Here is a 106796-nt window from a genome sequence, read left to right on the forward strand (position 1 = left end):
GATGACTGAAGAAGGTCGAAACGTTGTTCGCTCCTCTACACAGTGTTTTCTCTACCCATACCAGCCGTTTTTACATATATAATTTTCTCTACAAATGGTTTTTCTCGTCATCACGGATTATTTTTCAACAAGATAATGATCTCACGTAAGCAATAAATGTGTAGAAATAAGATATTAAAGAGTAAAGCTCATGGAATAGTTTCAACTATTAGAATGTATTACATTACATAGAAACTGTGAAATTTCAATGACAGCTACAAATAGTGACTAAATTGTGGGGCGTAATAAATGACATTCCAAGTAATATTTCACATTAATGCATTTATAAACTTATGGTGCTAAAAATGAGCAAGGTGAACTACTCACTTTAACCTGTTCAGTGCCGTAGACGAGATAACTTCTCCAAGCCGATCGGTAACACAGTGCAACGGACGAGTTAATATTTTCTCAATAATACCTAACTTCAACACTAGATGTCAGCACCATAAATACATTTGACCTACTTACAAATTGTTTCACTTTCGATCCAAAATGGCGTCACGAAAAAGTTACAAAATGAAGAAGCATTAGAGTTGTATTTGGTTCGGAGTTTGAAGATAACAGTGGCGATTCAGAAGATTCGGATTTTGAAGATTCTTTGAAAAATACAGACATACAAGGCTCAGATGTTTGTGAAAATGATAATAACTGGCCATCAACCAGCACTGGTAAACGGGCGGTAACACAAGGGAGTAAACGTAAAATTGCAAGTAGTGGTAAGAACAATTCCAAGAAAATGTGCTCTAATGACAATGATTAGAACGCTGAATCCTTTGCTGCTTCAGTTATAAACCCCTTCTCAGGAAATCATGGTGTCCAGCACGACGACTTGAGCCAAAACTCAAAGCCCTTTCATTGTTTTCTAAAGTTCTTCCCTCCCACAATTTTCAACTACATTGTAACAAAGACCAATAAATATGCAGAAACTATGATGTCCCGCGCTGATTTGAAGGAATATTCTAGAGTATAATCATAGAAGCCAACTAATGAGAAGAAAATTTATGGGTCTGATAATGCTAATGGGCATAGAAAGAAAACCAACTATTTCCATGTACTTCAATACTGACCCTTTGCTTTCCACACCCATTTTGGGTCAGTGCATGTCAAAAACCGGTTTGTTTTGCTGCTATCGATGCTACACTTTGCTGCAAACCCAGAAAAATATTGTTGACCAACGATAGCACAAGATACAGCTTATTATTGACCATTTACGGGAAATATTTAGAACCTCGTATGTACCAAACAAGCATGTTTGTATTGACGAATCTTTGATATTATGGAAGAGTCGACTGGGATTTCGACAGTACATTTCATCTAAAAGTGTTAGCTTTGGAGTCAAAAGTTATGAGCTATGTGAAAGTGTAACAGGCTATGTTTGGGACTTTTTCATCTACCCTGGTGCTACTACACAGTACAGCAATAAAGAGGGCGGACAGGGCGAACGTGTTGTACGCACATTGATGGAACCATTGTTTGGACAAATTTATAAGCTCTATTTGGATCGTTTTAGTCCCACTTTAGCGAAGACATTGCTTGATCGTTACACCTATTTGTGTGGGACAGTAATAAAAAATCAAATTGGGATGCCAAAATGTTTCACAAATATCCCAAGAGAAGAAATGGAAGTGGCACAAAAAGACAGCATTGGTTGTGTTTCACTGGAAGGATAAGAGGGACATTTTCATGTTGAGTACAATACATGACAATACCATGTAAAACACTGGAAAGATCAACCGTGCTACTGGTGCAGCTATTGTAAAACCAAAATGTGTCATTGATTACAATCGTTATATGGGAGCGGTTGACTTATGTGACAGTGTGTTGCATGTTTATCCGAGTATGGGCAAGGCTGTCAAGTGGCACAAAAAAGTATTTTTTACACATGATGGATATAGCAGTGTACAATGCTTTGGTAGTTTACAAATCACTGGGAAACAACCTGTCTCTCCTGGAGTTCAGACTCGGTGTCATCCGTACTACCCTGATTGAAGATTACCACACCCAGTGCCCAAAATCCACCGGAGGCCGGCCTTCCTTGAAAAACCCCGTTCGCCTCACAGAACGTCACTTCCCAACACTTATTCCCCAAACAGAAAAGTAAAAAGTACCCCACTAGAAAGTGTAAATTTGTGCTCTGACAGATCCACGAGGAAGGAAAGCAGATATGAATGTGTTGATTGCAAAGTGGCTCTTTATGTTGACCCCTTCTTCAAAACATTTCACACGAAAGTGAATTATTAAATGTGTTATGTATTTCAATATCCAAAGATGACATTTTGTGCATTATTGTTTCATGTTTCATTATATATTTCTTCATTTTGTGTACTGATATAAGTTTGGCTTAGAGAAAAAATAGTATTTGTTGCTTATTTCCTTTGTTTTAAAAACTACTCAATTTTGCTGAAAAACCCCGGCATAGGAGCTACCGTAGCAGCTGAAATACTTGGCAGTCAACAGGTTAAATATATACGAAATACTAGTACGTTGTACATCTTAATTACTATCCTTTTGTACTGTTTTAATAATATATTTCCCCAGTGATAAATCGACTATTAATTTACAATTACTCACTTTTTTGGCTCTTGAAAATATATCACCTGTACATCTCTGTAACTGTTTTCAACACTGTATATTTTGTAAATGATAACTCACTGAGGACTATATTCTACTCTGTCCAATGCAAAAATGTGTGACAGCAGAATTTTTATTTTGCTTGAATACTTCTCATCAGGATCAAGAATATCTTGCATAGAAATAGTAATATTTTAACATTATTTTACATCGGTCTTCACACATCCTTCTATTCATGAAAGCTTCAATTATCATAGTCATACATACCCCCAAAATAACTAGAACATCAACGACAATTATGTTGTGGTTTATTTTGAATTTCGCGCAAAGCTACACGAGGGCTATCTGCACTAGCCGTTCCTGATTTAGCAGTGTAAGACTAGAGGGAAGGCAGCTAGTCATCATCACCCATCGCCAACTCTTGGGCTACTCTTTTACCAACGAATAGTGTGATTGACCGTCACATTATAACGCCCCTTACGGCTTAAAGGGCGAGCATGTTTTGTGTGACTGGGATTGGAACCCGCAACCCTCAGATTACGAGTCGAGCGCCCTAACCACCTGGCCATGCCGGGCCATAATTATGTTGTGTCTGTAAGGACTTGAACGACCTCCTATAGAAAACTGGAAAATCCATTTATTTCTTACTTGCTACTATAGTACTTACTTGAACAACACAAGAGTGCTTACTATGACTATAAGTTTATATACACTTAATCTTGTCTCTCTGTGAAAGTGCACATTGATGTCTATACGCCTTGAACATTGGTGAAGCATTTGAACATGTGATTTGGCCAAAACATCACATTAATTGCAATAGTCTTTTGAAATAAAATGTTTCGTTTTCATTAATATTTTAAGGGTTTATTTATGAAACAGAAAAATATTTATTTTTTTATTCTTTTCTCTTTCGTTTGGTTTCAAGTTGAACACTAGAGGAGTCGATTTTTGCATGATCTAAAATCAAAGTTTTCTTAGAAGCTTCTGATGACATTGTGTAAATAACTTTTCTCGACACAAATAATAATACACCTATTTATCAACGTAAGTTAAAAAATAAATTAGTGACTGGAGCATTTGCCACTAAGCAGTTGTACTGTTAATTAAACATAAAAAATAAAAGATAATTTACTTAATAAAACGTCTCCATAATCGCATTGATTCCTCATTGTGTTTCCTTGATCGTAAAAATGTATTATCAAGAGGCTGGTATAGGTATTAGCACTTTAATTAAAATAAAGTACAGAACAACGTTTCGGCCTTCTTAGGTCATCTTCACAAGATGAACATTGTTCCGCACTTTATTTAATTAAAGTGCTGATACCTATACTAGTCTCTTGATAATACATTTTTACTTCAAATAGTATCTTACATTGTTTTATTTACACATATTGAACCTTTAAAAATGTTTTCAAGATATTAATATTTGTAAATATAAAACAAAAAATTAGGTTAGAAGTGACCACCAGGAAACAAATTATAACTTTAGGTAAAAAATTATATTTAACCATTAATCCGATGTTACATTATCGTTAATAGTCCCAGAGGTTAAGATGTCAGTAATATGCCGCTGAATACTTCCTGTACCTGCATGTACGTCTTAAAAGTTACATTTTAACCCAGCTCTTCAGTTCAAAATAGCTGTGTAGATTGCAGATGCCTCTCGTCAGTAAGTTCTACCTCGGTAGGAATATGTCTGAATCATAAGGCCTGATCTTGTTGTTTCTACCAATTCATTAGCATCGGTATGATAAGTTGTGGTTTCAGTTTTGTTTACTCCGAAGAAAATAAATTTGTTACTTCGATCTGTTAAAAGATATTTAAGTACATCATGCCTGGCAATTATTTGCTTTACAAATGCTTTTGTGATTGTCTCAGCTCTCTGATCCAGTAAGCACAGGGCTTCTGGAAATTGAATTAAATGGTTTGCTACAACTGATACATATCAGTTTCCTGTATCGGGTGTTGATAAAGGACTTAAAATATCCATAACTACTAATTGAAAAAGTATGGTTAAATTTGGCATTCTTTATAAGGAAGCATCTTTCTAATGGGGACTTGTCTTTCGTTTTTAACATTCTGGGCACAATTTGCAAACATTTTAAATATTTTATTTACAATGTTTTGCCAGAATAAAAAACTTTTATTTAGTCTACTATATGTTTTGCAAGTGCTGGGTGCGTTGCAAAGGAAATGTCTTGATACGTTCCCACAATTTTATACTTTAAGTTATGGGGTACAACTTTAGTTTGTTTATTACTAACTCTTCTGCATAATAGATCTAAATCAAATATCTATTCAGCTTCTAGTTATTCTCCTCTTAACACCTTTTGTCTTAATGGGTTAACTATAGGATTTTCATTCTGCTCTTTGATTATATTGTATACATTCCAATGAGCTTCATACTTGTCTAATCCACTTTGTAATTCCATTTCGGATTAATAACATGTTTCTCTTTATTTTCAGTACCTTCTACTCTAATTCTACCCAATGCATCTACGTTAGAGTGTTTTCTACCTGGTCTGCGTCTGACTTCGAAATCATGGTCCTGTAATGACAAAGATCATGTAGCTAATCTAGACGACAGGGCTTTCAATGTCATTAACTATCGTAAACGGGCATGATCTGTAATAATGATAACTTTTCTACCATACAGATAACAAAGAAATGTTTTAATGTTAAACATTCCAGTCTAGTTACTGAATAATTCATTTCAGCTTTTTCTAACTGTCTACTTTCATAAACAATAAGTTGTTCTTTTCCATTCTCATATAAGCGAGATAATATAACACCTAGTGCAAAACCTGAGGTATCTGTGCTTAAGATAAATTATTTAGTGAACTCTGGGTAATTCAACATTGGAGCTTTCAATAGTGTGTGTTTTAATTTTTAAGAGCTTTTTGTCTTTCGATTGTCCAGCGAAAAGTTGTGTCTTTCCTAATAAATTCTGTTAAAGGTTTGGCTAACGTTCCAAAATGTGGAATGAATATTCTTAACAAACCTAAATATACACGAATAACATTTTACTTTTTATTGCAGTGAATAATTTATGAACATATCCAATTATTTTGAATCAAGTTTCACACCTTCTGCAGTGGCCACGTGACCCAGGTATTCAACTTCTTTTTGTAAAAAGTGGCATTTGCTCCGTTAAAGCTTTAAATTAAACTTATGGGATCTATCAAATATGTGTCTCGATCTCTCTAAATGGTTCTCAAAATTTGCTGTCTAAATAACATACACATTATGAATCCTGCAATACTGATAATACAATTTTCTTCAATGTCTTAAATATGCAGGGAGCATTGTATAAACCAAACTGTATTCTGTTGACCTTTAATTTACCTGAAAATAATACGAAAGTTGTTTTTGTCCAGTTTTCTTCTTTTATCTCTACTTGCCAGTAACCACTTTGTCCGCAGACAAAACGTAATTAATGTTACTTAACCTATTCAGTGTCCCCTGTATATTGAGTAATGGATATTGGTCTTTGACAGTAGTAAAGTCCAGTCTTCAAAAGCCCATGCAAAACCTCAAACCACTGTCTTTCTCAGGTTAGTACCATTGTTGATGTGTAAAGACTACTACTATTCTCTATCACACCTCAATGAAGCATGTCTTTTTATTCAGGTCTGTGATTTTCTAGCATTTTATAAGGTCTTTGTGCTATAATTTTATTATCACTTAACACTATTTTATATTTTATCTTATTTGTACAACCATAAAAAATTCATTCTCTCACAACTGTCTTTATATTTTTCTAACAAGTGTATCAACGTTCCTCTTTTCTTAGCTCCTACATGTAAGCTCGGCATGACCAAGCGTGTTAAGGCATGCGACTCGTAATCTGAGGGTCGCGGGTTCGCATCCCTGTCGCGCCACACATGCTCGCCCTTTCAGCCGTGGGGGCGATATAAATGTGACGGTCAATCCCACTATTCGTTGGTAAAAGAGTAGCCCAAGAGTTGGCGGTGGGTGGTGATGACTAGCTGCCTTCCCTCTAGTCTTACACTTCTGAATTAGGGACGGCTAACACAGATAGCCCTCGAGTAGCTTTGTGCGAAATTTAAAAAAACAAAACAAAAAAAGCTTCTACATCTCCTAACATAGAATTCCAGTCTATTTTATGTGTTCGTGCTTTCACCTTATTAATTAATCCTAACAGTTCTATCTTCTGGAAGCTACTTCTCCAAATTTAACTAAACATACAAATAATCTGTTATTAAAATTGTCCTGTTGGGAAGCTCTCTCACTTAGTTCTTTACCAAGAGTAGAGTTATCTGAGAGATTTGAATCCATTTCCTTTCTGAATACAACTTAAATTCTTCACTAAGTTCATTACTAGCGCAGATAGTCCTTGTGTAGCTTTGCTCGAAATTCAAAATAAACCAAACCAAGTTCATTACTACTGTCTCTTTTGTTTCAATTTTGTGGCTTACGTTTTACCTCTCTGACTTTGTTGTGTATCACTGCATGAAAAAAAACATCAGTGCTGCTAAAACATTGGTCTAGATCTGTAGCCTTGCTACAAGCAATTGACGTCTGACTATTTGTAGTCAGCGTAGAAAAATCTATTGCTTAAAGTTCAGCTCATATGTTGTAAGTAGTAAACCCTTTATATCGTAAGACCTCTTTATGAACACGCAACTTACTCAAGGTAAGAGACATACTAGTACCATAAGTGGGAAAAAAAACATCTTGTCCAAAAATACCACGTGTATTTAAAGCTCCTCCTTTTTTACATATGAAAAAGGAGTGATCAATTTCAATTTGTCCTTTCCTCAACTGTGCCCCATATTTACCTAATGTCTTTACAGAATGTTCTGTGATAGAAATGAATATACTCTTAGTTACTTCTTCCCAAATATTATCAAGTACTGTTAGATTTCTTTTGACAAAATCTACACTAGCAGAGAAGAACGAGTGCCTGTATCTACCAATAACTGACATACTACGTATCTACCAATAACTGACATACTATGCTTTCTACTTTTATTTCTACTACTGGAGACTCATCATTATTGAACCTTATGCTCTATCTTTTGTTCCATACTACCAGGATTACTTCTGATGTGTACCTCTGGCAGAATCCATACTTTTGGTCGTCTTTTGCGAATTGCTAATTTACTATTTTCTGGTAACTGTCGTGAATAAATTACAGCCTTTGAGACAGCTTGTTTATTCATTTTCTTTATTACTCTGCAGTTCTAGCCTGGATTACATAATTAAAGCACGAGATCCTTTTTTTTTCTGATAACATTTTTTAGGTAAATTTCCTGACTTATTGTAGTTAAAGCATTTAAGATCATCTCCTTCAGGCTGAGCTTGGTTTTGACTGTCAGTTTTATTAAACTTTTGCTTTCTAATCATGTTTAGAGGTAAATAGTGCTTCTTATATATTTGATTTTCTCGTAATTCATTTTCTGTAGCTAATCTATCAGATCTAATAATGTCAAATCAGGTGTATTTACCTCATTTCTTTTTTTCTGGATGAACTGCTAATTAACCCACTCTCATAATTTGGATTCAAGGTATACTGAACCACCTCTTCACCTGGTGGATGTCTGTATGCTCTCCATCTGTTTCCTAAATTCTATAGCCGATGTCTGAATTCTCAGATTGATTCGTCTTTTAGTTGAATTGCTTTTTGTATTCTTTTTCATTATCGTGATAGGTGTTTCTCACTTACCATTTTCTTCTGAGAATATTCGAGCTACATACTCGAAATCTGTGGATTCTCTCAATTGTGTATAAGCCCTAATCAATACTGAACATTACCAGCTGTTCGTAATTAGAGTATACCTGCCTTTTGGGTATTGCTCCAGCGTAATATTCATGCAGTAACTTTGATAGCATTTAAAAAAAAAAACTTTCTTCATCATCATCTCGCCTGCCATAAAGTCCTGGTATAGCTGAGGTTAGCTGAGTAACTAGCACCTCTCTATATTGAGGATACTGGTTATTCGAGTTTTTCATTATCATTACCAGCTCCAACTAGACTATCATAAACAGATCTTTTCTCTGCTTCTGCTTTAGGTGTAGAGCATACACACAGTTTGTCAATAGCATCACCACTAGCTGTAGCCATTGTAATAATATCTATTTCTATTTAACGTATACGACTTACATGTAGTTTTACTTCCTAGATTTCGTAATTTTACTTAATCTGTCGTTAGTTTACCTAAAAGAATGATTCTGTCGACAGCATCAGTCGTGGCAGGTTGTTCTATCGTGAGAATAAGAGAGCACCATTAGGAGGGACAAGACACCAAGTACAATAGATTTATTAAAAACCTAGGTATGCAGTCGCGAGTAAGTCCACAAGGAAGCCAACTCAAGGAAATTTAAAAGTAAGACAAGGAATAAATGATACCAAGGTCAGTTCTATGTCAAAAGATATGCACTTATTAACATCAGTATAGTAAGACTATTAACACTATGTAACAAAATTTCTACTTTTTCTTGTTCCTGGACAGAAAGTGTTATTTCCCAATTGCTTATGCCTAAAGTAAATGAAAAAGACCTATTTTTCTCTTCAAACTTTTTTTTTTGTAGCCTGGGAGAGTATGACGAAAACATGATGGGAGACTATTTGGGGGGTGATACGTAAAAGTGATTTACATTACAGTCGCAAATCTCGAAAAACTACTCGTTTTTAAACATTTTTTGTTCATTTTTGTATAACTTTAGCACAAATACATGTAAATATTGATTCATATGTTGTTTTATTCAGACCTTATGTAAATGAAAATGTGCAAATTTGCCCATTTTTACATAGAAAATAGGTTAATTTCTAAATTTCAGTATCCAGGTCACAAAAGCATAGTTTGAAGGGAACAATGGCCATTTTCTGTGCTTTTACAACATAAGCAATTAATAAATAACACATACTATTCTGGAACAAAATTTGTGTTTCATAATGTAATAAATGATAAGCAAGCACACTAATTGCATGAAAACTTACATTTTCAGTAACTTAAATAAGATCCATAATACTTCTAATCATGCCAACAACACTTATTTAACTTTAATGACTTTTGAATTTAAATCGTATTTTCATATAGCAATATTATTAGTGAAAACAGAGTGGCAATGAAAACGTGCGTGGAGTTAGTGTAGTGCAAGTCTTTCATGAATAGATGTACATTTTCTTTTTGTACATCTCGGGAACTTAGCTAAAATGACTAGAGCAATAAAAAAGCCTGTAACAATCTGGAACCTTATTGAACAACCTAGAGGCCAGGAATGACCCTCATATTGGGGAAATCTACTATCGGGAACAACCTCATTTTTGGTCGAGAAATATCAATTATAAATGGTTTGATAGCATAGTCCATTCAAACTCATGGATGGTAGACTTCAACGTGATTGGTCTAGCAATTAGAATGGACTTGTCTTTCAATAGTAGTTGGTGTCCAGTTACAAAGAGTTTTAATAACGTAAAAGGTTCTCCACTGTAACAATCAACACTATATGTGTTTATCTAAAGACTATTGTGTCACCAATATTGTTGTGAAGGCTGAAATTTCTAGAAACTCTGCTTACGCCTATAATTGTAACCAACGCGACGTGCCAAGAGGTAATATATATCATTGTTTTGCTACAGTTGGTATACTATAAACCTCGGAAGCTATAACTTTGACTAACGCTTAACAATCAAGAGCTTCAGATATTTAACCAGGAACATTTATAAATCTCGAACATTACAAATCATTTAGCTTTAGTGGATTCACGTTGGATATTCTTACGACGCTAAAATCAGGGGTTCGATTCTCCTCGGTATACTCAGCATTTAGCCCGAGGTGGCTTTGCTGTAAGAAAACACATACACATTAGATATTTATATTTTTAACAAAAACATTGAATAGCATCAATAGTGGAAAAGTCAAAGTGTGACCAGCAAATAAAGGAAAATGCAAATCTAGCTAGCTTTCTGGTAAGTGAATTGTACCTATATCAATTCGAAATTAATTCGCTAATCGTGAACCCTCGATAGGATATCAAGGAAGTTCCAGACCTTATAGAAGACCCAATATTGTTTGTAAGTTTGGAAAAATATTTATATATACATCATTATTTATAATAACTATTATTGTAAATTGTATTATTGTTTGTATATTAAACTATTTTTTGTATTAAAAAAGAAACTGTGTGTATCAATCTTGTTGGCAAGTATCATAAATTGCATTCATACTGACACGTATGTAACTTCTAAATTTGCCCCGCTAGTACAGCGGTATGTCTCCGGATTTACAACGCTAAAATCAGGGGATCGATTCCCCTCGGTAGGCTGAGCAGATAGCCCTTTGTGGCTTTGCTATACGAAAAACACACGCACACTTCTAAATTTAAATTACAAATTATCTGAGTTTTAAGTTATTTGAAACTGTAATATGTAACAATAATTATAAAAATTGTCTATGAAGACCTACGTTTTTTCAATTTCATATTACATGATGTTGTATTTAAATCATTATAATGTTCATATATGTAAATTATAATTGTATACATATCTTTAACATCTTTGGGCCTGGCATGGCCAAGCGTGTTAAGGCGTGCGACTCGTAATTTGAGGGTCGCAGATTCGCATCCCCGTCGCGCTAAACATCCTCGCACTTTTAGCCGTGGGGGCATTATAATGTGACAGTCAATCCCAGTATTCTTTGGTAAAAGAGTAGCCCAAGAGTTGGCGGTGGATGGTGATGACTAGTTGCCTTCCCTCTAGTCTTACACCACTAAATTATGGACGGCTAGCACAGATAGCCCTCGTGTAGCTTTGTGCAAAATTCAAAACAAACAAACAAATCTTTAACATCTTTGAGTTCCAAATATGCTTTTATAAACTCACATTTTATTTTTGCTACTTGCTTCACTTTTTCTGCAGGTGTGTTGTACTGATACTGTACATTAAATTTATGATAAATGATCTAAATTACTGAAGTTAATTTTCAATAACTACTGTTAATTAGTTATTAATCACATCATAATAAACATTCAAATTTAATTTTATGTTATTGTTGAACATAGTTCGTTTTCTCATCTAATTATTTTTTGTTATTGTTAATCTGTTGTAACATACAACTGTACCATTGTCTTCTTTCAGTTATTGAAATTTGAAAACATACTACGTTGTTTGTGAAGAGCTTAGATTGTTCGTAGTGATTGTGATTAGTGTATGTAGTTATCCTGTTAGTAAATTATAAGTTTGTATTATTATTGTTACTTAATATTTTTCCAGTTTATTTATTACTTCATTTGGATTACTAGCTATTCAAGGTTCTTATATCTGTTTATACTGAATGCATCTGACTGAGCAACGTAAGTTCTCTCTAACTAGATAACATGTTAACCTGTTGACTGCCAAGTATTTCAGCTGCTACGGCAACTCCGAACCAAGTTAAAAATACAACTCTAATGCTTCTTTATTTTGTAACTTTTTTCGTGACGCCATTTTGGATCGAAAGGAAAACAATTTGTAAGTAGGTCAAATGCATGTATGGTGCTGATATCTAGCGTTGAAGTTAGGTATTATTTAGAACGAAGTAACTCGTCCGTGGCACTGTGTTACCGATCGGCTTGGACAAGTTATCTCGTCTATGGGACTGAACAGGTAAAACCCTATTCCAGACCACAAATGATTCCAGGAAGTCTCCTTTGAACGCAGCATTATCTTTGTCTTTCCTCATACTTGTTAGATTAAATGTAAATTTGACACATAATCTTACCAATCTAATTTTCATTTGCAAATTGGATTAGGTTTTATTCTGAAAGGGTACTTAGATCCTAATGAAGTTGGTAGCCAAGGTAAATCAATTAACCGATTTTCATCACATTATTTGAGTTTATTTTTTGACCTTGTATAACCTCTTTTGTAATGCTTTTAAATTAAATAGTTTATGAGTGAACATTTTATAACACAATGTTAAAATAGACATTTTTGGCATGTAAAGTATATTCAAAGTTCAATATTGAGTAACCCACTTTCTAATTTTATATTTGTGTTGTCCATTGCTATCATTGAATAATTTCTTTGGTGCTCTACGCTATTTTCTGGTAACTTTTCCCCTTCGTTGTGTAGCATATTAACCATCTTAAAGTTTGAATAATTCATCTTGAAAGAAAACTTTCAGACATTTAGACTGCCTTTACTGTTTTGTCTCTCCCTTTGTAAACTTCGAAGTTACGTCACCAAAAGTTGGTTCCAGTTTTCCTAAGAAAAAGAATACTTGAATAAAAATCTGTAGTTGGTAGATTTGAAACTCATCAGAAAATATGATCGCTCTTTTAATTATGGGAGTGTTATAATGTGATGGCCAATCCCAGTATTAAATTAGAAAGCCTAATAATTGCAGGTAGATGGTGTTGACTAGCTGATTTCTCTCTGTTCTATCATTTTAAAATGGGGATTACTATGAAAGAGAGACCTCGACTAACTATGCAAAATTCATCAAACAAACCATCTTGTTATGAAGAGACAATCCTTATTGCTAGTTGTATGCACTGCTACAACGTATGCTGATGATGGGTTCCTTTCTCTTTATATTTTAATTAATCACCAATTAATTAAGATAAAGATATTTAAGAAAAAATATCAATTTATAACATTTCTTTACTTTACTACTGACGTGCTTCTGGTATCTTAAGTAACAATTAAAACTGTGATCAAGAATTTCTAACAGAGTTGCAGACTTATTGCTGGAAGGATATATCGAAGAAGTTTTGTGAGAAAAAGAGTTTTAGTTAATATATCAAACAACACAGAGCCACACAACATTTCGAAAAAGAGAATCTCCCGTTCCCTATGAAGATAGAAAAACTCACACAGATAAGTAGTTGAAGCAACAGTGGGCCTCCAAACATTACAATTGAAACACTACCTTCACCTGTAAACTGAAGGACATGGTTACGATAGAAAATAGTCAACCCAAAGTATCATTCCAGTAAAAATGTTCTAGTGTTATTAACAAAATAATAAACAAAGATATTAAGCAGACGAAACCTCACAAGCCAAGAGCTTACAAAACATCTAACACCTCAAAAGCAATAACGGTTTTCATAGATAAATAACAAAAGATGGTAGAAAGAATTACAAGCACAGTAATCTCTCTCACTCGCATACGTATCCTAACGCCATTCCCTTGGTTTTAATGTAGTTCTATTAGCCAACATCAACATATATTGGTGGGTATCCGCATAGTTTGCTAAGTCCAAAATTGACCCTGCTTTTTTCGTGCGAGCCTATTACTACTGGCATTTTAGTTTTGAATAATAACTATGACTGTCTGTTTAACCATTATATATGATGGAAAAATCAGCTTTAAAAGCGGAGGTATAATGAAAAATATTTGATAGAAGAATGTGGTCAACAAATACAAATAGTCTGGTATTCAGTTTGTTTTCTTGGATTTCTTGTTATGGTGTAACACGTAAAATCAATGTGAGATATTTAACATAGTCTAGAACTTCAGTTGGATAATTAAACCTTTATCCGGTTTGGTTGTTCTTACCCCAAAACTACACAATAGGCTAACTGTTATTTGCTCATTATGGATATCGAAATACGATCTTAAGTGTCGGAAAAATGAACCACTCAAAGGCAACAAGTATCTGTGAAAAAATTTCGTATTTAATAGTTTTCACACCTGAATAAAAGAAACGAAAGATACATGATTTGAAAATGTTATTGCCTGTTTATATATTTGCGTGTAAAATACTATTTCTTTCAAAGAAAGAGTATATGTATTGTAAACATTTAAACTTTTAAAGTTACCAGTTATTTTACAAATAAATGCCACATTTCCATCAGCTATTATAGCCCATTTTACGAGTAACTCGTTAGATTATGATGACCTGAAAATATTAAGTCCAAATAAGTTCTTTAAAACCAATTTTACTCGAACAGTAGAGAAAATTAAAGTAAAGAAGCAAGGCAAATGTGTAGACTTACTTATACCCTTATAGAACATATACAAAATGTTTAATACATGCTTGACCTGCATGACATACTATGGGAAAATGTGGTGTACAATATACTTTAAGGTCGGTATATTGGATCACGGTCGTAACAACGACCATAGAGATTGGCACTAAGCACAGGGTCTGTAAGAGTTGCCATAGTGACCAGTTCTTTGAGTTGTTGAGACATAGAGAAAGTCCATTTGGTTAGTGGCTGGAGATACAAACCGCTTGTCAAAACATTGGGATAAACATAACTAGTACTAAAATTCCCGCTCAGCTTGATCTTGGTGAATACAGTTTTGGTTGTAGTAGGAAAACTGGAGCTCTGCTTGTTTTCCTGGGACCTGCAGACAGTCAAGAGACAGACTTCTTCACACCAGAAGTAGTGATCCTTTACACTACGAATGCCATTGAAAACTGCAAGGTAGAAATTATCTTTAAGAGCGTTTGTGTCATATTCGACAGTACAACATAGGCCATTATTACAAGCTACGATTCTGTCGGAGCTTTTGTGAAGTTTGCTCAATGTATAATTCAAGAGATCTGTTTGTTCGTAATGATAACTGGGCGTAGAAGTGTTAAAGACTAAGTTACTCGTGTTAAGATTTTGTCGAGATATTGGGCGTGATCGAATATTGTTCTTAGAATGCCAGTTATTGGGATTTTTTGGAAGTTGTGCGAAAAGCAACTTAGGTTTACCATCAGGTGTATGAGTATAGTTCAAAGCTCCTTGTGTTCCAGAGTAAATACCACTACCAAGTGAACCAAGAGAGGGTTCATGTATGTTTGTAGCTACTAAATTAACTCCTAATCCCAAGGACCAAGCCTCTTGGAATTGATGAGCAGCAAGAAATGGCAACTCATCAAACCACCAAGTTGGAAACAAAACTGTTTGGACTCCATGGTCCCTTACAAGTTTCATTGCATCTTCAAATAAGATGTCGAAACAAGTGAACATACCCATTACACCAAAATCTGTGTTGAAAATGGCATACTCAGGTGTTGAAGGAATGTTATAACCGATCTCAAAGAAAAGATGCATCTTGTGATAACGAGCTAGAAGTGTTCCATCTCTACCAAAAGCCACATTAGTATTGTAATGATATTCTCCATCAGGTGGACAGTGAGGATCTTGGGATATCTGGCATGGTTGAAGATCACCCATGTTGGCAACAAGAACGATTCTATTAACTTTAGCTGCACAACTTAATTTTGTAAGGATTGGTCGATCTTTGAATTCTTCTTTTTGGACACATGGATTCCAGTTTTCTTTTTCTGGATTCGGGATATGCTCTAGAATTTTTCGATTTTCTTGTCGTATTGATTTCGCACTATACAAACCATATTCTGGGAAAACAATAATGTCAGCGCCCTGTGAAACACAAAAAACAAAAGCACTCATTTACATAGTAAAATAGTTCTTTAAATATATTTAAATACAGAAAACTTATTCCAATTACAAATTTAAAACGTATATTTCAATTTGTGAAATTATAACAACTTTTGTGGAACATATAAAGTGTAGTTGGCTACCCAAGTGAAATATACTTATAAAAATGCATAAATATGTATTTTTCATCATTTATTAATATATTGTTTTAATAAATGTTAAGGAAGATTTTGTGGTATGATTCGATTACACATTACTCGCATGAATAAAATATACCTTTAACTTAGCTCTGAGCTTTACAAAAGTAATTGTATTTACTATTTCATAATGTAAAACTAAATTAAACCACCGAGTTTTTATATAAGATTATCAGTTGTGCTATTACACGATTTTCAGTTAATTCATAAGAACATTTATTCATGAATAAATGGTTTTAAACGACCAACAGAGAGTTTATACTATCACGTTTACAACAATATCTAGAGTTTTAATACAATTAATAAACAAAGTTATATAACGAAATTTGCTTCATTGAACACTAAACGTTTCGCTTTACAGCTAAACCACAATATTCAGCTCAATACAAGTAAACCGAGCTCATTTTATAATCTCAGTTAACATTGTTATTATATAACATGAAGTAATGACAAACAATAATTTTAATATTTACCGAATGTTTATTCAAGAGTACTTTATAAAAACGACCGTTAATTTAATAATCCTGGTGTTTTGTAATAAAGGAAGCCAACAAAAGTGGTAAATGCGATAGCAACAGCTTAAATGTTTTTGTTTTATTTGTTGTTGTTTTTTGTACGTAAACTGTAAATTAGAATTCTGGAATACATCAATATAAATAGCAAGTAAGATATCTTCAAAACTACTTTAGACTGAATATAATGTTTGATATATTTCGAACTGAGTATAATGTTTCCTGAATTATTTACATAATTTAGATTTATCGTAATATTTTCTGAGTTTCTGATATATTTTATATTGATGAGTTAGTTGCCTGAAGCCACTGACGTGTTGGATACATATATGTAATGCTTTTATTAGCATAAGCAAAGGACTTAGACTATCGATTCCACAGATTTATTAGTTCCTGACAAACACTGGTCAACTCTAAATAAACAAGGTTATTTTTGACCGACACAATCTAGTGACCTGACCCTCGTATGATATAAATATGTGATTAACATCTGTCAATGATATGAATCCTAAATGTTACAGATTTGCTATTTCATAGTTAATAAAGCAGGCCTCGAACTTAAGTTCTGTTGATGTGTCAATTCTTGATCGAACAATAAATGTCTAGTATTTTCAAATATATTCGTACAGTGGTAGAATAGGCTTCTTAGAAAACTAATTGTGATACAGTTGTTGAATTTCTATGTTTTTCACACAAAAAAGATACTGGACACATAACACAACATTTATTTCATAAATATAATAAATGTTTAAAAGCTGATATAAAATTATGCCATTACTCAAATTCAGCTTTAATCATGCTGAGAATAGTGTGATTTCTATTCACAAGCTTAGAATATTGTTGAAGTTGAAAGGATTAGGTTGTAAGACCATTATTTAAACTTGTAGTGATTTATTCCAAACTGTGGGGATTGGTATTGTGTGCAGAAATTGATTAGGCCAGTTCCTTCATAGTGTAAACATTACCCACGTAATTCTCACTTTAACGCAAGGCTTTCCTTTGGCACGCCTTTCAGAAAACATCTCACTTGTCGGCAAAACACACAGCTGGATATTTTGATAAAACATGTTATATTACCTCTGTTTTGTTTTGTTTTCATTAGAGAGTCCATGTGACACCACAGTTGAGTGACCCAATTCCAAGTGTAGCTATGGTGAGAACTGAAAGAAAACTTTGTTCTCTTGACCGATTTTCTATACTAGGACCTAACATACATCGCATGCAAAAAAAGGTTTTTTTTTATTCTTACTTATCAAGTAAAGTAGAAAATGTGTTGTATTCCTGCATACCATAAATGCTTTAGACATGTTAGTTTTTAACTAACACTGATCTGAAACAATTAAACTTTAAATGCTGCAAACATGTTACTTTTGTTTATCCTTTAACATAGCTGAACACCCAATACTACAGACACGTTAGTTTTTAACTAACACTAATCTAGAACAACTAAACTCTAAATGCTGCAAACATGATACTTTTGTTTATCCTTTAACATAGCTGAACACCCAATACTACAGACGTGTTAGTTTTTAACAATGCTATACGTCCCTGAGCCAGTTTTTATCAAATGTAATAATAGGTAAACAATCGCCAAGTTTTCATATTTTTATTTAAATATAGATGACGTTTCGACATAGAGCTTATTTGTCATATCGTACAGTTTAACTATTATTTAATTTTAATATTTTCGTCACCTATGCAGCTTTGACTATATTTGTCCGATTTTTACATAACACTAGCTACCAGACTACACACTGATTAATACACTATCCAATTTTTACATAACACTACCAGACTACACACTGATTAATAGAAGATCCAATTTTTACATAACACTAGCTACCAGACTACACACTGATTAATACAAGATCCAAGTTTTACATAACACTAGCTACCAGACTACACACTGATAAATAGATCCAATTTTTACATAACACTAGCTACTAGACTACACACTGATTAATACAAGATCCAATTTTTACATAACACTAGCTACCAGACTACACACTGATTAATACAAGATCCAATTTTACATAACACTAGCTACCAGACTACACACTGATTAATACAAGATCCAATTTTTACATAACACTAGCTACCAGACTACACCCTGATTAATAAAAGAAGCATGTTCTTCACTGACACCAAATAAAGTTCTAAACCTCCCGTTATATAAATGTGTTACGTTTGTATAAACACGGGTTAATTATTAAGCAATATGATATGATTAAAATATGTAAATTCTTAACCAAAACTGTCTAGCTGCAAGCAAATGTTATACTGTTACTCTTATAAGCTTTCAATGAAACCTGCATTTCAAAATTAATTTGTAACTTTTGGTTTCTATGTTATCTAAAATTTCGAATCCGATACGAAGCTTTCTAAAACATTGATAAACCGATAAATCATTTTTACCTAACAGTGTACAGTTAAGTCCTGACTCACCCCTGCTGCGGCTCGACCAGTCACTTCAGTATATATTTTGATATTCTTTTGAATGGCGATTTGAAGTGGGTCATCGTCTCCCAATCTAACGTGTTCGTAGACAGCAGCAGTAAAGTAATCTGTTTGACTCGGCCAATGAACGTACGAGATTATGCCTAGTAGTTTCAATATGTGACTCGGTAAGGTCAATATCATGCTGAAAAGAAGTAAGTTGAAAACATTAGGTAGTACTGTCATAACTCTATTGTTTTCTAATATAGATACAGCTTACCGGTCAATATCATAAAAGTTTCATAAAATATGCAAATGACCTTCTAGAATTCAAGAATTTACAACATGTAATCCACTTCGATATACAGACTATCAACTAAGAACAGGTTTTATTCTGTGAAACATTTGAAAAATAGAATAAACAGGACTTTGGTTTTGAAATACAGTGATATTATACAATATAAGTTAAATAATTCCTCTAATGAAAACTACATGTAATGCATACAATAAAGAACTTTATTTGTTATCAGAACCTAAATGTTACTGGAGTCTTTTTTACCAATGAAGTGAAAAGAAATACGCAAACTTTATTTATAGGTATCTTAGCCTGATGAAGAAAATTATCCAAAACAACACTCTTAAAGACACTGGTCTTTAAGACGGTCACATTTTTTTGACCGTCATGAAAAGAGCTAGCTGTATGTAAAAAGGAACATCTAGTGTTTTAGTGGTCAGCATTAAAAGTGAGAGATGAATTTCATTTGGAGCAGAATGAGGATGTACGTTTCTGGTTGAGCTTGTGTAGCTTTGCACGAAATTCAAAACAAACCAAACCAACTATTCCTAACGTAAAATTATGTTGCATTGTTGATATGAGTTCCATTGATAAAACTCGCAATGTAAAAGAATGTTTGAGTTTTATGAATTACATAACATTGCGTTTCCGTGTTTCACTACAAGATCGTATAAGATTGTTTTTCAATGTCAGCAGTACAGCGTCTTTCACATTTAACTCTTAGAACACAGAAATATATTTCACTGTAGGTACTTACAAGTTATTAGAAGGGACATGTATTGAACTGTTGTGGTTGCAATGTGAAAATATGTTTCATTGTTAGCACCTTCTACATGAAAATGTGTTTCACGGTTAGTTTTCGGTCTTTGTCTGTAGAACACATTTATTATATTTTATGATGGCTATATAAATTATTACATTTCACCAACATTTTATGAGATTGGTACACTGAGAGTCTCATCTATCAAAATGTTTATTTTTTGTTATGCGCAAAACTACACAATGAGTTATATGTGCTGTGCCCATCACATGTATCGAAACCTGAATTTAGCATTATAATCCTTCAGACTTTCCACTGAACCACTAGGAGGCCTGTTTGTTTGTTTTTTGAATTTCGCACAAAGCTTCTCGAGGGCTATCTATGCTAGCCGTCCCTAATTTAGCAGTGTAAGAGTAGAAGGAAGGCAGCTAGTCATCACCACCCACCACCAACTATTGGGCTACTCTTTTACCAACGAATAGTGGGATTGACCGTCACATTATAACGCCCCCCACGGCTGGGAGGGCGAGCATGTTTGGCACGTCGGGGATGCGAACCCGCGACCCTCAGATTACGAGTCGCACGCCTTAACACGCTTGGCCATGCCGGGCCTAATAGGTCTGTAAGAATGAACCGTATTCTAAATATGTGAAAGCTACCTTGAAGTATTTGAAGCTAAGAATATGGAAGAGACGCTTTTCACCCTTATCAACTCACATATACATCATGTGTTAATTTTGTAATTTTCAAATACACAAAATTGTTACAGATTTTTTGTTTTCCAGTGATATGCTAATATACTTTTCTCCTTTTATTTTCCTCTGCCATATGTATATCTGTGTATTTATTTAAACTTACATAAGTGTATGAAATCTAAAGTAACGGGTATCTATTTGTTGAATAACTCATTGAAAACTTCCCATTAAACCATCATTTATCGTGTTACCATGTGTGATGCTAATTTCCACTTACCTTCACATATAATATGAACACTCCTAATATGTGATTGCTTACTTGAGTTGTACAAAATAATATTAAATTGTGGTGTCAATAACAATTATATGCACATATGTGAGTTATAAATAATATTATTTTATTTCATATTATAGAAAACAAATGAATTTTATTAAATCATATACGAGAAGTTAATTTCAAAGGTTTAGCACAAGTCTTTGTTTATTTGGATGTTCTTCATAAACAGGACGTATCAAACTACGAATAATCCTGCTCATAAGATGTCACCCATACTTAAGTGTAGTGGGCACTAGTCAATACTTTAATTACTTTTGTATTACGTTTATTGTACTGGTTATTTGTAGAGATAGAAATAAATGAACAGAATTTATTCTTCTTGAATAATTAACCTCTTTTTCCTGGGGCTGATATGACAATCTGAATAACTCTGGAAAGCTTGATAACTCCAAGTAAAGCTGTATTCACCGTATGTAAATATAGAAGCTAACCATGGTCAAAAAGACTATGGACCACACCCATTACTTACAGTGGATTATGAATGTATTCTTTAAATTCCAAAAATCGAAACAATTAACTAAATCTGTTTGTTTTTTTAGTTTGACTTATTCACATCCTGTAAACATATCCTAAAATGTCCTATAACAATGGTACCATATTAAGGTACAATTTTATTCGTGTGATTGAATAATTAAGACATGAGATTATGATAAAAGTCCATTTCTATATAAAGGCCTATCATTGCATATGCAAAGAGACATTTCGGGAACTTTAACCCAGTCTTTACGCTAACAGGATGTATAACTTATTTCATTTCCCATAGTTACATCTGACGTTATAAGAGGATGGCCACTATAATAATTGAATATCCGAATATTCTGTGACCAACTGCGATGATCTCTATATTATTCTAAGATGATTACCTATATGTACTTCTAAAATTTCTGCCAGTTTGGTTTGATAATCATCAGAAAATAACATAAGATGGCCTGAAATTAAGTTCAGTAAAAAGAGGTGTAGTGCTGCTAGTTAGAGTGAAATTGATCTTGCGAGGACATGTTATCCTTATTAACAGCCAACAGCATTTCATGGAAAACTGGATAATTCATAGGATTCGGTGTTTTCTTTTGCCCGAGTTTAATTTTTAACTATAAAAACTGCACATAAAGCTGAAATAAATGTCCTCAGTACATCTTCATAAATATATAATATTTAATGGTTGTAAAGGATAAAACAGAGCAGTATTTAGAAACACCTAACCTTTCCTCGGTGCTTTCCTACGTCTTGACCTTAAAAAGTGAGTTTAAATGGTCGAATTTCAGTAGTTAACCAATATAGTTATAGTTTTCCTTAGTAGAATACACACATTACAATATAGTGTATTCTTAGAATACACATATTCACACACACAAACACGTTTTTCCTGTCCCAACAGCGATAAACAAGTTTCTCACATCATCTACTGAACTTATATTTGTTACTTTACAGGCAGTGACTAATATTTCTAGCCTGAAATGTTTCATCATACTTGTTCAAAAATTAATTTCTTCATCGAGTCAAAAATATTTTTGACTTTTCTCTACCTGTGGCAATACTACTTCGGTTCCACCATTTCTCGTGTCAGTATCTAGAAATAATGGTTCCTGGTGTCAGTATGTAGAAATAATGGACAAGAAACGTGAAGACTGACTTTTTAATGTTGTAATGCAGAGTGGTGAGTACATTACATTAAAACAATTCTGAACATGAAAATCATCAAATTACATAACAACCACAGCAGATATAAAGTTGACATGACATGTATTGTGACATTCTTTTGAAATTCCTTAGGTAATATGTTGCCCAAAATAATTAATTGCTTTTATAAGGATATGTAATTGCTCTTTATAACGCAAAATATCCATACAGTCAGATCATAAAGATGGGTTAAGACTGGGAGTTAGAATTTCCAAGATTATGATAATCCTCTTACTTAATAAAAATGAAAAATTAGAAATGGATCATTTTAGAGAAATAGGACAATCCAAAAATAGACTTACAACAAGTCGTACCGCAATCACGTAATAAAGTGCGGAGTCTTGTAACAAGTGAGAATCCACGAACACAAAGTCAGTAGCAAAAGGCATCCACATGTCTCGTGGTATGGTGCACAACATAATTGAGCAGGTTCTTTATCCAAAAACGCGACACAAATCATATGTACACAATCTGCTTCCACGACATGCTTTATTTTGGTAAAAGTGTTGATACCCATACTAACTGTCCTGAGATACAGGTCATTCATGCTCTTCTGTACGAATACATACCAATCAAGTTGCCCAATGCACCATCTATAGATTTCTATTTGATCTGCGTGTTGAAACTGACGCTGGGAAACTGTCTTTCTTGTACATTAGAAGTAATACTGAAAGCTCTACAGTTAGTAAGGTATGCTTTTGACATGACAGCATTATTAATAAGCCTTTCACAATGGAAACTATGTTGCAGAATAGAGTAGGACTGTACATGGACTGAATAACATGATGAAGCTTCTAAATTGCTTTATTACAATATATTCCACGAATGTACTATAAACCTGTTTAATTAACATAATTTCCATTTATTACTCAAAACTAATAGAAAACACCTACACTATGTTTTATTTCATTCTGAACGAACACGTATTCGCCGTTTCATTTAGTTTAAATCAACCTGCAATATATATGAATACCCCAAGTTGCCATAACCGTAAAATGTCCCTTCACTAACACAATGGATTTAACCACATGTCTCACCTGAATGGTATAGTACAACTTGTATTAGCACTTTTCTCTCTCTTTCTTAATGAAAAATCACATGCTTACGAATACTTTAACTTTAAAATGGACCAGATATATTCGTTATTAACATCACATAAATCAATAACACTTGTTTTTTTTCCTTTAATATGGTTTAAACTAATTATCGTAATCGGTACCGAACAAATACTCTCAATTTTACTGACAAAATGTGATTTTTGTACCTTTAAATTATTATATATGTAAGTATACATACATTGGTCTATATACAGTATAATATGCGTATGTTAACACACACATACACACCAACAAACTTATGTGTCTATAAATTACATATTTACAAAAACATACTTGCGTAACATGATGCTACCACTCTGGTAACCAGTGTTTACCTTTGTCATTTATCTTGTGTTTTTGAGTACAAGTTACGATTTCAGATACCATGCATTAGTCACTAGAACGCTGAGTTGGCCAATATTGGAAAAATATTCGTTAAACTAACATAAATCAACAAAACATTCTGTGTTTGCTAAACTTCACCATTCAAAACACAATGATGTTCGTGACTACGAAATATATATTAAGGTGCAAACATACATACACCAAAGCTTAACAACTAGTCTGCTGTTATACCTTAGCAATTTTACATAAATATCGTCAAGCTTGTTATTTAAAATAAACATGAAAAACAACTCTACCCAAATCTAGCAAAATCATATATTTATTATGTCCATATCAATTTTTTACATTATTATTAAAGTGCAATGCACTTAACTTACTTCGTTTAGAGTGGTAAAAAACTGCCAGAGCAATTAATATGATCTTGTGCTGCAAAATATTGTAATCACAACATTGTATTGGCCAATATACACCGAAGTGCGGGAAACTTCCGCAAACAAACATATAATCCGGCATTTGACTCGAATGTTAATGAAACAAGTATGGCAGCAATCATTAATATAAAAACCGATATTTTGACGAAGCGCCAAGAAACATATAGAAAGAAGACACATACAGTGCTCCACAAAAAAAGAATACCACTGCCAGAACCCTTACAACCACTTCAGAAAGTGCCAGCTCACTTCATCTGCAAACACGTTCCTAACCAGCGGTTTTTCTCCTACGCCGACTGCGTCAGAGCTAGGGCTGCGACGATTACGGACTTTTGTAACCTGTTAATCTTTGCCTCGTAACCGAACCGTAACCGGTTAATCGTACTATATTGCCCAGCCCTCAAAAGTTCTCTCCTGTCTTGGAAAAAAAAAACGATTTTTCTGACACCAACAGAAGAGGAGAGACCCAGATGATCCCCCCCCCGCCGGAAGTTTGCTGTGTATTATGCGAAATTGCGAACTCCAGATCCATGAACTCTTTTGCTGGACTGTCCTCAGTGTCCTGACCAGGTGGCAGACTACCGTCAGGTGGTCATTGAAAGTTGTTATTCATGTTCGAAATGATAATACAACAACTATTCAAAAAACACAACAAACTGGGTTCCTTAAGAGCATCAGTGATAGCCAGCTGTAAGCTATGTGAGAAACAAAACATATGTTCTAATTTGGCCTCCTTCGCAGCGACATCCATGTTGGACGCATTGTCCGTGACTAGGGCAGAGATAGCATCAAGCCCAAACTCCGCAGCAATATTTGTGACATGTTGTGCTATGTTCACCCCTGTAGGGCGGTCATCTATTGCCCGAGTAGCAATAACTTTGGTCTTGAGTTCCCACTCCGCAGTCAAAAAATGGCAGGTAAGCGTAAGGAACGGCTTCTTCTTCAAGTTGGTCCACAGGTCAGTTGTTATAGCAACTGTTTTCCCTGACATTTCTCCCACAACTTCTGCTTTGCACTCTTGATATGCTGAGGCTAAGTAGCTATTTATTGTCTTATTTATTGTCTTTCGACTAGGCACGTGGTACTGGCTAAAGCCCTTGTAATTTCATTCACCTTCTCCTTGCCCAGAGCTCTCACGGATGTATGCCAGCCTTTTAAAGACGTTTGGTTCCGCATTGCAGATGTGCCACCACTACAGGACAAAGCAGCTTTGCACAACCTGCATACAGTTTTTTCTTGCCATCTGTCAAGTCAAAATGATCCCAGATAATAGATCTCCGACCATTTTTTTTTTGCTAGATGACATTGTGCGTTCATTAGCCGTTCATGTGTTTGTGTTTTTCTTATAGCAAAGCCACATCGGGCTATCTGCTCAGCCCACCGAGGAGAATCGAACCCCTGATTTTAGTGTTGTAAATTGGGAGACATACCGCTGTACTAGCGGGGGGCCATTAGCCGTTCAAGTAATCAGATATCAAAACAGGAATTTGCGCGTGACGGCCGCACCAAACGTAAACAAAAACTCTAAAGGCTTTCAACAACAACAACGAAAATTCAACCAAACAAAGAGGCAAGCAGTTCGTAAAATCGCGATAGGCAAACATACCAATGCCAAGGTCAAATAATGGAATATTTACACGCAAATGTCGATAATCGTATTGTTTTCCCTCGTTTATTTTTCTCGGAAAAAAATCTTAGATTAACCGGTTAGGAAATCCGTAACCGGTTAAGAGCAGTAGCCGAACCGTAACCGGTTAATCGTGTGATCGTCACAGCCCTAGTCAGAGCTCCATCTCCGCCTGTTCGCACCTAAAGTATATTAACAGACAAAATTGTACCCGAATAGCACGGATGGTGAAGAAAAACAAATGTTTGGCCATCTCGGGTCTTTAAAGGCCAAGCAGTAACCGAACCGTAACCGGTTAATCGTGTGATCGTCACAGCCCTAGTCAGAGCTCCATCTCCGCCTGTTCGCACCTAAAGTATATTAACAGACAAAATTGTACCCGAATAGCACGGATGGTGAAGAAAAACAAATGTTTGGCCATCTCGGGTCTTTTAAAGGCCAAGCAGTAACCGAACCGTAACCGGTTAATCGTGTGATCGTCACAGCCCTAGTCAGAGCTCCATCTCCGCCTGTTCGCACCTAAAGTACATTAACAGACAAAATTGTACCCGAATAGCACGGATGGTGAAGAAAAACAAATGTTTGGCCATCTCGGGTCTTTTAAAGGCCAACAAATTTTCTTTGAGTCTTGAAAGATCTTAAACCTGAATTACTGCCACAGACTGTAATGTTCTGACTTCATCAGTTTGTTTCAGCTGCATTTATCTAACGAGTGTAATAATGTTTTCTCTGCGGAAACGTTGATACAGCTCACTAGGTATCAAGTTATCACATCAACATCTTGCTACCAAACATCGCTCAATAAATACAGTAACTAAAGAGCACACGACTCAGATTCGTCATTGATTGATTAAATAACTAACTGTAGTAATTGGATAACCAATACTACATTTTAACCAATCATTAGAACAGACGCTTCTTCGACTTTTATTTCTTTGTCTGATTCCTTATGTGAAGTGTGTAATGCGTGCGGCATCTTCCTCTTTATCAGCTGAGTCTGGTTCATAAAATGAAATCCACCTGCTCGTGCACTTCTAAGCATTTCGTTCTAAAAAAGACTTTTGGTAACAGAACCTCAGCTACTTAACATGTGCAACATATGCTACTTGTCTGTGTCACGGAAGTCTCTAAAGCCATCTAAAAACGTAGGTTATTTAGCTAATAAAACACAAGATGTCAGGATGTATATACACAAATCTGTTTGTTTTTGAATTTCGCACAAAGCTACTCGTGGGCTATCTGTGCTAGCCGTCCCTAATTCGCGACTGGGATGCGAACCCCCCACCCTCAGATTACGAGTCGCACGCCTTAACACGCTTGGCCATGCCAGGCCAATATACACAAATAATGAGTACAAGTCGTTTTACACGGTACTACATATACTTCGGTTTTAATTGTCTTATTTCAGAAAGAAAGTTGGATTTGATAAGGCTCAAAAAGAGGTGCCAAGATGATTTCAAGTTGAGAGATGAGGGTTATCATATAGGAGTGGACAGAAATTACTTGACATGTTTTTGTTCGAGACGAAAGAGTCTTGAAAGGAAAGAAACGTGCCTTTTAAGGATTATTAAAGTTTCGTAACCGATAAATTAAAAAAAAATTGTATTTAATAAAATGCAGGAAATACTACTGTAGGACATGTATTTAAAAATAGAGAAATTCAAATATGATAAAACATAGAATACTCAAATGCAATTATGTCAAAACAGTCTGACTATTCCTATAAGTATAGTAGAAGCTCCAACAATGTTGGATTATTAAAAGTAAACGAATTAGTATCTTAAAGACTAGAACTGGATATGAGAAGAAGGCTTTCTATATATACTCTTCAAAACAAGAAACGCAAAAGGGATATTTTTGTTATTTTAAAGAGAAATATATGTAATAACGTTACAAGCTCAGAGTATGTGATGTTACACGTGTTAAGGCACTGATTGTCAGACCAAAATGACAATTAAAGTTGTGCACTTTGAAAACGGAGGAAAACATCGGATTTTTCGCCAAAAGGCATTCGTGTCCAATGAATTTGTTTGAGAGATCTGCATGTTCTGCAAGTGCAACATGTGCAAAATCCCTATAAAAGTGACGGGTTCTCGGTTTCCATAGTTCAGTGTTAAGCCATTGACACGCAATACAGTTGCGCCAAGACTGACTGAAGCACAACGCAACAACGTCATTGGTCGCTTGGAAGCAGGCGAATCTCGATCAGATGTTGCCAGAGCTGTGAATGTCCACCCAAGCACCATCACATGGCTATGGAATCGTCACCAACAACATGGATCAACTCGTGATCGTCCACGATCTGGCAGACCTCGTGTGACCACGCCCGCACAAGATCGCAACATTCGGTTACGTCACCTTCGGAATAGGACCACCACTGCGACGTCTACTGCCTCAACCATACCAGGGCTGCGTAGGATTTCCGATCAGACCGTACGCGACCGTCTACGAGATTCTTAGGCCCCATGTGCAACCCATCATGGTGAACGTCAACGACGTTTTTCAACATGACAACGCCCGTCTTCACACAGCCCGACTCACCACTGTCTTCTTGAGACACCACAACATCAACGTTCTTCCCTGGCCCTCCAGATCACCAGATTTAAACCCCATCGAACATCTTTGAGACGAGTTGGACCGACGTCTGCGACGGTGACAACCTCAACTGCAGACTCTACCTCAGCTTGCAGCAGCTTTGCAGGCTGAGTGGACAGCCATTCCACAGGATGTGATTCGTCATCTCATCGCTTCCATGGGCAGGAGATGCCAAGCAGCTATTGATGCTCACGGGGGACATACTCGTTATTGACGTTGAGTGACGTTAAACTTCAACTAATGAGCGTGGACTTCGCCTTTGCAGACTTTGAATGTTCAGCAGTGAATGTGCAAAGTTTCACACATGTCATACAGAACTACTCGGAATAAACTTGTTAACAATATGTCTCATATTTTGCCTTTTGCGTTTCTTTTTTTGAAGAGTATATATCTTGCAATAAGGTAGTAAATAAGGGAAAATGTTCCTTTGTTATGACTCTTAGGAATCAAAATGAAAAACAGTCTTATAACATTAATACATCTATATAACTTCTCGTAACTATTTTGAAGATGACAGTAAATTAGCATCAAAGATATGTCTTAAAATTAATTATATTTAGTATTTAGATGTGGGCAGTGATTTATTTTACAACGACACCATGTGAGAGTATTTATTTAAATTCAGTTATTATATTTACTTAGGAAACAATCTTCAAGACTGGTTAAAGTAAATATTTTAAGTAACATACGAGGTCTGTTCAAAAAATACGCGGACTGTTTGAATTGCGCGGCTCCAGTTGGTTCCAAGGGAATTCACTTGGTGTCGCTAGGTTTGCACAGATCAGCTGATTACGACGCCATTTCCCGATTGCAGATATCTTCATTTGTGTATTAGCTACGCGGTTTTAAGTGAAGTGCGATTTTTTCGTTTGGCGGATTTCAGAATGAATGACCTGAAGGAGCAACGACTTGCTGTGAAATTTTGTGTTAAACTTGGAAAATCTGCGACTGAAACTTTTGCTATGCTTAACACGGCTTACGGTATTGTTGTTATGAAGCATACGGCATGTGTTAAGTGGCATGAACGTTTTAAGGATGGTCGACAGTCCATTAAAGATGATGAGCGTTCTGGACGTCCTTCCACGTCAACTGACGACCCACACGTCGACAAAATCAACACCTTGGTGCGGGCAAATCGACGTCTGACTGTCAGGGAGCTTGCTGAAGAGTGTGGGATATCAGTTGGATCTTGTTACGAGATTTTGACCGAAAAATTTAAGATGCACCACGTTGCTGCAAAATTTGTGCCTCAGAACTCGTGAGTTTTGGGCCAAACACTCGATCACTGTTCTTCCTCATCCCCTACTCACCTGACCTTGCTCATTGCGATTTTTTCTTGTTCCCCAAACTCAAAAGACCCTTGAAAGGAAGAAGATTTGAGACGATTCCCGAGATTAAGGCAAATGCGACGAAGGAGCTGGAGGACATTACAAAAGAAGCGTACCAGGACTGTTTCAACAAGTGGAACCACCGTTGGGATAAGTGTGTGCGTTGGGGAGGAGAGTACTTTGGAGGGGTCCCAGACCTGTAACTTCTAAATAAAGTACATTTTGTTTTATGACGTCAGTCCGCGTATTTTTTTAACAGCCCTCGTATATAGAAATACCACAAACACAGAACTAAAAAAAATCTTTGAAAAGCCTTCTAATATTTAGCATTTCATTCCCAATGGTTTGTTTGTACTGGTATATCAAAGATCATGTTTATGAGTATTTGAAACTTACTTTGATAAGCATTGCCTGTAATTCCTTCACTGTTTTCAAAAGACAGTATTTAGAAACTTAAGCATATTCATTGTACAAAACTGGTTTTCATACAATAATCACCGATCGTTTATAATGACTAGACAGTGTTACCAGTTTTCGACTTTGGTTTTGATAAACTTAAAAGAATTATTGTCAAAAGTGGAATATAGTCATGCTTAAAACTTATGTCTTATCTAAATAATTCATGTTTTGATAAGCTGAGTACATTAATTGTAGTTCTTTGCTTGTTATTAAAACACAAAGCAACACAACGTGTTATCTAGGCTCTGTCTAGAGCAAGTATTGAATCCAATTCTCCACTTCATAAGACCTCACACTTAACTCTAAGCCGCCGATAGTTTTAACTATCAAAACCTCTAAAAATGTTTGAAATTTTACTGATTTTAATAAATCAAATTCTGTTTTAGCACATTATTTCGTTTTTAAACAGTTATAATTCGAAACTTAACATGACAAGATAAACATAATTCTTTCAGGTAAAGGAAAGCAGGCCAGGCATAACCAGGTGGTTGAGGCACTCGACTCGTAATTCGAGGGTTGCGAGTTTGAATCCCCGTCGCACCAAACATGCTCGCCTTTTCAGCCGTGGGGGCGTTATAATGTTACATTCAATCCCACTATTAATTGGTAAAGAAGTAGCCCAAGAGTTGGCAGTGAATGGTGATGACTAGCTGCCTTCCCGCTAGTCTTACACTGCTAAATTAGGGACGGTTAGCGTAAATAGCCCTCGTATAGCTTTACGCGAAATTCAAATCAAACCGAACCAAAGAAAAGTATGATATTCCAATCGACTCGACATTACGTAAAGAGTATACTGAAAGTCTATTAAATAAAATGCATTAAATTTATGAATAATAGTTGTACAACAAGGAAAAGAAATAAATAATATTTAGAAAATAAGTACTACCTTATCAGAGAGTGTCTGATGTTTCCTTAGGTTGTGTAATTAGTGCTGTTTTACGCAACTGCAACAAACAGGATATTTCCAAGACCGAAGTACTTAAAAGCAATAGTTACCAGACGGTTAGCTATCAAAGGTCAAGAGTTTCAAAGATGTTAACATCTACACGTACTTTGTCTCAGTATGTGAAAACAGGCGTGTTTATCAGAAACAGCTTTTGTTTTCTCAAGGCAAATAAGTTTAATATAATCTACCTATAATTTTCTAGTGATGTTAATAGTGAAACTGTAAACGGTAATAAGGTCACACATGTTTAAAAATGGTAATATTCTCTAAGACATATTTTATGAAATAAGCCAACATCATGATTGAAATAATTAGTAGTAAGATTAGGGCGAATGAACCAAATATTATTGATTCGGCAAACATAATATAACAGCCAGGCATGGCCAAGTAGTTAAGGCACTCGAGTCGTTATCTAAGGGACGCGAGTTCGAATCCCCATCACATCAAACATGCTCGCCCTTTCAATCGTAGGGGTGTTATAATATTACGGTCAATCACACTACTCGTGGGTAAAATAGTAGCCTAAGAGTTGGCGGCGGTGGGTGGTGATGACTACCTGCCTTCTCTCTTACGCTGTTATATTAGAGACGGCTAGCGCAGATAGCCCTCGTGTACCTTTGCGCGAAATTCATACGAAGCGTAATATAACATTTCAAAAAAATATCCGTTTATTGTGTAAGCATTCATGTATCATTAATATAAAACGGAAGAGATATTGAACAAAGTCGTGTTGAGGTGATGATTTAACTTCCCATTACTAAGGTTGTGGGTACTTTCTCCAGCTGATACAGTTAATAATTACATTCTTCCATAAATATTTTATAATGTATTTTGATTCTAGCAAAAAAAAATTGTTCGTAATTTTCTGTAAAACCTCCTAACATTGTTGTAAAGAACATGTCCAAAGATCGTAGATACGCACTAACTATTTTACGTTGGTAACAGTTACATATTGCAATAGCTAAAGGTTTGTGTCACTTTGACAGTATTTTTGTGTCTACTCAATAGGGTGGGGCATGCCTATCATCTCAAATAGTAGCTTGGTACTTCTATAAATAGGTATGAGTTAGAAGTTTGTTTCTCTGCATGTGTTACTTGGAATAATCAATGATGTATGCATCTTGCAATTACGGTATGCCGTACTCAATGTGGTGGAGAATGTCCATCATCTCAAGTAGTGACGCGGCACTTGTACAAATAGGTATGAGTTAGAAGTTTGTTTCTTCTTTACGTGTAAAAAAAAATTAGAAATGGTTTAAAGAAGGGCTACTATAATGAGAACTAGAATGGGAAGGTTATGACAACTATAATGAGAACTAGAATGGGAAGGTTATGACTACTATAATGAGAACTAGAATGGGAAGGTTATGACAACTATAATGAGAACTAGAATGGGAAGGTTATGACTACTATAATGAGAACTAGAATGGGAAGGTTATGACTACTATAATGAGAACTAGAATGGGAAGGTTATGACTACTATAATGAGAACTAGAATGGGAAGGTTATGACTACTATAATGAGAACTAGAATGGGAAGGTTATGACAACTATAATGAGAACTAGAATGGGAAGGTTATGACTACTATAATGAGAACTAGAATGGGAAGGTTATGACAACTATAATGAGAACTAGAATGGGAAGGTTATGACAACTATAATGAGAACTAGAATGGGAAGGTTGTGACAACTATAATGAGAACTAGAATGGGAAGGTTATGACTACTATAATGAGAACTAGAATGGGAAGGTTATGACAACTATAATGAGAACTAGAATGGGAAGGTTATGACAACTATAATGAGAACTAGAATGGGAAGGTTATGACAACTATAATGAGAACTAGAATGGGAAGGTTATGACAACTATAATGAGAACTAGAATGGGAAGGTTATGACTACTATAATGAGAACTAGAATGGGAAGGTTATGACTACTATAATGAGAACTAGAATGGGAAGGTTATGACTACTATAATGAGAACTAGAATGGGAAGGTTATGACTACTATAATGAGAACTAGAATGGGAAGGTTATGACTACTATAATGAGAACTAGAATGGGAAGGTTATGGCTACTATAATGAGAACTAGAATGGGAAGGTTATGACTACTATAATGAGAACTAGAATGGGAAGGTATGACTACTATAATGAGAACTAGAATGGGAAGGTTATGACTACTATAATGAGAACAAGAATGGGAAGGTTATGACTACTATAATGAGAACAAGAATGGGAAGGTTATGACTACTATAATGAGAACTAGAATGGGAAGGTTATGACTACTATAATGAGAACTAGAATGGGAAGGTTATGACTACTATAATGAGAACTAGAATGGGAAGGTTATGACTACTATAATGAGAACTAGAATGGGAAGGTTATGACTACTATAATGAGAACTAGAATGGGAAGGTTATGGCTACTATAATGAGAACTAGAATGGGAAGGTTATGGCTACTATAATGAGAACTAGAATGGGAAGGTTATGACTACTATAATGAGAACTAGAATGGGAAGGTTATGACTACTATAATGAGAACTAGAATGGGAAGGTTATGACTACTATAATGAGAACTAGAATGGGAAGGTTATGACTACTATAATGAGAACTAGAATGGGAAGGTTATGACTACTATAATGAGAACTAGAATGGGAAGGTTATGACTACTATAATGAGAACTAGAATGGGAAGGTTATGACTACTATAATGAGAACTAGAATGGGAAGGTTATGACTACTATAATGAGAACTAGAATGGGAAGGTTATGACTACTATAATGAGAACTAGAATGGGAAGGTTATGGCTACTATAATGAGAACTAGAATGGGAAGGTTATGGCTACTATAATGAGAACTAGAATGGGAAGGTTATGACTACTATAATGAGAACTAGAATGGGAAGGTTATGACTACTATAATGAGAACTAGAATGGGAAGGTTATGACAACTATAATGAGAACTAGAATGGGAAGGTTATGACAACTATAATGAGAACTAGAATGGGAAGGTTATGACTACTATAATGAGAACTAGAATGGGAAGGTTATGACAACTATAATGAGAACTAGAATGGGAAGGTTATGACAACTATAATGAGAACTAGAATGGGAAGGTTATGACAACTATAATGAGAACTAGAATGGGAAGGTTATGACTACTATAATGAGAACTAGAATGGGAAGGTTATGACAACTATAATGAGAACTAGAATGAGAAGGTTATGACTACTATAATGAGAACTAGAATGGGAAGGTTATGACTACTATAATGAGAACTAGAATGGGAAGGTTATGACTACTGTAATGAGAACTAGAATGGGAAGGTTATGACTACTGTAATGAGAACTAGAATGGGAAGGTTATGACTACTATAATGAGAACTAGAATGGGAAGGTTATGACTACTATAATGAGAACTAGAATGGGAAGGTTATGACTACTATAATGAGAACTAGAATGGGAAGGTTATGGCTACTATAATGAGAACTAGAATGGGAAGGTTATGGCTACTATAATGAGAACTAGAATGGGAAGGTTATGACTACTATAATGAGAACTAGAATGGGAAGGTTATGACAACTATAATGAGAACTAGAATGGGAAGGTTATGATAACTATAATGAGAACTAGAATGGGAAGGTTATGACAACTATAATGAGAACTAGAATGGGAAGGTTATGACTACTATAATGAGAACTAGAATGGGAAGGTTATGACAACTATAATGAGAACTAGAATGGGAAGGTTATGACAACTATAATGAGAACTAGAATGGGAAGGTTATGACAACTATAATGAGAACTAGAATGGGAAGGTTATGACAACTATAATGAGAACTAGAATGGGAAGGTTATGACAACTATAATGAGTACTAGAATGGGAAGGTTATGACAACTATAATGAGAACTAGAATGGGAAGGTTATGACAACTATAATGAGAACTAGAATGGGAAGGGTATGACAACTATAATGAGAACTAGAATGGGAAGGTTATGACAACTATAATGAGAACTAGAATGGGAAGGTTATGACAACTATAATGAGAACTAGAATGGGAAGGTTATGACTACTATAATGAGAACTAGAATGGGAAGGTTATGACAACTATAATGAGAACTAGAATGGGAAGGTTATGACTACTATAATGAGAACTAGAATGGGAAGGTTATGACTACTATAATGAGAACTAGAATGGGAAGGTTATGACTACTATAATGAGAACTAGAATGGGAAGGTTATGACTACTATAATGAGAACTAGAATGGGAAGGTTATGACTACTATAATGAGAACTAGAATGGGAAGGTTATGACTACTATAATGAGAACTAGAATGGGAAGGTTATGACTACTATAATGAGAACTAGAATGGGAAGGTTATGGCTACTATAATGAGAACTAGAATGGGAAGGTTATGACTACTATAATGAGAACTAGAATGGGAAGGTTATGGCTACTATAATGAGAACTAGAATGGGAAGGTTGTGACAACTATAATGAGAACTAGAATGGGAAGGTTGTGACAACTATAATGAGAACTAGAATGGGAAGGTTGTGACTACTATAATGAGAACTAGAATGGGAAGGTTGTGACAACTATAATGAGAACTAGAATGGGAAGGTTATGACAACTATAATAAGAACTAGAATGGGAAGGTTATGACAACTATAATGAGAACTAGAATGGGAAGGTTATGACTACTATAATGAGAACTAGAATGGGAAGGTTATGACTACTATAATGAGAACTAGAATGGGAAGGTTATGACTACTATAATGAGAACTAGAATGGGAAGGTTATGACAACTATAATGAGAACTAGAATGGGAAGGTTATGACAACTATAATGAGAACTAGAATGGGAAGGTTATGACAACTATAATGAGAACTAGAATGGGAAGGTTATGACTACTATAATGAGAACTAGAATGGGAAGGTTATGACAACTATAATGAGAACTAGAATGGGAAGGTTATGACTACTATAATGAGAACTAGAATGGGAAGGTTATGACAACTATAATGAGAACTAGAATGGGAAGGTTATGACAACTATAATGAGAACTAGAATGGGAAGGTTATGACAACTATAATGAGAACTAGAATGGGAAGGTTATGACAACTATAATGAGAACTAGAATGGGAAGGTTATGACAACTATAATGAGTACTAGAATGGGAAGGTTATGACAACTATAATGAGAACTAGAATGGGAAGGTTATGACAACTATAATGAGAACTAGAATGGGAAGGGTATGACAACTATAATGAGAACTAGAATGGGAAGGTTATGACAACTATAATGAGAACTAGAATGGGAAGGTTATGACAACTATAATGAGAACTAGAATGGGAAGGTTATGACTACTATAATGAGAACTAGAATGGGAAGGTTATGACAACTATAATGAGAACTAGAATGGGAAGGTTATGACTACTATAATGAGAACTAGAATGGGAAGGTTATGACTACTATAATGAGAACTAGAATGGGAAGGTTATGACTACTATAATGAGAACTAGAATGGGAAGGTTATGACTACTATAATGAGAACTAGAATGGGAAGGTTATGACTACTATAATGAGAACTAGAATGGGAAGGTTATGACTACTATAATGAGAACTAGAATGGGAAGGTTATGACTACTATAATGAGAACTAGAATGGGAAGGTTATGACTACTATAATGAGAACTAGAATGGGAAGGTTATGACTACTATAATGAGAACTAGAATGGGAAGGTTATGGCTACTATAATGAGAACTAGAATGGGAAGGTTATGACTACTATAATGAGAACTAGAATGGGAAGGTTATGGCTACTATAATGAGAACTAGAATGGGAAGGTTGTGACAACTATAATGAGAACTAGAATGGGAAGGTTGTGACAACTATAATGAGAACTAGAATGGGAAGGTTGTGACTACTATAATGAGAACTAGAATGGGAAGGTTGTGACAACTATAATGAGAACTAGAATGGGAAGGTTATGACAACTATAATGAGAACTAGAATGGGAAGGTTATGACAACTATAATGAGAACTAGAATGGGAAGGTTATGACTACTATAATGAGAACTAGAATGGGAAGGTTATGACTACTATAATGAGAACTAGAATGGGAAGGTTATGACTACTATAATGAGAACTAGAATGGGAAGGTTATGACAACTATAATGAGAACTAGAATGGGAAGGTTATGACAACTATAATGAGAACTAGAATGGGAAGGTTATGACAACTATAATGAGAACTAGAATGGGAAGGTTATGACTACTATAATGAGAACTAGAATGGGAAGGTTATGACAACTATAATGAGAACTAGAATGGGAAGGTTATGACTACTATAATGAGAACTAGAATGGGAAGGTTATGACAACTATAATGAGAACTAGAATGGGAAGGTTATGACTACTATAATGAGAACTAGAATGGGAAGGTTATGACTACTATAATGAGAACTAGAATGGGAAGGTTATGACTACTATAATGAGAACTAGAATGGGAAGGTTATGACTACTATAATGAGAACTAGAATGGAAAGGTTATGACAACTATAATGAGAACTAGAATGGAAAGGTTATCATAAAATAAGAGATTATTGACTCTGATTTTTTTTTTGAGAAAAATAGTTAAGGAGATATAATTAAGGCTTTAAGATGAAGGGAACTGAGAGTATTAATGCACTACATTTTTCTTCCTACTTAATAATCAAAATAATATGACTAAGGAGAAATTTTGAAAGGGTAGGAGTTATCTTCAGCTCAGACAATATTACTTTCCTTACAGTGTTGATCCTTTGAAAGGAGTTGCCTTCAGATATATTAGACGCTGCTGAGTTAATGGAGTTTAAAGGGCAGCATGATAACTACTTGAATGATAACAGATGACTATTTTTATTTTAGTTAGTCAAGTGAATAGGACTTAGATGAACCAAAAGATCCCTCACTGTCTTTAAATAATGTGTATATAAATCCTGTATGGTTTTTTACCACTGTTAGAAATGGTATCATCTCTCACGTGTTGTACAGCACCAGGACATTTAAAATACCACGAGATCTACCAACAATACACACCAAAACCAGATTGAGCCAGTATTGCCAATGTTAACCACGTGTTGATGACCACTGATTAAAAGCAATATTTATTTGCTGTTTGACAAACTATAAACAGTTCACTTGAATACAAAATGCTTCACTCCTTCATTCTAGGATGATGTTGGTAGAAACACTATAAGTTGTAGCATGTAAATCAAGAGCATTCAGATACCCCTGTCCATTTACTGAATAGCAAGATACTTGCATTATAACACTAACATTTGATGCTTGGTTAGCCTTTGTCTGGGCTCGAGACATTGTTAAAATTATCTGGTTATGACTGGCTGTTTGAGGGTATAATCTCTTCTTCAATCAATTTCAAGTTACTACTTCACACTGTATCACCTCAGTAAGTGTCTTACTGAAAATTAGAACAAGATGTCTTATTATTTCACAAGATGGCCTTCAACAAACTTGTTAACAAGGAGATATTCATAATCTGCTGAAACCACTAAAATGTAGGCTTTAACTGCACAAAAATGCACAGATGATCTGCATAGACTGTCAAGCTTCATTAAAACTTTCAACTTAGCCCAATGTATTGCTCAATTTTCCACTGGACTGAGCCCTCAGTGCAACTCTTCCCAATTCTGTAACCAGGCCCAAGATTGACTGTTGATCTAAAAATCATTAAAGTTGTGCTTAATGGAATCAACAGCTGGACCAGCTAGACTCATAATTAGCATTACTCAACCTACTCTGGAAAAAACGCCATTTCAATAAATAATTCAAATGTTATTTTGCTGTAACCTGTTTTGTCTTGTTCAAGAGAACTGTAGTTGTGATTAAATCCTCTTGCTCATGTCTTCCCAGTCATCACTTGAGTCACTCAAGTCATTTGCCTGCACTTCCTTCCCATTGAGGTTGATCTTCACAGGAAGAGCATGCATTTTTCTAGAACAGCTAATGCTAACTCAGTTACTGGTCATTGTCATTTAAGCAAAGAGGACACCATAAGTTTGAGATACCACATGACCCACTATATAAGAATACTGCTTTCGTTGTTTTAGAACAAAGCTACATTGAACTATCCACTGCATTTTAGCATTATAAGCCCAGAAACTTACTACTGTCTCACCAGAGGATGAAAAATACTGTTTACTATATCTTTTTATAATGTGCAACATTACAGCTATTCCTCCCACATGAGCAAGAGAATTTGACTTCAACAGAATGACAAGAAACAAAGCCATACAGAATAAAATCAACATGTCGACCTCCTTAATCATGTTATATGAAAACTGCATGTACACAGAAATGGTAAATTTATAATAACAATATTTTACTGTAAGAAAGTATAAATTGTGTGATATAATTACATAACACAAAATGCTCTTGTGACAACCTGATATTTGTTGCTTTATACTCACAGAGGAAATGAGCTGGTATTAAAAGAGCATTAAGTCAGAAGGCATAGTGACTGTAGTTTAAAGAAAATAAAAATGCATTACAATAATTTTTTTTTTCCAAACTTGAGAAGAAAAGAAACCCATGATGTCAAGCAGTAGCGCCTGGCAAATGGTGTACGAAAAAATAGAAAATATAGAGGACAAGAGTTTGGTCTCTTATAATACGACTCAGTAGTCAATGATTTTTAATATTCTTACCTACACTTAAAATATGAATAATGTGTCACTGTATGTTTAGTTACAGTGGAAGTTGCTTGTGTTTTCATTTGTGTAGTTGTAAATACATTTGTGCTGGGGCAATACAGACTTTTGAAAAAGAGAGTTCAACATTCTAGCAAACCACTCATACAAGCTGAATACTCAAGTACTCTTGGCAGACCCTCTTGCAAAGTGGGTAATGGTTAAGATAGTTTATGTCTCTGACAACAATAAATTACATTTATAATTAACAACTATACATTTTTCTTGTATTTTATACAAAAAACACCCACAATAAGTTTATTAATGAATCATTTTTTCACTCATACAAAATTTTATTTCTTGCACATTTTACACCTTTTAACTTGTCAATAAAAAAAATTACAAATATTTCCAATAAAAAAACATTGATGGCATATAAAAGAATTATACCATACATTATCTCAAAATTCCTACTGATAAATAAATATACTTAAATAGCACAATCACAGATAGTAAAAATGCGATTGTGTTTATTGAGTATATTGACTATAAATAGGAATTTAGATGACATACGACGTAATTTCTACTGGTAGTCAATATACTTAAATAGCACAATCACATTATCACTATTTGTATTTGTGCTATATAACTATATTGACTATCAAAACAAATAGCACAATGACATATAGTAAGAACGACACCTTAAGAAAGTAAACAACACACCAGTGTGTAAAGTTCTTGAAACAAGTTACAAAAATCTTAATACACAGTAATAAAGTTCAATGTTCACTAATAACTCTTTTAATTAATAATCACAAATCTTAAATCATCATTTCAATGTATTATACATTCTGATATTCTGAACATTAGTCTTTGCAATTCTTAAATTATTTTGAACATGAATTTCACTAAAGTAGCTAGTATCATGGAAAATGTATATTGGTACAATGCAAAATATGTTAGAAATTATAATACAGAAAAACTAAAGCAAATATAATGAATTTACTCAATAAAATATTTTCTTAATACCCTAGGAGTCAGACTAAAAAAAACAAGGTAATTTTACTATCATCCAAATATCCTTATTAGGCTTAAACCTTGTATAATATCCAATATCATACTCAAAAATTAACTTTTTTTTAAATAAACAATTAAATACTAAAATTCAACACTGTATGAAAACGTTCCTACAGAATATATCATTCATTAGGAACATTTAATGAATTTTGTGCAAAAAACAACATATACCTATAGACAAGCTTTTGTTTTACTAGATATAAAACAAAAAACTTATTTTTTCTCCAAAAATATTTTAAGAACCTTTCATTATATTAACAGTAAATTTTATACTGTATTTGTTATTAAACAATAAAGTAACACATATGAAAAATATATGAAAGGTTGTTAGTGTAAAGATTGAGAAAAATAAAGTATACTTTATAACTAAACTTTGCAAATATGTATTAACTAGTTAAACTTTAGTTTGTCCTAAAATTCCCTAAACTTTAAATAAACCATAAAGGTAACTATTACTTTTATGGATTTGACTTTTGTGATTTGAATTAGATGTGTTAATTTTACAAACATCCACACTCAAACCTAAAGAAATATCAAACTGGGCAAATAAATCCTTATTTATAATGTAGCTTTTGTTTTCAAACACATTTCTGCCCATTTATAGCAGTAAAAAAAGCTTGTGAGGCTATCTAACTTCCATGTTGTTTGTAACAGGTTTCTTTGTGAGGCTATCTAACTTCCCTGGTGTTTGTAACAGGTTTCTTTGCGAGGCTATCTAACTTCCCTGGTGTTTGTAACAGGTTTCTTTGCGAGGCTATCTAACTTCCATGTTGTTTGTAACAGGTTTCTTTGTGAGGCTATCTAACTTCCATGTTGTTTGTAACAGGTTTCTTTGTGAGGCTATCTAACTTCCCTGTTGTTTGTAACAGGTTTCTTTGTGAGGCTATCTAACTTCCCTGTTGTTTGTAACAGGTTTCTTTGTGAGGCTATCTAACTTCCCTGTTGTTTGTAACAGGTTTCTTTGTGAGGCTATCTAACTTCCATGTTGTTTGTAACAGGTTTCTTCACATGTGAAGAAAAATTTCCATGAAACAAAATACTTGTAAGGCTGTCTTTCACAACTAAAGAAAAATAAAGGTTCACTGAATATAATTTTACAAGTTTTCTCACCTGATCATAATAGAAAGTTATCCCATTAGAGTAAATGTGTTTCTCATAAAAATTTTCATGTACCCAAGTTTTCCAATTCTTTGAAAACGTATTTGAGAACAATGTGCATTCAAAATTTACTACAAATATAATGGAAGTTATAAATAAGAAAAAAAAACAACACACACACAGCAAAATGATGTTTAAGTTTAAAAAAATAACGACCATAGTATCTGTTTACATAAAGCCTGAAGAATTCAGTGTTATTTTTATTACTTGATTTAACCAGTCCAAAATACAAAGCAAGTATACTTCTCAGTAAAAACTATATTTTGAACAAATATAATATAACATTGGATTTTACTGAAAAGTTTACAAAATTTTGAATTTGGATTGCCAGCACTATGTTTTATTTGATAAATTTTTTTTACAAAACTATGCTATACCATTTTTAACATTTGTTGGGAGTACTTGAAAACATATTATGCAAACAAAGTCCAATTTAATAATGTCCATATCTAACAAATGTAAATAAAATGATTTGGAAAAGTGCATTTATGATACATCATGTATTTATCAATTCATACTGATAAAGTGTTTCTAGTCTGGTGTGAAACAGTTTTCAAATGTTTACCTCTTGTACTTTAATTTTAGAACTTAAGGCTTAACTCTTTTACATTCACTTCCAAATCCTGAGATTGCACTATACTTCCTGAGCATATACAGTATTTGTTTGTTTCACATGTGGAAAACGATACTAATTTGACTTGAATAATAACTAGAATGAATGACTAAAACTTAACTGATAGCTTAAGCTACCTCCTATGCTTAGAGGACTTTACAGGTTTGTGATCACACCAAGGTGTAACAGTGTAGTTGCAAACTAACTCAACGTTGATAACAGTCACTGAAGCTTCGTCTATCATCAGGTTATGTTTGCTGACAACTCTGTATTGAACAGTGTTGAGACCAGTTTGATGATCTCGCCATCTGGTGGCCTATAAAATACAAACGGAAAGAATGTACATAATAAACGATTTATTTTAATTAGATCAATTAAGAGGGAAAATGAAACTACTAAACAAGACACACAGTCTTACAAAAATAGAATTCATAGCTTACATTAGTAAAATAGAAAGTAGTCAACCTAAGATGTACACATCTAGAAACAAGTTTGGTGTTTGTTTTTTATGGCACAAAGCAGCTTGGCTATCTGTACAGAAACAAGTTGCTGTTTTTTTATAACGTTATGAGAAATTCATTGTTTAAAGAACAATTTATAAGCAACTTTTATTTTTGTTCTCGTACAAGAAAATATAAAGAATCACAAATTTTTACAATAGATCTTTTTCTTTTGCAATTTCATTATGAATTTGTGTCTTTGGTCACTTCTTTCAACCTTATAACAGGTTCACAAAGCTATATTATATTAGCTGTAACAGAGTCTTCAGTACCAAAGGACATAAAACTTTAGACCAATATAAACAATTTTAACGGCTTCATATAGCTATAAAGGGAAAACTGAGCAGTATAGGATTAGAATATTTTGCTTATAAATGTATATTATTAACTCCTTAACAAATTAATAACTACTGTTTTGGTAGAGAGCTTACATTAAGAGAAAACATTGTGGCAAATATTTGATGTTGAAAGTGTTGTAATATTAGTGCTGTGTTGATTTCCAGGACCACAGATCAAGGTCTTCAACTCTAAACTGATTAAGCCAATTGAGATTGCAATAGCTGCTCTTATGTACTCAATATTTCATGATAGATTAAATACATGATAAAAATTTACCACTTAACAAGATAAACAAGTTCTTCCATGGTGCATGTTAACATTCATCTTAAATTCACTAATTAGATATTTGTCATCAAGTCCTTACATAAGTTAGTTGGCAAACTAATGTTTTCTTATTTATTCTAAATTTCATATTATTTTGAATTGAATAGTTTCAATAAACTATATAAAATATTTATTATGCATGACAAAGCAAGAGTACGTCTTAAACCAGTAGTTATGATTAGAGGAAATTCACTTTCAGTGTTATTTCACAATTGATATTTTATAGAGTAAAACTGTAATATCTCAAAAGATGTAATCTCAGTGCATTATTCTTCATACACTTTTGTAAATTTCAATATGAAAAAAACTAAAGTTAATAAAAGTCGGCCCTAGTCACTCCCAACAGTTATACGCAGTGCTGCTCCAAAATAAAAATATTCTGCTTCACATACAGTAGTCTGGAGATACGGTGAACTACAGACACACACACACTAATTCACTCACTATAAATCACTGAGAGGAGTTTCAACTATTCTTAAATTTTAACAGTAATGGTCATAAAATAACAGCGTGTCATTAACCAACAACTAACCACATTTTATCTTGAAAAATGTTATTTTATATCTTTTCAGTTGTGTTGATTTGTCACATTAATAATAGCTTTGATTACAAATGAGAAGAGTCTTTAAAGTAATTTTTAGGTTTTTATTTATAAGCCAGAAACATTAACATCTTTGCTTACATGGTAGAGTAAGTAAGACAAAAAATTAATTTCTATGTGTAGATGTGAAGGAATAATGAGCAATAAATTATACTATGTTGTATATGTAGAGAAGGAAGTAGCCATAACTAAACATTATATTACAAGAAGGTGTAATAAATAAACAGGATTATACTATGTTGTATATGTAGAGAAGGAAGTAGCCATAACTAAACATTATATTACAAGAAGGTGTAATAAATAAACAGGATTATACTATGTTGTATATGTAGAGAAGGAAGTAGCCATAACTAAACATTATATACAAGAAGGTGTAATAAATAAACAGGATTATACTATGTTGTATATGTAGAGAAGGAAGTAGCCATAACTAAACATTATATTACAAGAAGGTGTAATAAATAAACAGGATTATACTATGTTGTATATGTAGAGAAGGAAGTAGCCATAACTAAACATTATATTACAAGAAGGTGTAATAAATAAACAGGATTATACTATGTTGTATATGTAGAGAAGGAAGTAGCCATAACTAAACATTATATTACAAGAAGGTGTAATAAATAAACAGGATTATACTATGTTGTATATGTAGAGAAGGAAGTAGCCATAACTAAACATTATATTACAAGAAGGTGTAATAAATAAACAGGATATACTATGTTGTATATGTAGAGAAGGAAGTAGCCATAACTAAACATTATATTACAAGAAGGTGTAATAAATAAACAGGATTATACTATGTTGTATATGTAGAGAAGGAAGTAGCCATAACTAAACATTATATTACAAGAAGGTGTAATAAATAAACAGGATTATACTATGTTGTATATGTAGAGAAGGAAGTAGCCATAACTAAACATTATATTACAAGAAGGTGTAATAAATAAAAAGGATTATACTATGTTGTATATGTAGAGAAGGAAGTAGCCATAACTAAACATTATATTACAAGAAGGTGTAATAAATAAACAGGATATACTATGTTGTATATGTAGAGAAGGAAGTAGCCATAACTAAACATTATATTACAAGAAGGTGTAATAAATAAACAGGATATACTATGTTGTATATGTAGAGAAGGAAGTAGCCATAACTAAACATTATATACAAGAAGGTGTAATAAATAAACAGGATTATACTATGTTGTATATGTAGAGAAGGAAGTAGCCATAACTAAACATTATATTACAAGAAGGTGTAATAAATAAACAGGATTATACTATGTTGTATATGTAGAGAAGGAAGTAGCCATAACTAAACATTATATTACAAGAAGGTGTAATAAATAAACAGGATATACTATGTTGTATATGTAGAGAAGGAAGTAGCCATAACTAAACATTATATACAAGAAGGTGTAATAAATAAACAGGATTATACTATGTTGTATATGTAGAGAAGGAAGTAGCCATAACTAAACATTATATTACAAGAAGGTGTAATAAATAAACAGGATTATACTATGTTGTATATGTAGAGAAGGAAGTAGCCATAACTAAACATTATACTACAAGAAGGTGTAATAAATAAACAGGATTATACTATGTTGTATATGTAGAGAAGGAAGTAGCCATAACTAAACATTATATTACAAGAAGGTGTAATAAATAAACAGGATTATACTATGTTGTATATGTAGAGAAGGAAGTAGCCATAACTAAACATTATATTACAAGAAGGTGTAATAAATAAACAGGATATACTATGTTGTATATGTAGAGAAGGAAGTAGCCATAACTAAACATTATATTACAAGAAGGTGTAATAAATAAACAGGATATACTATGTTGTATATGTAGAGAAGGAAGTAGCCATAACTAAACATTATATACAAGAAGGTGTAATAAATAAACAGGATTATACTATGTTGTATATGTAGAGAAGGAAGTAGCCATAACTAAACATTATATTACAAGAAGGTGTAATAAATAAACAGGATTATACTATGTTGTATATGTAGAGAAGGAAGTAGCCATAACTAAACATTATATTACAAGAAGGTGTAATAAATAAACAGGATTATACTATGTTGTATATGTAGAGAAGGAAGTAGCCATAACTAAACATTATATTACAAGAAGGTGTAATAAATAAACAGGATATACTATGTTGTATATGTAGAGAAGGAAGTAGCCATAACTAAACATTATATTACAAGAAGGTGTAATAAATAAACAGGATTATACTATGTTGTATATGTAGAGAAGGAAGTAGCCATAACTAAACATTATATTACAAGAAGGTGTAATAAATAAACAGGATTATACTATGTTGTATATGTAGAGAAGGAAGTAGCCATAACTAAACATTATATTACAAGAAGGTGTAATAAATAAACAGGATTATACTATGTTGTATATGTAGAGAAGGAAGTAGCCATAACTAAACATTATATTACAAGAAGGTGTAATAAATAAACAGGATTATACTATGTTGTATATGTAGAGAAGGAAGTAGCCATAACTAAACATTATATTACAAGAAGGTGTAATAAATAAACAGGATTATACTATGTTGTATATGTAGAGAAGGAAGTAGCCATAATAAACTAAACATTATATTACAAGAAGGTGTAATAAATAAACAGGATTATACTATGTTGTATATGTAGAGAAGGAAGTAGCCATAACTAAACATTATATTACAAGAAGGTGTAATAAATAAACAGGATTATACTATGTTGTATATGTAGAGAAGGAAGTAGCCATAACTAAACATTATATTACAAGAAGGTGTAATAAATAAACAGGATTATACTATGTTGTATATGTAGAGAAGGAAGTAGCCATAACTAAACATTATATTACAAGAAGGTGTAATAAATAAACAGGATTATACTATGTTGTATATGTAGAGAAGGAAGTAGCCATAACTAAACATTATATTACAAGAAGGTGTAATAAATAAACAGGATTATACTATGTTGTATATGTAGAGAAGGAAGTAGCCATAACTAAACATTATATTACAAGAAGGTGTAATAAATAAACAGGATATACTATGTTGTATATGTAGAGAAGGAAGTAGCCATAACTAAACATTATATTACAAGAAGGTGTAATAAATAAACAGGATATACTATGTTGTATATGTAGAGAAGGAAGTAGCCATAACTAAACATTATATTACAAGAAGGTGTAATAAATAAACAGGATTATACTAAATGTTGTATATGTAGAGAAGGAAGTAGCCATAACTAAACATTATATTACAAGAAGGTGTAATAAATAAACAGGATTATACTATGTTGTATATGTAGAGAAGGAAGTAGCCATAACTAAACATTATATTACAAGAAGGTGTAATAAATAAACAGGATTATACTATGTTGTATATGTAGAGAAGGAAGTAGCCATAACTAAACATTATATTACAAGAAGGTGTAATAAATAAACAGGATTATACTATGTTGTATATGTAGAGAAGGAAGTAGCCATAACTAAACATTATATTACAAGAAGGTGTAATAAAGAAACAGGATTATACTATGTTGTATATGTAGAGAAGGAAGTAGCCATAACTAAACATTATATTACAAGAAGGTGTAATAAATAAACAGGATTATACTATGTTGTATATGTAGAGAAGGAAGTAGCCATAACTAAACATTATATTACAAGAAGGTGTAATAAATAAACAGGATTATACTATGTTGTATATGTAGAGAAGGAAGTAGCCATAACAAAACATTATATTACAAGAAGGTGTAATAAATAATGTCTGCACATTAAATCATACGAGTTATAGCTTAAGGAGTAAGTAATTATATCTAAACAGTAATTTGTCTTCTATGTGTTACCCATTAAAAGAGGGAAGACAAAATAAACAGTAGAACCAAAGTAAAACCTGAAGAAAATACTGAATATGAAGCTACCTGGTAAAGGAAACCACAAGCAGAAGGTTTCATAAGATAAGTAGGAAATGTAAAACAACGATCATTAAGAAAATAGGTATTACAGGAAATAGGGTAGAAAAGCACTCTTCAATGTCAGGCCAAAAAAATGGAAGAGAAGATGAATGGATGATAGCAAACAGTCCTAGCTCCATAAAGAAACCACCACACAATGAAAGATGGGTGTCATGTCTTCCACAGAAAAAGAATTTAGCAGAAATGGCAGTAAATCATTCTATATGAGAAACCTTTTCACCCACATCAGTAGATTGGTAGAGATACAGTTCACAGAGTATGTCAAATGAAATCACATTTAAGTTTAATAGTCAATATCAAAAACCTCAGTAAACACAAATTACTCTTTACAGAACTGTGCCAAGGGGAAAAATGAAGATTCTCACATGAGAATATAGAGAGATATTTTTGTAAAGAGGTGTGTTGCACTCACACTGGTGGAGGGCTTTGATGCATCATTATGTAGCAGTAATACAGATTCATATGGACACACCTGAATTTAGCTGGGAGGTTTCACAAGACTGGTAGCATGCAAGTCTCTCCGGCAAATTATGCTCAAGTTCCAGAGGAAAATAGCTATTACTCTATGGAAGTATTTATTCTAGAAATAAAATGGAAAACTCTCTACACAGAACACTCATCTAGTACGAAAAGATGTATTTGAACCCCCTTTTTTTCAATTAGCCTTGAACCTAAAAAATACATTTAATAGTTTTTTTCAATCAAACTTAATTTTTTTTTATCCTAATAATACTATGGAAAGATGAACAACAAACTACATAAAGGTGAACTGGCAAAATCAATGAACAAATATCTACAACGGTGGTAAAAATAAAACACATAGGAAAAAGTCCGTTGTTTTTTTATAGAACAATCTTGGGTAAATAGGGTCAATAAAAACAGTCTCATATAGAATTATAACATATAATCAAATACATTAAAATGACTCCTTAATCATCTTACTGGCATGTACAAAAAACATTATACACAACAGCATTCTCTCGAGAAAAACTGTAAACTACATCTGCTATATTGTTTCAATTTATCTTTGAAATTATAACCAAAATCTTCAATTCTTTTCTTTATTGTAACGTGAAAGTGTTTGAATAACAAGTTTAATACGGACTTTTATTCACTTATAAACCTTCTGATCACTGGCTTACACAACATAAAAACTGTAAAAGATGATAAAATAAGAAAAAACTTTATTTTTGTTATTTATCAAAACATTCCACTTTATAAACCAAATAAATCTAAAGTTTCTTCATTCACTAACTCATCTTTGTCATTTTATTCTGGCATGTTTTTATACCCATAAACACAATATACACTGCTGGCCTATTTTTTACGCTATAATTGTATAATTATTAATTCTGGATGAATGAAATGGAATTGTCAGTATGCTTTGAAAAGAGCCCATATATCTCAATATTTCTCTTAGAGCTCAGTAGGTATGGTTTCAAAGGGGTTTTTATTATTAAAATGGTAAAGTCTGACCTTCTGTTTAAAGTAGTTTGATTTGTTTGTTGAGTCAGTTATGAGATTAAGACTTTTCATCATATACCAATTATCATAACCGAATGTTTGAGAAGGTTAATCGAATTGATAAATAATTTGAAAGTATATGGACATAAATCATTAATAATCTGAGACCTTAATTATTAGAGGCATACCTACATATATACACTGGCGGCCATAATCTTAAGGCCAATGAACATAAAGATAATATATGCATTTTGCGTTGTTAGACTCGATCACTTATTTGAGTAGAGCTTTGAAGATGACAATAAGGAAAAAAAAACAAACTATTTTAGCATTTAATAGGGAAAATGTGAACACTATGAAATTAACCTAAATACTAGCTGGTCAAAAGTTTAAGACCATACCAAAAAGAAGTCCTAAACAGGGTAGGAAATGCCCAATAAAAGGTCTCAGTAGTGAGTTGCACAGCTGTCATTGCAAATAACTGCAAACATTCACTTTGGCATGGTCGATATAAGAGTTTGCAGAAGGCTGGCTGGAATGTTATTCCAAGTGGTGAAGATGGCTTGACGAAGATCATGCACTATTTGGAATTAACGTCCATTTCTATAGACTTCCCTTGCCATCCACCACCAAACATTTTCAATGGGGTTCAGTTCGGGTGAACATGCTGGATGGTCCAAAAGGATCATATTATTCACCATGATAAAGTCCTTTGTCCTGCAGGTACTGTAGATTGCAGAGTTATCCTGCTTAAAGACCCAGTCATTTCCACACAAGCGTGGGCCTTCAGTCAATAAGGATGCTCTCTCCAACATGTCAATGTTACCAGCTGCTGTTTGATGCTCCTGTGTAACCTGAAGCTCCATTGTTCCATGAAAGGAGAAAGCATCCCAGATCATGATGAAACCTCCAACACTGTGTCGTGTAGAAAATGTCTCCAGTGGGATATCCTTATCATGCCAGTAACATTGGAAGCCATCTGGACAATCCAGGTTAAATGTTTTTCTCATCAGAAAACGAAACCTTCGTCTACTTTTCTATATCCCATGTTTAGTGCTTCTCAGCAAGGTTTAACCGAGCTGTTTCGTGGTGTGGAAGGAGGCGTAGCCTTTGAAGACGTTCAAGGTTTTTAAAGCCTTTCTCTCGTAAATGCTGTCTTATTGTTCTTGAGCTGCATTCTGCATTTGTAAGGCCCTCAGTGTGGTTCAACGATCAACTAGTGTCTTGCCGGATAACCCATTGAATCATCCTGCTCAACACCAGAGAAATTTTCTTGGGCTGACCACTTGAAATTCTCGTTCTGTATCCCTCAGGGTCTTGTAAGAAATCTGCAACAGCAGTTTTACTATGCCCAATCTCACCAGCAATGGCATGTTGAGAGACCTTGCTTTTGCAGCTTGACAATTCTGCCATGTCCAATCTCTGTCAACTTTTTAGCTTTTGCCATGTTTTTACCCAATGTAACACAGGACATGTCAGTGGGAGATGTTGACAATGCTAATGCTTGAACACAAATGACTAAATTTCGTTACATGTTTACCGATTAACACTTTGTTTCAGTATGGTCTTAAACTTTTGACCAGATAGTATTTTGGCTAATTTCACAGTGTTCACATTTTAAATATTAAATGCTAAAAATGTTTTTTATTTTTATTTTCCCTTGTCTTATTTTCATCTGTCAAAGCTCTACTCAAATAACTGGTTGAATCTAACAATGCAAAATGCATATTTCTTCTTTATGTTCATTGGCCTTAAGATTTTAGCCAGCAGTGTATAAACTGACAAAAAAATCAATATTATAAAAAAATTATTTATGAACAAAGTCACTGCACAATTTTTTATGTCTAATATTCCAACCTAAGATTTTGTAAAAGCTTAATCTTTTTGTAATCTTCAAACATAAATTATAAATATTCATATGAGTAATAATAAAAAAATTTCAAGCAGTAACAGTTCCAGGCTTCTTAATTAGTTGGAATCTCTTCTGAAAAATGCCTATTCAACATTGAAGCATTAGTGGCAAACATATTTGACTAGAATACAGCTAGATCTTGCTAAAGGGCAACAAACTTTCTTAACCTCAAATATGGAATCAGATTCAAATGGCATTTACCACTTAATAGCCTTCTGTATATAATTAACATCTTTTCCCTATTCATTAATATTTCACATGACGAAGGACTTAAAATTCTAAAACCTGCCCTAACCCTTTACTTACTTACACTGGCAAATACAAAACTAAACTCAATGGAGTGAATTTAAAATCACCTTTAATTTGCTGCTAAAGTGAATACAAATTCATTATTAATTTTTAAAGTAATACTGACAATTGATGAAAATACAAATCTGTTTAGTGTATGTATTATTTATTTATTTATTTTGTGAGTTAATATTTACTGAATGTTTAGCCTTTTAGAAAAATAGAATTAAAAGTAATTATTTTGAAGGTAACAGCTATGACAAATTTAGTTACGTAACTCAGTAAGACTCGTGCACTGCATTTGCAAATCATTGTTGTAAGATTTACCTGATATTGTTGATGCCACACAACTCGAATCTTCTTTATTTTTTAAAGCCTTATTTAATAAGATATTCATGTAAGTACAGTGCAAGATCAGGATAGAACTTGTGGTAACCCTTGGGGTAGCTTAAGTGAATTATTCACAGATACTATTGTGATAAGAGTAGAGAGAAACATTTGTCTTATCAATTAAAATATAAAGTGATTGAATTAGAATAAGTGGAATTTTGACAAGAAAAAGAAAACTATTTAGTGTTTACAACTTACAACTCTGATATACATAATGTAAAAAAATTTTGAACATATATTCAAAATAAGTTGGTTGTGTATTGTCTATTTATTGTCAAATTTATCTCCAACAAATCACAGGCACCTACTGTAGAAAAATCCTTAGGCCACTTATTACATGACCTTAACAACAACAAAGAAGCCACTGCTGAATATCACCATAAAAGCACTGAATGGAAGTTTTTGACTTGTGACAACTTTCTTGACATAAAATTTAAGGAATCTCCTTTGTTTCAATCTAGACATCCTTCCTGGACCCTGTAATTCTTTTTTTCTATTTATTTAATTTTTAACTTTTACCATTATAATCATCAATTTAACCCATCCAACAATACTTTTAGCACACCTCGTGGGTATTGTTCCTTCACATTGTTGCAGTTCTATTATATTTTGGTTACTCTTACTTAAAATTAATTTGAAAAATTTGATGTTCATTTACCCTTGAAAAAGGTGTAAACTGAAACATCAGGTTAAATAAATTAACTTTTATCTGAACTTGTTTGTTGTATTAACTGAGAATAAGAATTCACCCACACAAATAATATAAAAAACACAAATACACACACACACACTACTACTAAGACCATCCCCACTGAATTGTCAGAACACAGAATACTTCTGTGGTTAAATTTCCCATTTCCCTTTACTGTACATTTATATTACATAGCTATTGTAGAATAGGCATCCCATACATGCCTAAGGTTACCTATTTCTTACAAGGGAACTTTTTCTTGAGACATTGAAGTGGTAATTTTATCCATTCAGAGATAATCTCAGTTAAGTCAAATCTAAGTTTCTTAAAGATGACATCTCAAGCTCAAAGAAAACAAAAGTCTATGTCATATTTGTAATTACATCTGTTTAACACTTCTTTTTAAGGTCATTCTTTATTCCTCACTTTTATTTTACCTTTACTAACATTCATTGTAGTTTCTCTTAATCACTCTTATTTGTTTTCAGAACAATACCTTTTAAAAGCACTTTGGTTTTATGGTACTGTGTTTTTGTATTAAACTGATTTTTTGAACTGACACTACAATGTGCTTCTAACATCACGAATGTACTTGTAAAATAGTAGACTACACTTACTACACACATCCAGGAATATTTCATTTGACAATATAGTTTCAAGGAACTATTCTTCCTCAAGTTTAACATTAGAACAAAAGCTCATTGTATAACTGAAAAAAGTGTTTTCATGCAGACATCCCATTAGCAGTTAGAAAGAGCAATACAACTTATATATATAACGCTGTGAACTGAGGTGTAAAGTGATCACTCATTTGAAAGAATATTGTTCAGACTAAGAGAATATTCAGTACTTAAATTGAAGATAGAATGTGTTCTAAGATTTTGCATGAGTTAAAACTAAGACTGTCATGTATTCAGCACTATAGCAGATATGAGAGCTGAAATGTTTGGGAAAGTGTGGTTTTTTTACCATCACAAACAAGATGTGATCAAGAAACTCATCTTTTACTTGGCTTGATGTTTCTATGATGTGTAAAGTCCCACATTTAATTCAATACAGCAGATGATGCATTGCAATATACAAATGAAGTGACCACAAGCATGATAAACATAATTTTCTGTGAATAAAGATGTTGTGTCATCAAGATACTTACACATGTGACACATGCTGTGTTGATATGGTTTACTACTAGGTTACAGCCATGTCAGTCATGCTTATCAAATAGTCTTATAATTCCTGTCATGTTTTAATATGTTAGTAAAAATGTATCATGCATTTGAAGGTAATGGTATTTTCTATAATTCTAATAATATGTCTGTTGAATGGATGATAATTCCTATGCAATTAAACCTAATCTTCACGTTGAGATTAGGCATGAAAAACTCACCAACTAAAGAACAACATTACACCAATACATATAACAAATTATATCATTGTAGGGTTTGTTTGTCTTTTTTACTGGTCATGTACTGAAACTTATTAAACTACATTAAAATTATTATTGAGATTACTTGTACCAACAACTATCATTTTATGTATGCAGAGTGAGTGGGTAGTGAAAGGAGGTAATTACTTGTTGTATATATAGTTTCAATACAAGAAAATATTAACTTCCAATATAATTATTTATCTCCACTCACAGTTACAGCTAGAACCACACACTGATTGGGTAGAGAGACTGGTGGAAAAGTATCTAGATCAGCATCCTTCAAAAGCATTTGAAATGCATCCATGGAGAGGAAACACATTGATGAGCAACAGCATAACACCTAAACCAGGTGGAACAAGAGATCAATTCCAAATCTGATATAAAAGGAACATATACAGAGTGGCTAGGGGAAGTCAAACCATGAGCTGGAAGTCAACTCAAAGTCCAGAGCAGTGGCACCAGGAGTTACATAGATGGCCTATGGCAGCAGGAGAGTCAACTATTTATCTCTGGCTCAGGAATCAAAAAGGAAGAGAAGCCTCCATTATAAGAACCTAAACCATCATGTCTGTAAATCCTGCACAACCAACAGTAATAAACACCATAAATGTACATCCCTACAAAGACAGGAAAGCAAAAACGAAAGCTTAAGGGTCCATTCCAGTTCATTACCAAAGAGAACTGGGAATGAAACATGCAGCCCAAAGTTTCCAGCCCACATGATGCACACTTATGTTGAATGATCCAGCTTTAACCAAACCCTGTTGCCAAGGGACCAACATCCAGGTGGCATTATATAAGAGGGATGGTTTACATCTGGAGGGATGAAATGCAAGTTAAATGAAAAGATCCATTCTAAATTAAGAAAAGAAGATTACGTTCAACTGTAGAGAGGGTGGTGTTGCACTCCTGTTGGTGGAAGATTGTTGTTTGCTAAAAAGCAGCTGAACCATGTGGTATACACATGGAGTTATGTGGAAGTTTCAAAGCTAGGGGTAAGCAAATAAATTACACAGAGAGAGAGCAGTCAAATCAAAACTGTGAGAAAAGGTAACTAATCATGTCAGAAATAAAGTGTATTGATCAGAATTATATCTGAGAGCTGAACAAGAAGTCTGAACATAAAAATAAACTGTTCAAGAATTTCGTTATTGTAAGTTACTACATCTAAAATATCAGTAAACATTCTTATGTTTATTCTATACCATTTTCATTGAAAAACTAGCAAATGAAGGACAATCTTAGTTCCCACGACTACTCTAGTTAGTTGCTGATAAAACCAGCAATTTATTTCAAAAGCATTCATATTAACAAGACTTGCAGATAAGTTTCGCCCAAGTTTCTGGTTTGTTAGCTCGTTTGTTATTAAGCACGAAGATGCACAATGGGCTATCTCTGCTGTGTTCACCTCAAATATAGAAACCCTGTTTTTAGCAATATGAGCCATCAGACTTACCACCAAACATTGATTCAAAATAGATAATAATTATACTTTTTAAATTAATTTTTAATGTACAAACAATATTGCATTTTATATGACCTTATCACTACAGGGATTATGAAATTTAGCCACAAATGTGTTACTTTGTGCCACATCAATGGATCAAACTTGTATCTATACCAATCAACTCATACATTTTAAACAAATGAAGAGCTCAGAGTAGTTAAGCTTCCAAATCTAAAGCTTGACATTTAATCATTTCTGAACTAAAAGAGGTATCAATCATATTTCTTGGTTTTCTTTACAGACTTATTCATAGTGAATATGCTCAATCAGAATATATGAAACTTAGTATAAACTCACCAAATAGTATTTAGTTTTAGCTTACAAAATTAGACAATTTTTTTCATATTTCTACAATTTCTTAAGTTAGAAAATTTCTAAAAATCTTGTTTTGAGATACTGAAAAACTTTTACCTCCCTCTGATTGTACAGCCTTGCTGTATCACGTTTCCTCTTGTTTTTGTCATGAATGTGTTTAAATGTATTCTTCTGTCCTGTTTTAATATCTCTTGGTCTACTAATCTGTAAAACAAACAGAAACAAAAGAAGTAAAGCAAACTTTCTATAAATCCTTCTCCCAATATTAATATAAAGAGAATAATACAGATGAATAATAAAAAAAATGTAGCACTTAAAACTTAAATGTTATTGCTTGACAAAAATATTAGCAACAAAATATTTATTTCATCATTTAAAATAATTCAACCCAGTTAACTTAACATGTGTAAATATAATTGTTCAGATATAGAAAACTATTATTATCCAGTTGCCACAATATTTACATTAATATAAACATTTTGAAATATATTTTTGTACATGTATAACTGAGAACATTCTCCAGTTTACATAAAACTTAATGGCTTTCACCAAAATAAAGTTTGTGTTTCTCTTGTTTAGTGCAAAACATTTATATATATATATATACACACGCGCGTGTCCGTATCCAGAACTCTGATATATTCATGTTAATCTTCAGCAGTTTAAATAAATTGAAATTCCCTAACTTTGTTCTTTTATGTTTTGTTGATCTTGGTCACACACAGAATAATTAAATAATGTTAGTTTTCTTGCATGCCAAAGGAATAAATCAAAAACATCATAAACATGGGGAAAAAACAAAAAAAAACTTACTCTTTCCACTAGTTAAAATTGGAAATTGTTATTATATGTCTAAGTAGTGCAAATATTCCAATGTCGACAATTAATAAAAAGTTGTGAGAAACAATGGTTTCTTACATTGAACTCGGCTTTCTTCATTCTAGCATAAAACTCACAAATATTCCAATGTCGACAATTAATAAAAAGTTGTGAGAAACAATGGTTTCTTACATTGAACTCGGCTTTCTTCATTCTAGCGTAAAACTCACAAATATTCCAATGTCGACAATTAATAAAACGTTGTGAGAAACAATGGTTTCTTACATTGAACTCGGCTTTCTTCATTCTAGCGTAAAACTCACAAATATTCCACTGTCGACAATTAATAAAAAGTTGTGAGAAACAATGGTTTCTTACATTGAACTCGCTTTCTTCATTCTAGCGTAAAACTCACAAATATTCCAATGTCGACAATTAATAAAAAGTTGTGAGAAACAATGGTTTCTTACATTGAACTCGGCTTTCTTCATTCTAGCGTAAAACTCACAAATATTCCAATGTCGACAATTAATAAAAAGTTGTGAGAAACAATGGTTTCTTACATTGAACTCAGCTTTCTTCATTCTAGCGTAAAACTCACAAATATTCCACTGTCAACAATTAATAAAAAGTTGTGAGAAACAATGGTTTCTTACATTGAACTCGGCTTTCTTCATTCTAGCGTAAAACTCACAAATATTCCACTGTCAACAATTAATAAAACGTTGTGATAAACAATGGTTTCTTACATTGAACTCGGCTTTCTTCATTCTAGCGTAAAACTCACAAATATTCCACTGTCAACAATTAATAAAACGTTGTGAGAAACAATGGTTTCTTACATTGAACTTAGCTTTCTTCATTCTAGCGTAAAACTCACAAATATTCCACTGTTGACAATTAATAAAACGTTGTGAGAAACAATGGTTTCTTACATTGAACTCGGCTTTCTTCATTCTAGCGTAAAACTCACAAATATTCCACTGTCGACAATTAATAAAACGTTGTGAGAAACAATGGTTTCTTACATTAAACTCGGCTTTCTTCATTCTAGCGTAAAACTCACAAATATTCCACTGTCGACAATTAATAAAACGTTGTGATAAACAATGGTTTCTTACATTGAACTCGGCTTTCTTCATTCTAGCGTAAAACTCATCATCTTCTAGTCCCCAGCCCCAGTATTTATTAGATAAACCATTAACCTGAAAGATAAAATATCATATATAAGTTCAGTTATATAGGACAGACTAGTCTAGAACCTTTCGTTTGTAAAATTCAATTCTTACACAAATAAACCGAGATGAGTAAGTTTATTGTAATACGATCTTTTGAAAAAACATTAAGATATATTCTTTAAAGAAATTCAACACTTTTTTAATGTTGATTAGAAGGTTTTATCCTTTATCCTCTGGAGTTTATTATATTTAAGAATAATTAGGTTATGTTACTAATTCAGTAAAGTAACCCTGTTGATGTAAGACAAAGTTAGAGCCTAAGTCTCAACACTGCTTTTAGAATAAGATACCAAGACTGATGAAAAAGCAACTTCCTGCAACTCTTAGGCTCTTGTTAAACAACATGACCCAAAACAACAAGATGAACAAGTGATGTATGTATTAAATTCACGATACATACTTAGAGTTTTAACACCTTTTGTTTAAAAGTTTGATATGCAAGTGTGAAAGGTGTTCTGTAGTCAAGATTACAAATTCAAGGTTTTCTATCTATATATACAAAATAGACAAATTTCTTGGAGAATTATGTTACTCTTCATCTTCATGTGACTGAAGTTAAATAGTAAGAGATTAAGAACAATTTAAATGGTTTTGCAAAATACCATCCAACACAAAGCAGATGACATTATTTTAATTAGTAAGACTCTATAAACAGAAAGTAAACAGACTATAACTGTGAAAAATATCAAGTCAACCATGTACCATGTGAACTATATCCTTCTCATCTTTACATGCCTCTGAGCAAATGCCAAATTAATAAAGTCATTCAAACACTGACAAAAAACACTTTAATTCTTCATTTAGTATTTAACACATTCAGTGAGATGTTGGTAAATTAAACCAATCTTGAAACTGTAAAACTATACATATTTATGTCTTCACTAAAAAATAAACTACATCTTTTCATCTCATATTTTACATCCTTTGTATACTCTCTAGAACCTCCAAAGTAAACACCAAGTGTTTCTTCTATACGCCTTCATAATTTATTTCTTATTTTCTCCACCCTAACACTAACTTTAGTGATATTAACAACGTAAAATAAAATTCAAAAACATGAAATAGGATTATACCTTTTTCTTACTCAGCACTGACACCAGTCTTCCATAAAGTTCCAAATTATTTATTTTAACAAATTCAATTGTTAACCTTTTCACATCAGTTTTCATTTGATAGTTTTGTTGATATACTTTGCACCAACAGGTGCTGAAATCATTTCATTAGAAGTTCTTTTTCTGGTTCCAGGAAAACTAACATAAACAGCATACAGAATACTTGGGCTTGTGCAATTTAAAATGTTTTATTCTGTAATTTTGTCAGGGTGAGTTGACAAGTTTCTACATTTTTCACTTAGTTACCTTTATTAGAAATATATGTAACAATAAACAAATATATATAATTTGGATTTGTTGTACTCCCTGTGCACTTGAGTTCATTTTTTCCTGAGCTTAGTTGAATCTCACAAATTTTAGAATACACAAAGGAATTAGCTCTCTTGTTATTGGTTAAGTTTACACACTATAACTTAACAACTTTTTTTTATAATTTCTATGAAATTTTGAAAACTTTCAGTAAACATTAAAGCTTTAAAAGACAAAGAATATCAATTTTTAATAAAGCATTTTACTAAAAAAGTTCCCCAGAAATATATAAAGTCAAAGTGGTAGCTACTCTGCATGCAACTGCAGCCAGCAGCAAGACATCATTAAACTCAGTAGGATGACCTGAACGTGGTGCATTACTTAACCTGATCTGACCTTCTGAAACAACCTTTGGCATTTTCTTTCACTGAGAGACTCTGCACCATATTGCCTTTTTTAAACTCATAAAGCATCATATGCCTAACGTGCTCTTCAGACAGATCCATCTTCATAAGGGTTTATTTGATTAATGATCAGAAAAAGTGGTGTTGGGTCAGTTTATTTTATTTGTCTGAACATTTTTATACACGTCCTACTACATATTTTAGTCATTAAAGCCTTCTACAAAGACAGAAATGACACACTTTCTGTATTAAATTTTCAGACATTTCTTATGGGATGATCCGATACTTATTTATCACAAATAGCTTGAAACCAGTAACAGTATACGTTTATACTTAAAATTTATTGTTTTATTGCCCTTGGAATAAAGTCTAACTACACAAGTTGTAAACTAACCCACATACACGTACATCACATTACCCTATGGAACTATGTCACACACAAGCTCCTGACAAACTACTTGAAAGTGTACCTCATGAAACATTTTCTTTATCTTACCTAATCTTACATAACCTAATTTTTAAATTTAAATTACTTTTATAATGATATAATTAAAAATTACAAACAAAACAAAAATATAAATACTTTCCTGAGTGTTTTTTACTGTTGATGAAACAGGGCTTTTAATACTAATGATAGTACTATACTAAGTAATTCATTATTTAATTAAATAATGCACGTAAAAACACAGAATAATATCCCATAAAAAGCAAAGCAAACAATATCCTATAACTATTACTTTGTTTGGCTTTCTAACCCCAGCAACAGCCATTAAGATTTTCAATGGGTTTCCTGTGGGAACAAAGTTTATATTGAAAAAAATTTAATACGATATGTTATTTGATAGTTTAAAACTTGAAAATGAGTAATTTACATTAAATTCCATAGTTCTCTAAGGGGTGGTAAATAAATTAAAGAAGAGAGTAAATGTCACAATTCTCAAACTAGGGTGAGAATGAAGAGCTTTAAATATTTCCTTATAAAATTAAGAAGTTAAAATTAATTTACTATTGAAAAGTGATTCATTAGCTTTGTTTCTATGTAGCTTAATTACATGTTGAATGCAACTCTCAAAAATGCTGTGACACATGCACTTTGATCTGCCTATAGCAGGATTAATATAGCTTTCAAACTGCATCTTAGATCATGAAAAATATATCAGTCACTACACAAATATGTTCCTAAACTTTTATAATTTATCAGGTCTCTATGTAAGCTATAAATATTATTCTACTAGAACTCAGAGAATATTTGCAACACTCAGGTTACATATTTAAGGATTCAGACTCGGACTAGAATTACTATCACAGAAGACTCGACCTTCAAATAAGACATAACTGAAAATATGACTCAGGAAATATTAAGAAAAAAAACCCAAAACACTGTATAAAATGCAACTACATGGTGGCACTTAATGAAATGTAACTCAATAACCAACAACCCTCATACCAATTTCTACCAGTCAATAGATAAAATATTTTTTGCAAAAACATTCATTATCACAACTGTATATTACACCATGGATAAGTTGAGAATAAATAGAATGAATACAGAATCTAAATTGAATTCTATTTACTGTCAGGTCAATGCTCTTAATAGTTTGTATAATACAGATGTACTAGCTTTGTAAAGGAACAAAACCAACAGTGTTCATCAAGATAAGGTTTTCAAGAAGCCAGAGAATGAGTATTCATGCTATCCCTTAAATCACAGATGGAGCACTTATGGAGTTTTGTGATTAGACAGCTGAAATGGATGAAAATGTCATCTTCATACAATTAAGAGATTATGGAAAACTTCAGAGATGACTGGTGTACTTTGGACAGGAAAGCCTTACAAAGTATCTTTTGCAATGGAAACTATACTGCAGAAATACTGTTAAAATACATGATGGTCAGACAGAGCATGACCAGATATAGTGACACTGACTGTTAAAAAAAAAGTAAAGCTCCTAATTTATTTTAATATAACATACTAAACCCTCTTACTCTAAACACACAACATGTGAAGGAGCATTAGTGCTTCATATTAAATCTCCTACACAGATCCTATAAATGAAACAATACATGTCAAGTGATCGTACAATGTAACATAAAAAGTAAATTACATGCTTCATACATTATTGTACAATAGTGCGATTCATTCTAGATAGCTGCAAGAAGCTACACGAGGGCCGTCTCTGCTAGTCGTCCCTAATTTTGAACTTGTAAACTAGAGAGAAATAAGGAAGTCAACAGCACCCACTGTTATCACCACTTGGACTACTCTTGTTGAAAAGTGGAATTCAACCACTGCTTAACAATGAACGCACCAACGGCCCTAAATCGTGGAACATGGTTATATTCATTTATTTCATTTAGTTTCCAGTAACAAAACAGGAAAACTCTCTTAGATCATATATAACATTGTAAGCATATACATTCAAGGATTTTCTTAATAAAATTTCTCAGTCTTTATATAACTTCATTAACAACTCATTGCAATAATAATAAACATTACATCATTTAAATTTTGTAATATAAAACAAAAATTACTTAAGAATTTGTTCTTTGCCAAAACTGAAAATAAAAAGAAACATTACTGTATAAATAGTGCAAACAATTAATATTCACATATTTTCAGCTTCAACGTAAGAAACGTTATTCTTTAGTACAAAATTACTTACTAATTCAAAGTCTTCTCTGGTTAATAGAAGAATTCCCCCCACAAAAGTTCGATAATGGTAACGAGGATGAAGATCTGGAGAGGCAATATGGAATGGTCCAGCTTTGGGATAGGAGTATTTTAAGGCAGGGTTTAGAGGAAGTAGATCAATGTCGTGCATTGCTAAGTAGTCACAATCTTCCCTACTCTGGAGATGACCAACATTAATTAGAGAAGCTCTATTAAACCTATAAAATAACATGAAATATTTCAGTGCCCAAACTAGAATTGTATTAAAATAATGCAAGATCTATAGTTTTAAAAAAGTTACAGTTCAATTTCTTACCGACCATACCACTTTTCAAAATTAAAAAACTTGAGAAAATAAAATATTTTTGTCACAAAAAAGCTATCATTATTACCCTAATAATTTCTTCACTCACTTTCACATATTCTTCAAACAAAGCTTAAATTACTTAAGCAATTTCCAACAATTTCCTGCGAGAAAAATATGAAAACAATTCTAATTAAAAACAAATTTTCATTGAGCATATAAAACTCTATCTCCTTAGTTTAACAGGAATAGTTTTCTGCAAAAAACTATAGCAACTGAGAATAGGAAAATCCAACAGTATTCTACTGTGTAAATGTGCTACACATAGTCTTGTCATCATGAACAGCAAATGTAAACAGAGCAACAAATGCAAAGCTACATGCAGACACCCTCCATGTAAACACTGGTTCCTCCTCCATTACTTCATCCAACATGTCCTGTAACCAGACAGATGTCCCTATCATTCAAGCTAAGCAAGGGACTGATGATTGCTTAACAGACCATCATCTTCTTAAATCCATTCTGAACATTCAGCTTGCTCCAAAACACTAAAAACTTCCAAGAGCAGTGCAAATGACTTCCAATGTCAAGTCTCTTCAAACCTCATTATCAGAAGTTTTTATCCTTGCCTACAACTGAAGACAGTACTAAAGACCTTCAAAAAAGATTCAAAACTACTGTCCACGTTGTCTATACTCAAAATTATTTAAAAAGAATTATTGAGGTATTGCCCTATTCTCCATCACAGGGATAAAGCCTTGCCCAAATCCTCCTGAACTGCCTTCATCCTCTTGCCTAGGATATTCTTTCAGGGTCTCAAAGTTACTTACGATTATTTTGTGGGACAACTGATGTAACATCTTCATGATAATGAGAAACTCACTTAAGTAAATAGAGCCACTAAACTATACTCATCCAATAAAATTATCAATGAAATCAACAAAATGAAACACTTCATCATCATCAACAAATTTCCTCCAAAAACAGTTGAAACAAAATACACACACACACACACACAGAGACCTAGATTAATAACACAGTCAACAACAAACAAACAGTAATAAAATCCAAGAAACAACAAACTATAAAACCTTACACTGCTGCATACCACGTATTCACAATGTCAGCAAAAAATTAACTAATATTTGGAAAAAACTTCTAGCAAAACACAACATTCCAGTAAAAATTAACTTTATTCAAAACCAGGTACAAAACTAAAGTCCATACTATATAAAAACTATATTGAAAAACATAACACCAACATAATTTATAAAATACAATGCAACAATGTCACAACTTGTATACTGGGAAAACAAGCAGGAAAATGGAAACTAGACTCAAAGAACACAAAAAAATACCTTGAAATGTTTTGAACACTGCAAGTCAAATAAGCACAACATAAAGTAGGGAAACAAATACAAACAAACACAAAATTAAAGAAGCCTTACTTACACAATAACTCAAACCAAAATTGAACCAACATAAAGGAACATCTTTATACCTACATTAATTAATAACCTAACATCTAACAACAATATCCCCTACAATCTTATATCCATTTACACTCTCACCCCTAAGACATGCACCCAACAACAGTCAACTGTAAACTCTTTTTGTTAACCTGATAATGACCTAAGAAGGTCGAAACATTGTTCTCTATTTTATTTTAATAAAAGTTTTAATACTCATACGAACCGTCTTTAGAATACATTTTTACTTCAAGTGGCTTTCTCATCATCATGAATAACATACATACATGTGACTTATATTGTTTTTCATAGAAGAGATGCTACTGCCTGGATCATGAGAATGGCTTTTACCACTGACCTTTGTGACCATGCATTTTCATCTGTTATTAGATGCTGTACTGTCATGTTTTGTATAGGGCCCGATTCTCTACGGTGACTTGTTAGCAATAAGTGTCAAAAATAAATAGACAGCACACAATCCACTTAGTTTTAAAATAATATATTCAAAACAAGTCAAACATATGTCCAAAAATTTGTTTCACTATTGGTTATCAAAGTTGTATCTAAATCTCTAAATTCTTTTTCTTGTCAAAAGTCTATAAAGTTTCTCACTGCACAGTCTATGAATGATTCACTTACGTTATCCCGCAAGTTACCATAATTGTATCCAAAACTTCAAATAACTGTCTTCTTTTCATCAAAATACACACAAATGGGTTCGCTTTAGAACACCCTTTGACAAGTTATTATTTACCTTCATTTCTGTTATATCAATATCACTGCAAAACTCACTTTAAATAGTGCCTGTTATGAACAATCACACAGTCTAACTTCACCCTTCTCTAATTTAACATATTCTAACTTAACTAACTTTTTTTTAATAAGCTGCTCTTCATGGTTAAAATGCCAGTCACTTAATCTAGATCTGTTTAATTATTCCTCACTTGCTTTCTTGACAACCTCTATGTATCTGCATGATTTTATAACATGAGACAGAAAAATCTAGAAATATTTTGCACTCTAATGACAACAATATTACACACAATGAAAAACTTTGAACCTTTGAGTAAGGTGTCATCAAAAATATTACAAAAGCCCAGTATAAAAACTGAATTGCACATACAAGGTATGACTGGTACATAACGAAGCTTCTCACAACTATTGCTTTTAAAATAATTAACTTTTAACATTCTTGTTATGTAAACTGATTATTCAATATCCCATATCCGTTTACATTTTTGTCCCTAAGATGTGACCAGCAATGGTCAATTGCAAACTTTCTTTGTTAACCTGAATATGGCCTAAGAAGGTCGAAATGTTGTTCTGTACTTTATTTTAATTAATGTTTTAATATCCATACCAGCAGTCTTTGAGAATACATTGATATAACATTTCTTGCCCATCAGATGCAAAAAAAAATGTTGGGAACAACACTAGGACCTATATGTAGTTTTCAACAACTTCATTAAGGCAACTGATTCTGTTAATCAAGAAGCATCATGGAAGGTGCTGAGCAGATTTGGATGCTCTAACAAATATATAAAGGTATTATGGCTTTCCCATAATAAGAATGATGAAAATTTTCTATAGTGGATCAGAAACTAAACCTTTTTCCCATTCAAATTGGGATCAAGCAAGGTCGTGACACTGCTACACCTGTATTCTCCATCTTTCTCACTGTCACACTGATTTCATCAAAGACTGCCTTCCTTTCTCCTACAATTAATAGTGATTACAGTATTTTATTAACAAAGAGCTTTTCAACTTGAGGCTTCTCTGCTCAAAGAGAAAAGTGTCTAAAACATTCATCTTTGACCTTGATTAGACAAATGACTGTGATATCCTTGCACATTCTGAAGAAACTTGGACTATGCTAAATCTCTTTGCAGAGACCTACCCAACCTTGGATCTCTTCCTCAACATCCAGAAAACCAAGGTGCTCCACCAACTTGCTCTAATTTCATGCAAATAACAAATGAATGGAAGACTAGGGAGATAGATGAACCTTTCCTTTACTCATAAGTTATCTCTTTCAGAGAGTGTATATCAACAGAATGGAGATTTAATGCAGGCTCTGATGTGCAAGTGCCTCTTTTGGGAAACTGTTTCAGTATGTTTTCACTGATCATGACCTTTGCAAGGACACCAAGATTCAGGTTTACAAAGCAGTCAATATCCCCACACTTCTTTATGGATGTGAAACCTGGGTGATCTATCAACAACAGTTTAAGTGCCTTAAGAAGTACCATCAATGATTCCCTCATAAGATACTTTACATCAAATGGAAAGATTGTTGCACAAATATCAGTGTCCTTGCTGAAGCAAATGTTACTAGCACCGAGTCAAAAGTCCTCAAATAGCAACTGGCTTGGACACTGCATGTTGATCTGAATTGCAACTTCCCACAATAGATTCCTTAAACTAAACTCAACCATGGCAACAGAAAACTTTACAAAGACACTGTGAAAACACATCAAGCCCAAGACCAATTGGACTACAACCTCAACTTAGCAGTAAGCAATTTTGAAACAAAGCATCATACACTCAAAACATGAGAGAAAGAGAGCAGAGGAAGATAAAGGAAAGATAACTAGGCTCAGGGCTATCCTTCCTAACAATACAACCTACAACTTTTATGAACAATTCTGTTGCTTAATCATTGGACTCTCAAAACTTAGCATGATAGAGACCATCTTAAAAATGCTACAAACTTGTTATCGTAAGATAAGATATAAAACCATTTTGTCCTGATTTCCGAGACATTTGTTTGCAACACTTTAAACAAGACAGATTTTATTAGAACCCTCCATACTGAACTACTACATTCATGACTAAGTACAATGAACAAACGTATTTGACTGCTATAAATAGTAGCACTGATTGCTTTCATAAAAGACTGGGCCTAAAAATATGAGACATTACTACAAGGTAATCAACAATGGTAAATGTGGAAAATTAATACTGGTTTTAAATTCCATTTTAAAAGCCTCATTATGAAGTTTATCTAAATATGAGTCAAATTTGAAAATTTGCCAAAAAATGCTGCATTTAAAAGAAGTAAAAAATAAGGAAGGAACAAAACAAACTTGTTAAGTGAAGTTAATGCAGGTAAACTGTTTTAACAAATGGTTTTGTAATAACATATTTTCAAATACAATACTTTAAGCATTTATTTCTTTTGAAATTTAACTGTAAAAAGCAATGTGTAACTGTTCTTAATACAAAATGATTTAAAAGTCACTGACATTTCAGCAACTCTACAATTCTTATTTTATATTCTAGCATGTAAATATTGGTAATTCGAGTTCCTAATTTGTAAGAAACTATAGACTTAGTATTTTAAAATCACAAAACATCTAGATCTAAACAGAGTATTTAACATACCATGTAACTAACTAAAGTCTATATTTATGTATGATAATTAAATATTTACTTTTCAATTAAAAAATTAACTTATATATAATGTTAAAGTCTGAATTATAATCTACAATTTGATTCCAAACTTATTGACATAAATTCATAAAATAGAATTCAATAAAATTTTAAATGCAAGTCAACAAACATAATGACATGGCCTTTGAAAGGGTTAATTTATTTAACCAAAATAAGCTCCTTTAGACTCAACACACTTCTGCCAATAAATTGTAAGTTCATAAATGCCATCTTTAAAGAACTGAATATCCTTTGATGCAATGAAGTATTCAAAGGCACTTTCAATTGATCTTTGATTTGCAAATGTTTCTTTCGTTTTAAAAAAAAAAGTCCAAATGTTTGAAAAGGTGATAATTTGTTGGGGATGAATCTGGTGTATAGGTGGATGAGGTAAAGTTAGAGACTGAATTTCATTTAGTTTTTAGACAATAACGTGCGAGACATGAGGTCGAGCACTGTCATGAAGCAGTTATGGGTCCACTATGATTAACTATTGCTTGATATTTCCGTGGCAAGTTTTGATGCATAATTAAGTTCACAACAATATTTCTCTGCTGTGATAGTTTCTTTTGGATTTAAAAATGAATAATGGATCACATTTTCTGATGACCATCAAACACTGACCATTATCTGTTTCAGGTAAAGAGCTGATTTAGGCATACGTTTTGGTACTTCTTCAAATTCAAGCCACTGTCTGGATCATCACTGATTGTTGTAAAAAAATCCATTTTTCATCACAGGTGATAACTGTATGGAGAAAATAGGTGATTTTTGTTACTAGTAAGGGGTGAAAAACAAATTTCAACTTCTATTATTAGATGGTTTTCAATCAATTCATAAAGTACCCATTCATCAAGCTTTTTCACCAAGCCAGTTGCTTTACTATGCTGGGAAACTGTTAAATCATGAGCATTAAGTTTGTTGGCAAGTTTTCTTTTGGCTTGAAAGATATCCGATTCAATCAATTCTTCATCATTAATGGTTGTCTGAGGGTGGTACCTGAGGCCTACTTTGAAAGCTTGTGTCACCATCCTAAACTCTTCTAAACCAACCCTGTGCTGTGTGCTCATTAGTTGTGCCATTACAAAATGCACGATTTATATTATGAGCTGCTGTTGCTTGAACTTGTACAAGAAAAATTAAACAAATATCAATTTTATCCCTTGTAACAAAAATCAATATATATTATTTAATTTCTGCAATAAGAATGTGCAATGTTCAAATTTGCACATGAAAATCCAACATTTTATACAAAACAGCCAGCTAATTTCATATCAACTAATGAGTTTTATATAGTACAATACTTGATTTAGAGCAATGCAACACCAGGTTTGTAATTTTTATTAAGCAACTCATTTATTCATTCAATTGAGGGCAACTATAATTTATTCTAGTTAACCATAACTAGCCAAACATTTGTTGCTACACAACATTCTTATTCCAAACACTGCTGTGGTTTCAGTATTGTATCCAACTGTATAGTAGGTTGTTAGTTACTTGAAATAGCATATTTTAGACAGCACTTAGTACAAAACTTTCATTGCATCTGGAGAAATTATATATATATACTGAGTAGTAAAAAAACATGAGGCCTTGAATGTGTTACTATAAAATTCTACTCAACCAGTACAGTAAAGGAAATTAAAACCTAACAATTTTTTTCCATTTAATACAAAAGTATAGTTTATTTCACCAATTGTGTTATTTAAGTTTTAAAGCCACCACCTGATACCTCCACAAACTGCTGTATTTTCAATCATTAGATTACCTGTGTTGATCCACTTGATTGATGATGAAAATTTTGTGTTTTACTTTTTGTTCATCAAGAAAATTCTGCATGTATGGAGCAAATACCAGCAGTTCTTCAAAACGATCTCGAAAAGGAACAATAACGGCCAACTGATGAGAATTCCCGTCTGAATTAAATCTGATCTAAGAAAATATATATATGTATATATATTAGTAAAATTAAATAATTACATTTAAATATCCCAACCTCTGATTAATTATAACCATAAATTTTTAAGCCAAAACAAAACATGTTAAAACTTAACAAAATATGCTGCATTTTTTAAAAAAATATTCTAGGGTACAAGCAACAAAGTGGAATTATAAAATGTATCCTAAGTTTTGGAGGTGATTGAAGAAATAGGCACACATTGCAGTGGGGATACACCATCTATCAGTCTTAACCTCCAATTTGCTAGTCTCACATTAAAATTAGAAATTAGAAGTTAAAATAATATATGAAAAAGATAAACATAAAAAGATGGGAAAAATAAATAAAAATAGAATAAAAATTGAGGAAAATAAGGTACTACCATTTGAGGGTAAGTAAGGGGAAAGTGAACTTAGCATTCCTGCCCCCAGTATGATAGAGGCACTAATTAACACAACATTGAACCATATCAATATTCTAAGTATATTGTGACTGTCCTGCTTTAATATGTAGCTCAAGGTGTACATCTGTATATATAAAGTATTGCCAAGTTCTTAAATTACCATATTTGTAACTAAACATTTAGTCAATTTTAGTAAAATTTCTCTGATTTTTATTTCTGTATATTTATTTAATACATTTTTGTATTTATTACAAAATAATTTAATTACTTTATCTAAAATTTATTTATTAAATCCATCAACTACTAATTAATTTTCATATCAGTATATGAACATTGTTAATAAAATATTGTAATTTACTACAAATTTTACAATATCTGAATAACTGCAAATTTATAATGTTTATAACAGATGGGCATGGCACATTACTACTTAAGGAGAATAAACCATAAATTAGAAAGTTAAAATCTTTTCTTTTGTCAAAAATATTTATCCTGTTGGATAGAAGTTCCAATGTGAGCTAAGTATTCAACTTGTATAGCAAATTTATATTTGTACAATTATGAAAATATATTTATTGAAAAATATGCAAATCCAGATATTTTTACTTTAACTTACAGATATATATAGATGATTTAATAAGCACAAATAATTCTGAAATATATATTGTTTATGTGGTTTTTTCTTATAGCAAAGCCACACAAGGCTATCTGCAGAGTCCACCAAGGCAATTCAAACCCTGATTTTAGCATTGTAAATCCGTAGACTTACCACTGTACCAGTGGGGGTGTATATATATTGTTATTGACAGCATTTATCCAGCTGAATTACAAACTGAAAACACTTTACTTTATAATACAGATACACATTATTTTGATCTATAAATTAAAAGTAAATGATAAAAAGGATATCAATATAAAAATATATAATTAAAAATAAGATTATTTAAGAACTTGGCAATACTTCATATATGCAGATGTACACCTTGAGCCACATATAAAAGCACAACAGTCACAGTAAACTTAGCATACTGATATAGTTCAATGTTGTGCTAATTAGTGTCTCCACCACATTGGGGGCAGGAATGCTAAGTTCAAGATGTAAGTTTCATTTTACTTACCCCCCCAATGGTAGTACCTTATTTTCCTTATTTTTATTTTTTTCCCACCTTGTTACAGTTCTTATTTATGCACATACACACAGATGTATCAAAATATGAATGTTGTAGTAATAATATTGAATAAAGGCATTAAACTGTTACTTTTGTTATTAATCTAATTATCTGTCAATACATTAACACGTTTGTTCTTTCATTACTCACGTGCGAGTGACATGGTTTTACAGTAAGCTACCACATGAGTGATGCACAATATGTTGCTAAATCCATGTTATGCAAATGTGATTCACAGTACTTTAAATTTGTAAAGGGCTATTTGAGCTTGGTTCATAAGGAGAATTCTTAAGCTTTTGTTATGGTTTTAAAATATGTTTAGGCAGAAAAACTCTTACTTGTATACACGTATTACATCAAAATACAAAATGTTATTTATATATATTACAAAACAAACATATGAATTCTAAATCCTTTTTTTTTTTTCTCTTCCTTATTTCTTAACTGGTTTATTTATTACAAAATACAACATACCTCTTGTTTGTACAAAAATAATGCGAGTCACATGGTACTTTCAAAGAGGCTCATGTCATTCATTTTTTTGAAATTATCAAAAACCATGTTTACACCTGATAACCCTAAATCTGACAAAATATTACTATTTGCTATAAAAAATGAAGTTGAGTCAAAGCAAAATTGCAAAACTATGACATAGAAAACAAACATGTTAAACAAAAACATGGATATAACAAAATGAAAATCTTTATGCATAAAATGTATATAAAACAGGTATTATACGTGTTCTCAAATCATACGTTTAAATTGAAATTTTCACTTTTCTATACTGAAGTCTCACTAATCTTCTATTACATATATGGCTAAATATGCTGGTGCGTTAACTCGAATGAATCTTTATATTCCAACTAAACATTTATAAGAGCATGATTAAACTGAAAATAATCAACTTATGTGAATCATAGGGACATTTTGCATTTTAATTGGTTGTATGAAAATGAATATAAAAAAGATACAATAAAGCTGTGAAGCTGAAGTAAAAAGAAGCATAAGGCCATGCAGATACACAAATGAACATCTTGAGTACATAACTGAAATCCTAACAAGATGCACATAATAATGAATTTGTTCAATTATATAGGACCTACATCCAGCATTTTCTGGACCACTGGACCAAATTAGTTACTCATTACTAGTTATTATTATGATAATGATAAAGACAATTATGATTATTTAATTACCTCTTCTTCTAACTACCACAAAGACTTAACTAGCCAATCCTTTTCAGATCTTATTTAGATACAGTTTTCACAAAAAAACGGGGTAGCTATGACTCTATTAACACAATTTATAACATCACTGGTTCCAAAAATTCTGTGATAAGGCCTAATACAAATGAATGAACTAATTATCACATATTTGTATATATGCACTTCCTTACACTTCATTTTCTTCAGTCTTACTGCAGTTTTTTTATCTTAGGGTTTATGTACTAATTTTTTATGATTTTTAACATGATTTATCCAATAACATATTTTGTTAGTAAAAGAAATTCACATTTATTAGTCAGTGAGTTACAATTTCTTATTCAATTTATCACTGCAAATGATCACATTACACCATTGGTGGTTTTGATTAATCAGTATAACTCATAACTATACTATATGTCCAAAAAACACTACAAAAGTGCTATCTTTTCTCATCTCATATTAAGAGTTTTAAAATATTTAGTTGGTTATCAAAACATGATACATTACCAGTTGAAAATTCATATTTCATAATACCAAATCCTATTTAATCTAACATAATGTAAAGGAGTCTGGCATAACTGAGTCTCTCACAGTATATGCAGTTCACCATGTAGTTGTCTATATTAACTACACTAAAACCCCATCCAAGCTGGTCATGCATTCTCCCATGTTTATAGTCAGTTTTGTGTTACTATTTCAATCCACAGGATTATTAATACCATATTAAGACATTAAATGTATCTCTTACATACTACTGTAAGTATTAAAAGGTAATGATCAGGACTTTTGTTAGCACATGTGTATCATTCAAAGAAATGAGAATGAATTATATCATAACTTGCCTCTATTTAGTATCCAAATTTTGCCTATAAATATATTTGTGTGTGTGTGGGCATGATTGCAAATGCTTTTACAAAAAAAACAAAAAAACAATTACTGCAGAACATAATTGATTTTGTTTGCAAACACATACAATTAACTGTGCAAGTTTGACAGAAGATATAGTTTGCTTGCTTCAAAGTATGAACAAAGTAATGTTTCTCACGACAAAACTTGGGGGAGAGAGGGGTTAAGCAATGAAAATCCCTCTTCCTCATTCTACCCATCAAATTGAGTGAAAGAGATGCATGAAGAATGGAAAAGATAAAGTTCCAGGATACATGATGGATCCCTCAACTTTCTACAACAATAGCTATCAAATCATCATCTTCAGTTGCAAAGCCACCAGCAGATATGGATACTTTAGTATTAAATAAATTGTAAGTGTATTTTTTCCCCATTGTGTTATGCTTCTAACTTATAATTGAATATCTGTATTTTATAATGCTGTATAACCAAGATGGATATAGTGAAGGAGCTCCATGAGCCACCGTCAATGTTTTCAGAAAATTATAACTGTATTATTAACATATTAACATATAATAGCCATACATGTTTTTTTTTCTTTTTAAATCAACACAGCTGGAGTTTACAACAATCCAGTTATGGCCTTAATCATTAACCAATCATTTCAAAGCTAATACTATATGAGTACCAATTAAACAGAATCCAAAAGAAGAGTGAATGATGGGTTCAATATCATCCTGAGAAGAAGAAAACTAAACTGTTTTGGATACATGCTGGAAAGAAACTGGATCCTGAAGAGAAGGAAACAGGATACGAGTGAGAAAATTAAGGGAAAGCCCTTCGAATAACACTTGTATCATACAAAGATCCTAGGTGAATTTGCTCCAAAAGTATACAAACCTGGACAAATGTTCTCCAATCTTGCCAGAACCTACTTCCTAGTCACCAGTGTCATTGTCAAAAGAAGAACCAACTATGAGTAATTTCATGACTAGCCATCAATACCTAAGAAAGATGAATAAGCAAAGAGGTGGAAGGAAGAGGTCAGGAAACAGAAATGGTAGCAGGTGAAAGCTGTGGAAGATGAGAGACCAAGAATGAAAGGGAGGTCCGTCAGCAAGCAGCTTCCACCCTGAATTCCAAAAAGTGAGGAAGATTTCCAAAAATCATCCTCTCTAAAAATGGAGCCAGGAAAAGGTCCCATAAATACATCATGGGTAAGTGTACATTGACTAAAAATGTATGATACCAACAAAAAAAGTCAAATTTGAAAGGAAAGGGCCAAGGAAAACAAGCATGCCAAAATGGAATAGAAAAGGGAGCAAGTGTCCTCCAAAAATTTCACAGAGGATTGATGGACAACTTTGCTTAGAAGATGGAAAGTAATGCAGGAGGGTAGTTGAGAGTAAAGCAAGACAGGAAAATTGAGCCTGGAAACATCTTACAGGGGGTGTTAGAGGTCAGATCCTAACACCTGAATCAAAGACTCCAAAAACTGAGAGTCCAGAGAAGGAAAACCTTAATGATGAAATGGTGATGCAAAATAATCTAAGATAGAAGGAGGGGAGGACAAAGCGTGTTGATCACAGACCTTAAATGTGCTGTAAACTTATTAACATGTGTCATGATATCTGGAGAATGTGGGAGAATAAGGCAATCCAAGGAAGGACCAGAAATAAGGAGAGGAATCTTAAGACACAGGGATATAAACAAAACGTAACATACCTGTGCAGGAAGTGTGGACAATCTGGAAACATCCGCAGAAAGTTGAGAGGGCACATAAAAAAAAAAAAAAGAGTAGAAATAAGCTACTGATATCCTGTCATTCTGTCTACAATCACCAGGAAAAGGAATATCTAGTTTAGGTGTAAGGAGATACAGCAGGTGCATAATGCACCCAAATTCACAATGTGAAAAATTGAAACCTCCTCAACAGAAAACATGGAACCAGATTTGAGCAATGTACACACTGAACAACAATAAATTGTAGAAAAAAAAAAAGCACAATCTTGTGGTGTGCTCACTTTAACTAAATAGTTGTCAAATGCAAGAAGAAAGCACAGAGCCTGAAAAACTGCATCAGATACAAAATGGTCAGAGAAGCATGTATGAAAATGCAGCAAAAGAAAACAAACAAAGATGCACAGCTAAATACCCAACACACATACACACACACACACCAAGTCTGAGATTTCTTCCTATCCTCTGTCTGAAACATTAAAGTTTGCTACAGTAAGGTTAGTATCAGTAATCTGCATGCATTTAAGAAATTGATTTTTATTTTCTGAAAATTGACTGGATTTATGTATGGATAAGCCTCTTAAAAGAAGATTACTACTAAAACCTGATTATCCATGTATATATCTTTATACAAGTTTTGTTAACTGCTATAATATTTGAAATACATGCAACTTTGTCCCAGTCAAATAACGTACTAAATATTTCTTAAATTTTTACTTTGGAAATTGAGCAAATGCATATTAGTAAATTATGTTACATGTGCACCAAAACTCAAGCACTTGTTTCCCTTTAAAGAATTTTTACAATGGACATGGAGAAATGTACATATACTAAAAATTGAATATGAGTAATAATAAATTATGTAGAATACACAAAACTGAAAAAGAAAGCTTAAAAACTTAAAGATGCTGTTAGGTATTTATAAAATGCAAATTAAATAGTTTTCAATTTTCGTTTGGTGTTTGTTCTTGAGGATTTAATATCTTAATTACCTATAACAATGTGGTGTAGAAAATAAGCATTTAACAAAATCTAAAATATATCCACAAAACTCTCCATGTATGACTAAAAATTCCCACAATGATATCATAAATATCTCATATTTAACAGTCAGCAGACTTGGGTCTTCCACAGATTTGGCACATTTTCCAGATCTGTCTTAACTTGGCATTTTTATAACCCAAACCAGACAAAGCACATTTTTTAAATTATTATAGTTTCTAGAACTGGCACTTTTTCCAAATCTGGAATATTTCCAGACATAATAATGTCTCCAAATTCCTACCTAATTAGACCTGATTTTTTCCTGAGAAATGGCCAAGATGCAGTTTACAACTGTATTGTAACCCCAACACAAAGCATTACTCAGTGACTGTGATACTGTTTTCCTCATTGTCATTGAACCATCTATCAATTAATTTAATTCTAATACCCATTTCAACACTTTGATTATCTTCAAGTTAGTGGTCTTTAAGCAATTATATAATCAACTGGTTGATTTATTGAAAATCTTCATTTTACTATTCTAGATATAACATTTACTCCCATACTTACAACTAGGTCACTGACAAGATGTCTACTGAATTGTCAAGTATCATGTAGTAAGCATACACAAAATTACACAACTTTTTAAGAATTTGGGCTTTCTACCTCATATTTCAAAAAGAATTTCAATTGCTAACAAATCAGAATTCAACTTTGTTTTCAGTCTCTTGATGGACAGACTTTAATTCTTATATCAAGTTCATTAATGGAATTTTATATCAAAACCTTTGTCATTTGTGGTTCTATCATTATCAGTCAAAATGTCTCTAGATGTTTGAATAATTACCAGTACCAGATTTCTGATGCACTTTTACACCATTTTCAAGGCCATGTGTAGTTAATCCTAACAAAAACAAATACATCAATAGACAGTGTAAAGGGGTTAATTCTGTTAATTCTGTGCTTTATCTTAAACAAAAGTTCTCTATCCTTAACTCTAAGTTTAAAGCACATCAAAATTTGTCAATTTTATTCATCAAAATGATTAATTTACCCAAAAATAGGAATGTAATGAGGAATGGTAGTTTACGAACATCATAATTCACTTTACAAGGGATGTATACACCATTTGAAAAGCATTTTAAAAAGTTAAGTAACATCAAGTGAAAAACAATTTTTACACTTTCTATTTCTTTATAAATATAGTAAGTATCACTGGCAAAAAGATAAACTCTACAAAATAATAGTTTTATCATACTGACCTTGTATTTAAAAAGGTATAAAAACTGTAAACATGTCTATACAATCCTGGATGTACTGGTTTATGACATGTTCCTATTTTCAATGATTTCCAAAATGTCAGTTATTAAGAGATAAAAAGTAATTGTGGATCTTTATTTTTAATTGTAAACTTGATACTAAAATGTTATTTCATTAAATAATCTAAGAACAGATTCAAAACAAATGCTTTTATTAACATTATAAATTTACTGTACCTTTATTTTTCATATAGCCTCTCATAAAATATGACAATTTGCCTTAATCTGTTATATGGAATAGCCTTCACCAACCAAAACTGACTTGTACATGTAACTGCATTCCATCATGTTAGTGCTGGAAATAGTATTGATTGCCTGTATTGTTGTAGGCATACTAGTAGTGTGGCACTGTCTGATAAACTGGATGACAGCCAATCACAGCATAAAATATCAAATGATTGTTCTTTAGTACATCTTTTCACATAATGTGGGAAGACAATACCATAATACATCTTAATGTTATTTTATTCAGCATTTTTATAATAACTACCAATGCATAAAAAGTTACTTTGTTTTCCAACCAAAAAATAACTTATATAACTTTACCTTTCTTTTTGTTAGACAAGGAAACAAACAGGACTGTGTGGGATTTAATCGAGAAAAAGCAAAGAAAATTGAAACAGCTATGGTACAAGCCAAACAAAGAAGCAGTCCACCCACTATGTGACGAAATCGAACCATTTCATCTTGTTACACTTGCACTAGAGAAAACAAAAATATATATACATATACATATGTAGTAAATGTTTTTACAAAAGTTATACTTTACAAATTCATATTTCAAGATTGTGCTCAAAGAAAAATATAAAAAATATTAATCTGCATACATGTGAAGTTATTTTCAAATATTCAGTTAGTTAAAACAACAAATGAAGAACAGCATTTATTAAGCCTGTTAAAATTACAGTCAGCACCCTACAGTAGTTCATAAACAATAACTGTTAATCGTGAATCAAGGATGAAAAATCCAGGTTTTATTTCCCTTAATCACCCAAGGGACAAATCTGCAGAAGTAAGAGATGCAGAAGAGTTATACAAGATCACAAAATTCATTAAAGGAGTCACTTATTACTTTGTTACAAGTTTTTCATTGAATATCAATACATAACAAATATGTACTGTTTATTTATATGGGGCACATCTAAACATTTGGAGATGGTTGACTGGGTAATGAAGGAAACTATTGTAAATGTACATTTCAACAGAACAATGGCAATCTTTTCAAAACGTTGTACATTTCTAACAGAGCTTTCTTCCTTACCCATTCAAACCAGTTCCAAACTTTAATTTTCTGAAAAATAGGTTCCTCATAGTCAAAGTTAACTTTACATTTGTATGCTACTGATCCAATAAATTAAATAAAACCAAATTACTGTGATTTTTTTTTTTTACATTTTTATTTTCCCAGTGGGTTACACTGAAATTTCAACTGAAGTAAGAGTTCAATAAACCATACTGCATCTCTAATAAAAATATTTATTTCTCTGTTTATTATACTAAGTTATCACAGTCAGTTCTATACTATTCTTATACAATAATTATTACAAATTTCAGAATATTATGCTATTCAGATATGTTACACAAAATAAAAGTAATTTGCACACACCATGAAATAAGTGGAAAGTATATGTACATTCTTATGCAGTGTCTGCAGGATATTAGAGTATATTTCAAATGATTTGTAAGACCATGAAGTTATGATACGGTTATCTGGAAACACATTCTGTTTATCTTCTACACAATAGCAAAATAACAAATACATTGTGTGCTAACCAATGAATGAAATATACATATAATTCTATTTACCATCTACCCAACTACACTTGCTAACATTTTTTCATGTCACCACAAACAGAACTGGATTAACAACTGTCCTTTAAACTTCAAACCTGTTATCTACAGAAGAATGTTGATGATACTTTCCATCATACTGATTGTATTCAATGCTTTCTTGGCTACCTTAATTCACAATATCCCTCTATACACTTCACTCATGAAACTGAGATAACTATTTCCTGTCTAGTGTTCTTGTTAACCACAATGTTAACTTTTTTATTTCTATCATAAAAACACTTACTGACTTCTTCATTCATTTTGACAGTTTTAAACCTTTCTCTTTCAACCACAGTCTTTTTCTCTGCCTACTAAATAAGGCCTATCTAGCCCTTTACAAAGAAATTACTACCATACACAGCATTCTCTTTCAAAATGGCTACACTAAACATGTATTACATGATTTCAAGTTCAGTCATAAAGAACACATTTTTTAAAGTGAAATTATCACAAATGTGTACTGTAATAACAGAGTAGAAAACAAAATTACTACCATACACAGCATTCTCTTTCAAAATGGCTACACTAAACATTTCTTGAAAAATAACTTTCTCATTCCTAACTAATATATTTATCAAACCAAAACTAAGATACTCACTGTACCCAAACTTCCCTCATACACCTGCTTACCATATCTCTGGTCCCTTGCTGGGACAATGGTAAGTCTATGGATACACAATGCTAAAAATCAGGGGTTCAATTCCCCTCGGTGGATGTTGCAGACAGTTCAGTGAGGCTTTTGTATAATAGAAACACACACATACACACCATATCTTGGGAGATGGAGCTCCCTTACCATGAAACAGTTGAAAAAATAATGCAACTCTTACTATCTCCAAAGTGACCTGAAAGTTATTATGAAACCCAATTTAAGACTAAAAAATTTTTTCTGCTGACTGCTCATTGTTTACATCTTCTCAACTTATATACATGTGGAGACTGTGGAGACATGTGGTGAAACAAAATGTTATCTTAAAGTACGAGCACATGGGCAAATCTATAAAACTGGAAATAAAAAGTCACAAACCCTCCAAACTTTGCTATATATTAGCACAATATACAAACAGAACATCCAATGTCCCTTTACAACTTATAAATTATCTTAACAGCCACACATGATAAAGACTTCCAACAAAAGAAACATTTTACATAAAAACTGTTCTTTTGACTGTAAATAATACACTTTAGTCACTTAAATATATTCTAACTATAGCATTTGTGCCACATTTTTTATTTTTCTTGTTATAATTTTTATATTTAAAATTTCTTTACTTCTTACGTGTTGCAATTACAAATACTGTTTGTTTTGTCCTTCTATATTACTGATGATGGAATTTGGGTGATTTCAAAATGTTTAATAAATGATTCCATATTACCATATCTGTATTTTGCTTTATCATTAAAATTTATCCAAAAAATGAGTTGATTACCAGAATTTTCTTTTTAAAGAAAGTAGGGATTTCTTTTTGAAGCATTGTATTCAGTTTTGGACCCCTTATAAAAAATGAATGCACGTTTGTAAAAAAAAAAAAATTCAGAGATATCATGTTAAATTTCCCTAGTTGTTTAAATTAATTAGTGTGATGATTTATATTGTTTAAACATAACCTTAGTGATAATTTAGTTAATTTTCAAAATAACAGCTTATCACAGGTTTGTTAACATAATTGTGTTTAAATCATATGTTGTGAATTGTTGATTGTTATGTTATTGCATCATATTACTAGAACCTTCTAAATTTTCTCCTTGAAATTATCACAGATGTGTACTGTAATAACAGAGTAGAAAACAAATAATATGTCTTATCAGTTGTGTTCTAAAGTAATTGAACCAGATTGTGTGGACTGAAAATTAAAAATAGAAATAATTTAAAGCTGTTAATATAAATTATAACCAATAATTATAATGGTGATTTTAAAGGGAAACTATCAAAACTATCAAAGGCTATATAGTAATAACAGATCAGGAAAAATAATTCACCTTCTAAGTTGTGTTCTTAAGTAATTGAACCAGATTGTGTGGACTGAAAATAAAAAATAGAAATAATTTAAAGCTGTTAATATAAATTATAACCAATAATTATAATGGTGATTTTAAAGGAAAACTATCAAAGGCTATATAGTAATAACAGATCAGGAAAAATAATTCACCTTCTAAGTTGTGTTCTTAAGTAACTCAACCAGATTGTATGGAATTTGACAAAAATTAATATAAAGTTCCAGATAAATATGTGATAACCAACAAACATTTATAATATCATCCAATCTGTCTCTAAGTGTTCTCATGAAAGATCTCATATCTACAGAGCCTCTTCCAACTTAAAGTATATTGTGTCAGTAGTTGCTAGTTCAGGTTTAAATTGATAAAAAAACATGACTGTGAAGCATTCAAATATTCACCACAGAGTTGTAGCCTTTTAAGAAAAGAGGTAAGGAATCCTGGAAGGGAAAGAAGAGATGGTGTTAGTAATTAAAATACTTGCCCCTCTTTATAATCTACAGAATGTAGTTAATATAACTACAGAGGTAGTCAAAAAACCTTGGAGGAAGATACTGCCAGATCACACAAATAATGTGATATAAAAGTATTGAGGGAAGAACACATCCTAGTCCATACAATGTCCTCCAGTGAGACATTCAGCCAAGCTGTAAAGAACATATAATTGTGGCAAATCTTAAATGACGTATCTTGTAGAAATCTCTTCACCTCCAAAGAGAGCCCAGAATAAACAATATAGGGAACTTATTCATAGGTTGCAATGAATAAAAAAAACATTGTGTTCCACCCCTTAAAACTTTAGTGTGGGCAAAATAACACCTCAAGGCCCTCACTGAATGGAACAAACGATTGAAATCCAATCACTCACAGAAATCAGAAACAGTTGTCAGATGAATCAATGAAAAGCATTTAATACCTATCCCTGGCTGCCAGTATCTTAGTTAAGAAGGACATGGTATAATGATAAGATGTCTTGTACATATGCAGTGCAAACAGCTCTGTCTGACAACGTCCTCAGGCCAGCAGCAACAAAACAAACCTTAAGAGAAAGGTGATACGTCAGGCCAAGGGCTCAAATGAAAGTTGAGAAAGCATATAATACCACCTTTATATGACAGTTATATAACTGAAATGGATACCTGGGACAAAGGACAGAAGACAACTTTACCAGACTGGAGAGCACTGGAGACTCAAAGAATCTCTGTCTCTTCAAGTATCTAAAAGTTGTCAACAAGACCATCTTATATAAGTAGGTTGTGAAAGATCCAAAACATTTATCAAAAAGCTAGATCAAAATTGAACTACTGGTTACACATCTCCTCACAGTACATCATTAATGATATGTGTGCCATTTCCACTGATAAATGTCTATCACAGGACAATGCAACAACTGAAATAGTCACATAAGAACCATAGCACTTACACCTTGATGCTATGTGAAGGACCTCATAACCTCCACACATAAAGCTTGAGTTTTAGGGTGAATGGGTACAAGATGTCAGATCGTTGCTGCCTCAACATAAATGGTCAAAATGAAAAAAGTATACACTTCTGAAGAAGGTATTGGAAAAGCAGAAACTAGGGTTGAACAAGCCAATCTTGTGCTACCAACAGTTTGCAAGAAGGGTTTGAATGGATCATTACTAAGACTCTGGGTAATATACAATTAGAGATGGGCATATAGGTGCAACCCTGTCCAGTCCTGACCAAAAGCATCTGTTGTAATGCCTGAAAATGAGGTACCATAGACCAAAATTCTGGGAGCTGAGTGTTCCAATGAGTGGCAAATGCATTAATCATCTATGTCCCATACAAAGAGCAACTCCAACAGAAAACTCCTTGAAACTTTGTAGAATGGATGGCTGTTGTGGAGACAAGTGCAGAGGATTATGTTTTGAAAGTTGCTATCCATTCTACAAAGTTTCATCATGAATACTCTGCCTAAACAATCTATCAAAGAATTTAAATTATGTTTTCTTTCTCATGCTGGAATGACTACATAACACAAAAATACAAATGTTTAGTCTAAGTAGCTTAAGTCTCATAACACTATATATTATTTTTTACAATACCGACCTTCTACTCATGCACAGCAAACACTACATAACTTGCATTGACACAATCATGTGCACTCATGTTACAGTATCCAATAATATAAAAACTGACCCAGTCTTGGCTGTATTTTAGTGAACTAGTATTTTGTATTATAGAGTAACATTTAAATTGTTTTACATTATACATGAATACATATTATTACTATTTAAAAACAAGTTATGAAACTTTTTTTTCTTAAAATCTATAACAATAAATAGAGGTAAAGCAAACAGTTATCTCTTATAGCTATGACTTTTGAACTTAGTTATTGCTGGACATAGGCTGCAAAGCCTTTTAAAATTTCACATGCGGAGGATATCAAACAAATTTTGAGATTTTATATATACAGTTGAATAAGCAAAAAATCATTAACAACTACACTGATACCATATAGTTCCACTATAATTTATTAAGCTCAGTAACTAAAATGTATTTAGCTCTTAAAAAGTATGAAACTTCAAGCAGATAAATACACAATCTACCTCCTTGAAATCTTGGATCCAAAGGACATGGTAGCCTTTTAACTTGGAGGGCATTCTGAGCTGTCGATTGGTTATTCACATCATATATTGTAGTAACAGTATAAAAGTAAAAATGGAAAGAGATGAACAGGGCCACTGTATTTGATTCAGTACAAAAGCTATATCTCAGCAAAATAAAAAGATACAAGTTTCTTATTTTATATTCTAGCTTGTCAATATTGGAAATTTGAGTTCTTAATTTGTACAAAACAATAAACTTTGTATTTTTGACATCACAAACAACTAATTTTAACCACCGCTGCATTCAATTACCAAGTGCCTCATTAAAATCTATATTTAAGTGGGTTCTTTTAATATTTACTTTTAAATTAATAAATTAATTCATATACAATAAAGTTCGAATTATAATCCACAAGTTTATTCCAAACTTGTTGACATAAATTCATAAAATAATAGTTCAATAACATTTTGAATGCAAGTTAACAAATGTGATGACATAGTCTTTGACCTGTGACTAGTCATGAAAGGATTAAAGCTCTGGATACAACTTTAATAAACTGGGTAATGAACATTTATATCAGGTCATCCCATAAGTAATGTCTGAAAATTTAATACAGAAAGTGCATCATCATTTCTGTCTTTGTAGAAGGCTTTAGTGACTTAAATATGTAGTAGGATGTGTATAAAAATGTTCAGACAAATAAAATAAACTAACCCAACACCACCTTTACAGATCATTAATCAAATAAACCCTTATGAAGATGGATGTGTCTGAGGAGCATGTTAGGCATATAACATGAGTTAAAAAAGGTAATAGTGTAGTAGAAACTACATCAAACATTCAAGATGTTTATGGTGCAGAGTCTCTCAATAAAAGAAAATGTCAAAGATGGTTTCAGAAGTTCAGATCAGGTCACTACAGCTTAAGTAATGTACCACGTTCAGGTCGTCCTGCTGAGTTTAATGATGACTTGCTGCTAACTGCACTTGTTGACAGATTGTGCTGTAACAGTTGAATAACTAGCACAAAAACTTAATTCAACCCATTCAACAGTTCACCGTTATCTGCTTCGAAAGGTGTCAAAACTTGAAAAATGGGTTCCCCATAATTTGACAGAAGCCAACCTTAGAACCAGAGTGGAAATTTGCACTTCTCTGCACTCTCGTGAAAGTAAGTCACCTTTTTTAGACTAACATGACTGTAGATAAAAAATGGATATATTATAAAAATGTTAAGCACCTCAGACATGGGCTCAGCACAGGTAAACTGGCTAAAGCACAGCCCAAAATGGACCTCCACCCTAAGAGTGTCTTGTTAAGCATTTGTTGGGATATTGTTAGTGTGATCCACTTTAAGTTGCTGCCACTTGTTGTAACAATTACATCAGACTTCTATTGTCAACAGTTAGAGCTCTTAAATGTTGCGCTGAAAGAAAAGAGACCTGCTTTGATCAATCGTAAAGGTGTTGTGTTACACCAGGAAAATGCACGGCCCCATACATTCAATCTGCAAAGATTGAAGAGCTAGATTGGGAAAAACTTCCACCTACTTCTTATTCTACAGACCTTGCCCCATCTGATTATCATCTATTCCAAAGTTTGAAGAACTATCTTGATTGAAAAGAGCTTGGAACACATGAAGATATCAAAACTACTCTGTCTACATTCTTTTCCTCCAAGCTCCAAGAAGTTTACAGAAGTGGAATTCAGAAGCTTGTGAATCACTAGCAAGAAGTAATTAATAATAATGAAGCATGCATTATTGAATAAATAACATTAAAGGCATTCGAAATCCTTTCTCTTTTTCTGAACATAAAATTGGACATTCAGGGATGACCTGATACATATATTTGACTTATTTCAATATATAATTTTAAAACATGTTGATTGTGTTTTTTTTTGTTTTTTTTGAAATTTATCTTCAACCAGGTTACAGACACCTACTGTAAAGGATCCAGCAAATACATAAAACCTGCACTGTGACAAAGCAGTGGTAGAATACTGCTAGTAAATTATCACAGCCCAGATCCATAAACAGAGAGAGTTTGGACAACATGATTTGAATCGACTAAGACTCTGGTTAGGTAGAATGTGCTTCTATGACAGCAAGATGTCACGTTTCCCATAAGCACAACTAACTTGCAGTTAACACAATTCCTAATGAGAAAAATGCCATACTGTTCAGCCTGGGCTGGTTAAACCACTCTGGTTATGGGAAGATGATGCATAGATTTCCTTGAGATCCAGAACAGAGACAGAAATAAAAATTAAAGTTCATTGCAAATACTGGAAAGCAAACAATAACATATTTCTGTGTTCCACAAGTAGGCTTAGCTTTCTCTTCATTATTCATTTTGACCTCTTGGAAATCTTATAACATATTTTTTCTTTAACCTTTTATTAAATTTTGATAAAATGCAGAACTTGTGCTTTAGATGCATCACTGTTAAAGAGTTATCCTACAAGAGATTAGCAAAAGTCTGATAGCAATAAACAAAAAGTCTGCAAGACTATATTTAGTAGATTACTATTTGGGTTCTTTATCCATTTTCAACACTTGGTTTCATGCAGTTAAATGATTCATTGAAAATTTATGTTCCCTTTGAAGTTTTTGCAAATCTGTAAACATTTTGACAACTCTTTTGAATGAACATTTTGATTTATATAAGTTGGCCCAAGTATGAATAAAAGAAAATATTGAGAAGTAAGACTAAAACAGAATCAAGCTCACAATGAATAGTGAGCTGCACTGTCTATTGATATCTTTGATACAACTATAATTCTTCCAGTTACTCTACTGGACTAGAAAATATCTTCATAAAACTTGGAGGATGATTAAAGTTTCCAACCAGAATTTTTTGGCCAATTAACAATACCTTTGCAAGTCAAAAACTCCTTGAGATGTTCCAGTATATTCAACCATTGAAAAACCGTTTTCCAGCTCACTACTCTCCAAAATAGATCAAAGCAACCTGTACACCTTGGTCAATTCATGCATAACTAAAGTGAAACAAAAAATGAATAATTTGTGCTCAACATGTATGAATGACATGGAGGAAGAAAAAACAATCACCAAGTGAGGACAGCATTCAAAAACTTCCACAACTGAAAGAATACAAGTGAGGCAGCCTTATCCTCTTCTGGAAAATGTATGAAAATCTTCAATCATGAAGAATATCTATATGAAGAAACTCGGGACATGCTAGGTAATGACAAGACTTGTCAAGCAGGCAGATATACGTTCTTAGAATATAAATCTACCTTGTTGCAGTGTAAAGTATAAATGCTTGACTAAGTTCTTCCATGTGATGCTTCATATTTATGTGAAGAAACTATAAAATCTCCATAAAACTAAGCTCAAGGAGTCAAAATCCATGATGAACCTAAAAGCACGAGTAAGACTACAAAGAATGCTGTGTGGAAACTACACTATAGATATTGAACTAACCAATTATCCTGGCACATCTTTAAATGTTTATACAATGGTGCAGCTGTGATCCACGTAATATTATGTAGTATAATATCCTCAATTCACTTGGGAATATCCATGAGTTTAATATCATTTTAATAAAATTAATAATTAAATAATTATGCCCGTATCAATTTCATTAAACTGAACCAAGAAAAAAAAAAAATGCTCCAGAGGCACATAGCAACAAAAGTCCAACTTGACAAGACTACAGTAATAATAAATTTAGTTATCAATCCAATGTACTTGTCTTTCATATCTAAGCTTTTATGTGGTATCTTAACAAACTTCAAATATATTTGAATAATTCACATTGTCAAATTGTGTTCCAAAGTAGCTGAACCAACCTGAGTAAATTTTGGTGAAAAAAAAAAAAGAGAATTATTTAGTCTATAAACAAATTTGAAAACCAACAATGTAATGAACATTCGTATGTATTTTAGATTTGTTTTAATATATTATTTTAAAACAAGTGGACTGATGCTGTTTCTTATTGTTGAAATTTATCACCACCAAGATGCTACTGTAAATAATCCAGTCCATGGATAAAAATATGATAGTGGCAAACCAGCCAGGATCTACAGTGATATATAGCAGCAGAAGTAGACATAAATAACTGGTAAATAAGCCTATATATGCACAGCTGCAGTGGTGTGGGAAAAAGTAGTTCAGAGGTCACAACCACACTATTTAACCATATTACATGACTTTGATAAGTGGATAATGATGGACAAGCAACTTTGTTTTAAAGATGGCAACTTGGTTTTAAAGATGGCAATCCATATTGAAAATGTATGTTTATGTATACATAGTTGATGTTGTTGTCTATACTTGTGTATATAAAGTATGCGTAAATTGAAGAAGCATCTAAATGTTCAATTATAAGAACTGCAACTGACTTGGGCAAAACAAACCTTTACTTAGCAGCTGCCATACCAAGCAGGTTACCAGTCACAGTTTTTAAAATCACAACTTTCTTGATGAATTAAATATACATATCAACCAAATAATGAATACAGAACAGAGTAGGAGCTTGATTAAAAACACATGTTGAACTTCACCTGTAACATTCACTACTATACAGAATGTAACAACAAATGTATTGCAGGTTACAATTCTAAATGCAAGGTGACATAAGGAATGGCAACACAACTGAGAAAAGACATCTAACTAAAATACGTTTGCTCACAGTACATGTCTTAAACTTAGTACTTATATCTTCAGTCATGTCTAGCCTTCTTAGATACTATCCAATTTTGTTTATAATTAAATAAATAAATAAATTCATCTGCATTTTGAAACAGTAATGAACATCAGCTTTTGAAATTAAAATTTGTGTTAGCATCACTTCATGGTGCAGAAATCTAAATTTAATCAAGAAAAACAGTATCACAGAATGAAAGTATGTTTAATGAATGTTTCACAATGTTGTCATTCCATTCCAGAATTCATTCATTAGAAATAAAATAATTCAAATTAGTGAAGAAATACTGAAACTACTACCAGCGTTTTTTCATTCAACAAGCATCTTTACACTAGCATCTGCAAGCACCTGTTAATGTTATTTCACAAGGTTTCTTGGGTTTTTTTTATAGCTTCTATCCATAAATGACATTACACCTTCAACATCTGAATGTCACAGAAGAGGGTCGGGAAGAATGAGAACAATACAATATTATAAAATCAATAAATACTTAGAGGTCAGTAGTAACACTATTGGAACAAAATGTTTGACTATGTGATACGTGTATGTGCAAACAGCAGAGAATATAGGCCTTTTAATCCTTTCATCAGGGGCTGGGTAGAATTCACCCAGCTTGTAACCATGAGAGCATCCACTACAACAATTATACTATGGCTTTTGATAATGTATGCATATCTTTACAATCTTTTGAGGGTTATTGGTAAACATTGCAAGGCATTTGTATAGAAAATGTCAGGTTTTAAAATTAAGTATTCAGATTTTTTAATTAAAGATTTTCTTTCAGAATGTTGACCACCTAACATGCAAAATAATTTTGATTTGAAAATTAAGAAAACTTTTAGGCATTGGAAGACTTTCAAATTTTATGGGAGAAATCTCTATAACCTCCAAATATTTTTTTTACACAAACTTTATATTTTACCTGTTACTTTCACTACTGTATTTCTTTATGAGTTAGTTTAATCTCACTGACATTGTAAGCTCCATAAAAAAAGGGGAATAAACATAAATTATGCTTTTTCATTTTTAAATGACTACAAATTATAGCATAAAAACACAAATGTTTAGTCTGAATAGCTTAAGCTATTTATTTATACAGGGTGTTCGGAAAGTCACTGTGCAGTTTTGTAATCACATGTTATAACAGCATTCATTCAATCTATTTCAAGCCAGCAACTGATAGTGGTGTTTAGAAACAAAATAAGGATTCAAGCCTGTATTGATGCCAACGGGGTCACTTTCAACATTGTTTATAATTGTCATTCATATTTACCTCCCGTATTCTATATTGAAACATGTCTGTTAATAAATATATAAGTGCACAGTGACTTTCTGAACACCCTGTATATATACATTGACATTTCAGCCATGCCTGGCTAACACTGCAGAAGATACAAAGGATTATAGAAAGTAATTGTATTTTCTAGTTACAAACTTTGAACTCATTTACTGATTGCTATAAGTTGTTGTGCCTTATGAAATTTTGTAAGCGGAGGACATGAAACAAGTTTTTTTGTTGTTTTTTGAAGTAAAAAAGTCAGTAACCTATCTTAAAGTTTTCTAATCTGAACCAAAGTGTTTTTTGTAATATATTTTCTATAACTTTCAGTGATTTATTTTTTATTATTATTAAAAGAGAAAATTACCAACTAGTTAGTCACTTCAGTCATCACGATTCCAACCTCAGTGTCTTGTCTTTTACTTGAACTAGAAATTGTAAAATATAGATTCAGGCCATCGAACTAGATTATACAGGGTAGTTCAACATTACCTTTCCTTTTTGTAAACTTTAATAATTAAATAACTAAAGGAATACAACTAAACAGTTGTTCAACATCTTGTAGCCCAACTAAAATAGCTTTAATCATTTTTATTTTCACTCCAACAGGTAGAGTAATTCTGTCAATTGGCAATAGTGCATGAAATGGCTTAGTGCAATAGACTGGTTGGAGATGGCCAATTCATGATAGCCTCTACTGCACACCTATACATCACAGAGGTAAAGATCAGAATAACAGATACCACTGCCACTATAACTGTGAGCATGTAGCAGTAAGCACAGACTGATATTGAGTAGCAGATTGATTTGCTAAGATCCACTAATGGTGCATTGATAGAAATCTACCAACACGTTAACAAAAACAGAGTTGGGCTACAAGATGTTGAAAACTGCATGATGGTATTCTTTAGTTATTTAATTATTAAATTTTAAAAATAAGGAAGACCAATCTGTACAGTAAATATTCAAGTTACTAACATAAACCACCTGCACTCTGCTGCAGAATTCAAAGGCTCCCTCACAATTCACAGACCTCAATTTACCAGTTAATCCCCTCCATTAGTTCAGCAACCTCAAGAGAACCCATACTTGCAAAAACATACATTACAAGGCCTGAAATTACTAACAAAGAACCACACCCAAGTTTAGTGCTAATAGCTTGTTAGTAGAGATATGAATATACTTTCAAAATTTACATCACTAGTATCTAACAAAGAGGCATGAACTCAAAATATTATGCCAGTTTCAAGTTCAGCAATTCTGGAAACCTACTCTCAGACCTTCATGATATCTGTGCAACTAACTTTCCAGGTTTGTTTGTTGTTTTTTCACACACACATGATACCCCAAATATTCTAAGCATATGTAAGCCATATAGATAAGAACATCCCTCAATCGACTCAAAGTTGACAGACACATTTGATCCTGCTAACTCTGAAACTCTTAGAAAAGTCTGTATCCTTAGACAAACAAATTCACAAACACTAAATATAAATTAATATAGGATAAGGTACAGGTCCAATATCAGCAGTAGCAGTACTATAAGTGTTACTTATTGGTATTTGTTGTACTAGTAAGGCTGTTACTTATATAAATTAGTCAAAACAGTCAGTTTTGGCTAATATTTCAAGAAAGACTAGCATAAATTCAACGAAATATATCCTTTATGCTAATAACAATTAACTGCAGTACTAGTATTACTATTAGTAGTAACTTAAACAGAAATTTTTTAAATATAGATCTGAAACACTTGAAGTTTTAACATCAATATTACTTAAGTTATTACACTTGTAATCCCATTCCCGTTATGTATTTCATTACACACGAAAAAAGATTACTGTGGGGTACAACTTTAATGAAAACAAATCGTCATAAACGAAATTATAACTAACGTCACAGTAAGTTCGGTTATCAAATCAAATGAGCACTTAAGAAGCCTGAAAGACAACCTAGGTCTCTCAAAAACCACTGCTTCTCCTCAGGCCACACGCAAGTTTAAGATATGGTAAGGTCAGATGTTCTTAAAAGAAACAGGGAAAATATGGTAAATTCAAATAATTACTATTAATAATATATTTATTTTAATTTACGTACCGTCGTGTGAAAGTATGACTGTTTAGTTGTCTCCAAATCCTCGAAAGAGAAACGAGCGGGATTATAAAAAAAACAAACGTTTTAAATACTTGTCATCTATTCCACACAATGCGTATAAAAACGCCGACCCTCAAACAAGTACCATATCGACTTTTATAAAAGCTTTTAATATACAAGTGTCCCATTAGCTGAAAGTATATTTTTAACATAGTTTGAAATGACAAAAACAGCCAATAATATTATCACAATATTTAAATTTTATAAATAATAAACTAAATCTAAATTCTGTACATTTTCAAATAACTACAGCTACTGCGTGAAATATTATTAAACTCTGTCCTCTTGACGGACTATACATTCAATAATTAACCGCCGTTTTTTTTGTTGTTGTTTAACTATTTAAAATAAAATAACGTGATTTCGAGGGATTCGACTGAATTCCCTATTTTTGTTTCTAGTGTTTCACTGAGAGTAGACGAAAATGATTATTCACATCGTTTCTTCAAGCACAGCAGTAATGTTTCAAAGATCTAATGTTAACATTAGCATGCCACAATGGCCCGGTATGGCCAAGCGTGTTAAGGCGTTCGACTCGTAATCCGAGGGTCGCGGGTTCGAATCCCGGTCGCACCAAACATGCTCGCCCTTTCAGCCGTAGGGGCGTTATAATGTGATGGTCAATCCCACTATTCGTTGGTAAAAGAGTAGCCCAAGAGTTGGCGGTGGGTGGTGATGACTAGCTGCCTTCCCTCTAGTCTTACACTGCTAAATTAGGGACGGCTAGCACAGATAGCCCTCGAGTAGCTTTGTGCGAAATTCAGAAAACAAACAAACAGCATGCCACGAGTTAAACAATGACAAGTTCAATGTGCAAATGCAGAATATAGATCCACGGAGGATTACTTTAAGAAAACGGTAACTATTAATTTTCTTGACCAGATTATGAATAACATTTCCTCCAGAAAATCGAAATGCGTATTTCTTTGTTCAGTTTGAAGATTACTCTTAGTTTGAGTTGGGGATAAGGTGATTACAGAATGCTTTTTGATTTGACTTTTTAGTTTGATGCCATAGGTAACACCAAGGTGATAGGACATTCAGGAACGTTGTGGTCAGGACTTTTGGAGTTGCGAACCTTATTGATATATTAGAAAATACTTTTGTTCATGAGTACCGGAGGGAAGGCATTTTAATCAAATATTAACGAGTTTATTATGAAAATAACCAAAACAGCTGGTTTATATGCCTATGATCTAAAATATTTATTAGTTTTGTAACAGTTAGGTATTAATGAAGTGAAATAGCAGCAGCCTAGAAAATGTAGGTTTGTGGTAGTGTTCAGTTTCGAATTTGTTGTTCCAATTGATAAATTTCAGATATGTATATATAAAAAAAGATTCTGTTTCTTCTTGAACCGTGAACTCAACATTCATTTGCTTTGAATTTAAATAATCTAGAAACGTTTGATATGGTTTTGCTTTCTGAATACAATAAAAGTGTTATCAGCGTATCTGTTAGAAACTAGAGGTTTAAAGTTGAATGGACATGACTGTAAACATTTGGTTTCAAAATGAGACAAGAACAAATTAACCAGTATGAGAGCAAGTGATAAGCCCATGGATACACCATCAGTTTGAAGACGTCTTATTGTTATACATAAAATGAGATACTTTGGTCGTAATTTGAAGTAGTTTCGTAAACTGATTTTTAGTTAACCCGTGACTTTAATGTTATCAGGAAATATTAAATCACTACATGATTTGATTATTTCATCAAGCAGAATGTTATTATCATGTCATTCCATAAGTGATGTCCGAAAATTTAATACAGAAAGTGCATCATCATTTCTGTCTTTGTATAAGGCTTTAATGGTTAAAATATTTAGTAGGACATGTATAAAAATGTTCAGAAAAATAAAATAAAATAACCCAACACCACTTTTTCAGATCATTAACCAAATAAACCGTCATGAAGATGGATGTGTCTAAGAAGCACATTACACATATAATGTTTTACGAGTTTAAAAAAAAAACCAATAGTGTAGCAGAAACTACATCAAACATTCAAGGTGTTTATGGTGCGGAGTCTCTCAATAAAAGAAAATTTCGAAGGTGGTTTCAGAAGTTCAGATCATGTGACAACAGCTTGAGTGATGTACCACGTCCAGATCGTCCTGGTGAGTTTAATGATTACTTGCTGCTGGCTGCACTTATTGAAGATTGTGCTGTAACAGTTTAATAACTAACACAGAAACTTAATTCAACCCATTTGACAGTTCACCGTCATCTGCAACGGCTTGGAAACGTGTCAAAACTTGAAAAATGGGCTCCCCATGATTTGACAGAAGCCAACCTTAGAACAAGAGTGGACATTTGCACTTCTCTGCACTCTCGTGAATGTAACTAACCATTTTTGTACTAACATGTCTGTAGATGAAAAATGGATATATAAAAATGTGAAGCACCTCAGACAATGGCTCAGTGCAGGTAAACTGGCTAAAGCACAGCCCAAAATGGACCTCCACCCTAAGAAAGTCTTGTTAAGAGTTTGGTGGGATATTGTTGGTGGGATCCCACTTTGAGTTGCTGCCACTTAATGTAATGATTACATCAAACTTCTATTGTCAACATTAGAGCGCTTGAATGTTGCACTGAAAGAAAAGAGACCTGCTTTGATCAGTTGTAAATGTGTTGTGTTACACCAGGATAATGCACAGCCCCATACAACAAGGATCATATCTGCAAAGGTTGAAGAGCTAGACTGGTAAAAAACTCCCACATCCTCCTTATTCTACAGACTTTGCCCCATCTAATTATCATCTGTTCCGAAGTTTGAAGAACTATCTTGATGGAAAAGAGATTGGAACACATGAAGATATCAAAACTACCCTCTCTACATTCTTTTCCTCCAAACACTAAAACTTTATAGAAGTGACATTCAGAAGCTTGTGAATCGTTGACAGGAAGTAATTAATAATACTGGAACATACACTATTGATTAAATAACATTAAAAGCGTTTGAAATTCTTTCTATTTTTCAGAACCGAAAATCGTATGACCTGATATATAATGACATGATATCAAAATTTATGATGATATACAGATAAAGCAAATTCCAACTATTTAATGAAATTAGAGAAATGAAAGAAGCCTTTAATGGTAAGATTATTCTTAGTAAAAGAAATACAGCCTGTTTAAAAAACAACTAGTTTACTGATATGTTTGTTAGTTTGTTTTGAATTTTGCGCAAAGCTACTTGAGGGCTATCTGCGCTAGTCTTCCCTAATTTAGCAGTGTAAGACAAGAGGCAAGGCAGCCAGTCATCACTACCCACCGCCAATTCTTGGGCTACTCTTTTACCAACGAATAGTGGGATTGACCGTCACATAATAACGCCCCTACGGCTGAAAGGGCGAGCATGTTTGGTGCGACCGGGATTCGAACCCGCGACCCTCGGATTACGAGTCGAACGCCTTAACACGCTTGGCCATGCCTGGCCCTTATTGATATGTGTTCCTGTACTGGGCAGACCATACATATTGTCATTATGTGATCCAACAAGTTTAATCTGGTCGTGCACTTCATCAGAAATAATACATTTTTCATTAGTTTTAAAATGTGTCTTTAATGTTTGCGTTTGAGTTCTCTCTGTTGGATGGGATCTTTATAAAAACTTTAAACTCGTTGGAGTCATTTAAGATGGCATAGACTTCATCAAGGCAATCTTTTTTGTTGAGAATGACAACACTATTTCCTTTGTCTGGGTTTGAGAGTAATACATGCTTTTCCAGCATTCCTATATAATTTTAACACAAAAATTAAAAATGAAAAAAATCAACAATCTAAAGAGGAAATATAATCACAACACTCAAGTTAATATAAATAATACATTGAAAGAAAAATCATTCTTAAATAAAAAAGTAGAGATACTCATCTAGGTGAAGTGGACCTGTTTTAGTAATAGAAATAAATGTCTAAATAAAAAAATGACAAAACAGCGCAAATAAGTCCCAGTCCTGATATTGCCTTAAAAAATGAGTGTCGACAGAATTTCACTCCTTCTTAACACATTCTACAGAAAAGATAACTGACACAACTCAAGTCAGTGATTAAATGACAGAATAATTGTTTCAAATTTTGTTTTTTATTCACATACTATCTGACTGGTGGCTTCCACATAACATTTTGAAATAACTGTACTTAACATTAAGATATTAATAAGCTTATTATATTTTCAGAACACTATAATCTTCATCTGGTCCCTCAACAATTTTAAAAAATTAGAAGAGAATACAATAATAGTGTTCCAAACACCCTGTATAATATTCTCGCCATATTAGATTTCGAAGACGTGTTATGCTCATACAGAAATCTTCAGGTCCGGTGGGGTATAATAAATACAGTAGTGGTCAGAACACTATTTATATAAGCAGCTTGTTTCAACAACAGTTTTTGTGGTGTGAACACCTTTTACAAGCTTACAAAAGGTGTTTACACCATAAAAATTGAGGAATAACTAGAAATAGAGAGAATAAAATACAAAGTGAAGAAAGACTAGAAATAAAAAGAATAAGAGCACAAACTGATATCACTTAGTTCACCCAACCTAATAATGGAAGACCCTAGAATAGGAGTAGGGTCAAAACCTGCTCATATCTGGTAAACTTAACGATGGCATGATGCTTTCATTGAGAGTTATGAAAGATTCATACAAATTAGAACTGGAACAAAAGCAACTGGGTGGTCTGTCTCACCTTCGTTCTCACAAAAAAAGGAAAACAAGCGTATGTGGGCATGATATCAGAAGATGCCATGGGTTAAGACAAGTGGCTTTTCTAAAACTACTATGAACGTACCAAGGAAGATTTCCACCAGAAGTCCATAAAAGCAAAACCTGACACTGGAGAAACTGTATTTCAGTTTGTGGTATGTCTACAGCAATATTTCACATGGTGAACTGACATGGCAAAGTGTGAAGGTAGTTTTGAGGTATTGGCCAGTCTTCTAATATGCAGCAAACAGTTCTTAATCATGTACTCCACTGATATATGACTGCTCTTGAAAGAGAGAATACCAAAAGACATGGACAGGATGATCAAGCTGGCAAAAAAGTATATGGAAGCCCATGGTGAGAGTTTAACTAGCAAGTCTTAGAACAGGGGTGTGCAACAGGCGGCCCGCGGGCCACAACCCGGCCCGCCAAGCCATTTAGTGTGGCCCTAGTTGTTGTAATCTAACCATGTGGCCTGATCTGTAATCCAACGCAAATGGAATACTTTTAAAAGCATCGATCCTACGGGATTCCCAGGCTTCGACTCGACAAACTTCTAAAATTATCTTTGCTAGAGAGGAGCAGGCCGAATTCGATTGGTCGGCCTCCTTAGGGCATGAATAGGTGACGTGCACTAGCACTATTGTCTACGACTCAACGTCATGTCCTGAACCTCGCCTTCGCCCATTGGCGACAATTTTCTCTAACCTCTACTGTCCGTCATTCATTATTGGTGAAAATTTTATTACCTTTTACAGTTACTACAAGAGATTGAAGGTAAATTGATTATTATTTAGCATATTGTTGTGACTTTACTGAATTTATTAAAATTTTTGCTTTCAGATGCATCTGATTCTATGTACAGTGTGACCTCGTTATTCGCGGGGGTTACGTTCTTTACCCTCCCGCGAAGAGCGAAAAACCGCGAATATTGGACGCAGTTTTAAAACGTATATGTATGCGATTATATACTATATGAAATGCTTCCCAAACACTAATGATACTTATACTCATTGATGCAGTAATAATGTAGCAATATTGCATACTGTTATGTATTTCACTAAATTGTACCGTGCGTTACCGGGCTGTGCTTTGCCGTTTGCGTTGTTGGGGAAGCTGAGGCAGTCAGCCAATAGCAGTCCAATCTTGTTCGGTGAAGACGACAATTGATAAAAAACGGCTTGATTGAGTAAATACAACAGAAATCTCCTCGAAAAGCCCTTTCAGTCTCTGTGACCTACAAAACGCAGTTCGCGCATAACCCGCGAATGGCGAACCGCGAATAGGCGAGGTCACACTGTATTTTGCTATTCTCAATTAATTTAAGTACCGGAAGGCTATGATCGGATGCCAATTTAGAAACATGTGTTTCTGTCCATAAGAGGTTCCATGTGTAAATAAATTCTATGTTTTTTTCTACTTTGCTATTTTCGTGAGAATAATTTTTGTTTTGATTTCAGGGCTAGTAAAATGTCAGCAGTTAAGAAACGAAAAATTGATGATGAGGGAAGGTTATTCAACAGTGAATGGTGCACAAAATATCTTGTTGTCCCACATAATCAAGGTGTTGTCTGCCTCGTCTGTCAAACTACAATTGCAGTCATGAAAGAGTACAATATTAAGCGACATTACGCAACTAAGCACTCCTCCCAGTTTGATGAAATTGTTGGTCAGGCACGAAAGGACAAAATTGAACATTTAAAACATCCATTGAAAAGCAACAAGGTGTTTTACCACTTTCAAGAAAAATTCAGAACTGGTGACAAAACTGAGTTTTAAGCTTTGTGAATGTATGGCAGAAAAGGGAAAGCCTTTCAGTGATGGAGAATTTATTAAAATTGTTTAACAATATTCACAGAATATGCATGTCCAGAGAAAAAATATTTGGTGGAGCAAACTAGCCTTTCCCGCTTTACTGTCTCACGCAGGACAAAAGATCTTTCAGAGGACATCAAAGAAACTTTGAAAGAGAGATTGAATTCGTGTGAAGCTTTCAGTCTGGCTTTGGATGAAAGCACTGATATCAATGACACATCCCAACTTGTCATTTTCATCAGAGCTGTTACTGCAGGCTTTGATGTTTTCGAAGAGTTTTAGATATGGCAAGCCTTTCCTCCACAACCACAGGACAGGATATTTGTGAACAAGTGCTTAAGGTTGTAGAAAAGTTTGAACTGAATCCTTATAAATTATGTGGTGTTACAACAGATGGTGCTCCTTCCATGACAGGTAGGACAAATGGATTCACCAAGAAATTTCTAACTGCAATTGGAGCACAAGACGTAGTTGTAAGCCATTGCATTATTCACCAAGAGAGCTTGTGCACCAAAGTTCTGGATTTTGCAGAAGTCATGAAAAATGTCGTCCAATGCGTAAATTATATTCGAACACGAGGATTAAATCATCGACAATTTAAAACTTTTTTAGATGAGCTGGACAGTGAGTATTCAGATGTTTTGTACTTCTCTGCTGTACGTTGGCTTAGTAGAGCTGCTACTTTGAAGAGATTCTGGAATCTGCGAGAGGAGATTAGTTCTTCATGGAGAGCAAACGTCAGAATGTGGACTTCTTGAGCAATGAGAACTGGCTGAATGACTTAGCATTCCTCACAGACATTACACAGCATCTGTCTGATTTAAACTTAAAACTACAAGGGAAAAGTCAACTTGTGAATAAGTTGTTTGAGCATATTTGTGCTTTTGAGAAGAAATTGGAACTTTTCCAGGTTCAGTTGAGAAGAGCCATATTGACCCATTTTACATGTCTTGCAACCAGGAAACTGGAATTTCCTAATCTGGATTGCACCAAATATGGAACCAGTGTACAAAAGCTGCGTGATGAGTTTGCAAACAGATTTCCAGATTTCAGACAAACTGAAATTAGATTGAAATTGTTCGCTCAACCTTTTGATTTGGCAGTGGAAGACAGTCCTGATGATTGCCAAATGGAACTCATTGAACTGCAGGCTGACATGGACACTAAAAGGAAATTCTCTGAAAACAGTTTGCTAGACTCTTACAAACTCTGTGTACGTGAAAAGTTTCCCAATTTGTCCCGTCATGCACAAAGAATTGCCTCCCTTTTTGGTAGCACCTACTGCTGTGAGCAATTTTTCTCCAAAATGAAGCTCATCAAAACCAAATGTAGAAGTCAGCTGACTGATGAACATTTGACCAGTCAGTTAAGAGTGGCAACCACTTCTGTCAAAGCTGATATTGACAAGCTCTGCAAGGACTCTAAATTTCAAGTGTCGCACTAAAATGATCACTCATGCAAAAATATAAAATATTATTGCTTGCATTTTGAGAATTTTTTTTAATTTATTGTGCATGTACACCAATAAGCTTGTTTTTTAAGTGGCCCCGCTTGATTGATGAAGTTGGTTATATGGCCCACCGACGAAAAATGTTGCACACCCCTGGTTTAGATGAAAAATGGAAGCAGGTTTAACCATCAGACCATCTAAGTATTATATTCATATTCTTTTCTCGACCTTTTTGAAGATATAAATTGGGCATCTGAAATATAGCTATGAAAGAGAAAAAACTAACTGCATACAAGATGTACCAACCCTAACAACCGAGTTGCAAGTAAAATCCTTCTTGGAATTAGCAGGATATTGTAGGAAGTTCATCCCAAACTATACTAAAGTCAATGCACCACTAACTGACCTGGCCATGAATGGCCAACCTAACAAAATGAAGTGGGAATAACCATAACAGATGGCATTCCACAAGTTGAATAACATCTTAGGAAGTTCACCAATCCTCAGAATTCAAGAATTCAACAAATCATTCATTGTTCAGGCTAATGCACAAGATGTTGGAATTGGAGCAGTACTTTTGCTATAACATGTACATAGATTGTTTACTATGCCATATGTCAGTAAAAAATTGTTGATTAGTGAGAACTACTACTTTGTGATTGAATGAGGGTCATGCATTATATTTACTATCCAGAAATTACAGAACTACCTCTACAGGAAGAAGTTCATCATCGAGATGGACCATTAGCCCCTTGCATACATCCAGAAGTGCAAAATCAACAGTGAGTTGGCCATAACTTGGACACTGTACCTCCAGAATTAGCTGTTCTGCATTGAGGCCATTAAGGGGAATACAAATGTTAATGCAAATTGTATGAGTAAACTTTGAGCATGGACTGAAAACAGTCTTTGTATATAACATAAAAAATATTGTTCATATTTTTGTTGAAGAGGATTTATTGTTAGATATACACTATATTTTTCTAAAGGAAACCATCTCCCTCTTGGTTTGAGGTGGAAACAAGATACTTCCAGTCTCCCCTCCCACATTAACTCTCAGCTCAAAGCTAAATACTGAGTGAGCTTTCTCTGCTCAGTCTATTGTGAGTAACTGAGCCCCAGATTTTAGCATTTAAGTCCATGTATTTACTACAGACCCACTACTGTACAATTAATATATTATCAAATTGTGCTTAATTAGTGATCTTACTATTATATTTAAAACATTTCAAAATAGTTATGAGACAAATTCAAAATAATCATATATCTACATCATAATGTACCATTCTCGAGCCATACTGCTTTGCTAAAAAAATTCATGACATGTCATTAATTCTCCTACTTGAATTTGACACATGAAAGTTGACCATTTGTAACCATTTCTGAGCTACCAACACATGCAATGAGCTCAAAATTAGTGTAACTTTGTTTATTCACATTTGATCAAACAGTAGCTTTTTACAACACATTGTGATTAATTTACTGGTTAACTAGAGGAACACATCCCCCAGATCTTTTCTGGTGCCTACAGTACTTTACCAGACAATGAAATTTATTTTTCATAAATATCACTCATTTCTAAGTTGGTAGCACTGCCATTTTGAAGGACAAATCCTGGCACCTATTTTTTGATAAGTCATACATCTTTTATTTCTACTTTGATGTGATAATATTAAACCAGTTGGAGCTTCACATACAAATTGTCACAGTGAATTTACAAATACACTTCTAAAATTTAAATGGCAAATAATTGTCCATACAGTTAGCAAAAGTGTTGTCTAATGAATCTGTCTCAGAAACTAATGCTCTTTAAACAAGTGTAGATTTTTTTAAGTAAACATTAGGATGTAGGAATAGGAGCATAAAAATTAGAGGAAAAAGGTTGGAAAAGGCAGGTAAACATCACAACACGTGGTAGTTTATAATGATGTGAAACATGAGAGTGTAGCCATCTCTCCACCCATTCCAACTTTGTGTACTTTTTGTAATTTGGTAAGTGTGCAAACTAAAAGAGAGAGACATACAGCTAAAATCTATGTTGTAAACTGTTTCAGCAACTATGTACAGATACATGTATGTAATCAAATTACATGACCCTAACGAAATGTATGACATCATAAGGAAGCTCCAATAGCCATTCTTTGCTTTGGAACCATTACAGCCATCTGACTGCTGAGGAGTGGGCAAAAAGAATAGTGTCAAAACTCCTGATTTTTGAAATTTTAAAAGATTTTTGGTTATTTATGAAGGATTTGCTACTGATAAAACTCAATTGAATTCTATAATTCAATCAAAATTTAAAGTAAAACACAAAACTGGAATTAATGGAACAACGGCCACATCCACTCTGAGGTTAAACGTGTCAAAAACTACCAAGTGTTGTAATTTTATCCTACCTATTCCTACTCTGTTTCCTTACTTTTTGGTGCTCCAATTCCTAATGTGTTTTTTTAATTTTTACACTTGTTTCATAGTTTTTATTAGTACTATATCTTAAGAGTGAATGGGCTCTTGGCCTGCCCTTTTATCAGTGTTTCTTTGTACTAAGTTTCAAGAGTTAATGGAGTTTAGGCTTATTCTTCTCGCTGCTTTTCTTGAAGTTCTCTCTTGACATTTCCAGGTTCTTTTGCTTATATCTTTGCTATAGTGTTTCTTCCATCTAGCCAGGGTGGCAGTCTTTTATTTGACTAAGGCTTGTTTCACATATTCAGCATTACTGTTTCTGACCTTATCTTAAATCTTGAAGTAATGTTCTCTTCACTGGGATAAAGACATTTCAAAATTATCAACACAAAATTTTCTCCTTTTCTCTCATTTCACTTTCTTGAAAGACGTTTTTAAAACTTACACTGTTTCAGGTACAAATGTGATTTGAATATGTCATGCTTAATTTTAAAACAATGTTAATATACATTATTGAACTTATCACTCTTGTTATCAGTCCAGAGTGCTTGAGCAAACTCGTGTTAAACTTTTGCATTTGTAGTGTTTGTTCTTACATAGGAGACTTATGTCTTAGGTGCTGTATATATACAATATTTCCCAAACAGAGATAAATAAGGTAACTGCAGTAATTTATAGGTGGATAGTGTTAATAACACATTTAAAAGTACAGTAGCATATGATTATAGTTCTCACTTCTAAATTAAATTAGCATGACACACTTTTATATTTTCTAGTACTTTATATGTGAACACTTAAAACTAACTCAATATTTTTCATTTCTAAGTAAATGTATAATATTTGGTTTAATTAGTTTCATCTTCAGAAATTAGTGTTAAATAAAAAATAACTAAATTTAGTAAGACTGAGAATTAAAATAGTAGATATAAGCTTTCAATTTAGCTTTTAGTAGAGTAATGTGCAATATAACATTAGATTAGGCTTAGTACTAGTAATGATTCTTTAGGTTTAGTTAAAATTCAACCCACCATGACATTACAAAACAACTTAAATGTATTTAATAAATAGTCTAAAAACACAGTCAAGTGTCAAACTTAGGCTTAACAGTGATAACAACAGGATACTGATATTTAATTATAGTCTTGAGTGTTTATTTTAATTCTACACATAATACAATGCCTAACTAAGACTAGTTTGTGGGTTAAGCATTCCCAGTTTGTTAGATGTAATGAATGGGGTTTATTTGAGAACTCTGGACTACTATGTACTTTTATGGAAGCTAGTAGTTTGAATGTTCAATTTATATGTGGACTTTGCAGACTTGTAGGCTATCCCAGCTAAAGTTGAGGAAATAGATAAAAAGAAGTTTAAATTGTGGGAAATGACAACATGGCTTCAAGAGGAGCTCAAACGTTTACATGCAAGGGAGGCATCAGCTAAGATTAACTATGAAATTCATGAAATTAGAAAAGGTAGTATCAAGGTTATAAAATGAGCTTAATTGTAAAGATTATATTCTACTAAGCAACAGATTTCAGTCCTTGATTTATGTAGACAAGGAATGATAAGACAGAGGGAAAACAAAGGGAATAGAGAAGGATATGGATCATGAACTTAGAGGTTATAGCTGCAGATAATTCCTTGATACAGAGTGTGGATGGAATAGTCTGTGAGGTAAATAGGGAGAAAAAGAGACTATGCTACCCTAGGACACAAATGGAAGACATAACTGACAAAGAGATACAAAGAAGGGGAGTGACAACAATGCAGTCTTTTTTATGCATGTAAGGGCTAACAATATAGGAAGGAGCAAGCCAGAAGAACTAATTAATACATACAATGGGCTGATGAAAGCACTCAGTGATAAAGGCCATAAACTGTGTATGAGATACTGGCAAAAATTAATTATAGAGATTAAATTTCTAGTATATCACTAGAGCTAAATGCTAGGCTAAAAGTAACATGTAAGGATGAGCAAGTTAGCCAGTTCGACTTGTGGAACTTTTTGGAATGAATGTTTTACACTTAAGCAGGAAATGGTCTGACATGTTTGCAAGGGCTATTAACTCAAATATAGGGGAAGTTTTAAATTAGGACAAGACAGTGGTGAAGGCAAAAGTAAACTAAATGAAACAAAACTAAGATTTTGAGGAAAGTTTAATGCAGGAGATCAGTATAAAAGTAGTTATAAGAATAGGCTTAATTGTTACTTTTCTAAAGCTAGAAGTATAAGAAAGAAAACAGATAACTTTAGGAATAGAAAATTTTGATATAATGCCAATAACTGAAACATGGTTAAACACAGATGATTTTGAGAACAGAAATTTCTTTAAGTACATTATTACAGATTATTTAATGGGGACACAGAATTGAAGAGAGAGGGAAAAGTGATTCTATATGTAAAGTGTGAGTTACATCTTGCTGAAGTTGAGAATATTAAGTATAAAAGCAAGAACACTGAATTCATTCTGGTTTTTGTTAGTGGTAATAAAGGGAAAACAACTCTAAGAAGTAATTTGTTACAGACCACCAAATGAAACTGGTGAAATTAGTGAGAAACATTAAAGTGAGATTAAGATTTCAGCTGTTAATAAAGTCATAACTGTGGGTGATTTTAATTACAGGCATATTGATTGGAAAATGCTAGAGCCAAACCATGAGGGAAGTTTATGGAAACTGTTCCAGATGGATTTCTTCGCCAATTCGTCAAGGAACTTATGAGAGATAATGCTATTTTAGGTTAATTGCTAATTTCTAAGACTGAAATAGTTAAGAGGGTGGATATAGGGAAACACCTAGATACAAGTGATCAATGCTGTATTAGGTTTGATACAACAAGGGATGCAACAAGAATTATTTGGAAACAGTGAATAAACATGGAATATTTGTCAGTATTCAAAATAGAAAGAAAAAGATAGCTTCAAGTAAAAATCAGGTTGGTTGATATAGGATAAGAGATCTAAAATTGAAGAAAAGTGTCAGAACTTGAAATTGATTGGTATTATTGAATATCATGAAAGCTGGTCAAACAGGAAATTAGGGCATCCAAAATGACATATGAAAAAATTTGGCTGAAAACAAAAATTAACAGTAAGAATTTTTTAAAGTAAATTAGAGGTAAACAAGATGTAAAAATGAGGATAGAAACCTTGAGGGATGATAAAGGAAGGGTTGTATTTGATGATTATGAAATGGTTATGTTATTAAATTCTGCTTTTTCTTCAGTTTTCACTTAAAAAGACTTAAGCAGTATTCCTTATCTTGAACAATTGATAAATGAAAACAAAGTTGAACAAGACAACTGCATTAACAGCTTATTAAATAAATGATAAGACTGTGGGTTTTAAACAAGATCCAGGACTGGATATGCAAGCCACTTTCCACATGTACCTACATATACTCTTCAAAAAAAAGAAACGCAAAAGGCAAAATTTGAGACATATTGTTAACAAGTTTACTCCAGGTAGTTCTGTATGACATGTGTGAAACTTTGCACATTCACTGCTGAACATCAAAAGTTTGCAAAGGCAAAGTCCACGATCACTAGTTGAATTTTAACGTCATTCAACTTCAATAAGGAGTATGCCCCCTGTGAGCATCAATAACTGCTTGGCAACGTAACA

The 106796-nt window shown here is 33.1% G+C and overlaps 1 protein-coding gene across 7 annotated transcripts; it reads right to left on the reverse strand.

Moving 5' to 3' along the window:
• Positions 1-14214: 14214 nt before the first annotated feature.
• On the reverse strand, positions 14215-93145 carry LOC143240143 (pantetheinase-like). Of its 7 annotated transcripts, none has more exons than XM_076482080.1 (9): positions 92736-93145; positions 78829-78983; positions 70446-70609; positions 63465-63690; positions 58920-59003; positions 57076-57183; positions 43366-43544; positions 19113-19308; positions 14215-15940 (listed from the first exon to the last, which is right to left on the reverse strand). In XM_076482080.1, the coding sequence occupies exons 2-9, from the start codon at positions 78961-78963 to the stop codon at positions 14645-14647; spliced, it is 2388 nt and encodes a 795-aa protein (XP_076338195.1). In that variant the 5' UTR covers positions 78964-78983; positions 92736-93145; the 3' UTR covers positions 14215-14644. The 7 variants fall into 7 exon arrangements, with proteins under 7 accessions (XP_076338195.1, XP_076338198.1, XP_076338197.1 ...); XM_076482083.1 differs by lacking the exon at positions 92736-93145 and adding an exon at positions 92591-92610; XM_076482082.1 differs by lacking the exon at positions 92736-93145 and adding an exon at positions 92534-92552.
• Positions 93146-106796: the final 13651 nt, after the last annotated feature.

This window comes from Tachypleus tridentatus, chromosome 13 (assembly GCF_004210375.1).
Source record: "Tachypleus tridentatus isolate NWPU-2018 chromosome 13, ASM421037v1, whole genome shotgun sequence".
Lineage (NCBI taxonomy): Eukaryota > Metazoa > Arthropoda > Merostomata > Xiphosura > Limulidae > Tachypleus > Tachypleus tridentatus.

What these genes read in the sequence shown, in the direction of transcription:
- LOC143240143 (XM_076482080.1), bottom strand. Translation starts at nt 78,963, where the DNA reads ATGGTTCGATTTCGTCACATAGTGGGTGGACTGCTTCTTTGTTTGGCT. An exon ending in TGAAGAAAGCCGAGTTCAAT is followed by an intron (nt 57,184 to 58,919) that starts GTAAGAAACCAT and finishes TTTGTTTTACAG; the next exon opens with ATTAGTAGACCAAGAGATAT. An exon ending in CTGGTCGAGCCGCAGCAGGG is followed by an intron (nt 15,941 to 19,112) that starts GTGAGTCAGGAC and finishes TGTGTTTCACAG; the next exon opens with GGCGCTGACATTATTGTTTT.